The 144,179-nt window shown below is 40.2% G+C and overlaps 1 protein-coding gene across 1 annotated transcript; it reads right to left on the bottom strand.

Annotated features, from left to right (window-relative positions):
* Positions 1 to 1,505: 1,505 nt before the first annotated feature.
* Positions 1,506 to 107,420, bottom strand: grik3 (glutamate ionotropic receptor kainate type subunit 3). The gene is made up of 16 exons (XM_080472293.1): positions 106,482 to 107,420; positions 49,499 to 49,672; positions 49,087 to 49,344; positions 48,813 to 48,994; positions 44,308 to 44,361; positions 40,184 to 40,354; positions 37,266 to 37,409; positions 32,735 to 32,842; positions 30,473 to 30,586; positions 27,298 to 27,501; positions 19,430 to 19,653; positions 15,646 to 15,764; positions 7,891 to 8,108; positions 3,269 to 3,494; positions 2,746 to 2,996; positions 1,506 to 2,044 (listed from the first exon to the last, which is right to left on the bottom strand). The coding sequence occupies exons 1-16, from the start codon at positions 106,594 to 106,596 to the stop codon at positions 1,850 to 1,852; spliced, it is 2,757 nt and encodes a 918-aa protein (XP_080328419.1). The 5' UTR covers positions 106,597 to 107,420; the 3' UTR covers positions 1,506 to 1,849.
* Positions 107,421 to 144,179: the final 36,759 nt, after the last annotated feature.

Consider the following 144,179-nt stretch of genomic DNA (forward strand, 5'->3'; position numbering starts at 1 on the left):
TGTTGTTGTTTTTTTTTTTTTAGTTACTGGGTAACGGAACAAAGAAACGATAAAACTGGCGTCTGTGTAGTAAGAGATAACCTTCAGATGTTTCCCTTCTGATTTCAAACCAAACCCCTGTCCATTTTTTTTTTTTAGAATGTTTTTTTCTTTTTTTTCTTTTTTCATTTTTCTTTTTATAATGCAAAACAACCATTTTGCTGCCAAAAAAAAAAGCCAGTTTATCACACCTGAAAAATGAAGTGTTTGAAAATGTGTTTGAAGGTACCTGGAAACATTCGGTGGTCCCGCGGCCACACCTGGACAAAGACCAGCACATAGCTTGATGAATACTTGAATGCACTCGGAACAATGCGCTTCAGTCGTGAGGTCACAGTCTCTTACCTTTTGTCTCTGTGACGTACAGCTTTGAACTGAAACTGAAAGATAAACAGAAATGCCTGATCTATTGCCTTCTTACCCAGCCAATACGGAGAGGTTTCAGGAGAACTCCACACATGCTACCGTTTATTCAAAGGTGAGCACAGACTGTTTGGACAGGGTAATATAAATACTCAATATTTCCATGATTGGGCATTTGGAAATTGCACAGCACGTTTTGGAAAAAAGACATTACATGATGTTTTTTTTTTTTTTTTTCTTTCTTATGCTCCTTGTGCAATGATTGTTTTACATTACGGTCTCGATACCATAATTTTGCGTTGAGGAGGTTTGCCACGACTGTGCCAAATACAATTTACTTTGGATATATTTTACCCTGCACAGTTGGGAGAAAAAAAAAAAAAAAGTATTATAGCAAATCCCTTAATGGTCCCATTTAAACCACTCCAATTAACTTTGCATTGAACACAAGATGAGTGCTTGAAAAAGCTTCGGCACACGCTGCTCAGTATTTCTGCTGAAGAGTCGAATCTTTGGCGATCGATATTCTGAATGATTGATATTCAATCGAGAACAAAATCATTTGACGTAAAATGTACCTCAACTCAAATAAATCTAATTCCTTAACATTATGCTCCAGCAGTCCGTAAAGCAAACCCTCATTTTCTAATGTAGATACCTCCACAATCCACTCTCGCATCAGTAATTGAGTTCTACCAATGTAATTCATCTCACAACACAACAACAAACTGAAATTTACTATTCCACATTTTGAGAAGGGGTTTCCACCGGTGACAATACTGCAAGTAGTGAGTCCGTACAGCTTGGATCTCAAGTAACAACCATTCGGGGCTCGACAACATGTTTGAGGTAATTTTAATTGCTGCTGTCGGGGGCTGTTCGGGAGTAAATCAACAGGATAAATGTCCGAGCTCCAGTTTGATTTCGATTTTCACATGTGGTAAAACTTGGATGAACACTGCTCTCCCTCGCCCTCGTTGTATTGTATATCTGTCATTATTGCCATCGTCCACAAAGCCTTTCTTCTTGCTTTCGGTGATCTTCCGGATAAAATGTTCGGTCTGTTCATCAATTGAGAAATCCGATTTTTTTTCTTCTTTTTTGTGTTGCGCAGGTAAACATCAGACTTGAAACAGATTTTGTTTTTGGGGGGGGGGGGGGGGTATACGGTTTCCTTTTCTCAAGAGTAGATCTTTTATTTAATTTTTTCTCCAAGAGCCTCTCCCAGATATTTCTTTAACCGTGTGTAGTTTGGATTACGGGGGTAAATGTTGTCATACCTGTGTGGCCGATGCTGCCATTTTGAGTTGCCCGTGTTTTGTTAGTGTCCCTATGTCACTGTGGTTAATGGTGTATCTGGTGATCCCGTCTATGCCGTTGTCTCTAGTCTCTGGCAGCGCCCCAGACACGCTGCTCAGGAGGCTCTTTCCCGGTGGGGAACACATTGTCACGGGAACACGGGCGTCATCCCAGGGTTGCAGCTCATGCTGTCCTTTCCCGGGAGTCGTCGGTCGTTGTAGGCGTGCATGTTGATCACCGCATCCGTCTTCACCATGACTGGAGGCTGAGGCTTGTGTTTCACCCGTCTCTCGCAGGTGAACGACAGTCTGATCTCGTCCACCATGGCACTGCACAAAGACCTCTGGGCGAAAAGGGGAGGGGAGCAAAGATGGGGGGAGAGGGGGGGAAAAGGGACGGGGGGGGGGGGGGTAAATGCCTTAGGTTTAACTTGTTCTGACAGCAGTAGAGTGTCAACAGACTAAAGAGCACAAAATGAATCTGAACTTTCACGTTGCGTTAACGCTGGTGTGTGTGTGCGCACGCGAATGAGCATCCATGGCTGTCGGCGGTCTCAGGCTTCAGCATCGCCGCGTGAGGCCCGTGCATGGCTGGTTATTGCTGCTGTGTCAGAGAGTGAACTACTAGTGCACGAGCATGCATGCAGCTACTCACTTAGCGTGACTCAAATTAGTAATTTACGACAGTAAAAGGGTTCATGCCATTCTGACATCTCCAATGACTAATAATGGATTAATTCTCCATGCTCCAATTTGCAATTATGCCTGTTAAAATAAGTAAATGTTGTGGTGTTATGGCCAAGTACTCCTGAGGATTAGCCAAAGGCATGCAAATCCTTTTATAACATGTTTGAACTAAAAGCCATGGATACAGCACAGCTTTGGTTTAGAGGCTATGTGGAAGAAGTATCATAGAAATAAAATAAACCGAAAGCCTACTAGAGTCTAATTGAATTAATTTGAGATTAATTCTCTATCCATTCAAACCGCAGGTGAAGGATTAAATTAAGCAAATATTCTTCAGGTAATTTATGTGGATATATACCTGCTCACGTTCTGCAGTCTTCCTCAGCTTGTAGATGAATTCCGCAATTGCCACAAAAACCGACAGCACGAGGCCGGATGCCAGCACAATGAATATACCACCCAGGTTCTGGATACCCATGGGGCCTGTCTCACGACGCTCTTCATCCAAGCAGCTGCTCCCACTCCACCACTTCTCCTTCAGCATGTGTAGGCGCCCGTCCTCCATGATGCTCAGGATTGCTATGGTGATTTTGTCCCTGTACGGGGAGCCTGGAAAGCAACATAAGGCCCATTTTACTTTGGAAGAAACACCAGCTGGACTGTGTGATAATAAGGTTCATAAACACGTTGTGGCATACATTTCGGCTTGTCACTTAAAAAAAAACAAAAAAACAAGTTGTATGCTGCCGCTGCATCTATAAAAGCAATCTCTCACCTTCTTCCTTCAAAAGCCACACACAGCCCATAAAAAAATGATGATTTTTGGTGTTTTATGAGTTGCTAGTTTCAAACATGATCTCAGTTCGTTCAAAAGCCATTACCAAGGGGAGTGCCAATGCCGTAGCCCTTGCTGTCGATAAGTCCTCCCACTTGTGTCAGATTACAGTTCCTCCTTGTGATGTAATCAATAGTGGTGGACTCGGTAATGAGGGCGTAGTCGGACTTCAGCACCCTCTGGATCCCATCCTCAATAGACTTCACCAGCGATGTCCGTGGCCTGCTGCTCATGAAGGCCCACATCTTCTCAAAAGTAGAAACTCGAGATTTCTGCAAAGCATAGAAAGAGTACGTTTTGCAAAAAAAAAAAGGCTTTGAAACTCATTTGAACAACCTCCCTTTGCTGCAGGCGTGGAAAAAGTAGTCGAAAAATATACAATGCTTTTATTACTAAAAAAGAAGGTTGAACTTGAAAAGTAACTTTGAAATGTTAGAGCCCACAGGGTGGAACCTGGAATACTGCTAACCATGAACTCATGGTAGTACCTTGGTACTCCTAAAGAATGCAAGAAGAGCCTTGCACCTTTTTTTTTTTGAAAATGGTTGAATGGAAATGTGAGAGATTACACACATGGTATTTGGTCATTTACCCCAATGGGAGTATGGTTTCTTTACCTAGTGAGTGAATCGATTTAAATGATTATAGATACAAATCTCCATTGCCAGAGGATTAAAGGACAGTAAATTGAAGCTTTGCACACATCTATTCTCATAAGTGCTACTGAACCAGCAATAATAGAATGCCTTGCCATTAGTCTTGCATCAGGCTGTGTGGTATTTCATGCAATTTTCTATGAGGTCACATTTATGCCATGCCTAATCCTAGATAATTACTGTCTAAAGACTATAAGCCATTTCAAATTGTGAAAGATGCTATTATAAGAAGCACTCTATTATTGTAAACTCCTGCAGGAGCACAGTGGCTTCTCTTCCAAACTGAGCTATGATAGTCTGATATTAAAAACTGGAAAGTAGCAATTAAGATGTAATGTTGCCAAGTTGGCATCTGACCATACGGGGATTTACTGCTGATGCTGGTTTTTGTTAATGCAGTGTGTGAATGACTTTATTAAGAGTGGTCCCCCTTTTTTAAGGCACGTTTGCCAGTAGACATCTCAGCTGTGATGTGGTTTGCGGCGCCAAGATGTTCGCCGCACATCATTTAAATCCTACAGGCTGTGAGGTGGGGCCATTATGGATTGGACCAATCACATCCAACAAATGTCTGATTGGATCAAGATCTGGGCACTTTCGCGGCCAGGGCTTTGAACCATTACTGAACCATTTCTACTTTTTGTAAGGCGACATTGCATTAATCCTTGTTGTTTAATGGGACAGTCATAAGAAACTGGTGTCCCATGGGTCACATACAAGTCCTATCACTGTATTATGGAGCCTGTCAGCCAGGAAACAGTAGAAAGATGGCCATTTTAAGCCCATCTGTAACGGGTACTAATCACAATTATTCCAAATTAAAGTATAAATGAGTTTGTCGAAAAGGTACAAGTGACAAATACACATTCACCCATTCACACACCAGTAGAGACGGCTGCCGTGCAAGATGTTCAGTGCACCCATTGGGAGCAGTTTGGGGTTGAGTTTGTTGCTGAAGGACACTTCATTATAGACATGCTATCCTCATTGACGCCACCACCCTAACTTTCAATCTCTTGGTATGATATGCGCTGTCATAATTTGCCTCCAAAGTAGAAAGGATATTTTTGCAGCCCAAACAATGAAAGGTTTACCATCTCTGTTGCTTGGATAGGCACTATGTGTCCACTTCGATTGCCTCAACGCCGTGTTTTCTGACACCTATCACTTTTGACAGATTCTGACCAATGACAACTGTGGACACGCCGCAAGGCAACTGGCATCTTAACTGACTGCATTATGTTTCTGCAGTTTTGCAAACATCCGGTCAAATGCAAATATTTTCTCATTCAATAAGCTTGATTCTGCAAAACTGTAATAACACAAATCAGTGGTTTCACTTGGTATTTAGATTATGTCTCACAAAAATCTGTTCATTGATGAAATCATTAATACACCCAATGGCAGGATTGTACTGGATTAGATAGCATATGTGACGAGGGGGAACATCGTGCACTGATCCAATGGATAATGAAGGTGGTGGAAGTTGTGAATCAAATTGGAAATGATCAATAGAAACAATGCCCACAGGCACAGATTTGCCGCTGGTGGGTTTTGCCACAATACCGACTGATTTTCTCCCCATGAATTCTTGTTTCCATGTCAGGGGAAAAAAAAAAAAAAAAACAGCATTTGGCTCACAACTAGCCATCTGTTATCCGGTGGCTGGTAATTCAAGTGGTCTCTTTGCAATATACAGCTCACACTGCATTTGATGGAATTGAAGAGAAAATATAAGTTTCAAAGATTTCTGATTTTTTTGGGGGAATGTTAGTTTAATACCAAATGCCTCAATTTACATACATCAGCGAAGCTTTCATCTACTCCCTGGTCTCGTCAGTATTTATCATGCGTCTCTGCCTCATTGAGTTAACATCATTAAACCTTTCTGTAGGAGCAGGAGAGAGCAGAGGGCACTTGAGCCTTGGGTAATTAGGCACCTGTGTCTCCTTCTATTTACGATGCCAAGACCACAACTCCAGATTTTCAAAGTGTGGCGGATGATCTAAAGTAACTTGCCTTTGCATCGCTCCACAGACAAAATGCAGGTTGATTCATTTTCTCCCGAAAAGCTGCATTTATCTGTAAAACTGGCAGCTTCGCAGTATCATTAGTAACTAAATCCTTTTTTTTTTTTTTTAATAGGTTGTGTGCGAAAACCAAAGCCTTGCTATCCAGTGCCTTGTCCGTTCAGCACATTCAACAATGAAACATAAGGTATTCATGAGCTCAGCTTCAGAATTTCAAAAACTAGGCCAAATGCCCAGCAATGTACATTTTGTTTTTCATATATTGAATTTTACGAAATGTATGGACTGTCTTCAACAGAAATGTGCAGTGTTTTCATTGTTGTACTCTGAGAAACTATAACCCTGTTACAAACGCTATTCTGCGCCACACTAGCATCTAAAACAATTCAGAAAATAATGAAATAAATTCAAAAACCCTCAAGGCAAATGCTGAAACTCCAAAAAAACCATCAGGAATACATCAAACATTGCATAGAAAAGCACACGAATATTCTTTTGCTTTGGGAATTAAGATCCAGCTGGAATTTCAAACATGCACACGTATGTAGATGCATTCATAATCCGACACATTTTGCTTCTTTCTGAGCACACATTTTCACTGCTCTATTACTTTGCTTGTTTGAGCTCAGTAGGAGAGCAAAACTAAACAAAAACCTAAAAATAGCCTCTTTCTCTCTGGTGTTTGCATGGTGTCCCTCTGCATGTCCAGGTACTACGGTTTCCTCTCACGATGCAAAAATAGGCGTTTGAGGGGCAATTGTTGACTCTACCACATGATTTTAACATTGTGGTAGAGTTTTAACGGAGAAATCCGATCCAATCCCCGACTCAGATGTGCTTAAAATCACATTCATTCAATCATTAACCATGTAAGCAACGCTATATTATTTTTTGGGGAAATTGGCTCGGAGGATCACAAACTATATAGACAGGAGTTGCAGGTATTTCATGAACCACCAGTTCTATGTCTGGTCAAAATTTGCAGCAATAGCTTTGTGATATCTCTCTGTGTTGGGCCTTTGTTTGACTAGCGAGCTGCTCAGGGAGTATCCACCTTTCCCCGTTGTCAGTTGGGATTGACTCCAGCCCCCCACGACTCTTCATTGGATGAGGCAATATGGAAGCTGGATTGATTGATTCACCCATACCCTTACTATTCCTGCAGAAACTGGCATATACAACAGGGTTCTGTTGCAAGGTAACATTATGGCAGCAACCAATGCAAAATTCTGCTTGAAGCACCCTATATCTGGAGTCTCCTCAGAAAACAATTACTTGTAAATTATGCAAAATGACTGCTCATCATGGGAGTACATACGGTACTACTGGTCCTTGTTTTACAGAAACTCACTGTTACATATTACTTTAAAATTAAATTTGCCTGAACAAAAAAAGAAGACACATCAATACTGAATAGGGAGGCTGTACTTTAGATCTGAATTGGACATTTTTTCATTTACTTTTTGGATCAGTGACAGATGGTGTCAGAGGCAAAGTCGATTAAAATCTACTTTCTTTTAATTGAGTAGGCATTTTTGTGTGGCCCCTCAGTGGAGCAGTGGTCAGTTCTAAAAGCCAGTAGATCTCTTAAGGCATGAGGACGTTTTTCTTTTGGGTCCAGATTTTGCATGTTCAATCTTTGCGTGCTTTGGGTTTTTCTCTGGGTAATACGGTTTACTCAAATTCAAACAAACATATGTTTACCCTGTGATGGACTGACCAACACGCTCCTCTCTGCCATCTCTCATCGTCAGTTAAAATCGGTTTCTGCCGTACATGACCGTTTTTGTTTTGCTTATTATTCTTCATGGTTTAAACAACCTCATTTGAACTTTTTGAGCTGTTCAATATATTTGCATTTTTGATTGCTGATTAATAACGACACTGCCATAGATGTCAGCCTCTGTCCCTCTTTCCAATGGCCTATTAAGAAAGTGAGTGTATTTTCCATATATATATATGAGTTATTATTTGAACTTCACCTTGAAGAAAGACATGGTGGCGCCATCTTTGACCACTCCGTACTCAATCTTGGTTTGTTTGGCGATGTCATCAGCCGAGTCCACCGGTGAGTCCATTCTCTCCACGGTGAGAAAAGCTGCTAGATTAGCTGTGTATGATGATATGATGATGAGGGTGAAGAACCACCAGATCCCTCCGATTATCCTGGTCGACAGGGCTTTGGGCATCAGTTCTGAGCCTGTGTGGAAAGCAGAGAGAGAGAGAGAGAGAAAAAAAAAAAAGAGTTTGTAAGTCGTTAACTCGATAAGATTATACTTGCCAATATTTGTAATTAAATTAAAGAAATGCAGTTACATGATCATTTGCGTTTTTGTTAATTAGCCTGCAAATGTTTTTGGCAGTGGCTGTAGTGTTGATCAAGGTACTATCAGGGAGGAAACAGTAACTGAAGCCAGCTTGGCAGGTTAACCAAACTGAGCAAAGAAATCAGAAGAGGTAGATCAGTCCAGTAAAATGTGTATTTCTCCGGCTTGTACATCAGGTATAGACGCTTTTATCAGCTGACGTATATCTCCAGGTCTCAAAAAACAATAACTGTGACATTTTAATTCTGTAAAACATCAATACATACTCGTTGAAAGGCTTGGAGTGTATTTGCTGCTTTCTCAATGTAACACAGAGGATAACTGCCCTATACAGCGTGAACATGAGTCAGAAGTGTTGCTTCTGCTGCCCGCAATGGTTCACCACCGTAATCATACTTAGCAGGGTTTTACTGCCAAAACCCTGCCCGCATTCAGTTAACAATTTAGCTTAATCAAGTAAGAATTAGTGGGATTTGTGATCTATCAAAGTGTACTTCTGATTCATTTGTCTGAAAATAGGTTATGTGAACCTGTTGCCAAAACATGTGATGCGCACCCTTGAGTGAAATAATTCACTATTTCTAACGTCTTTCAAGCACTGCCATCATAAGGTCTTATTCACATATGTGACACAAAACTTTCCCTTTATACTGCAGAAAAATATTTGGCGAGGGCCTATTAAACTTAAATAGAGGTGACTTCCCGTGGGCTCACCACCTGCAGGAAGGTTCTTAACCGGTGCATTGTGATCTGGGTGACGGTGCTCAGACTGTCACCCCCGCGACCCGGAAACGGATAAGCGGAAGAAAATGAATGAATGAATGAATAGAGGTGACTAAAGAAAAAAAATTGAATATTCATCTATTTATACTTTTCTTTTCTAGTTTATTTTGGACATGTGGGTACATAACAAAAGAAAGATAAACTAACACAAACAAACAACAAACATAGCAGAGCAAACAAAGCAAAAAAAAAAAGTTGTTTGAGCAGCCCAGTTTTGCTTTCTAAAGACTTTTACTTCAAAACAGAGTTCAGGTATGAAAGAACCAATAACATAATCATGGTCAACGGCATGATAATCCCATCCACTGAACCCATTTTAAATGAGCAAACTGCAGGAAAAGCTCTCATTTCCATAAAATGTAACATGTTCTATTTCATTATTGGCTGCAGATCTTTTGAAAAGATTTGCTTTTCATTACTACTGGGATGGATGGATATTCATTCTTTCTTTTTATTCATTTCAATAATTATTTTCTTTTTCTCAGATTTCATGAAGCTCATTCCAGTGAATGTTTACGTAATCGAAAAGGATTTAAAACCTTTAGTCCGTGCCCATTCTTATTAAGATAATACATCTAATTCCACTATTTTAATCTAATTTTAATGTTATGGGATTTATGACATTGAAAAACACCAAAATTGTCACATTATTGGTTGTTAAAAAGTAACTCTATATAGACTTGTAACCATGATACCGCTTACACTTACGGTCATTTATCATTTGGAAGGACTTTTCTCACATTACGTTCAAATCCAAAATAAAGGGGGTTTTGATATAATTCTATTTCAAGTCATTTGGTTAATAGATCTCTTGCTGGCAGAAATATCCCACCCTTCATCGTTCATGACAGATCGCACCCCAGGTCTGCTGTATGTACATCTGAAGGCATTATGTAAACAAGCTTCCACTGCATGAATGTAAATACTTGAAAAGGCAAAACTCAAGACTTGGTACCAGACCCGAGTGAGGGTCCACCTTTGCATCAGTCTCGACTTTGAGTGGTCCTTTGCTGAGTAATACCGTGTTTACAATGGCTCACTGACTGGTGTTAAAGTTACTTTATATCTCATCTCTGACAACCTTTAAAATACCCTTGCGCTTTGTGCACTCTGTTACTTTACCGAAGAAGATTTATGAGGGCAATTCTGAAGAGTAACAAGCCTCAGAAGGGGGGCAGAGTGGTCCGCTCTTTAACCTCTTCCACCAAATTTGATTGGATTTGTCCTTTGTGGCTTGACAAAGACTCTACATGGTTACCAACAAGGGAAGACAGTAGCGTCCCTTAATTCACTGTGACTTCAAAGGGGGACGATCCAGATGCATTCTCTGGTTGCACTAAAAATAAAGCGAAGCAACGGGTAACTCAATTGAATTCCACACTATAAAGCGCTGCTGTCAGCAGGGGACTATATACGGCGCTGCATCAGAACACTCTAATAAATACAAAAAGCAGATCAGTCTTAGGGTGCCAGGGAAATAAAATGGTGTCAATATCCCACTCTATTCTTCCATTCTTTGAGAAAGGCTTTGTCTCTTGCAAACTAGAGAAACATTTATTTTTATTTTTTTAGAAGAGAAGGCGAAACAGATACTCTCGGTTAACAAAACATAACATCTGTCTCATGAGTGGCTGCTATGCTTCTCCAAGAACAAATGTCATTTTGAGATTTAAAAAAATCCGATCAGATATGTGTATGGGAATGTGTGCGACAAGGCTCAGGATTTCATTTACTATCGTTCCTTTCATGAAAGGAACAAAAATGAGTGAATGAAAGAATGAATTTACAGTCAGCAAAGACACGAGGGAGGTTGTGATACACAAAGGTAAACGGTGCACAATATTTAAAGTACCTGCAAGAAAGTGTCTTGAAAACAATGCATACAGGTTTTAAGATGAAATTAACTCTAAATGCAGTTAAATATTGATTAAGATGCTAAGTTTAGCTTTATTTACATCACAAATATAATACAAAACCTCACCTGTCCAAAGAAAATGAATGTTTGCAGTTATTTACTTGGTATGATAGTGACATATGGCGGAGTTAGTGCTCTTTAAATGCTAGGAGATTGTCATTGCAATGATTGTATGAGGAAAAAGCAGAAGCTTTCATCCGGTTCGACTCTGCTCAGAGTCATTATACAAAATGTGCACAGATTAAGAAAGACATAACGGCCTGAATGAGTGTACCGAGGCCATGCATGCATCTTGATTGGACGTATTAATCAACAGACGTGTGTGTTTGGTATTATGCAACTCAGGAGTAGTTTACGAAGATGGTGTTTGCTTATCTCTTGAAAAGTAGAAGCTGTTTCGGTTCACTTCTTGACAACTGCACTTTTACATTAAACTAACATTGCTTGCAGTCTTATGATTTTTGGTGTTTTAGCTTCAAAACAATTCTGAAAACTGTCAAATACTCCGCCTGATTTTGTCCTTTTTAGTGATCAAAATAGTACGGCAGCGTTTTTTGTGGTTATGACACACCCACTGGGGGATTTCTGAATATGTTGTTGCTCTGTCGAGTTGTATTTTACGATCCACCGACAGTCTTCCAATATTGTATAGGTCCACAAATTTTGAGAACCATTGTAAAATCTTTTGGGGGTACTCAATAGTGAATTGGCAGACCTATTAATAATCTCTACTCCCTGTTATAGAAGTCAGTGTTTATTACCTTCCAATGTGACCTCTGCTTTAAGAAGTTAGTATTTTATTGGGTCCATTCTTCCCTGAACCTGTAAAATGTCTATTCTTCCGCTGGCTGAAACCCAAGACCAAACAATTGTAACCCTTTCGTCACCGGCTCACAACAAAGGACAAAGCAACAACACCTTGTAAGCTTCATTTTTTTTTCTTTTTTTTTTAACATGGCTTCTTCTCAACCTTAAAACACTTTAAGAACCAATTTAGTGTAAACCATCACTATTAAATAATACACAGCATCATGCACATTTTGAATGTGTATGAAGATAAGTTATTACACGATGATGGATCTATTCTTGTGCTTTATAGCCCGAGGTGCAAACATGTCACTGCTCACTGTCAGTATGACATATTTCGTCTTTGCTGTTATTGCTAAATTGCATTAGAAACTGAGAATGCTGCAATGTTTAAATGCTTCGCTATCATTCTGCTTCTCTTTGCTGCTCTTGGTGTGTCAATAATGTTGATAGTCAGGCAGCAGCTGATTGTTTTGACAGAGTTTGACGAGTCAGACCAGAGGTGCCGTGATGGGGCGGGCATGCCAGGCAGTTGCCTAAGGCACTCGAGCTGTAAGGGGGCTTCCACTTTGGTCCAAATCAGTTAGAATGGAAAACTTTAACTTCAATATTGTCTGCAAATACAGTATGTTGACAATCCACCCTGAGAGGGCCCCGTTGTTGTTGCTATGTAGTGTCAAGAAGAGGGAGTATTTGAGTTCCAGCTGAAAATCCTATTTGATGTTTAACACAGAAGAAACTCATAATATTTTAATTGGAGAAGCAAAGGTAAGCACGATGCAGTTTTTTTTTTGTTTTTTTTGGTAAAGTAAAACATCTTGTAGAACTGGATATGACTTTTTAACATCGTCTGGCCCCCAGAGGGCCTCTTACCAGGGCCCGTCGGAGTGTTTAGTGACGGTATTCATAAAGTGTTGATATTCTTGGTCATCATACAATTACATGAGTAACAACCCAAACAAGCTCATTCAGATCTCATTCCTCGATAGAAGTAATGTGAGAACTCATCGCTCTACCTACTATGTCCACAATATGAATTTACAACATGTATTTATTTAAAAGACAAAATATTTGCTTCTTATCAATGGTTTCCACAGAAATAAAAATCTATAGTGTAATTGTTTTCTAAAATGCTTCTTGCTGATACAAAGTATATCAGTAAATTTGAATTAAATCCACTTAAATTATACTTGTTGAGAGAAGTACTTTGTCCTCTGACTTTACTTGCAACCTGAGTTTCTAGCCATCTCTCCACGGTGTTAAACTTACACTGATGATTGATTCATACTTTGTACGTGTTCTAATTTTCGTAGCTTTTGTTGAGGTGGCAGTGCAACGTTCCCATAGCCTTGGAAGAGAGAAGAAATCTCTGTTCTCCCACAGTGTGTATAGACCTTGAGTCTAAAACCACCACATATACCTTTGCATACATTTGTTAAAGAAGCATCATAAAGAAGTCACTCTGACATTGTGATTCTCCTTTGAATAAATGTACAGACTGTTTTGCATCTAATGACGCCTTTTGAATTGTCCTCCTGGGGGGAAACAGTGTTTCTCTGTGGGCTCAGTAGCACACCGTTCTAAATACGATGCCCCGGTTTTTCTGCAGCGTTTCAAACCCCACCAGCGATGCCTCACCTCAACATGAGAAGAACTGGGCTTTCCCATGAGAATGATTACCTGCACTTAGCTTCTCTTCTGTGGAGTCAGCGCACAAAGACACACTCGCACAGCTTGAGGCTTTTGCTCGTTGTTAATTGCTTTATAGTAACGACACCTTTGAATGGAAATGTTCATTCCATTGCAAGTAAATAACAAGTCGTTTGTAATCTCGGTCGCATAAGGATGCAGAGTCACAACTTCTTTCTTAACTCGAGACAAAAAGACAAAACTAATTACTTCTCAGTTACAGACTTGGATAAAGGATTCCTTATTTGACGTTACAGTTGCAGATCTTGGGGACACTATGCACAAGAATGAGAGCGATAGGAGTTCGTCGGCTCATGAATCAAACCTACTTTCAAAAATAACTCAAATGAAGGACCCAATTTACGGGAAGTGATCGGACATATGTTTGTTGACATCAGAAGCCTACTGAGACCCCCCACAAATGCATCGGAGGTACACAAAGTGTTTGCTTTTGCGCCTCCTCGTATTTTATGTTCTTTGTGTTGTCTGTGACACCTCCCTCCCACAGACAAGCTGCTGGTAAGATTTTTTTATTTTTTTGCATCTCCTCAAACACGTCCATTTGCATTTTAAACATGTCAAGGAAATGGCTCCCGTCTCAGCTGCTGTCACTGTGCTTGGCAGACAAGCAAGGAATGTCTGTTTGTGTGACACAGACAAAATATACCTCGCTGCAGATACCACCGTGCAAGCATGTGTTTACAAGGTACGCTGGCACACATACGTAGGTGGCACGGAAAGCGACGATCAGCATATGTTTGTTTTTGACTGAAATTCATTAGAAGACCATTCTTGAGGTATTTTTTTTTTTGATAGCATTTAAAGAAAAAGGAAAGAAAACGTATAACATTTTCAAAAATATCTCTAATGTAAACAAATCTGCTACACACACACACACACACACACACACACACACACACACACACACACACACACACACACACACACACACACACACACACACACACACACACACACACACACACACACACACACACACACTTCATAGTAACTTTGATATTCCAGTGTGAAATATTCTATTCATCCAAGTATAAAATAGGAGCTGATTATCTCCAGCAGTCTCCATCAGCAGCAAGAAATGAGAGAAGCAGTGGAGCTCAGGCATTTACAGACAACACTGTGTGCCACGGTATGAATTACAATGGAAAATTCTCCCCTGTTTAGTTTAATAATATAGGCTACTAACTAGCTCATTTTGTTTCGATTCCCTCTCCTTTTCCTTCCAGCACACTGGTGCCACACTCAGCCCTCTGCCTGCACCAGTAAATTGGCAGAGCTGCTATGCAGTTTCACAAGAGTGCTGCCGAGTTTCTGTGCTTAATGAATTGCTGAATGTGTTTGCTATCCTTACGGGCAAAGATCCACTGCCGACTCTCACTAAGCCTCCTTGATTTGTCTTGTTACATCGAGGTTAAACATTTTGTTACTGTTTTTTTTTTTTTCCCTCCACAGTTGACTTCATTATCTTATTTCTGGGGCCTTCATTTGCTTACCTATCCCTTTAAGGGACATCTTGCAAGTGGAAATCTATTTATATCGCTTTGGTTTTTCCAGTCACAAGGATCACATCTGCAGTACCAGGTTTATTTTTTTCCTCCCCGTCCTGCCATTAAAGCAATAAGACACTTGCTTTCTCATTATGCAGCATCAGACAAGATCACAGTGACATTAGCTTGTTGGACAGTTATGAAAAAGACATATGGGTTGTCTACAGTGGGTCAGACTCGGTGCAAGTCATGCAGAGCAGAAACCGTCACACCAGCCAGTCGTAGCATCCCTGACAGCTGGCATTTGTCAGACATGTTCCTCAACTTACCCTTTACGTCCCCAATACCCAGAAAGCTGTTGAGCAGGGCCAGTGACTGTGTTAAAGGGGGGGTGGGGGGGTGGAATAAATGCAACATTGTTTTCCATCCTTACCCGCCAATCTCTGACAAGTGCCTGGCACCTACTCTTCCCCTTTTTAAACAGCAGGTAGGTGACAACAGCCTTCCTTTGTCATGTAAGACTGAGCTCTGCAGTTGTTCCTGACAGGTAAATGTCTTATGAAACAGTCACGGAATGGAAATCATGGGGCTTGTCAGTTAAAGAGGCAGAAAGTGGGAACTAGCGGTGAAGGGAGGGGAGGGATATGGGAGGGGGGGGTGAAGGTATTGTTTTTGACAGGGACTAATAAAAAGTGCGATCCTCCACACCTTGTTGCATCAAGGAGCCGACTCCGAACCAGAAGCTGTTGAGGAGGGTGAAGTTGTTCTCCACCACGTCTGATCCAGGATTACAGGGATGGGCGTCGTACCACTCATACGGGCTGAACCTTGGATTGAGAGAGAAAGAAAGTTAGAAAGCTTTTTTTTTTTTTTCGCCCCACATTTTTTGTCTTTTTTTTTGGGGTCATGTGAACCGAGGAAATGCAGCAGCGATCTCCTTCGTTTCCCTCTTGAACAAAGCTGTTGCTTCCACAAGGAGAATTTTATAGACTGAATAATGGCATCTATTCTGAGAGTGCTATTTTAGAGTCCCTCTTTCAGTTTGGAGTAACTAAAGTACTGATGACTGCATTAGGACAACTCTACAAGCAGCGCTTGTTGATTTTTATTTTCGTCTTTAATTATTTTTGACCGCTTGGGACGGCAGAATCAACTGTGAACACTCATTACATTATGAGGTTGTTGTATAGGGCAGGAGTGGAAGTGACACATATAAAATACTCAGGTCAGTTATGTTACTGATCCTTTTGTGCTAATCTATTTCTACTTTCAAAAAATTCACGCTACAGATTACTGCTACCATTTAAAATATCCAAACCCATTGATCTACACTTTCAATAAGCAATAAGTTTGATACAGATTCAATAAATCCTGCTTCATATGCACGTGAATTGTATTGAATTTGTAACAAATGTATTAGATAAGAGAGAGCATCGATAAGTTTAAAAAGCATTTTCAGAAGGGTTTGATTTAAAGGGTATGATGAGCCTAGTTTTCTGCATCAGGGTCATTTCAGAGTGACGGGCCACTAATGGCGATGACCTTGTGGCATTTCATGTTTGAGATTGTGCTGGGAATCATTAACGGAGAATTTCTAGAAGACCTGAGCTTACATGTATGGTCATTTGGACATTTGCTTACAGTTTATACTATTTTCGCACACAAATAGAATCAACTAGGATGTTTTTTTAATGCGACAAGACCAAAGGCATTCATTAGTTTGTATTTAGATTTATATATAAAAAAGTCTTAAACCTGGAAAAGAGACTCTCTTTTATCAAATGTCACATCAAGATAGTTTAACATCAGCTGGTTCTGTGATTCTGTGAGCCTTCCTTTATAAGATCTCCTTGACTTTTCCCGGCTTTGTACTTAAAGGCGGCCAATGAGGCACAGAAACACGTTTTTTTCCGAGAATATTAAATGTCACATGATGGAACAGGAGCAAGGGACACTCCTCTTGAAGCCATGTGAAACCATACATGCCATTTCATTTGACATCTGCTGAAATTGCTGCGTCCCTTTTTATTGCAGGAGTCATTTTCACACACAGATGCTGAGATAAAACGTGCTGAATGTCACGGCTTTGTAACGTCAAAACATATGCAGGTTATGTGGAAACAGCAAATTCTTTTCAAATTGTGTTGTGAGCGTTGGCCTGAATATTTTGTCCCCCTCATCATCTTCTGATAAAAGCATTAAACACAAGGGAAAATAACATTTTCTTAAGCAGCTCCGGTCGTGACTTCAACGACCCCACTTGAACCGACTCCGTTGGTGCGTGCTGACCACAATGAGGGAACACGGCGTGAAAATGTTAATTGCAATTACATTGTCCAGAAGATTGATAGACCTCAATCTAATTACAGGCAGCAGACATCATTTCAAATATGTCGACTTTCTGCTTTCATAAAATGGTGCACAGGACTGATGGTTAATTGTCAAACAGCCAGTGGAGTCTTTTCCAGCCGCCATTCCTTTCTCATCGTAGTCCAGTAACACATCTGATCTGATGAACATTACCAGACTGTTTTGGGCCCAGCGATTGGTTCGCCGCAGTGTTGTTTCATGTGGATTAAAATGACCACAGTCAGATACACTCTCTGGTGTTTCTATCTCAAAAGTGTTTCTATTAATATTCCCAGCTCATCTGCCCATAATAACATTTGCAGACATCAAAGAGGCCTTGGGCAGGCAGCTGTTGTACAAATGTGGTACTCCCTACCTTTTTAATGGATTCCTATGGTCTCATTTTGTTTTACTTTAATGTTATATTGAAAGCCATACTCGTATAATATGTGATAGCGACTTCGTGCTCAGCCGAATTGCACAGGGACAAATGAAGACGAAAGGAATGCCTTTTTTCATTATTGGAAGTGCAATTTCTACATGGAGAATGAAACAACAATGATTCAATACACCTGCTCTCTCTGCTAATTTCTAAAAAGGTTGTGTTGACAAGCAGAGACATAAGCTTTTATTAGACTTTTAACACTACAGCCTCCTGATTTGGAAACTGACTGTTCGAACATTGAACAGATATTTTATATTATTACCGACTTGAGAGCATGTTTAAGATTTGTCTTTGTGTGTCTCATGTGAGGACCTGCCGTCAAAAAAGACGTTGTTGGGTGTGAATTTATCATTCCCAATGACATGTTTGACAAACTCTGAATGTTTTTTTTTTTTTTTTATTGTGAACACTATTTTATTCTCTGCATTTTATTCTGTAATTCTGCATAACTGCAGGTTATGATCCACAGATTGAACGGCGGGAGCAAAATACACTGTCTTCACACCCTCTTTATATTAAATTATAGGCTGATATAAACTTAAATAATTGATCTGAAAACAAAGGGCAACTTTTTGCCAGCTCCCAGGCACATAACTATTACTGTGACTTTATCTGTGATTTATCTGCAGATGTGAAATTCGCACATTTGGACATAGAATTTCAAGATATCTTACAGGATAAATCTCCCAAAGCAACAGTGAGGGAGGATTTTTGAAAAACGCCAATCCAAAATGTTTTCTGCCTGATATTGTTGATAATGTGTTGACACTTTTGTCCACCATTTAAAATTACCTATTTGTGTGTGAAGTAGACCCCTCATTGTTTCTGCGCTCTCTGATTTATGCTCAATTATGATGCACTTTTAAGGGATGTGGCCTTTCAGCTACGGCATCTAGGCCAGGCTCCAAAAAAATTGATGCAGTAATTTAAGATGATTTTGCACTTATGCAAAGCCACTCCAGAATTTGTTTGGTCTCACAGCGGCGAATGAGGATAGAGGAGTGCAGCTGTTTGCTCTCGAGCCCCAGAAATCCTTTTCAACGCCTGCTTTTCTAGAACTTCCTCAAGCACCACTTTGCATGAGAAGCAGCAGGAAATACAGACAATGATGCTAAAAGGATATTCATCATATTCATGACCCCCAAAATTACGAGTGAGATACTTTCAGCCAATCAAACAGATGATCTCTATCCATAATTGTGACTGATTCATTCCAGCTTGAATTTCCTTTATTTTTAACACACAAATGCGGGTGATCAACTATAAATAGCCGGCTCCGATAGAATTTCACATCAGGTGTGTACATCTTTTTGTACTTTTGTATATGATAATTACTCGAGTTATTTTTGTTTCCTCAAACATTTTTCCTCTTTTCAGAAGGTCATTTTCAGCTGCAGTGGCAACTAGTACAGGAAGCAAGAAATTGCATGCTGAAAGAGACTTAGAAACTCAACTGGAATTTTTTTTTTTTTTTTGGGGGGGGTATTTCTCCTCCCACTGCTGGGCTGTAGAGAGCCCATGCAGACATAAATGCCTTGATCACCACCCAGCACCTAGCACAGTATGATAAACTGACTCCAGTACTCGTACCCCAGCCCGTAATGACAACCGAGTAAATTACTACGTCCACTGAAAAGACCTCATGGAGAAGAACGTGAAGGGCTGAGAGGACAAATGCCGGGTAATGTCTGCACTTACCTTGCAATGACAAAAAGGACACAGCTCACACCCAAGTAGGCCAGGAGGATGTAGACCCAGATGTCGGGAGTCATCGGGTTCAGGAAAGAGAAGAAACCGTTGTTGGTGGAATTGGGCTTGCGGTACAAGATGCTGATGCCCGCGCTCATGAAGGGCTTGGAAAAGTCAATGAACTTTTCCCGTGCGTAGGTGATGGTGAGCGGCGCCACAGACAAGTCTGCTTTCTATAGTCGGGGGGGACACAGCAGAAAATAAACCGTAAATAGTATAATATATATTCATACTAAAAGTAGCAATGAAGATCTGGAGTCATTCTACAGAAGCAACCACATCTAACAAATAGTCATGTAATCTCAAAGCTTGTAAACTTTATTAAACAGCTTTAAATGATGAAAAGTAACGAGTTTGAGTTTCACTGGTATTCCTCTTCAGGGGAGTGATGCAAATATCAGTCACTGTGTACTTGCAAAATAATGGAATTTGATGTGTTTGTATTTAGTAATGGGGCTGGACATGCTATCCATCATTTAAAAAGCTTCATGTGCACTCATGATATAAATGACATGGGAAATATTACTAACGAGAGGCACCAATGAATATTTCCAGCACCTTGTTGAATCTATGCTACCATGAATTAAGGCATTTCTGAGGTAAACGTGGGTTTTACCCAGTACAGTACAAGCTGGGTGTAATTAATAAAGCGGCCATTGAGTGAATAATTAATATGTTTAATAAGTGCAGTTTGAGGTTAACCCGTCTCTGAACTCAATGCCTTACTTAGCCTCATACTACACTGGTCTGATTCAATATAATAATAAAAAAAACTAACAAAAAAAACCATTTCCAAATCTTTGGCTCCAACAGATGGAATAATTCATAACATAATAGATATCAAAATACAAGACAATGCAACTTGGACAGACAGGACAGAAAAAATGTGGACGCTTCTGCAGAAAGACAGTGATCACTTCAGTGCATTTCATTTAATCATAACACCTTGGAATTAAATGAGTTGCAATAATTTGTCATTTTAATTAACAGGATGATCCAAAACAATGTCTGAAAACTAGTACGTATAGTTATCAAACCAAACCGGGGTTTACATGAAGTTACTACAGGGCTGGTTCTAGTGCTATTGTCCCCCACAATGGTGACGTGAATGCAACATTTTTCTGTTCAATGGAATGCTTCCAATGGTGCCTTTCAGAACTGCAGGGATGTTATTCCAGAGTGAAGGATGAGGTCCTTCTTATAAAGCCATTATAAAGTGCTATTAGAGTGACACATGACACCGGACTACATTATGCAATGCACATGGCTGAGCATGGCGGTATGAGTTGCAGTCAATTATTAAATGTGTACGGCTGCATATTCAGAGAAGGTTAGCATTTATATCTCCGGCCCCCACAGCTCCTCTGCACCATGCTCGGACAGGAGGTTAATGAAACCAGCTGCTTGGTTCACGCTCGGATACCTCTTTCCTCCAAGAAACGGCACAACTCACAAAGGGAGGCTTTCTTTACTTCCTCCATACTGAGCAGTTGGAGGGGCACAAGGCCGGTTCTTACAACAGTTCGCCGTGCAGCATTTTCCATCAACTGAAATGACTTGTTTTTGGAACTTTCTGCTAAACCCTAAGACCTGTCCCTATAGGAACTCAGTGTACCACCTGCATAAAAACACAGCATTAATAAAATAAAAAGAAAATCAGCGAATTCATGCATCAATTCCCTGCCCCGCCTTTTTTTTTTTTTTCCTATAATGTAATATATTCCTTTGCATGCTCTATGATATCTTCTATCTCTGATGCTTAAAACAGGGAAAGGAAACTTTTATCATCTTAAAGGCGGGAAGAAAAAAGAAACATCCTCACTGCCAGGAGGCCAATTTGTGACTATATATTTTCACCACAATGATATATAACATTTGTGGTTACTTATTTAATCTAAAGAACAAACTGTATTTCTCTTTTAATCAGCATACATGTGTTTGATGTTGTTAAATTAAAAATAGAATCTGTTACACAAGATGAATGATATAAACATAGTTAATTTGACCTTCCTCCTCCCATCACTTGCAAAACAGATCATTTATTGATTCATGGCCGTCATTTCACAAAGTAAGGAAGGTTGCAAAAAAGGTTCCCACCATTTTATTTTCTGTTTGTGTTTTCGGGGTGTTTTTTATTTATTTATTTTTTTAAATAGCTATTTTAGCTTTCTATCGTTTTTGAGTCTATCAGCTATTACAATTTATTTTTTCTTTTTAGCCTTTGGTTTAAGCTGTTTTAGCTATTTTAGTCACATCCGTTTTATATTTTAGTAGTTCTGAGAGATTTTAGTGTTTTTATTTTAGTTTCAACTTTAACTCTGGGACCTTTGGGCTGTTTTTCCTTTTGACCTTTCCTCATGGCTGTAGCCATTTTTATCTGTTTTAAGCTTTTTAAATAACGTCTAGCAATTTATTCTTTCTTAGTTATTTTCCTCTCTTTGCACCGGTGTTCAATTAAGCTTGTTTCAACATATTTTAGTGAAAGATTGAGAGCCATTATGGAGCAACTAAAGAGCCTCTTGCCGACCACTGAACTAGTCCAACAGGCTATTGGAAGACCGATAATTGTATATATTATCTCCGCTCATTTCCTATCAGGTTAGCAATTAATTTCAATATACCTGTTCTCACAAACGACGCTATAAATGGCCTGGCGCCAATTCACATTTACAAATGACTTCAGTCACACACCACCACAGGATGCCAACACCTGATCACCCGACGACACTATTTTGATTTGTTTTAATCTTATTGGTGATCGCATTTTCTGATTTATCCACACTATTTTCTGAAAACCTTTTAACCGCATCATTTTCTCTGTGTGCGCTGCACTAAATACCACTTCGTTCCTTGATTTCTTCTTGAAAGCATTTTGTGACTGTCAGAGAAAAGTGCCATATCAAATACAGAAATGTGGCCGACGAGCCCCCAGTTGCCCACGTCTGACTTAAATCACATCTTTTCTTTCTCACTGATTCTCCTCTAAAGGCCCTTGGGCTATTCTCAACATGCAATACACTTCCAGTGTCTTCGATGGTTCATCCCTCAGATTCCGGGAGTAGCAGTAAACACAGGTCAGAGAAAACACAATTCCACTTTGCATGTGGCACTGAGGATTACGTGCTCCTGTGGTCCACGCCGTGGTACATAAATACACGGTGACCTCTGAAGAGATTTAAAGATGGGGGAAACCAGCGCGTCCTGCCGTGCAACCGCTGCCTCTCAAACTATTCAAATTTGTATTTCACAAAACTGTTCCCTCTGTTCTCCACCGCCACACGCAGCTTCGAAGCAACCTGCCACTCAACCGTAAGATCAACCAGCGCACAGCTCCAGACATCCCTATGGTGGGTTAATATACATGCCGCAAGTCCTTGTTCTTCCTTCCGCTTAAGCACACAAACTGGGCACAAGCAAGATAACCTGATAGCACCCTGCACCGTGCCACATGGCTGGCTGTTATCTTGGTTTGCAGATGGTAAGTCTTAGTGGTGTTCTCCCTGTGGACGCCCTCACCTGACAGCAGCCTTGAAGATTTCACGACACATTTTCTAGTCCACTGATTGTATACTTGTTAGTCATTGACTCTTTACCTGATTAATTATTTTAAAAGGATAATAAAACTGGAGATGCACCAGCTGTAAACATACACTGCACATGTACCGCTTGCAATATAAGTCTAAATGTATTTTTTGCTTTATTCTGTTTTACAATATGCATAGCGCCTACATATCATGTTTTCACACTGCAATGTGTGCTCCTTTAATAAACATTCAGAGCAGATAGAAGTGCATGTTTTTGCCTCAGCAGAACATGTAATTGCATAAAAATACATTTTGCTGAACTACACAATGGTTATGGCAGATAAGACAGCAATTTCTTCCACACTGACGCTAAGGGAATACAAAAAAGATCTGATTGGCCAGTAGGAACATGCGTTCACAAAACACTTGGTGGAAAATAAATGCACAGTGTGACAATGTTGTGCAGATAAAAAAAAAAAATACTAGTGTGCCTGGACTCTCTTGTGTAATGTAGTCTCACGGAAATATACAAAGGGCTAATTAGGAAGCATTCACGGTGTAATCAAGAGAGTGTTGTCTCACGTAGGCCGCAGAGCATTGTGATTGTGTGTCTGTGATCTACTCCGAGGATATCTGACAGGCAGCACAGACACGGTTTTGTTATGGTGTCAGTTGAACTTGTGTCCTTGCAGCTATAGGTCAGCCATTCTCACCACCAAGTCACCCTGCTGCCTCCAATCAAAATCAAAATCACACTTGTCTCTCCACTTTAGAGCTCGCCAAATATGTTGGACATGGTGTGTGTTCTCCCTCATTAAAAAACAGGGTAACTTCCTCTTTCGGATATAAATCTAATCAACTATCTAGTTTGACAAAGAGGAAGTAGGCTGACTATAACCTTCCACAGTTATAGCCGGCCACGGCTGAAGCAAAGATTAATTGCCATGACAGAAACAAATGATGTGCTGAGGACGCCATTAACATTTGCATCACAGCGTGATTAAAGTGATCATCTATTGTGACTAAATCAAGTTTAACAAGGCCTGTTGCATCATTTAGCACCTTCTAAACAATGCCCTTTGGCACCGTACAGAGCTTTGCGACGACACAGAGGAAAATACAGCACTGCATGTTGCACAGTGCTAAATTGCTGCACTTGGCAACATTGCACTTCCTCATTCAGGCGCTTTAATTTTGTTGGTCCAAAACGTCCAACATACCCGTGGAACTTATTTTTGGTGCCACGTCTCTCTCTGAAAAGCTTAATGAACTACAGAGTTGAGTGAAGGCTTACAACAAATTTTAATAAACTCGATTCTTGTTCTTGTTAAAAAAATAAATAAAACAATGTCACTCAATTGCTCATGTGCACTTGTGTAGTGTAGTTATGATTTATGAGCATACAGCAAGTGAGCTGATAGCAAAAAAAAAAAAAAAAGAACAACCTTTTAACTTTCAGGACCATTTTATCAGCTCTAACCAACTGCAGTTTTTATTTTCATTTGGGAGCTCAAACCTTATCTAACCTTTTGTAAGAAAAGGCTTATCTATCTACATTACAAAGAGGGGGCACTGCAGTTTTTTTTTTTGTTTGTTTTTTTAAGAGGTTAATCGAAAGTACTCACAAATTGAACAAATAATAAATCTTGACAGTATATTTACTTTTACCTATACTTGCAATAAATACATTTCATCCCAAAAAATGTTTCATAAATATATGTGGTATAGAGTACCAATATAAGAAAACAGCGATGTCCTCTGGAGCGTGTTACAAATTTAGCCAAAGATAAGAATTGCAGTTACAGTTGTTTATGGTTTTCCCTAAAGAAATCCGTATCCATGCTGGTTGCTCATGTCATCTCAGGGTCCGAATCCTGGAGCTTGGCGTAAAGTTTATGCTTCGGGTCTGCTGAATAATTATGCGACAGAATGTCTCATTTTGTGAAATTACAAACCAAAAGCAAATGTTGTATCTGCTGTCTTTGTTCAGCAGCTCACATTCGTATCACTGAAGAGGTCGCTTTCAGCAGATGCTAAATCTTTATGAAACACATGTAAACCTTATGTCACAAACAAGAAAACAACTGTTTTTGTTTTTCTTCTCCTGCTTGACTGAGCTAATGAGCAGACTGCCTGTGACCACCTGCAACCTCTTCGCCTTCAAATCAAAGGAAAGGCTAATACAAATACCGTATGTGCGTTTTCATTATTAATTTTTTTAAATGATTGAGTCATGCATCTCCATTTCATGCCAACTTTCTCTGCTTTTGGCAATCCGTTCCTTCCTCTAAAGGTTATTGTTATCAACATGGATCTTGCAAAAAGCTTGGATAGAGAAATAAAGTGCTGCAGTGGGAACCCACCTTTTCCAACCCTTTCAGCACCAAGCCATTGACTCCTGCCATACAATTCCCTGCACTAAATGCCACTTAAGCTATTACAAGTTTTCAGCTGAGTACAGCGCTGACCTGATGGGGCTGAGGACAAAGAGAGAGCACTGACAGGGACACTTATGAAATGCCAGCAGAGAATTGCAACCATCACTTCAATGTGAGGCTGCTTCATGGCAGCCGAGGCTTTGAGTTTGACACAGACAGCTCCCATTGCCCACTATTCCTCAGAGAGATGATTGCCGGCCTGTTCCCCACCAATCCTTGCAATATATTTATGCAGTCTTGCATGCTCTTCTTAGATATGTGGCTTATCCAGCTGAGGGAAGTGGTTTGTCTCAGTGAATGGCATCAGCACACTTGTAACTTTTAGGCAACCTTGACATAATTGTGCAATAAATGTAACTGACAGCTTTGCGGGCTCTTCCTGACTTGTGTTCAATCATAACTATTACCGGCCGCGTGGAGGACATCACCTGCACCGCGGCTCGGTGACATTTGTAAGGCTGCACGGTGATGTACGTTTTCAGTGCAAAGCGCAACATAATTGAGGAGAATCAAACACAATGGGAAGCATTTAATGTCTTCCTCAGAGCAAGACAGAGAATAACATCTCCTCCCTTCCATGTCAAAATTAACATGGAACTTATTTGATGCTTACTGTATGATCACTGGATCTTTTTTGGTTGCCTGGCAACTGCTCCCAGTTGAGAAACAAGTCAAGGCAAATAAACCCTGTGAAATCTGTTTTTTGCACCTAATAAACACATATGCTATACTTTAATAATTAGGGAGTTTTAGAGGCGCTGGACAGTGCAAAAGATTTGGTGAGGCTAGTGTGTTCTGATCTCTGTTTCTGAATAAGTTAAACAGATGTAGGCTTCAGCTTCACATCAGGGTCATCCACTTCTGATGTACGATAGAAGCCATTGTAACACTAATTAAAAACAAACAAAACATAGTATCGTTAATTGAAGATGCTTAAGAACACACACCTTGATTGCATCGTGTTATGTGAATTTCCTGATGTTTGCAGCTCAACTGAGAAGCTGTTTGTCAGTTGATGCCAGTCACACAGCTGAATAAAAAAGCCCTGCTTTTCCACTGGGAACCACAATTGCACCAATACAGGCTCAAGCTACCAGCACTATCTGCAAAAGATAATAAATATCCATCAGTCCACATAGAGCGAGAGTTATGTCGAAATGCTGTAAAGAGTCATATTATATGAACATAAATATATCAGTACTCCATGTACGTTCACTCAGTACTTGTTGAAATATTCAGCTAATTGAAATTCGTGTAGTTATTTATACATCCAGTGGAGATAGTATAGATGGGTTGTGAGAGTTTCTATAGGATTGTGGTACATTAGTAGCAGTGTTGACTGTTAAAATTGCTCACAACCAAAACAGTAGAAACAAGACTACAAATATGTGCCCCAGACAGCAACTACCGCAGATACTACAGTCACTATGACAACAGCCAATACAATCACGGCTACCAGTATATGTACCACTACCATTTCTATTACTATTCAAAACAGCTGCTACAATACATTCTACGACTGCCACTATTTCTACAACTCCCACTGCCTACAACTAGTACTAAAACTACTCTAGCTACTTGTACCATTATTGCCACCACTGCCACCATCAATACTACGTCAACCACTACTATTACAAATACAGCTCCTTCAAGAAACTACCAATATTATAACCACCATTGTTATGACTCCCACCACTAATAAACGACCACTGGCGCTACAATTACAATCACAACAACCACTCCAAATACTAGTATACATATATTAAAATACAACTACAACAAATGCCACCAACATTACTACACCTACAACAGCAACAGCAATCTATCAAATGAGAACTTATTGATTAATACTTACATGTTCTATAAGTTCCTTAATCATGCCGTTCCACTGGCCCTTGTCATCCTGGGAGCCGTATTTCCCATCGGGTACCAGACGGATCTCGTAAGTGAAGCCCAGGATGTTCGCCAGCTCTTTCAGCAAGTCGATGCAGTATCCTTCGAAACGGTCGTTCCCAACCAGCGCCTTGTCAGACTTCTTAAGCATGACATATGGCTCCTCCTGCACAGACCCAAAAGATCAAATGAAAAGCAATGGTGAGGTCAGCTTTCACAATTTGTTCCAGCACATGCGCCTAATTGAGGCAAAGTGATGCGAGCTGACGAGCCGCTGTTGCATTTAGCAGACAGCGACAGCAGATTCCTGCTCAAGGTGTAGATACGGGGAGCGTTGAATTATGAAAGAAGACTAAGGCTTTTACTTCATTGATGCAATAACAAAATGAAAACACAGCTACATTAAGAAGTAATGCAACTAAATGTCATTTATATTGCCATGGCATGCCAGGTCTTTTCCGATAGTGGCAGCACCGTGAAACATAAGGTATGTTTGCATAATGAATGTGCTTACAGTTTTGAGCTAACTAAACCCAGTGTCTCCCACACACTGTTGTGCATTGACCTATATAGCTTGTGCACAGGTCGGTTCATTTTATGGTCAGGTAGCCGACGCTCTTTACTAGCCTGTAATATCGTGCCTGGCTGCTCATAATTTGGGGCTGTATAAAAGCTTGATTAGGAACAGAATGCAGCAGTGAAATGGAACATGCCCACAACGCTGCCTTCATCAATTGTCACCAGCCTCCAAGGGAGAGCAACTGAGCTGATGCCTGCAGTGACAATGACTAACACAGAATTGCTCGTAAATGATTTCCTTTATTTAGTGCCTGTTACCATTTGCCTGCCAGATAGACTTGCATATCCCGCTGTGCATTTCAAAACATGTTGGACCATTTATGCAAAAGCTGTAATACAATTTATTGCCTCCAATAGCCAGATGTATAATTTACAAACTGAGCTCAGAAGAGGAGTAATTGATTCTCTTGTGAAGGTGACCCCTTTCTTTGTGTGTGTGTGTGTGTGTGTGTGTGTGTGTGTGTGTGTGTGTGTGTGTGTGTGTGTGTGTGTGTGTGTGTGTGTGTGTGTGTGTGTGTGTGTGTGTGTGTGTGTGTGTGTGTGTGTGTGTGTGTGTGTGTGTGTGTGTGTGTGTGTGTGTGTGTGTGTGTGTGTGTGTGTGTCACAGATGAGAAAAGATGCAGTCTGAGAGGAGAAAAAAGGGAGGCATGGCACTCTTTATTCCCTCAGGAAATTATTTTATGGGGTGAGGCAGAGGTGGTGAAAGTGTAGGTGGAAGGGGGGTCGGAAATAAGACGTTGAGTGCCCTGGTGGCATGTCTCTTAAGAGTGGCACAATACGAACATCAATTTGGCCCTAATTTATTAAATAAATTCCAACTAAATGGAACCGCCTGGAAAAACACACAGTAAATGATAAACATTGTTGTTTGCCATGAAAGTATTAAGCCGCTTGGACATTAGAATTAGGATGGCCCCTTAAATAAATAATAAGATATGAATACTTGATGACAATGCATTTAGGGAGTAAGCGCTTAGCCTCAAACTTTGCTGAAGTCGTCCAATTAACTTGATCAAAAAGTTTGCATGTTAAAGGAGAAAGTCATTACCATCTGTTTCGAGCCTTCCAATCCGTGCTATTCCCCAAGGTTTGGACTCGAATCAAAGTGTTTATTTCACATCTACCCTCACAATCGCAGCATGGGCGTGCATAACAGTAAGAGGAGGAAGGTGGGCCTGCGCAGACACATTACAGGCAATGGAGTGCAAACAATTAATGTAAGGGGAAAAACACATTAAGCGCCTTAATCTCTTCAACAGAGTTATCACTATAAAGCTGTCAGACGTCTTGTTCATGCATCACTGGAATCAGTTTGATGCAATGTCATTACACCGAGAGGGGAGATTGATATTAAAGTTGAAGCTCTCTTCTTGGCAATTCCGAAATAGTCAGTTTTATGATCTTAATCTAATGATTCCCAAAGAGAGAGCAAATGAACAGATGTGTCAGAAATATGACAGAAAAAAAAAACCCCATCCCAAATATTTGGAGAAAACTTAAAATTGTGCTTGTAACCCTCCTTGTATTCTGAATAACAGCCCCATATGGCATTAAAAGCATATCCACTGGTGTTTCCTTGTAGAGTAGTTCAATATTAAACTGCCTAAATCCTTGTTCCATTTCTCCTCTTAGAGACAGAATTAACATGGATGGCACCCAAAAGGCACTAATTACGTCCTACCTTGACCGTACTTGTCATAATTGCCGCTTTGTACTCCCAATATAGACATAATAACAGTGTTTATCATTGTAGCTTGTATATCTGTCCTGAAGGGGTATGCATGGCAAACCGTCTGTGCCAGCAGCACCATGTCAGCGCCACACAGACCCCAACAGCAAGTGACAGTGTTAACTACACCTCTTTCCTCCTTTCAGTCTGAACATGTAATTAATATGCTCTCGACAATCGTTTGTCGCCTATTTTTTCTCTCTTTTAGCAAATCTTAAAGCTGATACGTCTGCATATTACAATAAAGTAGAACGTATAATCTATGGTTTCCCTATGTTTATATTTGATCAGTTATACAGTGACAGTCACTGAGATGTAAACTGAGCAAACCTCTTTCTGATGTAGAAATGTTTTGAGAGTTAAACATTGCGGTTGTTTTCATACTGAAATATCACTGACGCAAACAGCTAAACATACATGGACAGTTAAAAAAAAGATATAATATTACAGGGAAGTTAATTGTTTTTGTGAGTTATTTCTACACTTAAAACACATAACACTAACACCCCCCCCCCCCCCCCCCCCCCCCCCCCCCCCCCCCCCCCACCAAGCAGCTTTTAATTTTTTATTTTTTCATTGTCATATTACTGGCCTCTTGTTATAAAGAAAAGGAAATGCATCTAAATCTTATCAAATGTTTAAATATTTGGAAATGTTTATTTGTACATGTGAGAAATCTAAATGTGTATTTGACATTTTTCAATGGATTTTATTCCATTTCCCATATATATTTCTGAGCTGCACCTATAAGGTTTGATTTACAGTCTTTTCAGAGGCAAAGCTGGGAAGGACATCTTTTTACGGTACACAGACTACACAGGTGACCTACCAGGATGGTGGTGATGACGAGGGAGCGGTTAGCCAGGGAATCGGTGATGTTCATCCCTTTTCGCTTGGGCACTTCGGTGATGTTAAGACCTCCCGACACACTCCACTTCCCCACCTGAGGAAGATGAAAAGTGTGTAGTTAAGTGTTCTGTGTCTGTTGGTGGGCTGTGACCTCAGCAGACTCCTCCGCCAACCATCTCCCACATTAGTCCCAGGTTGAAAACGGCTCTGGCTGCATTAGATGATTGGCTGAGTCACCTTTTATCATCAGTCCGGGGTGTTTTGGAAAGCGGGGGGGGGGTACTTTAGCGTGTGACTTGAAAAGAATTGAGCACAATGGGTGAATCTAAGAGACTGGAATCACTTGAAGGGAGTGTGTACTATCCCAACAAATCACAGTCGAATTACAAAGAGAAGAAAATTTCATGAGCAAAAAAAAAAGAATGCAGCCTAATGTGAAGGAGCGGTGAGAGTCTGCCGTGTGTGCAAATGTGCACAGAAAAAAAGTAAGGATCAACAGTAAGCCTGACAAAACAGAAACGTTATTAAAAGTAGCAAATAATCCAAAAAGCTTAGGGATAATTTGAATGAAGATGCAGCACAGGGTTGCTGGTTGGATCGCATTGTGAAAGTAAATTTTCTCTGCAGTCTCGGTGAGATAAGCCTAGAGATTTCAGCAAATAAAAGGAGTTATACATGCACGACGCCTGCAGGCAAAGAATCCCTGCATATTGCAGAGACGCACTCTGGAACATATCATTAGCACAAATAGTCCTGTGGCTGTCGGTAACAATCTCTGTTTGCAAGTCGAGCTCCGAACCCTCCTCCCATCCTCTGTTCCTACAGACAGAGCTTTTAATATTCGCTGAGGTTTGTGCTTGAGGTGGATCCATTTTAAAGATGAACAACCCGCCCCTACCCACGCCTCAAAAAGCATGAACGTTAGTGTCCTCCTTGCCTAATCCAGTGAGCGGCATATGCTCCAATTTGAAAAGCACATTAGTTACAGCTTGTCACACAACCAAAGAGGACTCCAGGAGAAAGACTTAAAAATATCCGAGTGCTTCCCGCTTTGGAAAATTCTTTCTAATTGTACCCAATTACAATTAACTCAATTCATTAAACATGATTAGGAAAAAGGCTTCAGCAAAAGTTATTTACTCATGTACCCACACGCAGGGTATTACACTTATCTCACCCTCCTGAGCACACCGGTGTTGAACCAAAAGTGACTTTCCCCAAGAACCTGTTCATAATTCTAGCATGGGCTCAAACTTGGGCTAATATTCAATTACAATGGATTAGTTGAGGAAAAAAGTCCACATCTTAACAGGCTCAAACAGTTAAAGCCGATTGCATGGACACGCACGCACACACACACACACACACACACACACACACACACACACACACACACACACACACACACACACACACACACACACACACACACACAAGCAATCTGCAGCGGAGCGCTGGATCAACGCTAACATGCTTTAGCGTCGGATTTGTCAGCGACACAATGAGAAGACACTAATATGGCATCAAATACTTTCCAAAGATGACTGTGCTTCAACTTAATTGACCACGTGCAGGACAAGATGCCAGTGAAAGGAAGAAAAATCATTTCCAAGCTTCAGACTTACAAGCTCTATCCTTGAACAGAAGGGTTACAAGCTGAAAAGCCCCTGCTATTATATAGTCTTGAGCCTTTAGGGAGTACTTGAGGAAGTCATAATGGGACTTATCCCTATTTGATGTATTCATAATGTATGAAAGCCCCTTAGCAGAGAATAGCAGTTGTAGTCCAAAAGCCCTCCAGTACAATAAAATAACTTCTACATTACTAACCCTTTAGTTTGTTTTTGTTTTTTTTGTTTTTTTTTTCTTTCCTTTTTGTGAAACATGTTTATACAGCTCATTACCACCAAACAGCATTCTGGGCATCACCTCAAATTATCATTAAGAGAGGCAGCAATTAACACCCTAATGTGTACCCTAATCCAATTTGCTTTATGATCCACTAACTTATGCTTATGTTGAAACAGCCAATTTGCTTCCTTGTTAGGAGGTAAATGATACTGTCAAATTGGTATTATCTGTTCCACATCGGGAGCAAAATCGAAAGTGTTTCTCTGGAATCAGTAATCCAATAAATTCTTTTTATGGTATAGTCATCACAGAGGCATCTCTTTGTGTTGTGCTCTTATTCCATCACGGCACAGAATGCCACATTAAAACTACACATTTTAAGGACAAGTACCTTTTCCAGTCCGTCTTCTTTAAGACTCACGATGTCCAAGTCGAAGTCTGTGCGAAGGCCCGTTGTCTTGTTGAAGGACAACCTCCCCGTCAGACCATCCCAGTGGGACTGAAAACAACGGAATTCACGGCTTAAATATATTTATTTGCAAAAAATGAATTGGCAAACTTAAGACATTGTGGCATGCTACATAAAATCAGGTTAAACATAATCATTTTCTCTCTGAATCTGCTTAAGGCTAACACAGAGCGAAAAGCACTGGGCTAACATGGAGACAAACAGTCTCCCCCACACACAAACATCTACTAATTAACAAACAAGTCTTTAGGAGAAATTCAGACAGATCTCATTTGGTTGGATAATGGTGGTGGAGTGGAATTTTCCAGCATGTTCTTCCTGCGCATGCAGGTACTTCACTTTTGAATGTCAGTCTTTCTGTGTTTGCCCTGCGATGGACTGGTGACCTGCACCTGTGTGTATCCTGTCTCGGCCCATACTAAGCTGTCGTGGTCTACTTCCTGGACTGGATAAAGAGGTATAGATGATGGATCTTCTGCCTGTGAAGAGACAGTGCTAACTATTTCTAAACTGTGCAACACAATTCATAAAACTAGGCTATAGCAATGTACTTGCCGACACACACAGGAAGAACATGCAGCTTACAAGGAAGCTTGGCGAGCAGAATCAAACCAGAAGCCTTCTTGCTGTAAGGTGATGGCACGGGTACACTATACCACAGCGACTAAACATCAACAATCTAATTGTACTAAAGTCTAAAATCCATTTCGTTCCATCATTCTTGCTAAAGGTTGCACCGCCATGTTGTTTAACTTTACCTTTGGAGAGTGTTTATAGTTCCAATGTGGTGCATTGGTATGACACTTGATATCCTTATTTCTTTCTTGCATGTTTCACTGTAAATATATCGTCACAGAGGTGTGTGAGTCTTGTTAGGAGGCATGCTTCATCGAGAGAGTTCACATGTACACGTGCACAGACCGACCAAAGGTAAAGACAGACTGCATTTCCTTTTTTTAATTACATTTTACATTTCAACGCCTCCGATGCATTTTCCCTCCAGACCGCAGAGTTAATTAACAGCCATCTCCTTTTTGCTTGATTCCCCATGAGGTGGTGGTGGTGGTGGTGTGTGGGGGGGTTATAACTGCCCCTGTTACAATTCTGTGATACCCACCCACATAAACATGTGTACGAGCAAACACAAGCCGGTTTATGACCAATGCCTGCAGCCACTGTTCTCGTCTACCTCCATAGATTGTTTCTGTCTATATCGGCCATTGTTGAAGAGTGTTTTTATTGGTGTGCAAAGCTTTCAGGGTCACTATCATTTCTTTCCTTTCTCTCCACTCAACTGGTGCAATAGGGTAATCCATCCCTGCTTGTCAAGCCACAGCACTTTTCTGATATTTAAAAATCCAAACGGCTGCCGCCGTGCAGCCCATGGCTGCCTGTCGACACTGTGGCTTGCCAGAACTTGTTTTGAGAAGATCGAAGCTTCAAAGAGAAATTTGTGGCACTCTGTTTTTCCGAAATCCCCTCATACCTCATTCCCTCTGGCCCCCTGCCATGGAAGTGGGTGGCATGTTCAAACAGCTCTAATTCAACGAATGACATAAATGCCTGAGCCATATCACATCCTGAGGGCCAATTCGACCTTCACAACATGTCACAGTCCTGTCTTGCAGCTGGCGTAAATCAGACCTGAGTTAGCGTTTTTATAACCAAACACAAGTTTATGTTTTTTGTCAGTACAACAATGTAATCAGATTCCTTTGCTTTTCGTCACAATCATGGGAAGGCATCTTATAAAGATGACTCACTCTTTTGTTGTTGTCTTTTATACTCAAGTATTAGAAACACATGCAGCAATATGGTATAATTCTACATAGCATTTGTATTGCACAAATATATGTTTATATAAATTTGACACATGTGCTGGTACTCAATAATCTTGTACTGATTTCTATTATGTCAGTTAGAAAAATTACATTTATCATATCAGCCATCAGATTTCAGAGCAATAAATTCTCAAGGAAGAAAGCTGAACTTTCTCAGCTGTGAAGCCATTTGACTCTATCAGTCCCGGCGATCAGTAAAAGTGTCGAACCCACATTAACATTGCTGTATTAACATTTTCATTGAAGCAGCATTATAAATGGGTGAGAGTTATCTGGCAGGGTTGTGCATGATTTATGTCTGAGCCTGCCCCATAGCACACTTGAAGAATTCTATTCGACCTAACCAGCCTCAGTTTGTAAAGCAGTGGTGTGGGGTATGTCTCCCCAGGAGGGCACCAAAGAGCTTCAGGAGTTCTGGCGGGTCACAAAGATGCCATCACACAGTTTGATATAGAGAAAAAAAAAATAAAAAATCCTGATTAAAAGAAATACAAATGTAATGGTGACAAAATAAAATAATACAAACACTGGTGTAAAACTACAAGTGTAACAGTTGTGACAGTTGCAGACTATATAATAAGGATGGCCAGTTTTGGCACAGTTTTGTTCAAGCGTTGGGGCGTCATTCTGTGACAATCCTCTTGCTCTGAAGTTTATGGTGTTGGACTTCATAAAAGTGCTCATTGCTCAATGTTTAATTCTGAAGCTCCAAGACCAACAGGATGGTTTGTTGTCCATATGTGATTCCAGACACGCATTGTCTTTTTACAAACGTGCATTTTCATCACGATTCAGCTCGCGACTATCAGCAAGAGAAATAATGCGCAAACCCATGTTGCAGCGCTGCCTGAAATCCGACAAATGTGTCTCGCTTAAGTGGCTCTTGAAACTGCATCTGCAGAAAGCCTTGACACACATATCAACACCTCTCTGGTGTTGATGTCCTGCTGTACAATAACCAACCGACAGGTTTTTTTTTAGTGTCCTGCTCATCCCTGAAAAAAGAATTTAATTAAATATCTCAAACATGTGCACCATCTCTTCACCTCAGGAGGACGGACGGATACCAAAGATGTCTGAGTTATGCGCAAATCATTTTGTTTGGAGGTTAAACTAAAACGTTCTTTGCTTACCATTTAACACAGCAAGCTGAGTGTTTGAGCTCTAAATGTTTCAAACACTGCATTTCAATACACATCGAGGAAGTGAGACCGATGTCATCTGGAAAGATCAGGGATTTTTCTTTCAAGGATGTTGTCTGCTGTTGGTGAAAAACCTTTGGGGGGACAACAAGCTGTGGCCATTTAAAATCTCCCACGCACTCCAATTTTTCTTCAAAGCAATGCATTAGGGCCTACAACAGTTTGCACTTGTTTACACTTTGTTTTCAAGCCCTTTTCCGACCCTGTTTACCACTGAGCTAGACAGCTTAGCTTCCCACAGACTGGAGGAGGAGTGGCCACTGATACCAAGTATGTGTGGACACCCTGCATTCACTCAGCCACTCTGCCCTCTCCAAAGACGCAGGTCACTGGACCTACAGTATGTAGGAGGCACTGCTTACCTACAAATCCCCTGCCTGCCCCACAGAATGCAAAGCAACGACCCGCCACTGGCACGGTATGACAAAGGGATTTATGTACTTTTGTGATGTTTAAAGGTGACCGGCAGAGCCACGACGACGATCCGCTTGGACTCTGACCCATGTGCCTTTGAGCAGTCTCAGTGTTTTGCTCCTAAGCATGACAATAAGAGGACGATGCAGCGTGGACACATTGTGGTAGATTGAGAAGGTTGCTGTCGGGCTGAATACGGACACGGTCCTCAACTGAACCTCAAGAGAGACTCCAACGTTAAAAATGACGCGAAACGGTCAAAGAGCATGCATGAGATTGGCCACAAATGCTGACAGCACGCTTTGCACTGAGGCATGTATAACAGCAGCAGTCAAAGTGAGTTGTCATCTGTTTTGGTAAAGGAAGTGGCTGAGGAAAAGGCTTTATCTCTAAATGTTCCCACGGCTGAGGGATCCTGGTTAGTAACGGAAGCTCGTGTAAAACTCAGTAGATCCAAGAGATTAATGATTTAATTCAGCTGTCATGTGAGTGATTATATGAAGAGAAAGAAAAACACAAAACAAATGGGATTCCTGCCATTTTTAACATCTTTAAACCACACCCAAGACAAATACAAATGATTTTGTTGTTTGAACAAATGAAGATACAAATAGCAGCGTCTCCACACGCGCTTAATCTGCCATTTTGCAGAGGCTTGTTTTTGTATTCTGAGTAACTGTCAGACAGTCATGTTAGATGAAATAGGAGCCGATTACACAAGTTGTGCTTTCAAAAGGTTACAGTACATGCTTTCTGAAAAATAGGTTATGAATACAGGGAATTTATGAAGCTGCCAACAACGGTGCTTTGATGCGTCTATCAAGACCGGGTTTACTTTGTGTGCGGATGTGATTGATATGCTGGATAAATATCTCGGTCTCGGGTGACTACATGATCCCCACTCCGCTCCTGTTGTCTTGTTCGTCACTCAATCAGTATGTTCCAATATAAATAACTCGAAAATCGAAAAGCGACAGGCCAAAGGTGCCTCATCACCTCTTTGATGAAACTCATGAAGCGCCCTCCGAATCTCCAGGGTTTGTGACGGTGGCACTGCAGCGAGTTCACCGTCATCTGCGGGGCGTGCTGGTACGACACGGACACAATGTGGACCGCGTCATAGGTCAGAGCTGCATCTGTCTGGAATAAGGGGTGAACATTGTGTTAGCTGGTCGCTTGTAAAACTGGTCGCTTGTAAAACAGAAGAAACGGTTAAAGTCATATTTTGTAACGTTTACATGATTAGAGATTTTGTTTCCTTAAGATCACTTGTATGTTCTATCCCTGTACTTTCCCCGTGTTTTCTCGTTATTGATCATGTTTGTTAAAAAAGATATACAATTAACATTTTGCCTGCTATCATTTTCTAAGTAATAACACGATTCACTATATCATAAATGCTGCCTCAGCAAAAAAAACACCTGGCAACACAGTTGTATGTGGTTAAATTAATTATTAATTATTGTTATTAACACCACATCAAGAAATCGTGAAGTGAAAAACAGTTATCACTCACTTTTCTGAATGGTTTGCTGAAACATTACTATAATATATGGAAAGATTTACCTTCAAATGTGTGAAATATTTTTCTTCACCCATGACATATAACAACGTGACAAATATGTCAGGCTAAAATGTGGCAAGCTTCGCATCATCTTTAGTGAGTTAAATCTGATATGTTAATGTGAAGAGCTGCACTGGGTCTTAGTGAGAATGTTGTAGGTTTGGACTTTTCGTGATCTCTCTGTCTGCACTTTAATCACTGGGTAAAAACATGCAAGTGAGGTAAATGTATTATTTCTTCTTTTTCTGAAAAGGATTGAATTGCCATTAGGATGTAGGTAACTGTATGCAACACTTCAATGACCTGAAAAACAAAATTACAGACATCCACACATTTGTTACCTCACACATATTTTAGAATATCTTCAAACTATAAATTAAATACTCTCTAACGTGGAATGGAATCCACTAGACTCCCGAGTATGCTACTAGGCTGGATTCCTTCTCATGGGCATCGAAGTGTCGGTCAGCCATGTGTCAGCATCCTGAAAACTCTTGCTGGAGACATAGGAACTCTCTCACTATTATATCAAAACAACATTCAAATGTATTAAGAACAAAGCGGAAAAGAAAATGTGTTGATCTCCTTGAGGAAAAATAATGACCTCTCTGCACTGAACTTATATACAAAGTTAACATTAACTCCACATCCTGGGAGCAGTGGGCTGCCACAGCGTGGCCCCCTGGGAGTTGATGGGGGTCATTGATCTTGTTAGGTCACCATCATGGGTCAACTATCTGTATTGGGTTCATACCTGGTAACCTTTCTTGTCTAACCTCTAGTCCACCACTGCCCGCTTTAATTATACATGATATTACAAGCTTTGCTCGCTATATAACCTTATTTTTGACTTGTCTACGTTACTGACTGTATGATTAAGTAAAATCGGAGAGTATATCACATTTCCACTTGCAGGTCACATCTTGCTCTATCTTCCCTCTGAGGAGCATCGCTGAGCTGACGTCCGGATGACTTGGGCCATTTGAGAAAGCTAAAGTCACTATCATTTTCCTAGAAAACATACCGAGACAATGACGCATGAACCATCATAAAGAACCCATTTGAACAGGAATGGCTCTGAAGGGATGCACCTGCTCATAAAAAATAAAAGTTTTGGGGAATGGTGCATTCAAAGGATAATTTGGTTTGAAAGGGCTTAGCGAACGCTCTCTACACCATTACATCCATCATGACTTTACTGTCTGCAATGTTGAAGGCATAGACTCATAACTCGGAAATATTCTTGCTAATATCTGACCCTGCTATCATCATGCGGCAGGCAAATTTCCTACCGGTGCCATTTTTCTCCTTTGTCACTCAGGTTCAGGGTTTTTGGTTCATTGTAGCAACAGCTTAAAGAGAGCAAAAGAAACTGAATTCCATTAGTTCAAGGTTGAGCACTGTGTATTTCCTCAATCTTGGCTTTACACAAATAATTTACGGTCTCGTATCCAAATCTTGTTTACGATTCTATAATGGCTCTTGCCTTTAAAATCAAAGACACTTATTGCTCTTCAGAACCTTCAGGGACTAACGACTCACAACTTGAAGTGCAATCATTTTTGAAAATAAAGCTAAACTCAAGATTTATACCAATCTACTTCATACCATATGGTTTTGTTCTGTGTTAGAGCCGCAGCCTGAGACAATAGCTTGTGTAAACCAGTGTTTCTTAACATGGGGTGCGGGACGTTCTCGGTCGGGTTGCCAGAGATCACAGTTAGGACCCCGAGGCTTTGTCAGCACTGAGGATGTCTAAATCGGATTTGCACTTGTCAAAGAATAACCTATAATAAGACCTGCTCATGGGCATACTCTCACCCATCTCTGCTGTGTTGAAATATTACAATTTGATCTATTAGACAAAGCACTCAAACAACTGAAAGAGCCACTGATGCAGAGCGGGAACAGCGCAGTCGCTTATCCAAACAGATTTCTAATGAGTACAATTAATGGTGCAACCTTGCACAGAAGCCTGAGCACCTTGCCTCCAAGAAAATGAATACCCCACCAATTTTGTACAATCTAGAAACCGTCTACTGCTTTTCTGTTTAAGGCTCATGCTTTTGGATGTTGGTGCAACCACTAGGATTAGCTTTATGGCAACGTTAAGGCAAATCAGACACTTGTCAAGCCGGGGGGGCTTCAAAGAAACACAGTAAGGAACCACTGGCCTAAATCATGAGGGTCATAAAAGAGATTGATAGGGGGATTACTGCAGAAGTTAGTGAAAAGGGTTAAAATTGTCATTCGATAATGACAAAAGACACACGTGATAGATGAGACAAACTGTTCTTTCGTGACATTTTGAAGGCAGACCTAAAATGTAACGAGCAGTAATAAAACATACCGTCATGATTCCCTCCAGCAGGCCTGAGTCGGGCTTGGGTGGTATCTGCCTCTCCATTGACCATTTCTCCACAATGGACGAAACCTGAGGATTATCCACATTGAGGATACGGAAGCCCGTCATGTTGACGCCACAAAAGCGATACGGCTCCAGGTCGATGGCCATGAGGTCCTTTTGAGAGACGAGAGCAGAAGAAAGAATGGATTCTCATTTAGTCTGCTAGCTCTGAATGCCTTTGATGAAAAGTATCTATTGGAGGATTTGTCTCCTTCCAGGGGGAGACAATAATGGAACAGCTGATTCAAAAGATACCTGCATTATCAGACACTTCATTAGGTACATCTGTATAATTTTTTCAGATCCAGCATAACGGTTACAACATAGAATCTGCCGTCACAAGGAGTGAGTGAGTTTTACAAACATCACAGCAAGCCATGTACATACAATTGCACATATAATATAATATAATTAATTTAAACTTCTCATAGCAAAGGCAGATATCAAATTTGTAAAGGCAGAATTTATAGCACAATAATATTCAATTGCACAAGTGTACCTAATGAAGTGGCTTGTGAGTTTATATTACAGTCGATCAGGAGATGAATCCTGTGCGAAGCACTTAAATAAATGAAATTTTAAAAATGCTGTAATGGCAGGGCTGTTGCAAGCAAATCTTTTTAGAATTGACAAATTATTGCTTTTTTGTTTAGTTTTTTTCTTCATCATATTGAATTATTCTTCAAAAACTGCAGGCATGCCATATGTTTTACCCTATTTATTTTAATTTTTTTTCAATGTGAATGAGAATGTTTTGATTTATGTTTGCAGCACAGAATTTTTTTTTTTTTTAAAAAGCAGAAGAAAACCCCCACAACTCTGAATCATATCAATAATTCAACACTTGCATTCCCTCAGAAACTTCTAAGCAAAAAGCAATTCAATTTGAGCGGTTGTAATTTCTGGGGCAGCCATTGTAGCTGAAGTGTGAAGTCACATGTTGACACGTGTCGTGTCAGAATGGGCTTGGGGGGCTCGGGGAAAGACATTTGGATGAACATAGATATTTCATTAGCACCCTGTGGGGTTAGTGCTGGGGGAACAAGAGCGTGTAAGGCACTTAGTAAAGAAACTCGCTAGTCACTGAAATACCTCTCCTCCTCCTCCTCCTCCTCCTCTTCACTTTCCCACCCGAATGCTGTACAGTGCTCTCTTTTATAAGGCGAGATCAAAGTGAATCACTATTGTTCTATATGACACTCAGAGTCGTGCAGAGTCGAGTAGGTTACAAGTTTCTTTGAAGCTAAGAATACAAACTAACTGGGACAGAATTGTTTGTAAAATATAATTCATCTTTTGTGGCTTTTTGGGGACATCAGAAAAGCAACTTGTTCCAATTACAAGTAAATTTTTCAACTCTGTATAATCCCACAACTGGTGTTGCAGAGAAATCTCTCCGTGGACAGGATGTTGTAAATCTCTGACCTCATGCAGAAGTGTTTCAGTGGGTGCAAACTTCTCGGTTTAGGTTCTCGTGGATAGCTCCTGCATGACAGAGGCTATGACAGGCTCATTTCAAAGGACAAGCAAGTTATTACCCGGTACCACTGTGCTGTTGCCTTTTCACGCTCTAATAAGTCGGGATCCCCTCAGAAGATAATACACAGACATCACTGAATTGCATCAAGAGCAAAACATATTGCCTTATGTACCATGTGAGGATTTTGGATCATACCAAGCTGCCAGGTAAAACGTTAATGTCTGTTAGTAATGCAGCTTTCGATAGACTATATCTCACACTTTGCTTCTGTAAAGATCCGCTGAGTGAAAAATATCACTGTTGCTGAATCTCAAGTCAAATAAGATTCTTTTTTTTTTTAGGAAACTGATACTTTAACACCGAGACAACTACATTTGATGTCATGAATAACACTTTATCAAGCACAACTAAGCTAGTAACACAATCACGACTATTGCAGGTTCAGTAAGCATATTAATTGTCGCTTGTTTTGCATATTATAAATGTAGAACTGCAGAGTTGCTGTCCCTCTTTGCTCTACTTAATGTGGTAGTTGTTAACTTTAGCATTGGCCAATGCTTTAGCCTTAAATTGTAAGAAAAAAACCCCAAAACATTTACTTGTATTCAGCATGTTACTGCTTCACCACAACACAAACAGGAGCGACTGGAAGATTCAGCCTCCTCTACTAGCTGAGTCAGTGAACAGGAGTTTGTTAAATAGTAACTGTTGTCAAAAAGGAGAGGCAGTTTGATCCTGAATTATCCAAGCAACATGGAATATCTCCCATCCTGAGGAGTACCTACTGCACTAGCTTTAGCGTGTGTTGTGTTAGGTTAGCACCTGGGATGTAGAACTGTTAACATCCAGATTTTAGAAAATCTTCCTCCAACTAATTGATTTAACTTCAGCGAAACGCAGTGAATCTGTCCTAAAACTGACCCACAAAGTGCAGACAGCTCAGCTAACGTGTTACAACCAAAATATAATCATACAACCTATTATTATTAACAGTTATACATTCCACAGCTTGCATTCCAATACTTTTCAAAGATGTAACTGGTAGCTGTAATTGAGTGTTAATTTCCAGTAACACTGCTTGTCAAGACGAGTCTTCCATTCAACTACCAAAGCACAAGACACGCCACCCAAACATGTCGCATGCCAGAGCAATGTCATTGCCATGCTGCCGGGCGGGAGAGATGACACACATCATGCCTGGACCTCTATGTCATGTCGTATTATCACAAGCGACTGGCCAAGTCAGGGGAGACTGAAAGTGTGAGCTCACGAGAGATGCGGAAGCAGAGACAATAACAGGGAGTGAAAGGAACAGCACAGAACATGCTGCTATTCATTCCCATTCAGTCTGTGTGTCACCAGATAGCCGGGGTCGCCGCTAAGAGCGGCGGCGGCTCCCTGCTGGGTCTGCTTGTGTTTGTCAGAGCAGATCACTCTGTCGGAATGAGAGCTTAAAACACTCAAGGAGTGGAGAAAACAGCGACGCGTCCAAGCTAAACGTGCCTGATGGTTTGAAGGCAGCTTAAATGATTTTACACTTAATGGTGTAATGGGTAACCAGATTTCTTTTTATCAACATTTCTGTACTTCACCACATCATCCGTGGCATTATTTATTTTATTTTTTTTGTTTTAAATAATAGTGTCAATGTGAAACCATGAGGCCACGTATGTATGTCATCATGTATCATTTTTACATGCCAGCATTTTCCTGAGTACACATGCCATCTCGGGGAACCGTTAGTCACACAGGAGCAAACTGCTGGTTGCCGTGACCTGTTTTTAGCTTCCGCAAGTTGGTGAGTGTTACACTCCTGAGAGCGACAACTGTGTTTTCCAGATTAACTGAAGCTAAACTACAGTGTCTGTGTTGGCTACAGTTTTGGAACTACATTACATTGATATGCACCAAATTTGACTCAGCCAAAGACGTTTTGAAGTAATGACACCTTTTTATCTGTGTTTTTATGTATTATGACTCGTGTCTGGCAACACGCAAACGGCTCCTGGACTGGATATATTCTTGTTCTCATGCAAGAGGTATACGGAAAGGAAGAAAAACTAGAAACCTTCATCCTTCAGTGCCATCATCTAAAATATATACCTGTTAACTTGATTGGTGACCTCAAACATCTTTTTAGAACAGATTTATTATTAAGACCTGTAAAGTGCATCTAACTATCTGCAAGGTGCATTGCAGGATTACTGCTGTTGTACATTTTGTTTACAACTAGGTGAGTTCCCACATATTTCATTGGCTTTATTTGCCTATATATTTTTGTAAGAGTGCACAAAGAGGCCACTTTCAAGTTTATTTTTCTAACTTTGCCGTCCCATTCAGTTTTGAATCCGTGCGGTGTTGTTTTTGTGCTGCTACCTCAAAGATTTCTGTTGACTTTAGGATAAAGTGGAGTGTTTACTACAGCAAACCGAAGACTCCATTATGCCTCCGGCTTGTCAAACAAAATTGATGTTATGGACTGGATCCAAACTCCATTGGCAATTAGCCACTATTCATCAAAAACTCAAGCGGCGGCGAGATGAGAACAAACGAGACTCTATTTGCATTAACAAGCATGGTACATTACCAGAGTGGTGAAGATATAGTGGTAATACTCTGTCATCATCCCCATGGTCTGGGCCTGGCAGGATACAGAGATAGAAGATGGGAGAAAAAAGGTGTGAATGAATAGAAACAAGATAAAGAAAATTATCATTTTAGTGTCAACGGCACCATCAGAACAAACAATGCTAAAGAGACGCACAAAAAGAAAAGGCTTTTGATCACCAAAGGAACGGGAATCCAGGTTTTAATGAGCATATTGACTAACGCGTTGTTCATTTCGTGGGCAATACTGCGCTATTGCTCACTGGGATTTCTGCACCATATGTGGTCCCGCGGAATTACCGGATAGCAACAGTACTCGATGCTTTTCTATGCATTTAAATTGTTTCGAATGGCTTGGGGCATGTGACGTTACCCCAGCAGAGGAGAGAGCCTTCAATCAAAAGACCTGGGTAATCTCTGCCTCATATCCCAACACTCCATCACTGCCACTTGTTTCACTCCATCTACATTCAAAGGCACCACACTCCCATAGGGGCTGTGTTTCCCACTTAATTGTACCATCTGTTGTGGAAAAAAAAAAAGTCAAGGTTATGTAAATAAGATGTTATGCTTATGCAGAGGCAAACACACGGCATCTATACACACCAGACCAAATTCCTGACTTTGAAACTTACAGGATTTTTTTAATTAAATATATTAATGCATATGCTATTTCCTCTATCATGAAGAACTGTCATGATGTTATGATATCAATTTGTCTGTCTTTCTGTTTTCTGGCATTTACTGTGTTAAACCTTCATCAGAAGATATAACAAAGAAGGACGATAGAGTCCCCCTTTAAAAATAGACGGGAGACACGCTTCCCATTTTCTCTTGGCCAATTTGAGGAAGAACATAGCCTGACAGAAGCACTTTGAGCTCAGGTGAGCTTGCCAGAGCAAAAGACTCAACCAAACATATTGTTGAGAATCACCTCATGACAGAGGAAATACCTCAAGGACACAATAATAGACTGTATATTACTCAGCAGTAATATCTAAACCCTTGAATCATCCAGCCAAACCCTTCACATGGTGATATGAAGCTTTACTTTACATATATTCCAGTGCTTCACATTTCACTTATCACATTTATTTTGGAGCAACAGTTTTGGCAAAATTGAAACACTGCTGAACTGCACGTTAACGCATTCAATCCAATTTAATCCAGACTCTGCTTTTAGTCTTTTAAGTGACAATCAGGACCCAAGAGAAAGAGAAATTGTGTTGTGTGTCGTACTGTGAGTAATTGCAAGATTCACCCAATTGTAAAAAAAAAAAACACTGTCATCCAGTGTTGGGAATAACACATTATGAAGTTGCAAATGCTCTAATGTGTTGCTACTACTTTTTCCAGCTTCTCGTTACTATTATGAAATGAATAATGCAGTGATAGTGACGGCGACAAGAGCAGTTGAGTTGCGATGTTGGCCTACCTCCACAGTCTACAGTCGCCTCTTTTTCAAAGAGTTGCCATCTGCTGACCACATGTTGGTAGTTTATCAGCTATTCTGTCACTTCTACTTCTCATGGTCATGAGTGCTTTAACCCCTTAAAGATCAAGTGTTCGGCGTGGCTGCTAAAAAGATTGCACCCGTCGCGTGCAAGCCTGTGCAGACGAGTGGTTGCGGTTGAAAATACCAGACTTAAACAAACGACGGACCGAAACACGGTCTTCATTTGACATCCAACCCGAGTGAGTCACTCATTGGGGTCAACTGAAGTTACATCAGTCATTATTCTGACCCACAGTGCTGAGGGCGGGGCTAATGAGCTGGAGCAGAACAACTGCGTGCACACTGGCATCCTGATTCAAGACACTAAGTAACTGTAGTTATTTTCACGTTCATCCCCAATACTGTTGCCATGTACATCAAAGTGATTCATTTGCACAGATGGGAAAGAAGAAATATTAACTTAGTTTTTACCTAAATCAACAAAAAAGAAAATAATCGAGCTGTTCAGTGATTCATTTGTGCCCGCTGGCTTCAGACTGTACAATAACTCTTCTTCCACCAGCACTGGACACATTGCACATGATATTACCGTGTATTTTTTATTTTATTTTTTCTCACCAGTAATTAAAATCCCACCTGAGTGCTTGCTATATTCTAATTGCCCACTCCTGGTCCAGGAGGCCCACCTTCCTGCATAGTTTTTTCAAATGTGATTGTAATGAGTGGCTCTTTATCTGACGCTTTGCACAGCTTCATAATGACACTTTCATGAAATTCAAGGGTTTTTGAGCAAATAAGACATTGAAAACATGCAGGACTTTGGCTCTATATAATTATCCTCTACCGTAATTTGATTGTATTCATCCAATCTTAATATGCAGTTCTTGTAGAATATCAGAACATCCCAGTGGGAATCAATTAAGCATAATAAAAAAAAAGAAAAAGAAAAGCACAACATTCCCCATCAAATCAAAAATATTGACATTTTGTTTTCCAATAGATTTTTTTTCTGACAATTTTACTATATCAGATTCCATTATTTGTTTAATTTTTTTTTATATAATTTTGTGGTATTTTACCAGAGTTGGAAGGATTATTTTGAATCTGTACTTTTTGTTATACCCACTTCGTCACTACTGTTATTGCACTGAGGTAAATGTACAACGTACTCTTCTAAAAATAACTTTTTAATCACACATGAGTTATTTGACTCATTTCCAATGTCAAAGCACACTTCTAAAAAAAAACATATGGTACACATACAAAATGGCAACTGTTTCTTTGTTGAAATAAATTGTCTGCAAACATGTAGATAAAGACTTTTCTTTGGGTGCTTACAACCAAAAGGAGGTAAATTACATGGTGTAAAATGGATTTTAGTAGAAGTAACATGGCATATATGAATACAATACTATGTTGTATTTATATCTAGCCCTAAATACTACCTAATTACCCTAATTTAAGCATTTATATATATTTTTTTACTTCTGCTCCTGCATTTCACAATGTAATGAAAAAAAAAATAAAAAATACCCACCAGAGTAAATGTTTGCAGCTCTAATCTTTTTTGCAAGGTCGGTATTTTGACCCAACTGTGCCTAATGCATTTTTATTTTTTTTTTATATAAATTAAATCCTCACAATAATTAGATTTATTTCATCAAAACAAAAAGCACAACGCGTGGCAGAACAAAACAACCTTTCAGCTATCGTCTCGTTACTGTTCAGCATTGAGGCTTTGGCAGCTTTTCACATTGGAGGCCTCATTTTGATTGATCAGCAGTGTGCCGAAGGAGGGCAGCAGTGAATGTTGCGTGAGGTTAACTTTTTTTCTTTTTTTTTCTTCCATATTTATATTTAAAAACAACGGTCGGTTTACTGGTGGAAGAGAACTGTTTGGAGCATTTTTTGTTTTTTTTTGCCTCAAAGCCTTCTCTCGCTGCTCTTCCCAAGAGGACACTGATTTCTTATTGGGAGATGTGCAGACTGGCCAGGAGCAAGCATATGTCACCTTAGATCTCTAGAGCTTGAGAGGACTGAGCTATTTAAATAACTTTGGAAGAGATGATGCATTCTGTAAACATGTTAACAGGAGCTGACAGCAAACTGAATTGGGGGGGGGGCGGTGAGCCACCATCCTGTTACTGACGTCTCGAGAGCATCAGACCTCCTCCACATTTTCGAGTCTCTGTGCTTCACATTGACAGCTCTTTGTTGACTGACAATCACTTATATCAAAACATGTGTATATAAAGATCAGATAGTGAAGCATGCTGGATCCTATTTCTGGCTTGGAAGTCAATTAAGGAGCCAAAACAAGTGATATGCACATTTCTAGGTTTAAACAGCAGCACATGAATCCATCATTATGATGATTTTAGTCAATATTTCACCGGAAAATCCAATAAATAACACTGCAGTACAGTTGCTTCTCCTAAATTAGGCTGTCAACACAAATGTATAAGTTATTACTACACGCATAACATAAACTCGAAATCTTCAAGCAATTTGGTGGTTTTAATGTGATAATTATGGCCTTTAAACAAATGAAAATGATCCAACTTAATAAAATGAAATGCTGATTTCTTAACATATGTTAGAACTGTATTTGTATTACTACTTGTCGCAATTTGAAGTGGATAGAACGAAACAAAAAAGCTTGAAATATTTCAGTTTTAGAAATTCAAGTTCTTATTGTATTCCAGTTCATACGTAGATGATCGAGCTCTCCGAGTCTGTGTGTGAATATCACGTCCAGATATGGAAGTGAAATCTAACACGAAAGACTTATTTTTTTTTTTTTATTTCACTTTGTCAGCGCTCTGTTGTAGCCATGTGTTACAAGAGGAAATCCCCAGACTACCCAACACCAGAACAATTTCACTGCTGTGTTATTGTTAGTGACACACCTGTTCGATCTTGCTGCCGCTGGCGAACGACGGCAAGATCGAACAGGACTGCACGCTTTCATTTGGCCGGCTATTCTGAGATCTGACAGAAAGCAGCATCTGTAAAGAAGTCACAGCAACCTGTTTGAGAATCTGTGCCGCCATGTGGTGACTGCAGTCAAAGATGATGCGAAACTCCCGACTCCTCTTCATTTCCTTGAGAAGGGGCCTCGTGTCCTGCGTGTCGAGGGGAAGCTGGCGGATCTTTAGTCGGATGTTGTACCTGGACGGGGCCATGATCAACTCCTGTAGTCTTATAAGGCCTTAAAAGACGAAGAGAGAAAATATCACCAATACATACAAAGTCCATGAGTGTATCACTTATATGCACAGGAAAGTATTCTGGTCTGTTCACCTGTGCTATCGTCATATACAACAGTGGCTGTTTTCCATTTGAGGAACTGCACCAGGTCCAGTATAGCATAGCTTAACGATGAGTAATCCGGGTATAAATTGGCATAAAAGCTGTCCCTGTTGTCCATGGGATGATGTTTCCATCGCACCTGGATGTGCGGGACCTCCAGCGCATTGCAGATGGACTGCACGGCATTGGAGGATGAGCTATGCGAGGGTCCGAATATTGCGACCACACCTAAAGACAGCTGGTCACAAGCTGGAGGAGGAGGAGGAGGAGGAGACAAGAACTTGAGAAAGATCGAATCATCATATGTGAATGAATGTGGATGTCTTGTGGTCGTTTTCCAAGCGAGCAGGTTCCTTCCTCCATCCACAGTATGATCACGTCGTAAACGGAACGGGTCACTTACCTTTCCTCGATGCCTCAAAGCTGTCATAGATATTAATCCTCTGTATGTCATATGTCAATGTCGTGTTGGGCAACAAAGTCCTGTTTCTGTTAATATTATTGACAGCAAATTTAAAGGCAAGCTCCTCCGCGCTGACGAGTGGCACAGGTCCTTCCGTTTGCTCAAAAATCCCACCTGCAGGGGGGGAAAAGAAAGGAGGAAAAGGGGGCCGATGAGTGTCGCCGTCTCACCCGAGAAGGAACAGACAGAATTTCAGACAGGACTAAATGCAGAAAAAAAAAAATTTGAGAGGCATTTGCACTTAGGACTAGCAGTGAAGAGAGCCGTCCACATTACACAAGGTATTAAATTTGCTCGGCAAACATGGAGCAACACCTCTCTATTTTCAGGGAATGCTGAAACCCCCCCCCCCGAAATATCAGCTTTGAAGTGTAAACCCATAATGGATTTAAGCAGTACGTGTGCGAGTGTGAGTATGCGTGTGTGCGTGCATTAACGCGCTCGCCTGTCTGCTCTATCAAGGCAGCGGAATATCTCGGGCTCTTGTCTCTCCATTAAGATATCCTTTTATTTCACCTGAATACCACATCGGTGGAGAAGATAACTGGTCCGGTGCACTTTTCTTTTACATAAAATTCAAAGGAAGTTTTTTTTTTTCTCTCTCTCTCTTTCCCCACATTGGCCTGAACTACTGCTCAAAACTTGCAAAACATGTCTATATGAACATCAAAGTGGAGTATTGCTTCAGATGGTTTTGTGTGTCGGACCATCAGTCTTGCACTACATCCTGAAATGAAGAGGAATAGAAAAACACGTCTTTTCACTAGTTTGCGCTTTTTCTTGACGCGTCAAGCCCAAAGTGAAGTAACAAAACTGGAGACAGCTTTCGCATTAAAATATATGTAACGTAACCTTCATCAGGGTCACTGTTGAGTCTGAGAAATCTGAGTATTATTAGGATGTGATTCGGCCTGTGATTTAAAGGATCCCTTCCTGGTAAATAGTCAGTTTCTACTAAACTAATAAAGTTTCTTCTACCACCCAGTCTATAGTGATTTATACAATAAACTAATATTACATATTAAAAGATATCAGCTGTCTGAATCCAATGATTAACTTTCATCAACTTGTGGAAGCTGAAGGCTTTTATTTTGAAAGTGTAAGTCACAGCAAAGCCTGAGGGTTTGTTGTCGCAGTGCTTTGGAAACGGAACTCTCGTAGGTTCAGAAAGACTGTTTTTAAATGGTGCCACCTTTGTAAAGGGCATATGTGGGCTGAGAAACATAGTAGTCTGTGCGTGACAAATGCTAATATTAGATGACATCGCATAGTCATGAGTTTTTTTAATGGACGCAAGCCAATAATTCAGCCCTGCTACTGGGAAATAAACAGGTAGAATAAAGGTTAAAAGGAAGAAACAGTTTTCATGAACGTCTTCAAATTTTGTAAGTAATTGCACTGTTGCACTTTTTTCTAGACTTTGTATTTGTTTTCACATTTAGCATTTTCTCCACAGTTTGTATTAATTACTACACATTTTCTGCTACATTGTTTCTAGTATTCTTTTATGACCTCTTGTTGTCCATTCATTCATTGATTTTCTGTTACCCGGGTGACTATGAGCAAAGGCAGGGTGCATCCTGGACACACGTATAGTCAAATCGTTTGAGTCACCTATTAACCTCAAATGCATGTTTTTGGGCCTTGGGGGAACATCAGAGTGCTCCAGAGTGCACGCTCAGCATTAAAAAGCCCCTGAGTTCAACTTGGACTTGAACTGGTGACCTTCGACGAGGCAAGTGTGCTAAGCACTACGGCAGTAGTGTTGGAATTAAAATAAATGATCTACTCTTAAAAATCAATTCAGTCCCAACTTATCAAAAGAAATATATATATATCAATCGTTTAGTTCTTGTTTGGAGGGAGTCCCGAGTAAATAAATGCAGTGTGAATAAACGTGCACATTCACACAGACTTCAACTCCTACAGAGTCCCAGTCTGTGTTCTATTCCAACTAATATCACTTAGAAGTGCATAAATTATGTACGTAATTGGTAAAGTAACAAACATTGCATGTGCTGTCAAATGTAAGAAAGCAAAGTCCCTCAGTGTCTTGGCTGCAGCGTTTAAGAAGACAGTTTGGACAGCTTCTTTAAAAGACACCCGCAGGAACATCAGCTCATGGTGAGGCTGCTCCTCCACCTCCACTCTCATCATATAATCCATTTCACTAACAAAAGCAGAGTGTATCTGCTATCTCCTGTCAGTTCGGGCAAAATAAAAAGAAAGTTCACTGTCGTCAAAAGTTACAAATGTCTGTACTTAAGTTTAGCTTTTATGGCCGTCACTTTAACTTTAGACACAGCCTTTCTCGGCTGCTCCGTCTGCACTGAGATCAGACTCCTCAACACTAAATCATCATTGTAGGTGTCTTTAAAGTTATTTCTCCTACTTTATGAGTTTATAATCAAATCCCGGCTTAGGTTTTCAAACCATTTTGGGGCAGTTTGTGTGATGAAGTGTTATATTTTAAAGGGCTTCAACAATATATCACCTTCTATCAGACTCAAATGCTTCTACATTCAAATTGCAAAATTTAATGTGTCTCTCACTGTAACTGCCATTATAAACGTGGTTTATTGAAGTGTCATCGACATATAACTATTAGGAACATCATTTTTATCCCTGGCATGCAAATTGGCAGATACGAAATCTTGGATTAATGAATAACACACATGTATCTGTTATAAAACACGGCAAATGGTCATGGGACCTTCAAAATAACAAGTGTTAAAAAAATACTGTAGTGTTTTAAAGTGCATACATACAAGTGCAATTAAGGTGTGAACTCAGTCATATATATGTGTGTTGCTGTTGGTCTCTCTGAGTATCTTCTCTGTTGAAGAAATGTTTTAACTTTGATGCACTACAGCAATATATTGACACAATATGGCGCCCACCACCGCAGATATGTTTGCCTGCTCCACTTGATTTTCTTTAACGTTCTCCTTTATATGTTTTTTTTTTACTGTTGGCACTGTCTGTGGACAGCAGAGAAAGACCTTCATTGTGCAAGGAAACATGTTTTCTGATGTATACATGACAAGAAACTTGAACTTGATAAATCTCTGTTTTAGTCGTATTTCATACAAGCCATTCTCTTTTCTTCCCCACTGCAATATGTCTCCGGTTAAGGGCCAAAAACAGAATTACATGTCTGTAATAGTGCACAACGATAATATTCCCTTTATATCTAATACCTAAATGTATACTTAATACAATTATCTTGTTGTTAAGTGTTTGTTTTTCATTTATTTGTGCCGTCATGGTTATGTGTAATATGCGTGTTTCGTGTTTTTATTTGAACATTGTTCCAAATAGAATAGCTCAGAACCACTGAATTATCTTTATATTCTACAATTGAAGAAAAAAAAAGACAAAGTACTTTTTTTTTTTCTTCCCGTTTTTTGTGTGTGTTTTGAATTTCACCAACAACAATAACACTGCCTGTCAGCCAGGTTTTGATTTCACTAATCCTGGAGAATACCTGGCTCCAGTAAGCTTAGCCTGCAAATAGCACCCGTGACCGGTTGATGCCCCCGAACCAAAACCCCCGGTACTTGGATCACCGAATCACGCACACCTCTGCTGCTGTGAGCAGGGCAGCAACTCCTGAAGCCAAGCTCATCTTACTATTTATGACTCAAAGCCTCTCCGGATGGTGAGGAGGACGTGATGCATAAACCTGCCTGGTGGAATGCGTCACATTAAAATAAATGAATCCCTCCATTTCGTGGGGAAATCTCATTAGAGTACATTAAGTAATTGCTGGAGTATATAGTAATTTGACTGTTAAGAGGATAAAATGTGCATTGCTCAGAAGCACTCTAACAAATTTAATAAACAGGGGGGAAAACCTGCTCCGAGGGAGGAGAATCCTGCAGATAATTTGCTTGGCCCCTTTCAGAAATCTGCTATAGCTACAATAGCGAGGCTTAATGCACGAGGCCTCCCACGGCTCCATCGAATCGGGAACGAGCGGCTCTTTTTAGCCCCGCGCTGAATTTTCCTCTGATGCTGCAGAGATCGGAGCATCACGGGAGCGTGTTTACAAATCCTCGCGCGACAGCCTAGCTGAATGTCGGTTATTGCGGTGGGCGTGTGGAAATTGAGACGTAGGAATTTTAGACCCTATTCTTGCTCATTTCAGTCAAAAGGCTTCAAATTAGCATGTCTTCGACAGACAAGAACACAAAGGCTTTTAATTAGTCTCTCAGGTCCCAGCACAATATATAAATCAGCCAGTAATTGCAGCAGTTTCCATAATTTGTCCTTTGAGGACTTTGTGGATCAGCTGCATTCAAACGCCGCAAACTGAAGAGAGGATGATTCAAACTTTCTCTGCAAAGTGTGCCTGAAAGTAGAGCAGCCAGAATTACAGTTCACAGAGGAACCGATAGGGAGCTTGCAGTAGTACTAGTAATATCAATAAAACTTAACTTTAGCCATCTTCACATTCACAGATGTGCACATGAAAGTAAGCACGAGAAAGATAAACTGTAGTAAAGTTATATCATGATATTGTAGCATTGAATATTGCACACAAAAAAAACCAAAAAACATTTTATTCCCCCATTAAGGCGAGCCTTTTAAGTTCATAAAACACTATTAATTAGAGTAATAAATTATTCACTAAAACATCTGGCTGGCATGCAAATGAAAGCCTTTGGTTATCTGTGGTGTGAGTGAAAATGGAGCTGAATTTTATTCTTAAATAGAAGCAGAGGGTGCAGAGGGGTCCGCGAGGCCTGAAGGGACTGACAGAGACACGCTGTGCCGAGTCAGAATCCGAGGTTTCACATATCAGCTGTACATGCCCTCGCAAAAAAATTGATGCTGTAGCATGAAAGCCCCCACATGTTATGTACCCGCAAACAACACGGGCGAGAGCACAAGCATAAACCCACCCTCTGCTGCTGTGCAGTGACACACTGCCTGCAAGACAGCTTAGTGGGTTTGGTTGGAATCATCTGGATACTCCTGGAAAATACTTATTTCTTTTCTATAATTTACTGCATTTATCACACCAAGTGTGATCTGAGAGACAAAAGAAACAATAATATATGTACTTTCAGGTTTTGTCAACAATGTTTTTTTTTTTTCTTTTTTGGTTTACCAGGTTATAATAAACTCTTGCACAGGCCAGAGTACGAGCAAATCATTTTCCTTGATTTGATATTCTCATTTCCAAGCAAATTTATAAAACAAGATTTATTTTTTCTTTTCTTTTAAATACATAACTGTAAAGGTAGATCATGGATTTCTCAAGCGTTTAAAATACCTGCAGTAATGATCAAAATATGAAGCAGCAACTGTTTTAATGTAATCTAATCCTGGCTAATTAAAGTCCTATAATAACTGACTGAAGATAGTAGAGTTTAATTTCATTAACCTTTCTTTATACAGCATCGTCCCATTGAGGCACGCAGGCTCATTTACAAAATTGTTCTGTTGTGTTAGTCACAAACATACCGTTCTACAATATACAACATATTACACACATAAACTCGGGTAAAAGAGCGCCGAGCTGCTCGAGTACAAACCAGAGAAGCTTTCTCAAACACTTCAGAAGGAACTGAAATTCCCCTCATGAGTCACTCCAGTGTTTTGTCTTTCTTCAGTCTAACTTAAGAGGAAGGGGTCAAAAGTACTAATATTAGAACTGTAAACATGTTTTGGCAAAAGCTCACAAAACAGATATCACTCTGAGGACAACCTGAACTCTACAGTGACTCCGTTCTCAGAACTGGTGTTCATGTAAATCTTTCATAGTGCACGTTTAAAGCGGTTTGCTGTAATATACTGTATTTAGGGATTTGAGCGTGACCAGAGAAAATGAAGCAACAGCAAACAATACAAGTGACCGATATGGGTTCTTTCAATGTCTCACACACAAGTTTACAAGCGGAAGAAATCTGAAGATGTTTTACTTGAATATTTTCTCAAATATTCTCTTTAATTTTTGATGTTGTTTTTGTTTTTTTCTGCTGTGTTGTTTTTCAATTAAATATGAGATGACAGACATGTACATTATTGATTTTTAATCCCAGAATATGATTCAAATATGAGGAAAGATGAGTTTCAATGTGACTCTCAGATTAGGCTGAAAAGTACGGACAGTATTAGACCGAACTGTAAACACAGCTAGTAATTACACATATACATTATCTACAAGAATGTTATTTAAACTTTTATTGCAATAGTTATGACGTCCAGTTAAAAAACTGAGAAGCGTTTGGACTTATTAAACATTTGAATAATCTTGGGCTTATCTTTGTTTTTCTTCTTTTATTCCCACAAGCTGTGTGCCGTTTCGCAAAGAATACAACGGCTATAATTGTTTGGGTTTATGTCCGAGCTCAGGAAGATCAGAAAAGTGTCATTATCAGAGTACGAGAACATTCTGTGCTCTTAATATTTTTTTTTTTTGGGGGGGGGGCAAACACACAGCAACACAATCCAATAACGTCTGGGTTTGAATGTTTTTCAGTCAAGTACCGAGAACATTTTGACAGTTTGAATAAAATATCCTTTAGCTTTCTTTTTCAGCATTTAAGACAGCACTCTGTTAAGTTTATTTTGTTTGTTTGTTTCTTTTTCTTCCACCTTTCAATATGTGCACTTTGAATAAATGTAGAAAACACATTTTAAAACCGAGACAAGGTCATGTTTTGGGTATCTGCACTTTTTACTCCTTGGCCTAAAATAAAGAAAGAAAGAAATACTGCAAGCCCATTGCTTCTGTGCAACGGGAAATTTCACCAGAGAAGAGGCAAGATCAATGACCTTTTTTGTTATGTTGTGCCAAGCAGGAATCTGAACTTACAGGCAGTGATTTCAGATGGTCTCAATCCAAATGACTTTACAGAGGCCTGTTTTGGTTGAACTCACAAATACAGTATTGCACTTGGTTTTACTGGAAAGTGAAACTAAATACACAAAAGTCTCTCCATTGAATGAAAAACACCGAAAAAATCACTTGTGACTCCGCATATATTTCACATGCAGAATGTGACAAAGTGCATGTGCTCTGTGCATTTAGTTTTATTGTCCCTTATTGCAATATACATTAGGCTTGTTAAAGCAAATTATGTCACTTGCCAAACAAACCAATGCAGAGGCACAAACAATAAAAGAAGCTCATTATGCTCTTGGATTTACGTGCGCTCGCCTACTGCATTTCTGAGTGTTGCTCTTTTGTATAGGCTCTCCGCTGGTGGGACTCCCAATCTCCCTGTGAATAGCTTCCTGTCTCTCTGGATGTGCAACAGCACTCATTTCCACAATGATGGCAGCAAACAATGACCGGCACAAAGCGCGCGCGCACACAAACAAACACACACACACACGCACGCATGCACGCACACTCACACCCAAATCATCCCCAACATTCAGAATTGCAGCCAATTTCCAAAGAATGTGTTCCTTGGTAATTATGGATAACAACACAACACTCTGGGCCTAACTGTTACACAATGCTGAGACCAGTGGCTAAGTTAGCCAATTCTCCATTTTGTACCCCGTGTAGCAAAAAATGAGGCCAGGAATCTGTTACATTTAATCAATGATGATTATCATGAGAGGAAATTAAGGGTGCTGGTTAATTAATGGTGTCTGGCAGCACGCTGGCTCATTAGTTAGGAAAGTCACCTCACAGCAACATGGCTCTGGGTTTGATCTTAGCTGGAGCTCCTCTACATGGTCGCTTGTCCTCCCCCCCTCGCGGCGACGGTTCGGTCGAGCAGTTCACACACACGCAGGTCAGGTTGCTCCAATTTACTTGTAGGTCTTCATTATCATATGTCGCTGTCTATATGGTGTTTCTACGTCTTCCTGCTGAAGCGCTTCTCAAAGATGTACTGTTGTGGACTTTAAAAGTTTTAAAGTACTGTTTAAGGCACAATACATCCCTAATATGATCTGCAGGGTCTCATTGTGCTGCAGCTACTGTGTGATGTATTGTTAATGCCATTTAGAGTGATGACAGAAAGCCTCTCCCGATGAATCCAGGCTGAGCCACAGGTTGTGTTTATTGATTTAATCAGTGTGTAAACTGTTAGATTGTAGAGGTCACTTCTGTTGATTTTGGTTTATTCTAACACTCTGGTAAGCGAGAAAGCAGTTGATAAAATAATGTTGGCCCATGTGAGTAGTATAAAATGCCAAAAGTGGATGTTAATTAATGTTTTCAGAGACCTTTGTTGCGAATGTGTGTCCGAACAGACGATGGCAGGTATCCACGGGTCAAACTGAACCTTCAGCAAGGAAACTTATTGACTCGTCCATTGACAACTTGAATAACTGCAGTTAAGTTTAGTGGCAGTTAATATGGATCTGTCATTGTAGACACAATATTTCTTGTCCATACAGAGTAAAGAGCTCATTTTAATGCACTTTTACTCTCCTCCGGAATAACTCAACTGCAATATCAACCTGAATTGTGACCAATCATTTCTACTATGAAAATATATTGAAATTAGGGGTCATAATTTTACACAAATCTCAATTCAATGTTTAACTCAGTGCCGCAATTACAACGTATTTACAAATTATACGAGGTTCAATTGCAGTTTAAATGACTGGCCTCCTCTAAGCTGTAAAAGCAATTATGTATTATTTTTAGAAGAATGGAGCTCGGCGCCAAAGGTGGGCCGCGAGCTGCCACTTGCTCTTGTTCGAAACAGCACATGACTAAACCATCACGGTGGCACACGTTGGTGATAGCTTTTCTAATGTTAACAAAGTCGTGTATTCATCTTTTCCAGTAATGAACAGAAAAAAGATTTTGGAATTGAGTTTCTATTATCCAATAAGACTTTGATGTATTCACGTTCGGTCAACTATAGTCAATTTTGTACAATCTGGATTTTATCCAACAATCTTCACTTAAATGAGATGATATTTTGTAAATGGGGGGGGGGGGGGGGGTTAAAATTCTACATTTTCTTGTAATTTGTGACGAATATTGCAAAATAGATAACATATCAGGTGAGATTTCACAGCCCCATCTATTACTGTAGTAAGATGGTAACACTTTTATTATTACCTAATAGAACTTCTATATTTGCTTTCCATGTGCTCTGACCAGCAAAATGAGAACATAGCCAACTGTACCTACTGACATCTGAATTTTCCCTCAGTTCTTGTGTAAAATAATCCTGAAAAAGTTCACCTCACTTGCACTTTTCACAAAATCCTCCATGTGAAAATTCTACCTGCCACAGCGATTCTCTTGAGGGTGATGTTTGCAAAAGCCTGTCGCTCCCGAGAACACTGCGCTTCTGCAGCTTTTCGCATGTATGCTGTCACAAACCCAGCCTCATGCTTTGGCTTTGACACTAATGCTATTTCACTAGCAGTGAGGTAGCTACAGTAGCGTTCACCGCTGCAACACTAATCTCGCTGCAACAAGCCATATGCAGTTCAAATCTTTGTGTCAGTGTTGGGTTGCAGCTGATCTGTTAATTTTACACTTTGCAACCTCACTGCAATGGCACGCAGGACCGTCTTGTATGCAGGTGTTGGCCCACCGACCGCACGTTTGACACCCCTGCTCGAGGTGGTTTAAAGACGAGAATTTGACCCACGAGGCTGATCTTTGTATCCTGTGTGATAATGAATGTCAGTGCTGACATATTCTTAAACATTTAATGTATTTATGGTACTTCAAGTGAAAAAAGAAAAGAAACATAAGAAACCGTGGCAAATTTTAACATCATGGTTAGGCTCAGGTATAGTGTAAAACGACCTATTTAATTCTTCTTGTGTGAGATCATGTTGATCTCACTGATTAAAACACTACTTCATGTCCTTGTGGGAGTCAGCCTCCTGTTGTTTCAGTATGATGAAGTGTTGGACTATCGCCCTCACAAATTAACCCAGACAAAGGCACCCCATGTAAGCAAGGTGAACCTTGAGACCAGCATGGCCATAAGTTTAATGCTCAGTTACTGAATAAGAAATTCATAATCTTGACTGAAGTGATCTCATTTTAATAGATAACTCTACAATTTGGTTTCTTATTTGTTTAATTTTCTTTCAAACTATGTCCTTAACATCTGGTTCATTTGCAAAGACTTGATTCCTTTTTTCCAAAATAGAGATCTACTGTGGATAACAATTAAAATCTAAGTCTTAAAGCGAGCTTCATATTAACGCAACCATTTAACTTTCCTCATAAGACAAAGGAGTGATTATTTGGTGTTGCATTCAAAGTTGATCTAATACTAAAAACATATAAATGAACAGCTGTTATTAGGGTTTTCCTTCCCTGCCACTGTGCAGAAATGGCAGCAAAAGTAAGAAATGCGATGCCGATCTGATCTTAAGTGGAACTTTTCAAACAGAGTATTCCCCAGTTGGAAAGAAACCCCCTGCAAAATGCAGACATAAAAGTGTCTACAATTTTTTATGGGAGATTATTATATCCTGGCATTACCATGGACACCATTGCACTATAATCAATAAAGTGATGTTCATCGTTTTGAAATATCAAGCTATAACCATCAGGTAAAAGAAATCCCCTATAGATTAATCACCCTGGGTAAGAAACCATCTATATATCTATTCTTGGTGTAACACACACACCACCTCTTGGCGAATACACACATGTACTGTAAATTATTCTTCCTTGCAGACACATAATGCATGAAGACTTTTCCTGCACATACTCATACATGAATATAGTATATTTTCACAACGGACTTATGAATAACATCTCTTTTTATGCACGCACGTGCACACACACTGTCTGCAGCAAACTTGGTAAAGCTGGGTTCTAACTTGTCGCCCTCCTCCACATGCTGTCGCTCTGCTAAGCCGACACGAATTACAGCTTCTTATTCGTCATTTAGACCGATTCATTCGGTCTTCATTGTTGCCTTAATGATGTCTTTAACTTACCATTGTAACCACTGGTTACAAATAATTGTTTCCTCGAATGCCTCAAAGGAATCCATTATGTAGACTGACACTGCTTATATTTCTTGCTTTACTAAATTGCATACAGTTAATATACATTTTGTCACATTTTTATGACTCACTTCTTCAAGCCACTAGAGGCAACATTTAATGTTCCTAAATGATGGTATGACAATATGTGTGGTGTTAAATATCATGAATGGATGACTTATTCATATTAACAAGAACATCTAAGAGTAATAGGGGATATATGATGCTGCTTATAGCTTAAATGACGTCAAGATGTTGTCTAGTAGCACTTCATATATATATATATATATATATATATATATATATATATATATATATATATATTTTTTTTATTTTTTTTTGTATGGTTTGATTTAAAAGAACAATTACCATACTTTGTTGTGCTTGCTACTGCCTGACTGAGGATAAACGAACAATAGACAAGCTCAAATGGCTGATTTGTTCTGCTGTATCACATGTCGATATACTGTACAAGTTCACATGATCGAAAAACGCAAATTTGAGCAGAGCCTTGTCTCTGGGACTGTATTTCAAATTCAAAAAGCCTGTCTTGAAATCCGCCAGTAGCAACATTTTGACTCTCGTAACATTTAGACAAATGTGTAATTAATGTGTACGGCCTCCACACAGCAACATCTATTATCATATAGATTGAATTTGGGCATCTAATGTTTGAGTCCATAATGAAAAAGGCTGCTCTAATTATGTTATTTCTCCCTGTTACTCAGTGTCCACATTGAATCTCCATGCCGCTCCATCACAGCTGAGAGGCATTCTTATTTATTTGATACGATTAGTAGTACTCATGCAGCCCTATAATGTTGTGATATCTCCTCTGTCAGAGGACTGTCAGGTAACAACACATTTGTAAAATCTAATTTTATGCTCAAGTGGTTCTGCTTCTGCAATTTATCGCCGCTATCGCTCACCTTCTCCCCTGCTCGCTCCCGCTAGCTTTCTCTCACTCCCTCTCCAGTCTCCACCCTCTCTTCCCAGCTTAGCGAGGTGTTTTGATCTCATTATCATTCCCAAACATTCACACCGGATAATCTGTCAGGGCGGGAGTCTGTGTTCTGCACCATACAGGGCATCCTGGTCATGATTAGGGGTGTCAGGGCGTGCTTGCAATAAAAGTACCTTTTTTTTTTTTTTTTACCCCCCTTCTTTTCTTAGTCAAATCCAAACCAGCAGTAATGGGTGTATCGCTCTCCCTGCATGGCGTGAAACTCGGCTGTGTCAATTAGATCCTGTAGTAAAGAAAAACTACCTCTTACTGTAAGGGGACAATTGTGGGACAACCCAGCAAGGACGCAGAATTGATTACCCACCCAAGCAGCGGGGCTCGGATGCCCTTTTCCAAACAACAAATCCCTTTCCAGGAAGATTGCACAATGCACAGCGAACCTCCATTAGACAATCCTGTTCCACAATGCAGGATACAAAGAGCCACCTCCACTGTCTGTGGCCTATTGTTATCACGGAGGTAAAACCCCCCACCATGCCAAATCCTCACCTCACTGCCAGTTCAATCAAAAGCTGTGCCAGAAAAACAGGCAAGAAACAATGGTAACTAATGCCAGGCGGACGGGGGGCTCTGAGCTGCGCCAAGCAAACCTGTGTCCATCACCATGCTTACTCCATCCATCTTCTCACCCACAGCCACCTTTCTTTGTCCACAGGAAATATGCAGACCTGCAGCCTTGGCACTTGGTCGCAAAGGGACTCAAAGGTGGCAAAGCAGCACACAAAATGCTCCACATTGTACGTGCACCTACTATATTCCAGTTTGTTTTGTATTTGAATGCACAATCGTGTAGGTGTGTGCATTTCAGAAGTGGACTTACATAAATATAAACACGGTTTTGTATTGTATCCTAGGCAACATTCGTCAACAAGCAATTTGCTCACGACCCCTCACGAGGCCAGTCAGCGACTGGATGAGGCCGCCTCTGTTTTTTTTCTTAAAATACACTACACTCACTGTAGTCGAAAATGATGTTGGAAGGATGCAACACAAAACTCAATTTACTTCAGAAATGCCATCTTGAGTATTATGTGTAGAAAATAATGTATTCCTTGACCCCCAGAGAATCTGTTTCCCTCACATCAGCCACGAGGCTTGTTCTTATCTCATTTGCTGTCATGCAAATGTGTACAATCATACTCCTCAAACATTGTGCAAAAAATGGAGTTGACCTTATACTTGTTCACTTTTTAAATGGTAATTGAACATGAGGTTCCACCGCGCAGAAGCCTGCTGGATCTCTGTTTGCTGAAACTCTCAAGCACCTCGCACTCCGGTTGAAGTGATTAGTCACATTATGGTGTTTCCATTAACTATGGAAGTAAAAATGTCAGTCACATTGTTTTGTTTTTTTTATCTATGCATGACATAACATTGTTTGCTCTGCAACAATAAACGAACATTAGAATAGCTCCGAGAAGTGACAGGCCAGTCATTAGATTTGATGAAGCTGGCATAATCGTGTTATTTTTATGGACAAAGGTATTAACAAATGCACAGGGCAGAGGGGGATTTCCTTTGTTGACATAGTAAAAAAATAAACCTCCTCTAACCACGACGTTAAAAACCTGAAATAGACATTATATAAAACAGACTGTGGCTTGTATGATTCTGGACTGAAACTCCAAGCTGGACACAACCATACACTTCGCCCTCTGGTCTGGTCTGGTCTAAGGATCCTAACAGCTCCTATAGAATAAATCCGTGCTCCGACAGTCACTGTGTGGGAACTAAAACATTTCGGTGAGAAATCTGAACAGTAGTGACACCATCGCATGTTTTTAGGGAGACGGAATTCTGAATGCAAATCAACTTTTGTACAGCACAACGCAACACCAATCGCATACAACAGGTTTGTCTGGAGAAGGGAATTCTATGTATACTTCTCTCCTAAAACTGTGAGGAATTAAGAATGAAATCATTTCAAATTCAGTCTGACTTTGAGGTTTTCATATGGACTGTTGAACCACACACTCACATGCTTTCATTGTTTTGAATACAGTTGTTTTATGCCAAATTGCATCGTTCCCGACAATACAAATATCATACGAGACTAAAAGTTGCTACCACACAATAATGATGAAATTGCGGATTTTCTTTCCATATCAAAATGTTTTCCAGCACTAAATGATGATAAAATCTTTTTTTATTTTTTTTTTCCCATTTTGTTTTTCTGTACTTTAGCATCAGTAGTCTCATTAGCATCACCTGAGAGGCATTTAAGGTCAGATCAGGGAGATATTGTGGTATTGTGGTACTTAAGACAGCTCACAACTTGGCACAGTAACTGTAGATGCAAATGTAAAACTGAAAACAATTGACTACTTCAAAATATGCTCACAGGCATAAAACATATATTCTAAAGTTAGCTATTTAAAATTTACACATGATCCAAATGATTACAATAATGTGTTACATAGATTATGTCGCCAATTGAAAATATGACTAATTTCATTTCATTCATTAAAAACTAATTGAGAAATGATTGGCAGCCCTCATGATTTCATATCTGAAAAAGCACAAAAGCAAAGCAAAATAGTGGTTGGGGGGGCAAATCAAAACACTGATCACATCCTGGGTTATATAGGGGCAAGGGAAAGAGCATTGTGATTTGATAAAAAAAAGCAAAAAGACAGTAACGTGTTTATGTAAATCATAAATCATAGTATAACAATTTTTGACATTATCACATACTGCATGTTCACATCGTGTGTGTGTGTGTGTGTGTGTGTGTGTGTGTGTGTGTGTGTGTGTGTGTGTGTGTGTGTGTGTGTGTGTACACACTGTTTACTCACTAACGTTTCTTGCTCCCCCCATAAAACCCCGTTTTATGCCCGTTCTTTTATTATTTAACTTTTTATCTTCGAGTCAATACAATGCGATGAGCGCTGGGGAAACTGCGGCACTGCGGAAGTTGACCGTAATAGTCTCCGACCTCGAGGCTCCACCGACTAGTTTCACGTTCCTTCTCTTTGTCTCTGGCCACCTCGGGGGCTTCATTTTCATTAGCACTACTTTGGAGGGACCTTATAATTTTACTTTCCCAAAACTTGTAGCCCATCAATTGACTCTTCCTGAGGGTTGAGGCAATGCAGTGGGATGTGTAGCTCCCGGAGTGAAGGGTTAGATAACTACACTCTGGGTCACAAAAACAGTGCTGTGTAATTGGCATTGATTTTACAATTGAAGGCGCAATTAATATTGAGGCGTATCCCTGCAAGCTGCTTCAAAGTCCACACTAAAATGGAAAGGCATTGTTTAATTTAGGCCACCTTATTACTGTGCAGTTTTGACAACCGCTTAGTTGCTTTAATGCTTAACATAATTAGAACAAGAGTTTGAGTTCGGCCTCATATAAAACTCTTTGACAGTGCTATTATCGTCACCCACCCACAGAAATTAGTGTCTTCTGCCGGGGGCATAATGAAAGCAGGACGTAAGTATCTTTTATGATCTCCTGCTTCACTTTTGAAAAAGACAGTAAACATTTCTGTCAGGCTTTATTGAATTTTCAACCGCAATACAGGAAAAAGAAAAAACCCCCAGAGCTTGGCTGCATCTCAATTTATGACGAACGGTATGGCCATTTTTGATGTAAGCCCAAAACAATTAACAGAAGTGAAAATGTGCTCAAATTCTCTGCAACAACAGCCCCCGAGCTGAAAGGTTGACAAGGGTCTGAAAACAAGTCACCCTGAATTTCAAAGTCACGGCGGGTACAGCCAAATATAAACCTGCCCCACTTATTACTGGACGGACCACACATGCAAAGTTAATGTAGACAAATGAGGGGGAGGTGCGGGTCAGATCGTTTGGGACACCCCTGGCTAGTTTCTGGGACAGAAGGCACTCAAATGGAAATTAACTTCACTGTGTCTGTGAGAGCGTTGACTTCCTCTGGAACAAGACCAATCTTAACACATCTGAATTGAAGCCCTGGGCGCTCGTTTTTATCCAACTTCTCTGGGAGTGTGAGGTGGGAGATTATTTCCCCTCCGGGCGTGTAAAGAGAGGACCGTGTACCCGTGAGGATTAGCAGAAAGCGGGAGAGAAAATGAACGAGAAGGACCAGTCGACCAGAGGGGCATTAACTGATTCATTCAGAGAGGAATTGGACATTTATAAAAATCTAAATTTAAGTTATTACAGGTCGCCTTTTTTTTTTTTTTTTTTCATATCTAATTTACTGCAGTAAAATCCATCATATTAAAATCCCAAGACTGGGGAAAAAAAAAAAAAAACCCTGCTCCTAATGAGTAATGACAAGCTTCAAAGACTTTCCCGTCCTGACTGGATGTAAATCAACATTTTGACGGCACTGCCGTGATTGACAGCCGACATGAAGCCTCTCTTGTAAACACTCCCTCCATAGCCAGTCATGGAAACGGATAAATCACGTTGGGTCAAAATCCTTATCACACAAATAACACACAATATTTCATGTTGATCTCTGTTTTCCAAAATATGCATCTTCCCGCACACATCGGCTTTGTCCAGGGAACGACGAGACGAAACAAAGTGATAGCATCGCTGAGTGAGGCAAACTGTTGCCTGCACATTGTGTCTTGAATGAGAGTCGTTTATTCTTAGTGTGGAGAACAAAATGTGCAAAGCTTATATTTTAGTTCTTTTTCAAACATGGCTTGACTATTGTAGGTTTATAATAAAAGCTGCCTGTTTTATCACAGAGCACAAGCATTATTCCTAAGCACTTTGCACCGTCTTTTCAAAGCCGATTAGAGAACGGAGAAGGAGGCCAGCTCATCCTTGCAAAGGCAGGATATTTACATTTCGGCGCCATGTGCAGTGAATCTTAATTCGCCTGCTACGATTTAACACGCCGGCTTCCTCGCAGTTTCACACATGAGTGCTTAATGGCTTCGTTAACATCCTGAGGGACTTTCCTCATTACCTGATCTGGTCAGCTCTGACAGGTGCAACGAGACTCATCACTGATCTTTGTTCGTGGTGCCAAGTTCCCTCGCACCGCAGATCGCAGTGAAATCGAAATCAAAGCAAACACTTGTGAGTCAAAAAGCCAAAGCACAAGAAGAAACGTCACTCAGCGGCATACGGGAATAATTCTAATGAGATCAGTGCCCTTGACAAAAATATATGGCCTCAAGTTAAATGTCTGAATTATTCCTGTATTGCTTTCCTGAGTATCTTTGGACTCAGACCAAGAACACCATTAGGCCATTTTAAACAAACCCATTAAGTTTGTGTTTCATTACACAGACACTGATAAAGTCCGGAGGCAATCCTGTGGAAAATGCATGATTTTTTTATTTTGTTTTTCTCCATTAAATCCACCAAAACATCAGATTGCCAGCTGTATTTGTTCCCAAAAGTGAAATATTGTATTATACTGTTTATATTCTTCAAGGACAACATGCAGTTATCAGGACAGGACATAATGTAAATTACTTCTTTGCAGCGACGTGTAAAGTCACTATCTAACCTGAAGGTTATCTGAAATTAAACACGGTTCATCACTGCGCGACTATAGAGAAAGACTTTGTCTGTGCGCATCTTAAACAACTTTATTTGATAGGTTAAAAAAAAAAAAGCAACCGTCAAATAAGCCGAGTTCAAGGTCATGATGTCTTTCAAAGCCTCCCTTTCTTCATATTAGATTTCGAAGCATCAAATATCTTCACTGATGCCCTTCTGCGTTCTAAACTTTTCAAATCACAGGAAATATTTGATGAATCCTTGAAGGTGACTCGAGAGAGTTGGAAGGGCTTCCTGGAAAGAGCCGCGTCGTCCTGCCAACATCTTCCGAGGACCGCATCAGCTTGTTTTCTCACATCACTTCCTCCCCACTCGCCCACCGAGCGATGGTCACACACGCTGCACAGCATAAATTGTCTCCACTTGTTTGCTTTGATCCCTGACATGGACATGGCATCCTGCTGAAGCAGCTCCGCGTGGAGTACTGACAATCATCCCACACTTTGTTGGGAAAAGAACACGTAGCACATGTGCACCTTGTGAATCGCCCATACAACAGGCTGTGCTCCATGTCGGCTCATTCACCTGCAAAAACACCAGAGGAGGAATAATGATTTACTGTCAGACTTCAATACGACTTCCAGGGTTTAAACTGTAGCCTTGACTGGGCCTGCGGTGTGATGTGGGGATGGGGGGGGGGGGGGGGGTGACCATGATGGCTGCCGTCGCTCATGCTACATTTGCATATTTATTAAAAAGGCCTTAATTGCTGCCACTCAAGTTGAGTAAGATCAAGTTTATCAGTTTGTTATGGAAAGCGTTGGATAAGAGCAGCACAATAAGAACTAAATCATCTGAACATTTGAACAAAAAGTGATAACTTTATTTAAAGGTTTATTTGAAGGTTCTTATTTCGAGTTTCCATCCTTGTTAAAGAGCTCACTTGTAGCTGTCCATCATCTCCGAGGACCATGATTCACATGTAGACACAAATTAAAGGTTTTTAATCAATCCATGGAATTTTTATTTTTTATTAAATGATTTCTGGTTTCATTCCGACATTTATTTAAACTGCTTATCGAAATAGTTGTTTCTTGACGAGCAAATAGCGCCAATGCGTGCAAGGGTGCATGGCGTTTACATAAATGTACCAATAAACCTCGGTTTTCTTTCTGAAAGATACTTTTCATCATTTCTAATTGATTGAAATATCTTTTTTGTTTTGGTGGTACTTCAATTGTAAATATTAGTCAACTTCCCTCATTGTTTCTGAATAAAGTGTATATACAATAAAGACCACTATATTAAATATATTCAAGCACGATAGTTTTCTAATCCCATTTCATCAGTATTTATGTTAAAATTTTTAAATATGTACACTGACTGCCCTCCTAATTCCAGATTTAGCATACGAATAGATCAGTCTACTCCTGCTTATCAAGGAATTCACTGTAGAGTATCACCAGGTAATGTAGAGAACCATAAAAACTTCACCTCGTCCACTGCAGACTAATATGTGCTACCCGAGCCGTCGGCATTTCCTTCTGCCAAATGAAAAAGGCAAGAAATCTCAAATGAAGTGAAAAGGGACCGAAGCAAATCCATACCTCACACTCGCCTCACCTTCTTGTGCAGTCGGGTCTCAGTGCTTTTATCTGGCAGGCCTAATACTATTGATGGGCTGTTGAAAAAGAACAGAAAATCCCTTTGCTAAAACAGCATTTTGGCTGCTTAGCATTTGTGGGAATACACAGAAGGAGCATTATGGGAGCAGATTATTTATTTTTGAAAGAGAGGCAATTCGATACCTCAGGTCCACTGAGAGCGGGTAAAATGTGTTCCTCGTGCAAAACAAGCGGCCAAGTGGAGGCTCGAGAACTCAGCGGGGGGGGGGGGGGGACAAGTGACCAAGGTGCTGAATTGAATAATAACAAAAAACGACAAAGCCAACATACTCTAAAGCCGCAGAGCTGACAAGTTCATTACCCTCTGAAACCACCAGGCTAACAGCTTTCCTTATGAGGCATTTACTAATAAAAGGTTTGAAAAACATAACTGCACACGTGGCAATTCTTCCCTGGTCAACATAATGCTGGTGACTCGGTGTCAAATCAAGGTCATGTTTTCGATCCCATATTTCTTTCTCCCCCCCCCCCCCCCCCCCCCCCCCCCTCCTCCTATACCCCCTTCTCTTCATCCACCTTTTTTCCTCACTCCACATTTTCTTTAGCTGCTGTTAATATATCAAAATCAAATAACTCTTTGTTCCATTATTTAACTGAGCAGTGTGCACCTATTTGATTTCATCTGAAATGCACTTTGATAAAGATATGTTGGATTTGAATATTTGCCATGATTACGTGGATAAAAATAATGTTCATGCTCAAAAGTAGTCCCACAAGCATTAATGGAGCACAGACACAGGGGAGTTGGCATGAGGACTTCCAGTGTTACTTTGCTCTAATGGTCTTCAACTCAGTGATCTAGTTCAGCACTGGAAACAATTTAATGTGTTCAGTTAGTTTTGTTTTCTTTAAATGTGGAGCCCCAGCAATTTCCAGCAAGGCAGAGAAACCCCAAGACTCAAGTAATAAAACATAATGACACGTGAGGTGACACAACAAAAGGTTCAATAATGTGGTTAAAGGAATAAAGAAAAGTCCAAGTCTACAACTGTTTTGCACATTTTCATTCATCATCCATCCATCCAGAAGTCTACACCACGGACAGGTAGCCAGTCCATCACGAAGCCAATATGAACTTACACACAGTCCATTCACAGACTTATTATGTCACACAAAAGGATAAAACTATCTCAGTATGTATTGTCATTGTAGGCAGCAGTTGAATATTTTGTTAGAAGTGAGCAAAATTGGAAAACTTAAGGATTTGTACGTTTTTTGATGACTAAATTACTGGATCACGCCATACCCTAAACGGCAGCTTTTGTGGGGTGTTCAGGACTGGTGACAAGGTCATGGACAACCAAAGTTCATTGATGCACACGGTCCCCATTTCTTAACTTCCAGCCAAGCTGACATTATGGAATGTGGTTGTTTTGGCCGCATTGGAGGGGAATTAGGCAGGTGGCCATAATGTTATGGCTGAACAGTGTTTTCCATATATTTTACAATATCCATTTGTATGGGACAGGATTGCACTTTAGGAGGTTGGCATATAATGCTAAGTATATTGCTGACATCCTTGAAACAAGGTATGACCCTGCCCCATTGCCTCCAACACAGAGAGAAAGTGCAATTGTTTTCCTCTGCCAATCTAAAACAGTATAATAAAGGCCATATGCCAGGACGGAGCCACTAAACCCGCCCGGCCATTCTCGAGGGTGCTCATAGGATCAAGAGCCCAAGGCAAGCGTAGCGCCTGACCGAAAGAGAGCCAGCAGTGTGGTGGGAGAAGAGACGCAGAGAAACAACTGTGATGTGGCTGCTTTCATGAGGACTTTCACACGGCTCCAGTTTAGTGACAGTCACTCCAGCACCAGTGCTTGAAAACATGAAAGCAAGGATGTTGTGAAGGCAGCAAGTGGATGAAGTCAAGGACCTATATTGTCATTCAGAGCAGAGTCATCCTGAAGCCGTAAGACGCCTGATGGAACTTAAAAATGACCTGCTTTACCTTGTCTGTAATATCCTTGAGCTGTCTTTCGAGAGGGGAATGACGCCCTGCAGAAAATCAAGTTGTACAGCTGCGTAACTGTTGTGCATCACCGAGCCGAGATCCAGAACATCAAGGGAGGCTCACTCAACTTTTAAAAGGACACTGCACTAAATCATCTTGAGTGTCAGGAGAAATCAGGGAGGAATGGTTCATGAGTCATTACATGTGATGCGTAATGTTTCAGGCACTGTCATAATCCGTTAACAGACTTAATTAAAAAGCCGAGTGACTATGCAATCATAATTCGGTCGACTGCCGAACTGACGTCCCCTGTTTGTTTACATAACCTAGATCCGAGTGGGGACAGTCAGTTGAAATCAAGTCATCACTTGGTAATGCCCTTGCGAATGCGTAGTGCACCACCAATGACTCATGAAATGCGTTGCTCCGATCACAGGTTACATCCACACCATCAATCCTCAAGATTAATTCAGCTTGGGAGATGGGTTATTCAATAATTCATTGTGTAATATTTGTCTGCAAATTAATCCTTATTCAATGTGACAAGGAGAATTAAATGATTGCTTACCAGGTAATTTGGACATAATTATTCTTCTTTCAAGCCATGGTCTGCCGTGCAAGGCTACAGGGCTGTTGTTCCTGCCAGGTGCTTTTGTTCGAGTAAAGAACCAGTTGCTATGCATTCTCCCAATAGATGAAAACAGCTAAGTTTAGATTGCAGCAAATAAAAATGATGCATGTGCTCCAGATGAGGAGCTTTCAAGTATGGGAGGATAAGCCCCCCCCACCCCACCCTCGACAGAGCTTGAAGAATACTGTAACCTTGTCAATTCCCACAAGCTTTCTCTCAAAACAAATAGCCGTCATTTGGAAGAATGCTGGACTTTAAATTAACATAATGTGGTTCACATTATGTTAATTTAAATGTCTGTTTGGATAAATTGGCGATGATCATGACGAACGCTATTTTTTCTTATATAAATTTGAAAAAACAGGTAAAATCTTTATATAAAATCTGCTACTTTAGTAACTTGGTTTTCATAATCTAGATCGCTTGAGATTTTTTTTATTATATCAAATCATTGAACTTCAGTTAACTTATAATATACGGAAAAGGTCTCTGAAGCTCACTGGTTCCCCCTAGGGGAAGCCCACTCGACATTTTTAAAACTGCTGTTCCACAGGATATGTACTTGTGTTTATTTTTCATGTCTTTTAAAATCTTTTTTTTTTTTTTTTGGAATTTTAATGATTAACTTTTCTAGACTTTAATATTCTGTGCTCTTTGCAACTTTTCCTGTGACTATACAAAGTAATAAAGCTTACTCAGCACTCACTTTGCTGTCTCTCTGGTGACCCTAGATTTAACTCTAATATCTGATGTGAACCTATTGTTTAAAATGTGACACAAACAGCAGTTTTGTTTGCCTATGAGAGCATTCAGGCAAAACAGAATTAAGACAGAATAATGCCTGGGTCAGCATTTGCTTCAGAGTTAAGTCATTAAAAAGGCTGATTCCATATATGTTTGGTATTATCGCACAATCCAGAGATTTATTCAGAGACACAACCTTGCTGAAGATGATTTAACACCTAATCCACGGTCCTAACTCGTGTAAAATAAACACCATTACATTCTCAAAATTAAAAATGAAGTGCTACTTCTGCCCCGGAGTAACTGTCGTACTTGTAAATTCAACAAAAACTAAAAGGTCAACTTGATTAAGACTTAGGTTGGGCAGGAATTAATTCATGTGAGGCTGTTAACTCCAAAGTGAACTCTAATTATGTGAGGCTACAGAAGGGAAACAGTAGCACTTCAATGAAGTTGACCTCAAAGGAGTATTTAGGGTTTATTTAGTTATTTTTTTTAATTCAGCTTTTTTCTTCTAAAACAGCTGAAATTCGGAGTTATTGCACCAGGTCGACACGATACCGGTGGAACAACAAAGCCCCTACCCGACATTTTAAAAGTGCAAGCTGAAATTTACAAAGCAAGCCTCCGGAACGGGAGGAAATCATTGCTTTCAATGAAAAGAGTAGGCAGACAGTCTATATTTCTGAATGCCACAGTTTTACACACCCCGTTCGCTCATTAAAAACTAAAGAAAGAGAGGAAACATGATGATATGAGAAACTCTTACAGGGGCGCAACCTAACCTGCACAGGTACAAGGAGATCCATTTTACTCACAGCTGCTGTCTACCTGTCAAAAGCCTTCACTGTACTCCAGCCTCCCCTCCTTCACTGCCAGCCCCCTCTCCCTTACTACTTCAGCCTGTTCACAATTGCAGGCCCCGCTATTGCGGTCTGTCAGATGACGGCCAAAGACATGGTGCACCACTGCGCTGGAGTCTCTGGAGCTAACTGTCACTTTTTCTTTTTTCTTTTTTTTTCCCTGTGCTTTTCATGAGAAGAAGCAGGAGAAGCACAGAAACATACACGGCGAGGGAAGACATGGCCGCAGCTGTCAGCCTGCGGTAGAAATCATTAAGGCATCCACATGTTAGGTCCGCGTGGCATTAGTATTGTCAGTGATGCAACTACAGCATGCTCATAGAGATATCGGAGATGTCATGTACGCGTGTAGAACTCTACCCCTCCGAAATATTCTACATAGCATTGGATAATTTATAAAACTGGCACTAAGGATAGGGCTTTAGTCAGAAGCTCAGTCAGCTTTTCCCACTGTGATTGTTAACTTCTTGGATTAAGCCACTGGTTCCAAAAGTGGAGGGCAGGCCTCTCTCCCGAGGTGAAGCCTGGCGCTATCGCAGGCTGATGTCACAGAAGTTTTCAAAGCAAAAATTATAACACATAATTCCTTTTTAATAATTTTGGTTCAATAATTGAGTTTTCTTTCACACTCGAAACACAAGCACAAGGGGTTAACTGGTGTCGCTAAATGTCCCAAAGTTCTGAGTGTGAATTTGTGTTTCTCTCTGCCTGAGCCTATTCATGGACCAGCAACCTATTCAGGATGTATCCTGACTCTCGCACACTGATGTTAAACAAGTCATGCGGATCAATGAATAGATGGACTTTAAGATGGCCCTCCCTTTTCCAAAGTCTACTTTTAAGGAAAGAAGAGGTGTTTGTGGAGATGAAGCACTTCCTCACATACGTCCTCCAGGGAACAAAAAAAAAAAAAAAAAGCCATGAGACAGTAATGTTTCAAGAAGTCTTTATATATAGAACAGGTAAAAAAAACACAGTAGTGTGTAGATTGTTTTGATGTCAAGTCGGCTTCTTTGACTGATATTGCTTCCCTGTTCAATGTTGCAGTCATTTCGAGAGCTGCTAGTACGCCATGTTGTATCTGGAAGAGGAAATCTGCTATACATGTCTTTAGAAAATCCTCCTGGTTAAAATGAACTAACTAAACACTTACAAAGCGGACTCATTTGTAAAACGTCCTATATTTAAGCTGTGCCTAGCCATTGTGAAAGAAGTCTTTATCCCGTGTTGTAAACCTCTGGTTTGATTAAAATAGGAGTGGAGCACAGACAAACAATCAGTACTGTCCCTTGTCTTGTAAAGACACAGTCACATTGGCTGTCTACAGAAAGAACAGTGCTGTTGAAGAAAGTACAAAGCAGTCCAGAGTTCAAATGTGAGACCCCCACCGCCACCACTTTTTGAAACCCAATTTAAAAAATAAAAAAAAGGGGGGTCCTTATAATTGCACATGTATTGTACACAGAGGCAAACATCACTGCATCACCTTTCTTCCCTGCCCCTCCATCCCTCTTGTGCTTTCTCTCCTCATACCCATGACTCGAGGTGATGCTTTTGTTGTACATGATATTGGGCGAGCACAGCCCAGCTGAGTTAATCTGTTTTCTGCATCAGTGACTTGCAACAAGTCTACTCTCTTTTTCATTAAGTGACTGAGGGATCCTGGAGGCTGAGCAGAGCAGAGAGCAGAGCTGCTGTCAAAACGCCCCGCTCAGCCATCACACACACACACATTAGCAGGCACCCATTTTGAGAAATAACAGGGCTTGCTTACATTTGTGCCTCATAAACGAACACACACAGAATCACATTTTTTTTTCTTTTGTTCTCTGTATGATTGCAACAAGTTAGCAAATATCGACTGCCAAGAAATCCAGATGGAAATCGTTCCAAATCCACATGTTCCAGGGGACAAAAAAAAAAAAAAAAGATTATCCTGAGGCAAAAGTATTCCACAATCTGTTTGTATTTAGATTTTCTTCCCTTTCTCAATGAGAAAACTATAGTTTTTTGTTTTTTTTGCTTCCACGAGCTCGAGGAAGGAACGGGAGGGTTCAGCCTGCCCGGCCACGAGGTGCCACTATCTCCTCTCTCCATCTGTCTGCCCACTCTTCCGGGGGCTAATTATCCTAATCCCTTGAAATCCAGAATGTAGGCTGGTGGCATGCGACTCGGTCCCAGGACACTTGCATTTTGCCTCCCAGTTAAAATGTGGAAATTAATTACCGCCTGCCCTGCTGCCAGTGGGAGGAGGAAGAGGAGCGGCAACCACAGGAAGGCCTGTCCCTGGCAGGTGTGGGAGGGTGCTTGGGCCGACTCCTGAGACCGCCGTGTAGGAGATGAGATTGTAACTCAGTTTGTTAAACTCTGCGTTGTGTCACCAGAGCCCTGTTAGTGAACTGTAATCAACTGGAATGTGGCAGCGTGTTGACGCCGCCACGCTGCATGTTCTCTTAAAGTATCAAAGCATGCAGCAGGAAAAAAAAGAAGAATTTTGATCAACATAGTATAACAATGTAAATTGATGAAGCCCACAGTTCTATAATATCTATTAACCAGTTGTTTTTAAGCGGCATGCATCTGAGAAACACATGTGACACTTGTGGTAAAATGTCACTCTCAGACAGCCCTTGAAACAACATCGGTGAGATGTTGGATTCAGTGTGTTTCTATATTTCTATTAAAAAACACTCAAATCAAGGAGGTGTTTGCCAAATTTGATTGAGATTTTCATGTGATGGTGCTGAATGTACATTACACTACCAAGCTGCTCATGCATTTCTATTTGATGTAGAATTAAGAAACGACTTCGAGAGCGGAATGACTCATCAGACAGTTTCACAGGATAAGAATGAAATCTGATGTGACGATACTCTATCAATCTTTCTCTTTTTCTTTCTTTTTTTTCACAATTATTTGGCACAAAGCAAGATATAAATGAAAATTTGGTTCATAAACACTGAATAAAAAGACTGGGAAAATGTGTATTTTCATTTTATGGCGTCTTCAAGGTCACAACTCAGGGAATCTCATCACCACAAGTACAAACTCACACCCTGCAGGACACCAATCTGGCCTCTTCAGCTCCAACTATAATGTCCTTCAAAGAATGAATTCTGCACAAAGATATAGAGACACGAGCAGTTGACCCGCTTAGGGCCCCTGCATACTCTCTTTTTGAAGCCATGAGAACAGGAAGAAAATTCGGCAGTGACGTCAGCCAGGACTGTTCATACTCCAATTAGAAGCCGCCGAACTCACAGGCCACGCCCCCTCACAGCAGCCACACGTCTGTGAAGCGGCGTTTTAACTTTTCAAACAGCACAGTTTATTCCTCGCCTCCAGTGCTTTCAGAAATGCATTTCAGTAATAAAAGAAAGGTGCGATGTTGGTCCGGTTTTAACTACAGGAGCTGACAGCTTTTCGTGATGCGTTCAGGTGCATCAGGTAAGCCTGCACTCCGACATGTTAACGAGCGGCGGCGCTCGTACAGTAGCGATGTTACAAGCTAAATATGAATAAAATATGACTGATAGTCATTAGCGAGCTGGAACACGCATACGCAGCACACAGCAGTGCAGAAGTTTCGGCGCAGCCGAAACAAATTCCTTCAGCCAGAGGGAGCTGACGGAAGGAAATGACGTAATTTTGTCCGGCAGGACCCCGCTCTGCCGAACTTTCTTCTTGTTCTTATGGAGTATGAATTGACCTTTAGGGACCAATCTTTCTGCATGTCTTGTATTTGTCACTCTCTTGGGAAAGTCCTGTATGGAAAACTGAATTGAATCGGGGCCCATATACATATACATAGTGCTGAAGTTATGGGACGAGGCGTAATATTGGGTTTTTACAGCTACTTCATTATTATACTTTCATATCCCTGTTAGAGCCCATGAACTAGATATGCATCCGTTCATCGTGTGCAGGAGCTGATCCTAGGAGACACAAACACACATGCATTCGCACCGAGGGACAGTTGATAGTCACCGATCAACCACTCAAGTTTTTCCACTGTGGGATGAAACCACAATACCTGGAAAATACTCCCACATGCACAGGGTGAACATGCAATCGCCAAACATTCAGCCCTGGTGTATATATATCATTGCTGATGAAGTATTCGTTGCCTCATCAGTCTGTACATTTACCTTCAGTTTAACTGCGACTTGTATCAGCAAGTATGTTATGGTGTGCTTATCTTTTGTTGGTACAATGATGAATTGGAAACTTGCAAAAACAAACTGCTGCATAGGAAAGTAATTACATTTTTTTATTTATTTTTTTTTAACATTAAGATAAGAGGCAGGCTAGCGTAACTTCATTTTACAGTTCAAAAGAAATGTCATCCTTTGTGAACCGTGGAGGGCGGTTTTAGAATAAATTAAAATGTGAGCAACATAATAACTGATGCGCGGCGTATGTTTTCACCATTTCTTTACCACAGTTGAGTGAATGAAAAAAATAACCTGCAAGATATGCGAAAGCTCGCACTCCATCGGAAAAACACCCACATGGCCAAATGACACAGACATACTCAGTCACGCTTCCACTTTGCCAGGAGAAATGAGGTGAAAAATACCTCTATCAAAATGATATTCCTTCTTGAGAAATTATAGTTTTTGGCATTCGCATAAAATCACACTCTTCTATTTTTTTTTTTCCCTCGCAGGAGCTTGCACTCATTACCAGCAGTGGTCTTGCAAATGAACCGCATGAATTGATGCCAGTATCAAGACAACGTTTTTTTTTTGTTTTTTTTTAAATTCACAATCTCTACCCCTGAGACCGACAGAGGGAGCTGCAGGGTTCAGCTGGAATAGAAGAGAACCGGCTTTAAAAGTGTCTGTAGGGGTGAGCCAGCCCCTCATAGAGCTCCTCCAGCACATCGCCTCACGCCAAGGTTTTGTTTAATGCAGAAATTCTTACTGTTTTCCACAGTGATATTATAGGTGAACCTTGGCCAATGAAAAGTATGCTTCCTCTCATGCTAGTTAGAAGCCTTTAATTTGAAGATAGACTATATATATATATATATATATATATATATATATATCCTGATACATTAATAATTTTTACTTGACTCCATTACACTTGTAATAAAATATCTTGGAAAAACAAGTGTTAGATTACAGGTTTTTTTTCGTCATATTTCCCTCTCAAAAATAAAAAGGAAACAATCCAGGGAAAAACAACCCCTTGACCTCCAGATTTTTCTGACTATTGGGCCTCCCCCAAAGCAACGGATGAGCTCCAAGCCACTCTTTTGGAAGCACTGTGACGGGAGTATTATACCGTGGCTCTGCTGCACAAGATGTGGCAATGAATTACACCTGTGGACACATGGGATGGAAAAGTAATAGAGGAGATTGTTTCCACACATGGACACAATCAGCTCTCCATCACAGATTACGGACTTCACACTCAGTTGCCTGGCCAAACACAAGCCAATATGTTCTTCAGCACAAGATCCACAAGTATCTTTTGTCCGTGTCAAATTTTACAGGAGAGAGAAGACGGGGAGGGGGGCCATGTGCGTCAGAAGGAGCCGACCTTATGACTTGTGTTGAGTTTCAGTGAGGACTTGTCCTTGTCTGTATTCTGATCAAACAGCTAATCCTCCAGATTTCTGCTCTGACAGCTCCACAAACACAGCGATTGCTGGTAACTCTATCGGAAACAAAGCATTAGGTGTTGGCCTTGAGACACAGTCAAATGTCTCGCAGTGAGTTGTCTGTGAGAGATTTCTTAAAGGATATATATATATAAAAATTTAAAAAAAAGTCTGCTACAGCTTTACCGGTAACATGACAAGGATGCAATATTGTCCTCTCTTAACTTATGTCAGTCAATAAGAATACGAAGAAGTCCCGAAGAGATGCGTCTTTACAAGCTTTGACGGAAGACCAGCTGAGCCATTGCACTTTTTATTATCAGAAACCATGTGAATGTATGCATTTTTATTGCATACATTCACATATATTGAAAATGTGTAGCAGTAAAGATAATTTTATGCTTTTATATTGACTGAAAGACTTTTTGAGGATGAATAACATGTGAGAAAATACAGAACAGAGCCAATTCATTGTGAAATTTCAGGACATCCACAGCTTCCATTGCCTCCCAGTAATATAAAAGAAAAATCATTTCAAATATATCATTTAGCTCCACACAGACATCTGGGGAGCATAACGCAGTATGTAGAAGTGCATCTCGTGATTGAATCAGCCCACAGAAGCACAGATGGTCCCACTGTTGTCGAGGACCCTCTTCCAACCTCTCCGTGTTTTTCCGTGGCCTTGTGAGCGAGATTGTCAGGAAGTACATTTTATTCGATGCAATACGTGCCTGACCTGTGTGCCAGGTGGGTAATGGGGGTCATTGGTGAGCAGGTTTCTACGGAGATAATAAAATACCCAGAGGTGCTGGAGAGTGTGCGGTGTCAGTGGCACCATGCTCTTTCCTGCCCAGACGATGTTTTCTTCCTAAAACCAAGACGGCGGGCTCAGATCACGCTCTTCCTTCATTGCTTATTTAATGTGCATCAGACCTAGTCATTTCAGGAAAAAGCACAGCTCTTGGTGCCGTCAATGTGTTCATGTTAAATAACATGATTTATATAATCCGTAAGCATGTAAATGTGGCTGGAGCTTCCTTCTAAAACATAATGGACTTCCGCTGAAATAACTGTTTATCTCTCATATTCCACTTATTTGAAACAGACAGATTCATTTTTCTGTACTTTCTGTATTGAGTTTCTATTCTAATAATTTTGGACATTTAAACAAAAAAAAAACATCAGACCACTGTGCTAATCCTATCAGCCTCATTCAGGGAGGATTGTCGGTTATCATCCCCATGTGTATGTCTCCGCTGTATTATCAATTACATTGATATATGTTGAAGACTGAGCCTACCAGCATTACCAAAGCTTTGTAATGTTGTTTTTAGCTTTAGGTTTAGCCTCCTAATCCACTTGTTCAATTTTGAACAAAGATGCGTATCTATTTTAAAATGCATAGACTATTACTATTAATCTTGGTGACAACACAGACTGTTTAATGTCGTCTTCAACCTTTTGTGACGGCCAAATAGATCAAATCTACAAGAACTTGTAGAACTTATACCGACCTTAACTGTCATAAATTTTAGTTCAGAGCTTTGATTTTTAACAGGCAAGTTATTTAAATGCATTATCATCCAAACACACTAAACATTGAAAAACATATATTACTTCTGTCATAATAATTACAGCTAAAAGAGATCACCATAAAATCTACTTTGTGAAATTATGTTGCTTTTCATAATTGTGGATGTAATGTTTACATGCAATCTGAGGTTTAAAGTTGTAACACTGTTTCTCCATTTATTTATTTTTTTTTAAATGTGAATGCCAAGACACTAGGTTTTAGATTGAAGGGATGTTACACCCTGGACAAATTGTCAGTCCATCACCAATAACAAGAAATGAAACTACACACAAACACGTACAGGAAATACACACTATACACAAATAGCCCATAACCAACCTCGAACTGGGACTATTCATTAACAATATTGAGATGACACAGATATTTACCCAAACATATTCCTTCTTTACCTCCGATACTTTATGTACAAAATGTGATTTTGTTTCCTTCTCCTTTTTCTTCAGTCTGTAAAGTAACAATCGCTCTGTAAAGCCCTGTTAATTATTTCAAGGTATCTTAGCAGGCCAAAGAGATCTGGCTCTGCTCACTGTCTCCAAGCCTCCATTATAACGCAAGGATAAGCAACCATGTGACAGGGAATAGCCGAGAGTGTGCAGGTTTTTATTCCAGCCGAACACTGCACTGGGCGATTTCTCTGATTAGCATACCTTCGAGCTGACAGAAGGAACTAATTAGTGTAATCACCGGCTGTTGCACAGCACATGGTTTCCCATCGCTGTTTTTAAAACGAAGCAACTTTGTTTCTTCCCGAAACAATGCCGGCTAAGTTGATTACAGCATCTAATGACCTTGATAGTGTGATGAGTGGGCCTGTGTGCTTTCATGGCTTTTAGCAGACCACTGGAATCTTAACACTGCACTTGACTTCCAGAGATGTGATCCCACCTTCACATATCCTCATTAGGAACCCTTTTGCTGATCATTAGCACCTTAAGTGCCTTTAATTGATAGTCATCTCTCACGGATGACTTTCCCATTATTTGCTGACTGGCCCCTGCACTTGTTAGCCTTATAATTCCCCGCTCCTCCACCTTTCACCCCTGACTAGTTTGCGCCGTGATGCATCCAAATGCCACTTATCATTTCTTGGAAATCAAAGCATCTCCTACTCTGCACTTGCGGGAGCCGGCAGGTCATTTGTTCTACTATTCAAGATTGAGTTTACCCATAATGCAGCGTACATTCACTGTGACGTTGAAGGTGAGTCAAATTTGACGGCGTTTTCGATTTCACTTCATTTCCATGCATCTACATCACTGACACGGGCCCTTCAAGCTGCCGAATAAATTGCTCATGCTCTTGTATTGCTGTTATTAACAATTCAAATATGTATCCTAAAGCCTCATGAAGAGGCTAAATATGAAATGCAACTGAACTCTTAATTAGCAGCTTCCAATATAACTGATTTGCTCTGATTGTTTCAACAGCCACTTAAGTTATACAGACTCACATTATGCCCTCGCTAACTGGTGACATTTTAAACGGAGCACATCTGCGGTATATCCCCATCAGAGCGACCCAGAATGGACGTAGCTGAAAATAAATCCACACATTCCTTTGTACTGATTTGCTTTTATGGCCTGAACATATTGCCAAATGAGTAAAACTAATGTTTTGCGTCTTTTAAGTGAGAGATTAAGCGATACATTTGAGATTAACATTTGCTATTAGAGCTAAGCTGCTGCTACCACCACGCGAGATCTTAAACCCAGTACCCTTTATGAGTATCTGTGTTTTATCAGCGGATTGCACGATTGTCTTTTCTTTTCAGCAATCCATACTAAATCCTGAGGATATATTTTAAAATCTTGCCGTACGGTTTTATCTCCTTTCGCAAATGAAAGAACAGACGTGTCGAGCCAGCTCGTCCTTTTCAGACAGCAGCAGGAATTTGGCAGCTCGTGTCTGACCTCCAGGCATGCTAACAGGCTAACGATACGCTAATGTGTCCCATTACGCCCGATTTGCCAGGAGGGGATTCTTTTTGTTGAGCATCATGCTGCTGGTGGATTTCAGATGGGCACTGTATAATGATGCGCGGCTTTCTTCCTTGCTCATAAAAGATACAAGGAGTAGTCCTGCTGAGAGTCATTAGGAGGGCCATTTACACTGTGCCTTTCTTATTCACACACTTTTTTTCGTGGTCTTTGAAGGGAGCCACAAGGCTACGCAGAGTACATGAAACCAAACGTGAGCCTCCACTCACACTGAAAGTCTTTTTTTTTTTTTTTTTGTCCATGAAAAACTGCCAAACAGCTGCATACCTCACGCAGTTATTACCAAAACCACTGTTTGAGGTTTTTGCTTTCAAAGTAACCAAATAAATGGAAAAAAAAAAAAAAAAAAAAAACATAAAAACAAAAAAAAACTAAAAATTCTAATTCTCTGCCAAGGTTTGCATTTCATGCTTGCATTTGCAGAGCATGAAACACAAATTAGCATGGGGTGATGCAAGCGAGTGGAGGAAATCACATACCATTTTCTGCCTCTTCTCTCTGGCCTTCCTATTACCATTCCATCGACAAATTGAATCCAAGGCTGATTTGAATTGCACCACTGTATAACCTCTTATTTATTCATTGCTTTTCTCTCTCTTACATACTATTAAATCTAATAATTCCTTTTTTGGGGGGACAGCATCTGCCACAAACTGTGAACACCAGAGAGTGAGTCCGTGCATCACAATGAAAAAGTAGGATCGAAATCTTGCATGTGGCTATTAACGCCAGCATTTTCAGCTTGGACAATATCCCGTCATGTCTGGCATTTCCCATCATAATGATTGATTTTAAGTTAGGCAAAAATCCCAACCCTGGCAGAAAATCAGGAAAGAAACGTGTCTCTGAAACAAGGTTCATTGTGTCACTTCAGAATTTCTACGACACAAATCAGAGTTGTCATTAATATTTGTTTCAGAAGACATATTTAATAGTTAATATGATGGGATTGTAATGAAGATAAATATGATAGAATGGACTGCAGTGAACAACCATGAGAGACAACACATGACAGTTGTGGGCTGATGTAAAACAACACACCAACATGACACTTTCAGACCGACCTAACAACTACCACACCATTATTACTATCATTAGTAGTAGTAGTAGTAGTAATAGCTATAATATTACATTATCTAAGAAGTAAAAAGGGCCCCTTTTTTATTTCTGGTTACACTACAATTTGTTTGATGATTTGAATTTGTTGTTGTCTTCTTATCCTTAGTTTTGTATTGTTATGCACAGCAAACTTTTTCTCAGTTGTTTAATTGTTCAAATATTGCTTTTATTAAATTGTATTATGATTATTATTATTGTTGTTATTGTCATTGTTGTTGTTGTCTATCTGCCCTGTGTTTTGTTGAACGTTCCTTGTTTAGTTGGATTTTTAAATGCAATGAATTGTATGTTTTCTCCTATAAACTGGTGAAGCATCTTTAATATGTACAAAGGCAAAGTAAACCAATGCCGCCATGCGATGAATATAATCCAGCAGAAGTGGCGCAGTTACCAGTCCTCGGATTAAATGACCAAACCAAAAAGTTTCTCTTGTCCAATCTCAATATTTTCAAGTACACACAGTATATCATATTAATGCAAAAGGGTAAACAAAACCAATCGATATAGGCAAAGCCGTTATTGAGCAATCCTGGTGATTCATTGCTCAGTGGCTCAAGATACTTTACAGAATGACAGTATTGTTATCACAGTGTGTTTAGATAACTAACTTCAATAATCAGTTGCAATGAAATTAGGAATCAAGACTGTAAAAGAAAAACTAAAGTAGTAGAGTATTATAGTAACTTCTGTGAAAATAAAGGCCATGTTTACTGTCTTAAGAAGTTAATTAAATGAAACAATTGGGAAAGTGGAGATGAGCTAGTCTGCACTTGCAATACATAAACATGACTGAAAAACTGATATGCGGTTAAAAATGATGTGTGATCACTTCATTTCATTGTTTTGACAAGCCTAACAGGTCATTAAGTAAATCACACACAATAAAAGAAAACGACATTATGTCTGGCCGAAAACCGAAACAATAATAATGAATCTAGATGTACCAATTACATTTTAATCTCTGGTGGGTCAGCAGATGTGGTCAAATGTTATTTCACCAACAGTTGATGCATTATTTAACTGTGTGCTCGGAGGGGGAATCTCGCTTTGAAGTAAAAAAAAAAAAATTTACCAACTGAGCTGCCAGAAGATGCGAGCAATTAAAATTTAATACCTTATCTGAAGATTTATTTTGATTCTGTTTAAACAGAGCGTTGGTAAGCAGCCCCATGCCATCCCCCCGCTGCCAGGTAATTACTCCATTAGGGTGATACATCTAAAATCGGTCCACTGTTTACTCTGAGCTTACCCCCAACACATTACACTGTCTGCTGTGCTTGACAAGAAAATTATGAAAGAGGCTGGGCAGCATGGAGGTGTGCTTGTGTGCTTGTGTGTGACAGAGTGCGTGTGGTTATGGCATTAAATGGGGCTGTGATATTTGCCTTCACACCCATCAAGATCTTATAATGGACGGCTTGTCTCCTATTCCTCGTAGCCTGATGTGATGGAATATAACCCGGGAAAACACAAATATCTTATCTGAGAGGGGGAGAGAGAGGGGCGAGTGAGAGAGGAGAACGAATGGAGCAGAGGAAAGGATGGGTCGTGGTCATGGTGCCACAGTGCGTAAAGCACGTTTGTGTTATTTTGGACAAATTTCACTTCACATCAACACACTCTATGATCAATGTTGATCATGAACGTGGTGAGAATTTTGCAGGCACCCTTTTTCAATTAAACCCTGTCAGAGAGCATGACAACCATGAGGTGATATGAGAGGGATTGTAATACACACGCCTTTGTTAATTAAGAAAAAAGCGGAGGGGGAAGCAGTTTGGAACAAACTTTACCCTGATTACATTTGGAGATATACTGACATAACTTTAGCAGAAATTTAATTGGTAATAAACAGGCTTGTGTGTGAGCGGATGGATATGAGCAGAGTGGTAAAATATTCAGAATTATGTGAACCTGAACGGGGTTACAAGGGATGGAAAGTAGAAAATCGGCTTTAAAAAGATGTCGGATCACAACAAGTTAATAACCAGTAGCCACAGTGCTGACTCTCTGCTCCTGGAGCAAGCTCAGTGTGGAAAAACAAATGACTCCCATATTTTTCCTGACCTGAAGTGTGCACACTGTTGTTCGCCGTGCACTATACCAGGTCTCTGGAGGAGTTGATCACAATGCCAAAAGCACATCCTATCGATTCCCATATTCCGTGTTACTCGAGAGAACTTATGAAATTAAAATGTGCTGGGTGAAACATGTGGAAAGGTGATACTATGCGCGCATCAGCATTGATCTTTTGCATCGAAGAGGCCGAGGTCATATTGCACATCATGACTATGAGGCAGCGCTCGCTGTTGAACGCTCATGCGGTCCAGTGCCTGCAGAGGAGGTCAGACAAGTGGGTTTGGCAACCAGGAGGTCAGCTTGGTTTTTATCCCGTGCCCATGAGCATGGCAACTGAAGGCATGTCTTCAGTTTAAATTATATAATAATTACAAGAACCCCAACAATAATCAATCAGTACTTACAGGGCTTCCACTGAAGGTGTTACTGAAGGATATTGTGGAGTTTTGTTTTTGTTTTGTTTTTTGCATATTCCCTTGTGTCCCAAATATCAGCCTAAATACTGTAAAACTGACCATAAATCACACATTATCCCGATAAAAGCGGCACAGACTGAACGCAGCAGAAATGATTCCTTGCAAAATGTTATTCTATTTGGTCCAATTCGTTGTTTTTATGACCTGAAATATATGAACACTTAAACTAATGTTCTGTGTGCCATCAAATGAGAGATTAAGCGTTATATTTGCTATAAATTCCCACAGAAAATTCCTCTCGAAAGGACTTAGGTTTTCTGTATCTACTTGGTCAATATGGATTATTAGAACTGCCTTTTAATATCAGGAGTTAGAAAATTACTCATTAAGATGCATTGGGTGTACGGTATAGAGAAAAAAGGAGACGTTATCATTCACACTAGTTTTTGTAGGAAATCCATATAGTCAGAAAGTTTTCCACATTTGAGGTTGAATGTATGAATCTGGTGTCCTGGTGGCCAGACTGACAAATTATTAATAATTGATTTCATAGGCTATTGATATAAAAATATGATTTTTGCCAAATTTGAATAATGTATATTATGTAATTAAAGCATGAACATAAATATTTAATTAAAATATTCATAGATTTCAGAGTCCGCCTATATATCACCATACTACAGGTGATCTGTCATATTTTGGCATTCTGGTAGTGAGTATGAAGTTTTTATGGGTCTTAAAATCATCACAGTATTAGTCTCATATAAGTCTCATATGCATGGGTTTGTTGTGGTATGTTAATTTATGGTGTGTCTTAAGGGCATTACTTTATTTATTAACGGTAATTTAGATGCCTTCAAACAATGAATTCAAAAATTGTCATGTTATGTTGAACTTGAACATGTTTCAGAGAACCGCCAAGGCAATATGTTATTCAGCACCCCCCTCATTTTCTATTTACTTTTTTTAAGATCATGAGCATCGTCGGCGCACCATATCCATCACTATTTGACCCCAGTGTTTCTCGCCACAACTCGATGCTCCAGTTAAGTGATCTGAACACACAGTGCTGACAGACTCTCTGTCAAGATACAGACTTTTCTGAGAGAGAATACAGAATTATATGTCTTGCCAGGCATGCTCACCGGCACCAGGCTACAGCTTGTCAACAAAATGACATGCTGTACTTTGAACTGGGGTGAATGCAGCTGTCTCCAGCAGTGAGATATTACCAGGTAGGTATGAAGCTTTGCAAGATATTACATATGATTCAGTGCAGAGAGACAGAACATATTGAGGGTAGACTCAAAAGTCATGTTTCATCATCCAATAATCCACTAGTTTTCTGGGCCATAATGGAAAATACTTGTGTGTTTAGTTAACGCAACATGCGTGTAAACATTCAGCGATCATAGTTGGATAGTAGATCCAAATTAGGACGCGGCAAACTAGTCAAAAAGCAAACCAAACAATGTTTGGTATTACTTTCCTTTTTTACTTAGGCTTTATCGTTCCAGAGTTGCATTTAAGATTAACATAAAACTGCGCTTCAAAGCAAAAACGCACCATTTTAAGCAGACCATTTCAAATATATCACAATACATTTTATGGTTTTCAATTAAATCCCTGCGAAACTATCACCAACGGGATTTTGTGAGGCAGCAGCCTTTTTTGCATGTGATCTGCACAGACCCGTAACGAGGTCTGATGCAGTCATTGTGTATGCTAATGTAAAAACAATACCTCCTGTCACAGCTTCTTGTAGCCTTAGTCACCTACTGTTTTCAGTACATATTAAATACATCTACACTGGAGGACTGGTATAAGCTGCCGCCCCTGCTGTGAGCTCATTTATTAGGATGCATACAACAGGGGCTCGCCGCAGCTTTTCAGTAAACATAAAACTTCCGACATGACACCAAGAGAAGCACCTCGGGGCTCAGCAACTTCATTCGCGTCAATTTATTCAAATTTTGCCTCCGTCAATGATAGAATTGCTGTTAATGGTTTAAAGTATTTGTCATCTTTGTCACTCAGATTATACGGAGGAAAATACATTTTTATTTTAAATCGAGTCGCTTTGATATTGAAAGAGTAGAGAAGCGACTTGAACACATAAGTTCTCTTTTACATTTTTTTTTTTTTCTTTGCCAAAAATGACACCACTCAGATGTACCATCAAAGTTTGAGCACTCCTGACTTTGTGGGGATGGTACTCCATGTTCTGCAGAAAACTTTCTCAAATAACAGAGAGAGTAGTTGCAGGGGGCAGAGGTGGCTGTAGACTTTCTTGTCAACTGTCATTATGATTGACAAGATGGCAAAAATGTTATAATGTTCTAAAGTATAACTGAACCCCCACCCAAAAAAAAAAAAAAAAAACTAATCCAAAAAAGGTATACTTATCACATTTCAATGTGGATATACATTTTGTCGTATTGTGAAACACTACTTTGCTGGAACATTAAAAAAAATGAAAAGTTAATGTGCTTTAATGTGAAATGTTTTATGTGTTGTAGAGCAACTCTGACAGTATATCACAAAATGTGCAGATACATTATCACGTTTTATTATCAGATTTTTTTTTTTGCCACATTTCACTTTAAAAACACTGTAAATAATATCACAAGACAAAAATGGATCTTTAAATGTCATGAAATGTGAGTTGTTTTTTTCTTCTTTATAGCATTATTACGTTTGCCAAATATCTTTCTTATTTTGACGTGACATCTTTAATATTATGTGTGCGCTCCTGTGATCAATTCTGTCATAATGACCAACACATTTAGATCTTTTTTTTTTTCTGAAATATTTGATCAGCTTTGATTAGTGCAACTTCTGTCAGGGATGACAAAAGATTCTTGGGGAAAACTTCCATTTCAATTTTCATACTTTTACATAGGTTGTACGTCAAAGATGTTATGATCTATTAAGCATTTATTCAACCAGATTTATTTTTCTTTTTTTCCAATGCCACTGTTAACTGCTGTTATGGAAAATTAACTGCAATTAACTTTGCAACTCAAAGATTCAAACGCACAATGATATCATAGTATAAATGCACGTTAAGGCCAAACTGAGAAAAAGAAAACAAGGATCATCCTATTTCAGAATCTAATTAAAACGCTATTCTTTAAACGTGTTCCAAAAATACCAATTTAGAAATAATTATTTTCATTTATTTTGTAGTTCCTAATCTTCTGAATACACAAACATTTCTAAACACAGTGCATTTTGATGAATTCAAATATTTTCCCTAAACGTAGTGATAGACTTGACATTTGACGTATCAAAATCTGAAACAAATATTATGGCTCACTCATAATATTGGCTTTTCTTCTATTACAATATTTCCCAAGTATATTTCAAACTATTACAGAGACTGAACTGTTGACAAGAACCAGAAAGTTGAAGGAAAAAGGTCTAAACTCATTTCGAGCTAATTACTGTTTGATAACCGGGGAAAAGCGCTGACTGCGGTTGAAGCGATAAGGCTAGGTGAGGGTTTCTTTTGGCCTTGTAACTGATAAAATACGAACAGAATTTCTTCTCTTCCCTTCGTGAACATATCACAGTGTTCAGGACTTCACGTAAAAGTTTACCTTCAATTTACCAGACCGTTCAAATAGAAGAGGGGCCAGAGACCGAGATTTATCTGTGGCTGTAAACTGCTTTCGCCTCTCAACTTTTCTGTACTCGAACCAGGTGTCTCTCTGTGAGTGATCCAAACTTCACACCGTGGGGGGAGTGATTCTCAGTTTGTAGACCAAAAAAGAACATTTTCCTGGCTTTACTTTGGTGCATATGCAGTGGCGTTTCTAGATGTAAATACTTGGTGGGGCAAGACTTTATTTCATGTCTAGTGACACCACTGAATTCCAAAGTAAAGTGGGTGCACAACCTTTAAGCCACAACATTATAACAACCATATAGGCGTTGTAAAAATGCTGTAACAATGTTGAGCCGAGGAGATAGCTGATCGCAAAAAAAAAATTCTGTTTGAAAAGAAAAGTCAATGAAAGGAATCAAACCAGGCCATGCTGTTTTATGTTTTAAGTTTTAGGACATTTTTAGAAACTGTTGGTCACTCAGTTTACCACTAGTTACCTTCAGTTTCTCCGCTAAAGTACGAGTAACCTAATTAATTTAAATTCTTAACCGTTTGTTTGCTCTCGCTGCTAACAAGCTGGTATTTGTGACGACTCGCTCCGGTTCTGTGAAGGAGTGCCTAAATCAGCGCCAGCCAATCAGGTCTGAGTCTCTAAATGACGTTGTTAGTGGAGGCTTCGGGTTTCGGGCCCCACGAGGCATCAAAATCTACAGCCACAGCCTGAGCATGCGCACTTACACTTTACTGCATGCAATACACACTGCATGGTGAGAGAGTGGCGAGCCCCACTAATGCACCAGTCGGTGTGGATCAGGAGAAAACACGACCTGAAACAGCAAGAGGCGACCAATAACCAGGGAGTACTGTCCTCATGCAGTAATTATGTGCTATATATGTGGAAGTTTTATTCACGGACAAGAAAATATTGTAGATAATCTTAGAGAATTTATAGCATACTGTGTGTGCAGTCCTTTCTGATGACACGAGGTGGGGCTGAGCCCCACCTGCCCCTAATGACCAGTCACCCCTGTACATATGGTAAACTATGGTACCTGTGATGGTGTACCATGGGAGTATCTCACTATCACTGTAATGCACACCGTGCTCCTTAAGACATTATTGTGGAATTTACTGTGATAGACTGGATTATCATGTCACGCCAAAGTTATTTCTGACGTTTTGCTCAATGTATATTCATGACGTTTCATGACTGCAACGTAGAATTAATTTCTCTGTTATAGCTTTTGTAGCTATTTTAGCAGTTTTAACTTCAAGTTGTTCAGCTTGTTTTTTTCTAGTCGTATTTGCCATTTTGGCTTCTTTTTTTTTTTTTTTTTTGCCAATCTGCTTTCTAATACTATTTTCTTCCAGGTTTTTAACAACCTATGCAGGCAGGCAAAAAAATAATTCAGAAATGATGGTAATAGAATGAAAAATGTTCTACATATAATCATCAGAACGCTTCAGAGAGCCAATACAGATGAACTGAAGAGTCACATGTGGCTCTGGAGCCGCAAGTTGCAGACCCCCTGCACGAGATATTACACACCAAAGTAAACTCTATATTACATCCAATGATACACTAGTTAATGCACACCAAAGTACACTATATTTCAAAAACCATATTACATTAGAGGTTGAACAGTACACCAGATAATATCATAGCACACACTGTGGTGTGGTAAAACATGATTTATGTATGGGGGAGTGTAGTGATCATCTTTTATAATCAAAAGATCAAAATTATCAGTGGGGTGCCCTGACCTCCCAAATGCAGACTCTGATACGTTCACAGTTTAATAGCACACACATTGAACCAATATGTGTGGAGCTTTATTATCTTTCAGTAGCACACTACAAACAGACACTCGGAGAGAGATGATATAAACTAATATGTCATTTTTACCCTGGTTGCAGTACTCTTCAGGGACCCTCGACAAAGCGTGATATTTTCTCAGAGGCCTTCAGTGCACGGCAAACACCTTGGCTCATATTCTGACTGAACAAATGCGTAACGTAACGACGAGCCACTCGTCTGCTACAGCCCTGTGCTTCTTATGTAAATGCCGGTGCTGAATGTGAAGGTGGATTTACTTTTCAATACAAGACTCATTCCAGCGCTGTAAAGTCTATCAATGCTGCACAAGGCTGACACCGAGTCCTTTTTCATTCGAGAGCTGTGACACTATAATTTCTATCAGAGCAACGCCAAGGAAAAAGTCATGTATTATGCTCACCGCCAAGTAAATTTGCAGCAGGTAAAATCACTGAGATTGTAATAGGTGAATAAAGCAAGTGTGTCAAAGTCGATAGAAGATTACACAAAGCCAGAAGAGCACGAAAACGTCAGTGTAAAAGTGAGTCCACGAAGACCATGTTTATAATTTCAATTTGACGGAAAGCGGAATGAGGAAAAAAACACACCAGCAAATACAAGTGAGTGACTTCACATCAGCTTCACACAAGTAAAAACCCTTTTTTTCGGTGAGTAAAAAGTCTGGACACAAATAAGCCTGGGGCCACAGTCACCACTTCTTTGGTAGAAAATGCGACAGAATCTGACATGCACTTCAATGCAATTGCACACACTGAGTTATTCTACAAAACATGGAAGTTGTCTTTTACATGTTACGTCTTGCCTGCATAGGCGCTGTTTTGGTCTTGTGCACAGGCAGTAGCTTTGAGGAGCCAAAGAAAAAAAGTCATTTTGTGTGTCATGGTTGAGTGAAAAGCAGCTGTTGTGTGGAGGTCATCACAGCTATCCCGTGAGTGGAAAACTCCCACAGATAACGTGCACGGTGCAGTCCTGCTGGGCCTGACACCAGTGGCGAAAACTAGAGGCCTGAAAGCACAAAACCCAGTGTTGCATGTAACTGATGCAAAAAAATGTTTTTTTTTATGCTGAACCAAGAAGCATAAAAACGTTCGATCTTTTAAACTGGAAGTGCTAAAAAAACATTCCAATAACTCGTGTGCAAAATCCATCATCATCGTCTTGGCAGTACGGTTGGATTATGAGCTTCCCAATGGAGCTTCTTAGATGGTCAGGGTCGTCATTGACACCGCCAAATGCCTCTATCCCTGTAATTACAATGATGCCTGGATTTATTCAGATTCTTTGACTGCATGACTGTCAAAAAAATGTGCACTCAGTGCTGCACTTTCAATTTAAATATCTAATCTGACAATGTGTCAAAACATTACTGTGTTTTAGATTATATTGAGGAGCACAAGTTTGCATTTCTCGATATCATAAATGGTCTCAAAATCATGGTTAGAATAAATTCATATGGGAAATGACCGGGTGGGAATAAAAAGGTTAAAGTAGCATAAGTGTGTTCCGGTTACAGACCCATTGGTAGGTTGACACAACTGTGATTGGCAGAAGGATCACTAACAATTCCAGTTAGGTGAGGAAGAGAGGGGTGAAGAAGATTCTGAAATGAGCTAAGATAAGATACAGTAAGATGAGCACATCCAACATCAACCTTGTATTCCACACAATCCACAAGGTAAAAACTGTGCGACACAGAAATCCTAAAGATCTACTTTGGTGCTGAAGCAAGCAGAATAAGAGGAGGCGCCACTGAGTGTTATGGAAAGTACTTTGCCTAGCATAGCAGAGAGAGAGTGGTTTGCTCAGCTGAGTGAAGCGTACCATTGGATCAAACTCACCACTCAGCGGAACCAGAGCTAGTAGGATTATAAAGGATCCTCACCACCCCAGCAGCATGCTATTTCTGCTTCAACACTCACACAACTGGTCCTACAGCCACACATCTACCATGAAGAGAAGCCTCCTCTCCTCAGGCCATTATATTGGTCTAGAATTGTTTCAATACACGTATTGGATTTTTAGGATTAAAATGATACCCACGGTTCTTTAATTTTCTGATTTAAATGAAGTGTTGTTTTTTGTTTTGTTTTTTATATATACAGGTATATAAATTAGTTCACTATGATAGCCTCACATTTCCATATGACCAACTTTCCTTCCAGTTCTTGATTCCATTGCACATACTGTGCTTTAGGTCCTGGCTTCAGCTGTCCAGTGCAAGCTCCAAAGACTCGAGTCAATCTAATGCCGGACAGAAAATTACAGCTCAATCACCGTGGCATGGCCATAAGTCTCAACTTTAAGAAATTCAAGTGTCACCTGAGGCGAATGGCAGAACATAAAAATAATTAATACGGTCCATGATTTGATGAGTTCCACCTCTCGGGCAGTTCAGCCACATAAGGCACATGAATCAATAGCCTGGGTCAAAGAATTTCCGAGTTCTCTGTTCTGACTGCTTTAACTTTCAATCATGTGATTATAAATGCCACGATGGCAATTCTTTTCCAATTGCCTTACTAAAAAAGACATTACACTGGAACAATTCACGGCTGCTGGTGCTGGCAAAAAGGGAAGGGAACCAAGAAGAAGCGCTCCTTGGCATAAATGTTGCCTCCCTTTTTTTTTTTTTCGCAGGTGTCAATTCAGTTCAGATTTGCTTCCATACATTTCAATATGCATTATCACTGGCATGTATCAAGGACCTTTTCATTTTCTTTTCATTATTGTAAAGGAGAAATCACACCTCAGAGAGATGACATATTTCAGCTCTACTATAAATTCCATGCATTGAATGCCTCAGAGAGTATTATCATGTTGTCATCTGTGAGTAACTTGAATCTTTCTGTGAATGAATGAGATTTTTTTTCGGTATATAAAAAAACGCAGCTGCTTGACGCTGAAACATTTCAAGTGTGTACATTCTGAAAGGCAATGGGAAAAGTCGAGCATACTGCGGCACTTTTACTGACATGAAGAGGAGACGGCAGCAGCAGCAGCACACCGGACACTAAAGCAGAATGGGGGAACAATTATGAAGCGCCGCGCAATCAAGGGGGTCCCTGACAGGCTGAGCAGGGTCTGATGAGCCAGCGTGTCACTCCAGAGCTCCAGGGCTCCACAGCTAATCAACCACCGAGGAGGGGCCTGAGGGGCACGATCACTCAAGCCCTCCATCGCTGCGTGGAAAAGAAGGCAATCACCAGCCCATTTCCATGTGCTGTTATTCCCACCCCCAACCTCCAACTCTCAAATCAAGGTGCACAGATGACCAGGGAAGCGCTGGAAGGAGGCAAAGGTGGCTGGGGGCTGCAATCAAATGAAGTGTTGGGGGGGGGGGGGGGGAAGAAAGGTAGAAACTTTTGGTTCTGGGAGCGTTTTGTTCAAGCCATTTAATATGTTTAAATAATCATAAATGAATCGGGAGACGTGAGGGGAGCAGATTGAACGAGGCTCAATTGCCTCCAAACCGGCAGCTTGTGCGCTGTCCGTGATTGAGCTCTGCAAATTGAAATGCAAGTCTTGTAATATAGTGTGTTGAGCAGACAGAAGGTGCGCGGGTCAAGAAGGTGAACGAAGGCAGCTCTCATTTTAGCCCGGCGAGGGATTAACACAATGAGCATATGTTAGCGGGGGTCACATTTTCTCTCTGGTGAGAAAAAAGGGAGAGTAATGAATGGGATCAAAACAAAAGCTTCTCTTTCACCCGCTTAAAAGGACATGGCTTCAATAGTTATTCCTTTTCATAAAGACAGGAAGATGGGGAATACAAGAGGGAGACAAGGAAAGGGGAAGGAGAGAGTGCTCCCTTTTCTATCTCGCGATGAATAGTATAATGTAAAACAAAAATGAATTAATACATGGAAAAATGTCTGACAGCCCTGCAGTTGGATAGTTCTCACAATTCTCAAATGCGCCACGGCAAGTAATCGGAGGTAATATCCCCTCCTGGTCTGTGTTTTAAATTTGCAAGTGGCTGAAGACACTCACGCACTAATAGGCTCCTGATAGGCGTGTACTGTCGTCTCGTACTGGCCCCCAATGTGAAGGCAGAGTATTGACAGAGTGTGAGGTCTCTGATCTGCTGTTGTTTGGCCTAGAATAGAACAAACTGGAAATCCAGGTCACAAAACCTGCTTAATGTTTTAAAGCCACCTCAAGCCTGAAAACTATTTTAGCTTCTTTTTTGTAAAACCTTTGATTTTCTTACACACTATGGCCAAGAGCCACATCTCGTAAATGGGAAATGTTAAAGAAGTGCATCATGAGGAGATTCTATATGTCGTATCTGGATATTTTCTTAACTTACCCACACTATATACTTGATTAAAACTTAATGAGTGTCGACATAACTGATTACTGTGGAACTGAAGTACCATCTATACAATGAAATGTCAGAAGAAAAGGGAAATAATCAATGGCTATTATCTAAAGTTCAAGCTTACGCAAAGCCATTAATTAAAAGTCCACAAATTATGAAATAATTATTATTTCAGGCCTATAAATCTTCACAAATGAGAGTGTGAGGGTTTTGAATGTGTGGGACTTGAAAAGAAGATTAAGAAAACAATACAAAACTAAATTATTGTTGCAAGTGAATTCTCTCTTGACCTCTGAAATGACCAAGTTCAATCACGTGTTTTAGCTCTGGATGAATTAAAAAAAAAATAATAATAAAATGTCATGTATGAATAAACACTTGTGACATTTTTACTAAATTAAAAAATGTTAAATCGTCTGAAACATCCTCTGGCTTTTTGAGTTACTGAATAATTCCTTTTTTAACTTCCCTTATCAATAGAAGGCTCCTTTCTTTACACTGTGGATCGCCGCCTGCATTCTCTACAGTGAAGAAATGTTCCTAACCACATTTAAAGTAATTACTGCTCTGGCAGACAGGCGATCTATATGTGAACAGTGCACAAAGAGGCTGAGCAGGACATTAACTGAGCAATAATTCTGTGATGACAGCAAAATGCCAATTATTTCTAATGTGGTCAGAGCTCACATAGTCCTGAATTTCTCTCAGTAATAATTACAATTCTGTGAAAAGAAAAAAAATAAAATAAAATACTGAAATGGTATGCAACTTCTTCATGACTTATTTCAACAAAATAAAGAGTGAACAACTACTTGTGGCGGTGAGCTGAATTGAGATTTGAAAACAAAGACAGTACCATTGTGGTGCTTCTTTTTAGTTTGTGAAATGTCTAATAGGCCTTCCAATTAAACCATGTAAAAATCTGACATTTCTCAAAAGCATTCCCCTCTAAATTGTCTTTGTGGATTTGGAAGTCAGATATGTAATTAAAGCAACTAGTTCAAATTTATTTTTCCTTTTTCCAGTCACAAGGATCTGTTGTATATGTCACTGTAATGTCCACTTGGGGACAAAAGTCACAGTATTTACTTAGTCTACCATTTACTAAATGTTTCAGCCTCTGAACTTCTGCAGATCTATGACAGTTTATTCACACAGATGTTAAATGTCACAAACTCCCTAAAAAAGAACCGTGAATGTCTTTGAAAAATCCATGATATCTAATACTAATGTTTTTTTATTGCAACTCTGACTAAATGGCAAGTTAGAAGGACATGCATTGTTTGCTTTGGCAATGGAAATAATCAGCCTAATACACTGCAGATGCCTCATTAAATTTGCATACCATTACTGCAGCATCACTTCAATTGATCCTTTTCATCAAACCAGATAATACTTGCTGATTGCAGATTATATTGGCGCAGGAAAATTTCATGGTATTATGTGCAGTCTTGGCGAAAAGCAATTAGGAGCATAGCTCGCTGTTTGCCTGGTTTAAATCAGAAATTAACCAGCTTGCTCTGCATTCATTCCCTTTTATTTTTCAAGAAAAGTAAAAACATAACTCAGAGGTTAAGGGTGTAAACAAAAGGGGATATCAAGGCGTGCTTTTTTTGTCTGAATATGGAAAATAGCAGCAGCAGCAGCTGCACCTTATAAATGTTTCTAAAATGTGATGTTTTGTGGACGCAACAAACAAAGCAGAATATTTCACATAATTCACATTTAAAGAGTTTCAATAATGCATCCAAAAAACATACAAAAAAAAAAATCCTCTTTTAAAACCAATATAAAGAAATTATAACTGGCATCAAATGCTGTGAATAAAAGTGAAACATAACGGCAATGCTCAAGACCGAACGCTAAGGGAGAGGAGGGAAAAAAATGATTGAGGATCGAAACAGAAGCACTGGAGGTTGGAAAACATGATTTAGGAACAATCAGAAGCTTAATTCTTCTCTGACTCCCTGTGATCGAAAATTGATTCGAACAAAAAAAAAAAACAAAAAAAAAAACCTGCTGCTTAATCACAAGTTATAATCTCCACTAATCAATCCAGATCGCCAACTAAGTGGTTACTATGACAGCCATCTGTACTTCTCCAACCTTATTCTGAAAGGGTTAAAGAAAAGAAACCCACTGGACAGTCAGCGACCACATTTTCTGGCTTTACATTAAATGCCCTAATTCAAACAAGCGTCACTAATGGCTTTACTAAAATGTACTGCCAGCCTCACACCGCCCACAGTCTGTCCTCCTCCTCTTCCCTTCCCCTGTCAATGATCATCTCTGCCTCGTTCCATATATCTGAAGTGGTCAGATGCAGACAAGCTGTCCTCCGATGAGTCACGGGGGAACATTTTGTGGTTAACCACACTGCTCTCTGGGGGCGACCTGGACAGTAGATCGGCAGCCAGTAAAACACCAGGCGAGACGGAGGACAGAGCATCCCGGCTTGTCTCTCCTGCGCACACTGCAAGTGCTGAGGGGAATCTTCTGGGTATTGGCTGTGTTAACTAAATTGACACTGCCTTCCAACCTCCCGGCAATCCATCAGCAGGGGGGGGGGGGGGGATGAGCGCTTGGTCCGTGGAGGTAAACCCCGAGTCGTATGCACTTGCTGTGGTAGTCCTTGCATTTGTTATTGCGAGGAAAAACCGGAGGGTGGGGGAGACAGCTGTGATACAGAATTTGGAGGAAGGAATGTCTTCCCACCCACCCCTTCGATATTTTTGGTGATAGCCATTCATTTGTAGTGTTTTTTTGCCCGGAAGAGGTTTGTCTTATCTGTTCCTTCTCTTTCTCTCAGGGGGGAAAATAGAGGGCGAGTCTTCTCTCGCCGTCTCTCTCACAGTTGATTAGTAACTCCTGCTCTACCCCTACGCTCCAGGGATTCTATGCCAGCTCCCCTTATACATCCCCTTGTCATGCACACACTCTAACTTCCTTTCTTTCTCCCACTCCCTCCCTCTCCTAAACTCTCTCTCTCTCTTTCTCCCTCTCTCTCTCTCTCTCTCTCTCACACACACACACATGCACACGCTCCCTAAAGTCATGGAACGGCAATTTGAGGGAATCACACAACCAAGACCTGACATTTGCGGTGCACCTATAACAATGAGAGCTTGATTAAAAGGGCAGAATGAAACAGTGTCACCCTCCATTCATTGTCCTTAGCCCAAGTTAAATAGGATTTAAACCTGTGCACTGCGGCTGATACCTCCGCTGTCAGAGTCTGATTGCTTTAAAGCAGCCAGAAGAAAAGGTCTTGTTATTCCAATGCATGCACGTAGCTGTATGTAAGTGAGGTGTCAGAGGTGACCAAGTTTACACAGAACGTCTGGGAACAGATAAGGGTGACGCTTTCACAGGGGCAGGAAGGCAAAGCTAATACTGCTCTGGTGAATGCCATGGCGTTTGAAAGGCACAGGAATAAAGCTGAGTTTTATCTGGCTTGGGGCAAAACACAAAAGGAGCCAATATTGCAACATGCAAGTTTTAAAATTGGGATCAAAAGGTTCAAGCTAATTAACCAGCTAAATAAGAGTCCCCTCGCTTTGGTCTATGGAGCCACCCTGGTTTTTCTCCCTCCCGCCGTCTCTTTTGCTGCAGCATTTAATGCACCTATAGTGGACGCTCTTTGTGAATGTAAATAGTCTGCCTGGAGAAGTGAAGACAAATTGCTTCCCGTGCTGAAATGTAAAAAAAAATAATCACCAAATTACCTCTAACAAGATCGTTCTAATTAACTATGTTATATTGCTGGCATGACCCTGAAACAAAATGCCCCATGATCAAGCTTTTTTTCTCAAGCTGTTTTGATGTTATTTGACTTTTCCAGCGGAGCCCCGAGGAGGGCTGAGATGGGAGAGTCAAATGGAAAGGACAAGGGCGCATAATAAAGACAAATGGCTAGAGCATGAAATTTGATTCATTGCCTTGGTACAGAAACATTCACAGGGAAATAGCCAACATTGACATGCCATGAATTTCAAAACACTGTCAAATCCTAAAAGCACACGCCCTGGCATAATGACATCCGGTCCCTGCGGCAGCCACAGGGAAACCCGAGCCAAATGTGCACCAAATCAATCAGGTTGGTGTTTTTGATGGACGTCTTCTACGTGACAATTGTTTAAAGGCTATTTTCATCCACATTTTCAGAAGAAAACGCACACACACACACACACACACACATTTTTCAGTAGTTTCATTCAGTCAGGTTTGGGACCAGGACCTTGTGTTGTTCAGATAAGAAATTAAATTAGAGTTTTGATTTACAATATGAACGCATTTCTAAGAGATGACCTTTAGCTGCTATGGCCTCAAACTGGAGAGCTCCTCTCTGAAAAACACCAATCTGATTGATGCACTTCCACATGTTCCTTTCCTGTGTTATTGTAATATGCTATTAATTTATTGAGTGCATGTAACTGTTTAGTATAGAGTTTTCAAAAGGTAGAAGGATAAGTACCTCTTCACGGTTTGAAATCCACCACCACCGCCGCCATCCAGCCCCACCCATCCTTTGCTCCAACGCACATGCTTTGTCAAGGCAAGTAGAAATGTTTCATTATTCCTAATGTTTAGTCCCATAAAAGAGATCAAGATTAACAACTCTTGCATGTAAACTTTTTTTATGTGCCAGCTGGATGATTTGTACATGTTTTAAATTTCCAATTCGTCTTTGTCTTTCGTCTGTAGCTATTTTAACTGTGAGAGTTTTAACTTTTCCTTAACCTTATTTCATACACTATCTTTTTACCCTCCACTTGTTTCTTTTTAAAACTATTTCTTTTCAAAATTAATATAAGAATAAACTTGTTAGGAAAAGGCCTCCGACAAGCTCTCTGGCGCCCCCAGTGGTGGGCGACCCACGCTTTGAAAACTCTTATTCATGTACAATTCTTCTTATTTTCATCTTAGCCTTTTTTTTTTTTCTAGTGACTTCTTCTCGTATGGAGGATTTACTTCATGTTCAGGTAGTTATGAGGTCCGTCATGCATGTATTTATTCATCTAGAAGAGTGGTTCTAAATTTTTATTTTATTCTACTTAACAGTGTGTACCACCTGAGACCATGTTGAACTATCCAAGTACCACCAGTATGACCAACCTGAACATGCAGTCGTGGAAGACTGTGTGATTTATTCACTATTTTTTTTATAGATATAACAAGCAGCCTAACAGGCACTTTAACCTGTTAGTTAGTTTATTTTTTCATGCAGAGCTCAAGTCATAATTTTTCATGTCTCAGACATGCATGCATGAAGCAGACATAAGCTCATAATGGGGCAATATTAAATATAAATGTCATATTTTGTATCATTTTAATTCAAGTGTTGTAGTTTTCTGATATTCTGAAATAATTTTAAGAATTTCTGGAATATGTATGACTTTCCTAAAAGTGCCAGTAAAACTGAGCTCCAACACTGTTTGCCTCTGAAGCCTCATACAGTGGGCGTTATTGTGTACTTGCAAAATTAAAACAAGTGGTTAATATGTCTTTGGCAATATCCACATGAAACAGATATTGTTAGATCAAAACTACTGTATACTTGAGAACTTTAACGATGTATCATTTATAATATCTTGACACAGAAAATGTTGCATTTGTTTCAATAGGTATGATGGATAAAAGCCAAGCACATAAAACCAGAAGCCAAAATTGTTGTAGTGTGGTAAGATGCAAGATAAAGATGATTGAAAGTATGACATTATGTGGACGTGCTAAATAACGCCTCAAACGCATGTGACAAAAGTTCTGAAAGAAAACAAGGTTGCATTTACTTCCAGGAGGGAACTTGCCTCCTTATTCAGTTCAATAGGCAGAGGCATATGCTTGCAGCAGACCTTTCACTGCCGAGCAACCACTTTGTAGTGCGATATGAAAACACCATCTGGTGTGTGAGCAGCGGCTAGGCTAAGCTAGCCGGGGCGAGATAGGGCCCTGCTGTGTCACAGGATTATCTTACTGGTTGGTAGATCCGCTCTATTAGCCCCTAGTGGCTCGGATTATTGGATGATCATTACTATGTGTGACTGAACATAGAGCTAAGTACCTGCACTTGCTCGACGCACTTCAGTCCCGTTAATGGTAGTGATCAGACACACTCTGAGCATGTAATGTGTTTACCGCACTTTCTCTTGAGCGTAGACATTTTTCTCTCACCACACTCGTGCTTGGACACACATTAGGTTCAGTAAATGTTGACTGTCTTTACTGATGTGACTTTAAAAAACGTGGCCCTGGCTCTTTGGACGAGACCGATTACGGTACGCCTGGAGCTCATATTTGTTTATGGAAGTGAAAATGTTCCTTTAGAATGCGTCAAAAAAAAAAAATAAATAAATAAAAAACAGGATCACAGACGAGTGGAGGAGGTGGCACATTCAGAGACGGGTCTTCCGCTCAACCAAACGAACATCTGCCGTTTCTCATCAGCAAGATTGAAGCTAATGATGAGCCACGAGTGTGCTGACAAAGAGAATGGAATTGGATTGTGTACAAGAGGCCCACTGAGACCAGACATATGTTTTAGAAAATGGTGCGGATGGAGTACCAGTTTATAGAGTGTGTGTGTGTGTGTGTGTGTGTGTGTGTGTGTGTGTGTGTGTGTGTGTGTGTGTGTGTGTGTGTGTGTGTGTGTGTGTGTGTGTGTGTGTGTGTGTGTGTGTGTGTGTGTGTGTGTGTGTGTGTGTGTGTGTGTGTGTGTGTGTGTGTGTGTGTGTGTGTGTATTGGAGATGCCAGAGTTGCAGAAAATAGGCCTCTGCTTTTCCTTGCGCAGTTCATTTATCGGTCCATGTTTATACAAGCGGCTGAAGAGGAGTATGTTAGCACAGGTAAAACAACAGTTGTATTCCTCCCATTTCAATCTCTGCTTTCACCAACAGATAATGGAATTACACATCAAAGAAGCTTCTCTGTGTATCCAATTCTTCTGTGACCTCTACCAGCCTTTGTTCATATTCACCACAACAACTCCCGGCCCCAAGCCTCCGCCAGCAGGCTTCTCCCTGCTTCCTCTCCCTCTGTCTAGGGAGAGATTAAATTTAGATGAAAATGAAATATTCATTTCTACTCAGCAACTGATGGCCATCTTAATTTGATACAACTTTTGATGCAACATCTTCTCATTGTTCTTTTTCATCGCAAGAATTTTTTATTTATTTTTTTTCCCCTTCACATCCTCCTCTTCTTACCACTCTTCCCACCCAGCCATCATATCCTCCTTTGGGCAATTCTCAGTACAAGTACCCCTTTGGATTTGACTTTGTTAAAAGCGGAATTGCAAAATACCATCACAGCTTTTTTTTTTTTTTGTTCAGTCTCTTGAAATATGTCTGAGTCATTTCAGATGAGACATTTGCACAACCCCTCCCTACGAACATGGAGGATCTCAGGGAGCATGCGAGTGAGGAGTGCACACTCCATAGCTTGCCAGAAGAGTTAATCACATGAAAACTTCTCAGTCTCCCTCTGTTGCCTGTGCGGGGATAACGACAAGCCATTGAAGTGTTTCCCTGTTTGGAGACTTCGACCAAAAAAAAGTGGTGACCACAAGCTCGGTTTATCGCGGCGGCAGAGAGCCTCAGACCGGTCAAACCGCATGCGGCTTCGAGTGCTGCACATTTGTCAGCTCACATTTTAAAACGTTGGACCTGCTTCACAGACAATAATTAAATCTGGAGACTCGGCTGCCCAGAGCATTTTAGGGAAGCTAAATGAAAAATGCATGTGACCAGGTGTTGTGAAGGCAGAGCGCGGAGCTGAGGAAATGAAATCAACATGAAATCACGAGGGGGATTGATTAACTGGCACTGATTAAGTGCTTTAAGTATTAGGTAGATAAAGTAATTGATTATTCAATAAATCCCTGTCAGCCAGTGAATAACCTCAGTGAGCGACAGGGAACAAAAAAAAAAAAGAACACAAATGATAGATTAGTTTCATCAATCTAAAGATGAAAAAGACAACATTTAATAATCTGTGATGCTTTCATTTTGTTACATGATTGTTTTATGAATATGTTTTTAATCCTGATAAATTTCTGAATTGTGCAACCTCTGTCTGGAAGATGTATGTGCGGCAGTAATGCATTACAGTGAGAATGCTGCCTGCAGAATAGTTTGAGAGAAATAACTATTATATTCAATATAATCATCAGTGTACTACTTTAATCTGTGTCTGTTTTCCATGTTGACAAAAATACAAATTATCTTCACACACAAGCTATCTTTAGAGAGAGAGAGGGAGATGACATCCACATCCTTGAGTGCTTTATTTTTTAATAAAAACATTGCATTATCGACTGAAATGGTTCCTCGATGAGACGAGAGGTTGCAAAACATGTCAGTACGAGGAGGGCAAAAAAGGATTTTGAAAGGCAGGAGGATTGAGACTAAAAAGAAACACAGCATGTAAGAGGACAAATACAGGCAGAGTAGTCTTTTATTCCCTCCAACAAATAGAAGCTGCTGAATGAGAAAGAGCGACCATCTGGCCTCAACTTAGAGCAATGCACTGTAAAAGCACTAAAATCAATGGCAACAACGCTACCTTGGATGCCCACCATTACACAGATGGTGTACTTGGAGAACTGCAAGCCACCTAACCACGAGCAGCCACGGCACAGACAGAGTGCACCGCATTAAAACACCACGGCCCACCTCCACCAATTTCACTGGTTCGCTCGTGTTGGGAACCAGTCCTGAGGAGCGACATTAGCCAGCGCGCACTGACTATCAGAGAGCCCTCTGTTGGTTCTTGCTGTGACACAGAGCGCTCTCACAAGCGTTGATAGTAAGTAAGAAATTGGGAAAGAGGAGAAAATGGCCCACTGCACACCCATTTCCGAAGCTACTCATCCCTAATGAATCAGTAGACTGTGAGTGTCCTTTGTGTTTTTCTACCGAAATATTACAGTGAAATCACAATATGTAGCACACTGAATGCGCATCAACTCGGGCCGTGTTTAAACATGTCACTGCTAATTTCCACAACATATTTGTATTATTTTCAAACGTTTTTTTTCTTTCTTTTTTTCGAAAGGTTCACACAAATAAATACACACACATCCGTTGACACAAAAGCTTACTTTGAAACGATTGCATGAAAACATGTGCCTTTTAAATGCGTTTTTTTTTTTCTCCTTGTGGCATTGAGGAGAATTCAGCAACCTTCTCTTACGTGTCCCTCTTCTCAGCCTGTCAAAATACTATCACAGGAACGCACACACACACACACACACACACACACACACACACACACACACACACACACACACACACACACACACACACACACACAAACAAACTGCTCCTGCACCGCAAGCAGTGATAGATTCTATAAAAAGCAATAGTGCGACTGTAGCACATTTCAGGGTAAATTTGTCTCAGCACTTTGACATTTTTAAAAACAAAGCCTGTCAAATCTATTTCAGGTCTTCATTTGAGCTGCTGTCTCTGAAACTACACAAACACACACACGCACACACACACATACACACACGCACCCACACACAAGAATAATAAGGGGGAGAATGGCCCTTTGACCAAACCATTTCAGTTCAGATCAGTCTGAGGAGAGCTTTAGGATTTATGCAGCCTCTGAGACGTTGCCAAAGTCCATATACAGCGATGTCAGAAGTCATGGCTCTTCAGAGTGCAAAAACCAATCACAGGTACATGCAGAGCTTTGCTCACTGGCTGCATATGATGCTTAATATATTAAGCATGTATGTCTCATTCAATGTTTACAACATGCACGGGGTCCAGAGAGTACACAGAAGGTCAGCAGCATTCACTCAGGGTTATTGTCCAAATAAGTGTAGCTATAATGCAAATTATTATGGGGAAAAAATAAATAAATAGGTTGCATTTTGAAGTATTTGTTTTATAAATGATCACACTCATATCACTCATATTTTATTCATAATTATTTGAATGTTGGCTATGTGCAGATTTGTCAAATAAACAGACTGGCTTTTTCAAAAAGGTAATGTATGGAATATATCATTCAGGGGTATATATTATTTGGAGCTCTTTCTCTCATCCTTTCGCACCTGGAAGACAAAATTCCCCTCAAGCCATTAAGATGCTCTCACTCCCCCAGCCTGTACTCCGGCTGTTGTAGTGGCATGTTAATGTGGGCCAATGCCATTTTGAGTAATTGTCCTGCATGGCACTCTGCCAAATGTCAGAAACGATTTGCCTGGTGACAAAAAACGTATTGATCTTCATTCTGTTTCTGTCCCTTGGCCGCGTGAAATGTTTCAGCGCGTCGCCAGCCTCCGAATGACAAATCTCATTGTTCCCCGGTGAGTGATAAGAAAAAGACAAAGACAGCCTAAATATGTTGCATCTCTTGTTTGTGGGTCGCTCACAGGAAACTGCATGTAAAAAAATATATATAAATAAAAGAACATTATTCACCTGCACGTGGCAACTTTTAACAATTTGGATGCTTTTTGTGTCTTCTCTTTATAATAAACCTTATCATAGCGCTTACAATTGATTTGCGACGGTGACAACTTTCTGGTTAAAAAGAAGTTTACTTAATTTGCAACTCGTCTTTAATTTAGCAGGCTGTCCTTAAAACTTATTTCCAGAAGGCATGGCAGAGAGCCCGAATTTAGCTGGTGACTCAACATGCTGGCTGGAGAAGAAAATGGAACAGACAAAGCGGAGTGCATGGAGGTCACACTAACCCGCGCTATTTCACCGCACGCTCTCCGAGTGGAGAAGGGCATCTTCAATTTATATAGGGGCGAAATCGTGTGCATTAATAGTCTCCTGTTGCTTGCCTGGTTTAAAGTAAAAGCTGAAATGGGGGGGAAAAAAATCACTGCGAGCCCAGAGAGGCGAGCGGTAAATGAAAGGGACTGCTCATTTACTACTAAAACTAAGCGCGGTACGCACGGCTGGGGACTGAATAAGGGCGCAACTTCCAAGGTTACAACACAAACCTGTGTTGTTGTTGTGTGTGTGTGAGTGAGTGAGTGTGTGTTGGTGTAAATGTGGACAACTTACCTATTCGAATAACGTGAGGCATCCCGTTAGAGTACTGAATCCAAAAGAGACACGCAATCAGCGATGTCCAGTATTCCCAAAACGCACTCCGGGGAGGCTGCCAAGTATTTCTCATGGTTGTAAAGTCGCGGGATCCACTTTTCTTTTTTAAAATTCCAAGTCCGATTTGCTCATCAAAACTGAATTCGGCGGAGCATTAATGGTTTTTAGTGTCTGCGACAAACCTGCGCTCATTGTACTTGGTGCAACATTCTCCCAGGGTTTCTTTCTTTCTTTCTTTCTTTCTTCCTTTCTTTCTCTCTCCTCTCTTTCTCACAAGTCGGAGGGTGACTCGATCAGGGATGAAGCCTCCAGTCCCTCACAGGCGAATCAGCCAAACACCTGCGATCGCAGGCTGCTACAAGTAGCCTGCAGGAGTCTCTGTATCCCCTCCTACCGACGATGCTATCTTTCTACTGGCAAAGTACCACGGCAACAGCCGAGCCGGACTCCTGCGCCGCTGTGGACGAGGGGAAACTGCGCCTGCGGAACTTCTGAGGTGCCTGAAACGATCCTGTCCTCCAAAAAAAAAAAAAAAAGAAGAAGAAGACAAACGCCGGGTGAAATTAGGCTGCGGGTGCGAGTGTGTGAATTTCCAACACACTTTCTCGGTTGAGAAAAGAATGTTTGCAGCAGTTTAATCACTCCCGTCGTTCAGCCCGGTCATGATGACAGGTCAGGGCGCAGTGACGGAAACCCGCTTCCGCGACGCTCCTCTCCAGTTGCGCACGGTCCCTCGCTGGAGGCTGTTCACTGTGGTGAGGGTGGGAATCCGCTGAAAAAGGATCTCCGCGACACCGCGTACTTCGTTTTTACAATCCCCCAGCTCGAGCTGGAGGCGAATGGAGTGCAGAAACCCGCGCATCTGCGTGCGTCTGACGACCCTCCTTCCACGGTGCCACTAGAGGCACGCGTCGTTACGCATAGTTGTCAACTACTGTCTGTCCAAGAAGGGTTGTATGGAGGTGAGAGGGATTCCACTAACCACCTGGTTCTCTACTTTTCACAATATTATCACCAACTTCTGTTGAATTATTTACTCACACTTTCGCGGGTAGATGTAGGATTTGCTTCTTTGTGTGGTCGGCGGTGTTTTTCCGCTATTTCTTTTTTACCCTGCCTGGCACTGACATGGAAATTGCGGCATATTTCTTTGCCCCAAGCAACAATGAAAGGGGCCCCCACCCCCACCCCCCCAACTGCCTCCAGTAATCATGAATGGGATACATTATTTGCATGAGGGAAATAAGTGTCAGCTGAGGGCTGGTCCATTGACAAAGCAGACTTCATATCACTGTTATTTGAGACATTCTGACTGTGTCAATGAGTACATTAATCCCCAGTAACTGCTTGTGTGTTTATCTGCCGGTCCATTTTTCATTCGTCCCAAAGAGCCGTCAAATACAAGCTGCAGGTTCTATGTACAGTCACACAGAGAGCAGGTTGCCCATGCCTGTCTCACCACTGCAGTGGACTGGGTTGGATGTGTGGGATTTTACTTTTAACCGAATGCATTCAACATTTTGCCTGTAACAAAGTGCAACCACTCCAGAATCCTGAAATCTAGTTTGGAAGATGAAAGCTGCTGCCTTTAGGATTGAATATTAAACCTTTTTTGACATTTCCCTTCTAATTAATCTTTTTTTTTTTTTTTAAATACAAATGATTTAAAAAATATTTTAATGTATTTTAAATACATATGGGTGAAATGGTTGATGGCTACATTGATATAAATGTTATTCCACTGGAAAATGCACTCATATTTAACATTGTGAAAATAAATTAAGATTTGTGATGTATCAGAACTCTAATATCAACATAACTTCTTTTTTTTTACATTGGCTGTTATTAAAGCATATTTTCAAAAATGCACTGCTACATTTTTTTTTTTTTTTTTTTTTTTTTTTGCTCTTAATACAATGCTGTTGATGAGATAGTGCTGCGGCTCATTGGTTTTATTTTTCTGTTTGGAATGGGGGAGAGGAATAAACTGTGCATCAGGGGGCATGCAAGCAAGAACAAGCCAGACTGACTGCCACTGCATATTCATGTCTCCCGGAGCAGATTTATCGCCTCTTGGCACAATGTAAGGACTATCAACGTGAGTTATGTGGCCCGGCTCTGGCATTATCGAGATTCATTGACTTGCTGCTCTTTCAAATACAAAATGTACACAGCTCTAGCAAACAAGACATTCTGGGTCTGTGGGTGCCCTCTATAGAGAGATGGCGGTCTGTGCTCTCAATCACCTGGGCTGATAACTGGAGGGAGTCAGCCTCTGGAGCAGGAGAGATCCCCACTGTGACAGAGAGAGACTGCGAAACATAAAATGGAGCGTCTCAGTCATTTTCCTACGTTTTTAACTAGTCGCTGAAACCAAGTGGATTTGTGCTGTTTCTATTTCTTATAGCAGCTTGCATTAAATTGTCATGCAGGCATCAGTCTTGTCTTCTGTTGTCAGGAGAACCATATGCTCTATGTTTCAAAAATAAAAGAAATACACTTTGGCAGTGTTAGTGCAAAGTGTGTGAAGCCAGAAGGATTTTTTTTTTAAGGGGAAAAGCAGAGCAGTGCTGTGCAGCCATGTTTTCTTCACATGGTTAGAAATGAACATGTTTGTTTTTTTTAAACACAGATTTTATGTAAAGAATTTTAAAGAAGTATGCACTTTTGGTATCACATTCAAAGGAGAAATGTCTCATCTTTGGAACTTCTAATATCCTGTGGATTTAAATTGCAATGCAAAGCATCAAAAGCAAAACCAAAAAACAAGGCGTAACATCGCAGTTTATTTTTTCACGTCACAAATGTGAGATAAACGTATTGAGATGCAGGGGTTTTTCAAAGTGGGAGGCTATTCTCAGAGACTTCCCCAACTCTCTTCAGCACGTTTTGTCTCATGCAAATTAGCAATTTATAGATCCAGACTTCTGTTTTTCACAAGATAACGTACATAATTTTAATGACAGTAGGGCTTCATAAGTAATAAAAGAAACTTCATTTTTCACATCATGTGATATGCTTTTCATGTCAAGTTTGTATAAAGCTTGCAAATGTTGCAATGTTACACTTATGGTTTTGCAGTAAAGCCTACTCTATTATTAAGTTTGTCTCATCACACTTAGAATAATTAACATCAAAAAATGTGTGTCTTTAAAAATTTTTAAATTTGCTCTCAAGCTCCTTCTTTTAGTTTTGATCCTTTTCAACGATTTAAATACAAAAGAAATCATGCAGTGAAAAGGTATCCCCTCCTGACCCCCAGAGTTGTGTTGCTTCCTCTTGTGTGGTGCCTCCCTTGAAGCTCTCTGGCGCCCCCAGGGGAGGTTTGCCGCATACTTTTGAAACTAATGCATTAGTAATACTGCATGCTTTGAAATTCTTTCTCATGTTGCTTTTACAACTGTTCATATTCAGAGGAAGTCAGAAAAAAAGAATATGAACAGGTATGACACCACAACTTTACACAGTTAATACTGGAAAAAAAAAAAATAGGAATCTGGGTGGGGGGAAAAAACAAAAAACATTTTAATGTGGTTAAATCAAAATAGGGTGAAAATGCATAATAATAGATAGATAGATAGATAGATAGATAGATAGACTATATAAAGTTTTCTTGTGATGATGTGGCCATGTAAGTCCACACTGCGGCCTCAATAAACAAATGTAAAAATGATGCTGCGGAACAGTGCGGTCTGTAATACTAACCACTGTTGACAATAACTCTGCTCTCCACACAGAGTAAATTAAAGCTCCGTTTGAGTCGACACTTTTTAAGCAGGTCACACATCCACAGATGACAGCGCAGTCGGCTCGAGTTTTTCTGTGTGGAATGATTGCTGTTGCATTCACCACCGGCCAGCGATCAATGCCTCGTCTGGCAAGTTGGTCATAACTAATGGCTTCAGAAACATCAAGTCCCCATTGTAAAGCTGCAGCCATTGACAAGAGGTGTACTTATGTGACTGGATTGATCAACGCTTTTGTTTTGTTTTTTCTTTCTTTCTTTCTTTCATTCTTCTTTTTTTTTTTTCTGAAGATCGTGAGAGAGGAGAAAGGACAATCAATTTTTACAATGCCTTTCACTACTTGCTTATATATCTGTGATTGGCTGGAGAAGATGTGCAATCCAAGCAGTTAGATTGTTCATAATTATTTTGGAGAAAAAAAAATTGCTGCTACTTCGATTGAGCCCTACAAATGAATCATTGTGAAACATTTTCACCATTGATTTTTCCTTCTCTTCTCACAAGAGGCATAAAGAACTCTGCCAACAGACTGAACATAATGCTGAAGATCGAACATCTCCCGCAACAATGGTCAATGGGAACTCATCTCTAAGTATAATGTGCTTATAAATGAAGTGTCTTTTTGAAGTCTTTTATTTATTTATTTATTATACAGTCACTTTTTGGTAAGGTGAAAACTTTGGCTTTGTTAAACGAAAGGATGATTGTTTCATCAGCAGACAAACCAGTCAACTTTTTAAACTATGGAAGAGTTTGTATTGATCTCTTGGTTAAAAAAAAAGAAAGAAAAAAAGATCATGATAAAGCAACAGTTTGTTTGGAGGCTGATGTGTGGGGATACATATTCCAGACAACATTCAGTATACCTGTGTGAAGGCCTGCATCGAGATGGATTGAATGTATTCCAGAAATCGTTTTGTAAAAATATGTGTCCGTCACAGGCACAGAAGAGTGTTCACATGTGTCAGGTTTGGTCCAAGTAAACTGTAGTACACTTGTGTTAGTGTAGTCCATTTGTGGAAATGTGAACGCTTCCATCTGCATATAAACAAGTGGGCCAAGCCTTGTTAAGGAGGAGATCTCAGTGTGTCTGCGAGCTTATTCTGGTGCCGAGGACTGTGAGCACAGCACAGACTGAAGAGATGTTAGCGGATATAACACATAATGTGACAGACTTTAGACGTGATCTTGGCATTTTATTGTAATTTCTGTGCTTAACAGAGGACATTCTGACATTGAGTCAACTTCTTAGACATTTGAAGGCAATCAGTTTGTTAGTTCTTAGCTCAAAAAGCAGCACTCCATCTAGCTAACATGCACTCTGTTGCATTTCTTTAATTTTAACTTTTTTTAACTTTGGACCGGATAGGCCAACGACACCTGAAGGGTGAACACTGCTTCACAAAACAAGCTGCATTGTCACATACATTTTGTTTATGCGTGCCGCTATCATGAATTCATTTGTAGCAAACCCCATTACATCAGATCTACAATGCCCATGCAGCTTTTGTGGACGGACACAGATAATTAAATGTCGATTTACCCTCCTCAACTGCACTGGGGCAATATAGCTGCTTTGCTGACGGAGTGAACGCTTGCTCCAGCCTGACTTGATACCGCTTCTTATGATTCAAGGCAAGGTGCCATGTGCAGACAAGGTTATGAGGAATTGGCCCAATTCTGCCGTTGATTGCAACATTTACTGGAGCTCTGGACTGCACTGGCTTGGAGTTAGAGCCTGCTCAAGATGTATGTGCTGCTGCTGACGTATGTGGCGGTGGCGTGTTGGGGAGAGGGGAGACAATCACAACCCTGATCAGTCATCCAGACAGTCTGTGAGATGGGAAATGACTGCTAGCGGGGTTCAGCCACTGGTTATAGATGAGAAAGGCACCGGGTAATAATAGATTCCTGACCAACCTGATTTATCAATTGAATTATTAGCCTTATCATCCTTATCATCCCCGTCATCTATCTTCAATAACCACTGAATGCCAGCTTAAAATTGTGAAGCCATTTGTTCACGTGGAGAAAGGAGGGGGAAAAAAAATCCAACTGCAGTTTCATGACCTTTAAATCAACACCTCTATATTTGGAATTTAGGTGAGCAGATGCTTCAGTAAGGTCCGGATAAATGTCACATCTGCGAATGTGGCTATATGAGCCCCTGACATTAAAAAAAAAAAAAAAAAGATAGAAAAAAGCAACTCTTCTCCAACAATAACAGAAATCAGTCGTTCAGATCTCACGTGAATGACGGCCCTTGATGCTCAAGGAGACCTTTGGGGTCAAGGAGGAAAAACTAGGGGAATTAAAACCAGAGTTGTACACTTCTGTTGGAGAGCCTATTGAGGGCAATCAAGGAGTGATTAATTTTCTCACAAAAACTCTCTGTGATTACACTTGACCCTGCTCGCGCTGTGTGCATCGCCAGTCCTGACCTGCACTGGGGCTGTCTTCAGAATGCAGACAGGATCAGAATGTTTGGTCCTATCCTCTACTTGGATCATATTGTTGGCATTGCCACTGTGACGTTTCAACATTTCAACACAAAAGAAACTTGATGAAACTTTTCAAAAGCTGCAAGAAGGAAGTTTTACATGTTTGTTCATGCAACGTACGGAATGTTTGAGACCTTGATTGCAATCAAGAGCAGAAGTTCCACTTTATTGTTGGAGGAAAAAAAATCATCTCTCAAGATTACTTTAAATGGAGTTCAACGTTAAATCACAGTAAATGCCATCAGTGGGTTGGTGCATATAATTTTTGCTGTAAGTTTAATTGTTCTTATCAGTAAAACAGTGGTTTATTTCAAATATTATGAACAAAATAATGTCATCACAAAAATTTTGCATGTAGAAGAACCAAATTATACTTCAAACTGAATTTGAATAAGTTGATATTAAACAGTTTGGAAAGGTTCTAACTGGGTTGGATAGTGGTAGCCTCTCACCTCACAGCGAGAAAATCCCTGGTTTGATTCCGGATACGGAAACCTTTGTGTCTGGATTTTCCAAGGTTTACACAAGGTTTCCAGAGTGCAAAGTATTCGAAACACCCCTATCTCTGTGTCCATGTAAGCAGGGGATATCCAATTTTACTTAATCCGGATATTTACATTTAGTACTTGCACATGCTCATTATGGTTTCAAGAAGTACTTGCAGCCATTGCAGTAAGTTTTCAGCACATGTGGCAGCAGATCGACTGTAGGATTCCAAGGTGCTGCTCACTCTTTTGTAATTAGCAGTTCCTCCAACAAAATATACATTTACCACGCCACCATCTGGATCCACAGAAAGATAAATATCGTAGGATGGAAAAGGACAGCTAAAATGTGTTTAAATGTTTTCAGCGTTTCCGGGCGTTTCCCTGTGTACGGCGATCGTTTTGAAAATGTTGCGTCATTTTTTAAACGAGAGCAGCAAAACAACACCGTTTCTGTACTAACTTTGGGTGAGATTGTCTGTTTGCCCTATGATTGACCTGTAAAAAAAGGTGTATTCTGATTTATGCACGATGTTAACGGATTGGCTTTTGGAGTGTTCCCCCTGAGACCATAAGTTGAATAAAGCAGGTATCGGTAACAAATATTGAGTTTCAGAGAAGCACTTTGGGTAATTGTTCCAATCCAATCTGCACTAAAACGAGAAAGTCTGTTATAATCGTTAGTGTAATTCATTCCGTTTGGAAGTCGGAGTAAATAAGGGTGCGGGACACATTTCTGATTTCAAGTGAGGTCGGTTTCCTCTGATACACTTCTTTTGCTCTGCAGGCAGTGGTTTGATTCCCTGCAGACCAGCAGCCCACACCAATGTGAAGCAAATTGTTATATAACATGGCAGTTAGTTCTTTCATTTTTTTTCTAATTTAACTTGAAATTATATAGCTTGCTTAACTGAAATATTAGGATTTGTTCATGCAAGGAATCTTAAAGAGAAATTCACTCAAATGATGCGCTCTTACATACAAAACCATAAATTGACCTTTGCTGTACCCGTCCTCGCTATATTGACAGACATTACATTTGTCTTTCGTGGAAATGCTAAATTACTAGAAACTCCTTCAACTGTAATGCAGTCTGACACGATGCTATAGCTACACAATTTAATCTGCAATATAATGGCGTCAAAAAGCTGAACCTAACAGAATAAACAAGGCTTTATATCCAAAACAAATGAACAATTTGAAGTCATCGTGGTGAACTTTCCTCTGTCAGAATATTTGCCACGTTTTGATTTCTGAGGATAATTATAATTACAGATTATTAAGACTGACATTAAGATATTGTAATCAATATATACTTTCTATTTAGTGTTACTCGCCACATGAAATTATGGTTGTTATTATTAATTAAACCTCACTCAGCCAAGTGCTTAATATTATTGCCTAATATTAATCAGAATTTACCTGCTGGGACCTCATTTAGATGTTCTGAGTGTAAATTACTCTAAATCATGAAATAATTACAAACTACAAACTCAAATTTACATAAATAAAAGCTGAAGAACTTGAGAACCAAAACGTGTGTTTCCTGAGGTAGAGACAGCACGGGATTTTAAGATGCAATTGTTCGGAGCAGAGAAACCCAAAATTTTTGGACTGAATGAAATAATTAAATTTAAATTGTTGAAATTAATTAAGTAGTTACCATTAGTTGTATAATATGGTGGCGCTTTGATATCCAACCCTAATTGTAAATGAATGTTAATGTCTCCTGCCTGACCGCAATCGCTGGCTTTCTTCAGGAGAGGTGGACCGCACTCCTGTGTATCAGGTTACCAGTTTAGAATATGGGTATAAACATATGGCTAATTACGGTGAAGGGGTTGGTTTAGAGCTATGGAAGGGGCATAAATGAGCACCCTTAAAGTGTGTTTACTATCTCCAGAGAGTACTTAAGAGTGAGGCAGAGTGAGAGGCTGGTATCATGACACGCGTTGCAAATGCTCTAGTCGCCAAAACCCACAAGGCTTTGTTTAGGAGGTTATCTTCGCTCTCTAGTCAGTTCACTCGAGTAGCCTATCTATCAGTGACGGAGGGGGGGAGCAGTGGTGACAGCCACAGCACGATTAGACGCTATGTCTGCTAATGTTGCTCAGGCATCTGAACAGGGCCAGCCTTTGTTGTTGTTTACACAGCATTTGCCCATCATTAGGCTTGGCAGGGCTGGCTGCCTATTCCTTTTATATTAATTAAAGTAAATATACAGTAAGGACTACACGTGTGGCTCCCAGCCAGAATTTTGAAGTAAGACTCAATTAGCCTCGGTGACCCCGTCTAACGCAAACAATGAGACATTAATTATATGCACCAACCAACCCAGACAAGCCTAGTGGCTTCAAAACTACATTATGACTGGTTTAGAATGCATTTCCACCTTGTTTTTGTTTGTGTCTGCCAAATCAATGGCCCATTAAAAAGAATCTGCAGCAACATAAAATGGCGATCATGAAAGCGCAGGTGTTTGCAGGGCATACCGGCTCCAGGAATCAGCAGTTTTCATTGATTTGGTGGTAATGTTAGACAGTCACGAGCTTGTCGGATATCTTGAGAGGAAAATAAACCATTTTTCCTGGATGCATTATTGTCCTGCTGAGCTATAGGAGAACCGTGACGTTTGCTGAATCTGGTGTCAACTTTATTCTTTTGACGAATGCAATCACACCCAGGTCGGGGATATCGACAAGTGACACAGGATTGCAACATGAAGACTTATATGCTTTCTTGTCTTTGTGTGAGTTTGTATGTTCGGCAAAGCGTACCCCTAATCTGCCACACACAGTTTCATACAACCCGGTAGAGAGAGTGTCTCACCCATTTTAAACCTGTTTTAATTTTTGTACAGTACAGTTATCCACAGACTTTCATGTTATCACATTGGCAGTTATGAGTAATTGCACCCTGCAGCAGTCCCTTCCCCTGGACAACTTTTAATTATGTTACAAAGTGCACATGCTCTCCTGCATTAATGTCTCTGCTGGAGTCTTGAGCGATTACATTCGCTGCGGTACTGTAAGAGGAGCAGCTTCTCTAAATCATGAAAACATGTTTATTAATCTTGTGTGATAAACTCACACCGTGGTATTTGTCAATGTGAGTCGGGGATTATCCTTTGTGCTATGTATGATAAGGAATTTAAATATAATGTGTGGCAAAGCCAAGGAATGCTTACAGAAGCTGAAATGCAGCAGGGGAGCTGAAGTCTTTCTTTTGATGAGAAAGAAAAGCAGAGATAGATTGCTGACAACATGAATGAATGAACCCACTGTAACATATTCCTCAGGCGCAGTGGATCATTTATGCCTTGTATGGCCTATGCCTGGAACATCTCTCCCCGTGGAGATGAGTGTGTGTGCTGTCTTTCATTGCGCGAGCAGATGAGTGTGAAGTGAAGCACATACCGACCAGCAGCATGTCACTCACAGCTTCATGTTGGGCAAGACCCTCTTGTCACACGTGAGTCAAGAACACGCTGAGGTGCAATTGCTTCACCATCAGTTTTGACCAACACATCAAGAATACCTATTCAAAACATGAACCTATATATTTTTTGAACTGGCTGTGACCAAATGTGGAATAAAATGTATTTTTTGGAATTTCAGACAGAACAATAGCAATGACTCAATGTAATCATTCTGCACATATAAAGAACCACTAAACACATTGTGATCGTTAAAGAACTATTACAAGAGAAGCTTGCATCCTTCATTTCTTAATAGGTTGAAATAAATAAATAAATAAATAATGAGAACAGGGAGGTTTGCCTTTTTTTCGGGAATTTAGTTCTTCACTATCAAACCTTCAACACCCCATTAGATGAAGAAAACCAAACACCTCACCAAGTGCTTTTCCCCCTTCTGTTGCCAGGTGGCAGTGTCTCAATCTATCTTTTTCTATATCTTTGAAAGAAGAAGTGAGACAGGAAGCCAAGCCAAGCTGGATTCAGATTTTGGCACATTTGACCACTAAGGCCCTGTTTACACAACAACGTTTCAAGAGAAAACACATTGTTTTTGCATTTTCGTTTCAGAAGAGTTACACATTTACATGGCAACAAATTGAAAACAGTGTCTGTTTACACAGAAATGGCTAAATGGATTTCATGAAGGGCCAGTAGTGGGAGCTGTTGTTTATTTTTTATAAAAAAAAACAAAAAAAAAAACATTGCTGTTACAGGCGACTGCCAACTGTAATACTACAAAGTCCCAAGAAAACATCAACTGGGAGTCGTGCACTAGCAGTGTTTCAGAAAAGTTGTGGTTTTCCCCCCGTTTATGTGGAGAGGGAGTCAGGGCAGTTTTAAAAGTGTGTATTTTCCACTGAGACAGAGTTGGAGAGTTTTCAAAAGTTACACCTTGGGAGTCATTTTCAACAAGTTGCATTTTCAGTAGCTCCCAGCATTGTCGTCGTCCAAATGGAAACCCAAAACTCAACAAACATTTTTCATTTTCATTAGACAACGTTGTGTAAATGGAGCACAAGTTACTGATGTCTGAAGAAGGAAGTATTCACCTCGTGGTTTTAACCTGCTATAAAGATTAAAACAATATAATATATCCAACAGACAGAGGTGAAATAGAATATTACCTTTTGTGTAAACCCTTAATAAAAAAAACTATAGGTGTTTAAATGTACCATAAGAATCTGCAGTTACTTTAATAACACCACCTTGGAGATCAGGTAGTATATGTTTATAATATGAATTATCACAACGTTTAAAAGAAATGAACGTGCAATCACGTTAAGAGTTTTACTGTGAATATTTCCCGTTGCCATATCCAGAATGTTTATTAGATATTTAAAATGAGAAAATTAATAAAAAAAATTAAAAAAAGACGCTCTTATTTAGGTATAAAATACCTATTCATTGCATGACTGATTTTGACAAAACGCACAAGAGTAATAACCACTACACCCACGCGTAATCAGTGAGTGGGTTAAAGGAAAAAAATAAAACTGTAATGAGACACTGGGGTCGTTTGGAAATGTGCTCTTTCAATCAATGTACACTGCACCGTGCTGGCTTAATCAAAGATCTTGTACATGGATAATCGCTACAAGTGAACCTTGCCTGGCTGATATTTGCATATATTGAGTTACAGGAGTCAGTCTCACTCAAGTCTCTATCTGGTGGATCACCGCATGTGATGGTATCGGTGCGGCGCTGAATACATCAAAAGTGCTTTTGTCAAATTGTTTTACACATATCCGTGCAGCTGCCGTTTGACGTTGATTGGGTTTAATAGAGGGCTGTAATGTGATTTATATTGATTATCCAGAGACTGTAATTTTTTGACAGACGTGGGAATGCATAGTTTATACGGTGATTGCAAAAGAAAATCCATCTGCCGTTATTATGGGATAATATGTTGTCCAACATCCGGTAATCTGGTTGTATTTTCATTCTTTCTTTTTTATGATTTGATCATTTGTGTTTTCCCAAGACCTTTCCACGTATTCACCTCAGCGGTTTGGATCCACATACAAGAGGCGAATAGATCAAATCATTAAGGTCACAAAGGGATTGACACAAAAATGCAGACTCAACAAGAGAAAATCCCATTTCTTTGACCTGGTTATGCTTATCTTTTCATATTTTTATTCTCTTCTCCTCTGAAGAAATGCAATTGTGTGTCTCCTGCTCAGAATGCTGCTAATCTAAAATCACCAGTAAATGAGGAAATGGCTAAAAGACTTGCATTATGTGTGTATGTGTGTGTTTTCTAACCTCTTGAAATGACTCTACCAGAATACACACTGGAAAAATTAACAATTTAGGACTGATATTTAGTTGTTGATATACATCTCTAATACACTGGCGATACCTTTTTGAAGAGAAAATTCATCATTACACTCATACAAACGTTTTTGTCATAAGATCCCGTTTGTCCACTCGATCTCGTAAGATCTCGATTCGCACTGGAACCATGATGTACGTTTCACAACATTTAAGACTATTCTCGTGGCTTGAATACTCTTTCTTTGAGAAAGTCTGGATTTTTTTCATGTCGAATCGCTCAAATGTTGATATTTTATATGAACCGATGTGCTCAGGTTTCCGAAGATGTCGTCACTTAGCAGAACATAAACACAGTTTGATGGGAACAAATTCCGGTTTGTTTGTAAACATATTGGCTTTGGTGTGATAGATTTAGGCAACTGCGGGTTGGACATTTTGGGAAGTGAGTGGTAATGGCCTTGTTTTTGTGTATTGGCTCTGAGCAGATAGTATTTTTTAAAGATTTTTTTTCTGGTAAGAGTATCTTTAAGTAGTGTCAAAGTGCTTAACATATTCAGTCACTTTCACCCATCTACACACTATTGAAGCTGCTATGCATGATATTCATAGACAGTTGAGTACAGCACTTGTTACACACCCAAAATATTCTCACAATGGTTCGTCTTCTTAAAATACAGAATTTACAAAAACAAAACCAGAGACAATTACTGTGCCTTTCAAATGTCTTTGTTTAACCATAAAAAGAAACAAAAACTTAAAAAAAACGAAACATTTTTACCATAACTTTAATACGCTGCCTGAAACATCACGATTACATGAAGGTAATTACACTGCCGTATTCAAGAGATTGATTAAGATGACCTGACAAGTTAACCAGAAATAAGCCAATGGTGCAAATTACTATTATGACCAATAACTTAAACAAACCGCAGTATAATCTAGTTGTCCAAAACTAGATAAGGTCCATCGGTGTGACCTGCAGATTGGCATTGGAAGGACCTTCAGCAGTTGTTCAGGTGCTGCAACGGCTCTGAGCACCAAGGCTAAGTCTTTGGATTGGCTAAGCCAATCCTTGTAAGGTAGCGGCAAAGGGAAATCTGCTTCGTTAAGTCGAGTGGAATACATATCTTTTAGTTAGGCCCAGTTTGGTGTCGTCATGGACAGTGGGGTGCCGATGGACACATCATAGAGGAACATAGATAACTAATGGGTCTTTTATTTTGTGATGATTTAATGTCATTTGTATTCATCTTTTAGACATCTTTAACTTTTAATTATTCTCGGTGTTGATTATTTGAATGGTCATCTGAACCTTTCCTTTAAACTAATGGTGGTGTGTGTCTTAGTAGATGGATGGATGGACGGACAGATGGATGGATGGATTAAACAGCCAACCTCAAAGTGGATGAGAATCCAGCTCTAGAGAAATGGTTGTGGCTCTGGTGAAAGTCTACAATTTATCACCTGCCCAGTTTCTATCCCAAAACATTTGAAATGATGATGATGCCAGTGAAATGATTTAAAATATAAAGCTTAAAAAAAAAATAATAATAAAGTAAACCTTCAATGAGAAGGACTATTGAAAGTTAAACTAACAGCAGGTGGAAACGCCGTGAAAATGCTATAGAGTATTTCAGAGTTTCCCCTCTAATATGTAAATGACAGCATAACTAGAAAGCACACTGTGATGTTGCATTGTCACAAAGAAATGACCCATCCTGATATCTGGTGCAAGAAAATGCTAGTCCGTGCAAAGAGAAGATGTTGTTTCTACTTATCTTCCTGTTGCTTGTGCTGCAGAGATACCCTCATCAGTATCTCATCATTTATATGGACCGCGGTTGTTTGGTAAATCCCCCTGAAGATAGTTGTTATGGAACAATACAACTCCACTGGGATTTCAGTAACGTGTGTTATTCATGATGAAATCCCTTGAAAAAGGCTGTGGGTGATGCCTCGTACTTACATTGTCAATATTAGGGAGTGACCTAACAAGAACATGAATTTTACTTGAGTTGCTCAAATAGTCAGTGTCATGTAGAAAAATTCCTTATTTTTCATCCTATAGCCTGTGAAATGACCCAACAGCTGGTTTCTTGCTATTAACAACTGTACATCCTGCCATAAACAGTGTCATTCAACAATTGTCACTTTTTCAAGCAAACATTTCACTATCCTCATTTTTATTATGTGTTGTGACTTTTATACTATCAGGGAGCAGAAGCCTCAAGTAAGCGTCCTCTGTTCTGTTAAATAAACCAGAGAGTACCAAGTGCAGACTTCACCAGGGAACGTCCTTAAAGATCGGAGCTTCAACTCAAAGATCAGACATTTAAGCATTTCACCACTGGGAGGTTGCAAAGGTCTAATTAACTACTGTGTCCGCTCTGTCAGCGATGGCAAACCTGTACATAGCCCTTCCCTACACTGCCAAGTGATCTCCACTGTAATACATTGTCAAGCAGCAAGTGTGTCCGTTTCCTTTGAGCTGCCTGGTCGTCCCCATGGGAATTCCTCTGAAGGAGAGCATACAGCAATTATCCGTGGACTACAAAGTGAAAGGTGAAAGGATTTGTATTTAGTGGTATAATGACAACACAATCTGCTGGAATTATGGGGATTAGAAGGCAGGGATTTGTGTACAGTGAATACAATTTCAATCAACACCTCTGTGCCATTTCAGTGAAGTGAAAGACTTTAGGCAAAAGCAGAGAGTTGTGTGCTGTGGAAAAGGACAAATGAGTAGACAATTAGTTTTTTTTTTTTTTTTTTTTTATTTCACCCATGGGGTGTGTCTGTTATTTAAGAGTTTGCCAGGGTACTATTACTTTGCAAAAAGAATCAGGACAACAAGGGAGACATCACAGTATGCTGAACATCAACATGGCCCAGGAGGGCTTTCCAGTCAAGTTGAGTTTAATTTATCACGCTTAATTACAGGTGTAATATCGAAGGTCTCAGCCACCTCTAAATAATGAAAGAAGAGGCCTTACAAAGAATAGATTGTATTAGACTAATTTTATTCTAAGTTTGTTAAAACCTCACAGGGTTTTATTAGCAGGTCACTAAAATAATATCGCCATCAATCTCACAATCAGATTATGGAGCATCTTCTCCAGCAATGCAACCACAAGGCTGTCATGATGGTGAGGTCTCAGTTCTCAACAGATAGAAATGTGATTTAATTGTGATATATAAAGTATGCCTATAGAATGCCCAGTAAGAAATAATAGCTATCAAACCCCTTTGTAATAAAAATAAAAAATACGGTGCACCGACTAGAAGCAGGTCATTATCAAGTGATTTAGCACCAAGTTTTCCCCAAAACGTGATCTGCATGGCAGGAGTGACCATCATCTGGCTGTGTTCCTGCCAAACATTCCTTCTCACTGGACATGGGCTGGATATTCAAGACCAACCGAAGTTCCATAATGCTATGGGATCGTTATGTCTTGGCAGTATTCTGACTTAAGGGCGTTCAGTCATAATCCCACAGATGGTAGCCTCGCACCATCGGCTCCTTTTCCAAGCACAGACACCAAATGTCTGAATCTATGGTCCTTCTCATATTGAGTAGGAAACTATCGCAACAGCACCTCATCATCAGTAATGTAAAAGTAACATAAGTCACTACGGTCTCACGGCAGCTCATGTTCCCTATTAGTGAGTGAAGCTTGTAGCACTTGGTCAACTCTGTTTTTCAATGATAGGAAGAGCCGACACTGCAGAATCAGAGAGACACATTACAAAGAAAGTTATTCCCGTAGTAACGTTTCTGATGCCTCTCATCTAAAAACCCCAAATTCTGAAAAATTTTAGGGCTTCACTTTCATGGTCTGTATGCTTACTGAAAACGATCAAACGAGCTTTTGGAATTCTGCTTTACAGGATGTTTCTGTCCTCCTGAGGAATTTGAGGAAATCCCTCGAGAACAATATCATTTCATGTCATCCAAGAGTAGCTATTTTCCATCCTCTTAAGAGGAACTAGTTTGACACACAAGGATGTGCTGACATGTCTGTGCACCCCGAAATCATTCATAGTCGACTGTAATGAAACACAGGTGCAGTGGCAGTAATTGGGAACAATTGCCTCTCCTCATTACAAACACACAATATACTGTGTCCTTGATGCATGAAGAGATTTCACTTTGGCTGTATGTCATTGTGAATTTAACTTTTTTATTTTATTTTTTGTACGAAAATGACACTACAAAATCCAACTATATAAAGAGTTGTGGCACTCATTTTCGCACCAAAGGGCTACACAACACCCGGCATTTATCTCTTTGAGCTATGTTATTTACACTTGATTTCAGGGAAGATGGCACAGCTTTAACCAAACGGCATCATCCACTCTGCAGAGAGCAATAAAGTGGCAACAACAGCATTTGGGAAAGCCTCATCTCAGGGACTTTAAACTTGTTATGCATAGTACACTTGATCCAAATCATCCTCTGCCTAATAAAGCCATCCATCCATGTTTTTGGTGCTCATCCCAGCCAGTCTTGGAGTAATAACAGTGCATCAAAAGCCAGGATTCCTTAGTAATGGAATTATTCTCAAACAAGCAGAGGAAAAATGATTCTGTCTACAAAACTATAGCATAATAATACATACACAAGCACACATACATTCACAGGATTGCATCTACAGCTCTTTCATATAACCCACTTCCCAACATGGCAGTTACATATAAAATAAAAATAAAAATATTTTTAGGTAGGTACATTGATTCTGTATTCTCTGGACATCATGTTCTCATAAGAATAAGTCAATGCAAGTAACACACTTTATTTTTTTTTAAATACTACGTCTGTGATTATCTTTTTTGTCTTCCCCAATGATAGACGGACTCTGCTAAGAAATAAATATCACTACACTGATAAAATCAATCAGGTGGTGGATTAAACTGCTGGTAAATATCACAGCCACCTACATTGAATAGAATTATTATTTTATGTTTGCTTAGGAAGTTTTCTTTTTTGATATCTCATTGAGCTTTCAACCATTAAGGCTCCATAACCTCTCAACAGTGAAACCCACTAAGTCACTGGCTTTGATGATTCAGATTGAGCAGTCAGTGTTTGTTCATGTACTAACAACAGCAGCAAGAGCCTTTCTGGTTATGTATTGTCTTCAGACAGTTATGAGTGTTTACAGCTGATAGATCTTTCAAGGACTGATCCACCACAAAGACTTTTCACCAGATGCCTGGTGCCACATGACAGAAGGTGGCTGGATTTATTTCCAAAACATGACGGTTTGACTCCATGACCTTTTTGAGATCAGAGAAATCCTTAGACAGTTATTGGGGGAATCTCTTTGGCTACTCTGAAGAGAAACCTCCATCCAGCAGTTCCCATCCATGATCTCTTTGTTATGGTCACTGCTCAAAGCTTGTGTCCGCAGATGGCGGTCGGTACAAAGTCTATGGCTTTGTTGTCTGTGATGTCTCTGTTTACCACCATCGTGTTGATACCAGCCCGCATCACTTCAACCGACAGTCGGATATTATTTAAAAAAATAAAAGAAATCTCAAATATTTCTTTCTTTTTTACATCACTCATGACTTGAGTGGTTTTTACAAAGGTTGACTTGGAGTAGCACATCAATTGTGACAACGTTATGGTCCAGCCGTGCATGTAATTGAAACAATCGATTGCAATTTCATAAACACAAATGTGCATGAAGCACAGAACCGGTAAAGTGAGCTTCTGTTGGTTGAGTGATCAGAACTGCGCGCATATCAATCTCTCTGTCTACCCCCCCCACCCCACCCCACCCGTCAGGCTTGTTTATTGTTTTCCCATTGAATGCTGGATAGGAATGCTTTGCGCAGGTCTTCTATCATCTCAAGGAGAGGCAGCTACAAAGCCTGGACTAAAGATCAGTTATCTCACTTCAATGAAATAAATGTCTGATACGAGAGGAATAAAATGTGTTCTGGATCAGGGACTGAAACTTAAGATTCTCTTCAAGAATGAAAAAAACACTTTGTGTTAATTAGTAGTTTATTAAACCATTTCCCTGAGAAGAAATTGTCACACCTGCATGGTAATGGTGAGTAGAGGCTCCGAGTCTGTTAAGTTTCTGGTTTCTTTAATATACAGGTGACCTTCTGAAGACCGATGATGGGTATCCTAACCCTCATAAAGTGCAAAAACTTGCACAAAAAGTGTAAAAATGAAAACAAAACAAGTCCCCAGCAACTTCCTCCAGCTCTAATGGAGGGACTCCAAGCCACTCCCAGACCAAACCAGAGATATAGTCTGTCCTGCGAGTCCTGGGCCGCCCTAACGGAGGCAACCAGGGGGCATCTTAATCAGATGCCTGGACCACATCAGCTGGCCCCGCTCAATGTGGACTAGTAGCACCTCAACTTTGGGTCTGTCTTGGATAGCTGAACTCTTCACTCTATCACGCCCGCCACCCTGCAGAGAAAACTCATTTCGGCCACTTGTCGCATTGTTTCGGTCATGAGACCAAAGTTCATGACCATAGGTGAGGGTGGGGATGTGGACCGAGTTGGTTAACAGGGAGCGGTAAACAGACGCCTCCATTGGTGTGTGAATGTGGGTGTGAATGGTCGAATGTGATTGACAGTGTAAAGCACATTTGGAACTGCTCAAGCAGTTGGAAAGCGATGTAAGTATGGAGGTGAAATCCATTTACCATTCCCCCAATAGTGCAAAGAGGTGAATTAGTAATTAAAAAAAATGCCTGTGGACTATATCTGACTGTCTCATGAGCGTTTACTCTGATTCTCTCATAGTCTGCTGGGATCCTCTACACAAAACCTTCAGTAGTTCACATATAGGATGGATGTTTGTAATTCACTTCCTTAGATGAATACTGTTTTCATAAGTGAAAGCTGGCTGCCTGATTACTGGTGAGGTAGCAGTTCGATCAAACTCAAAGCATGAGGATGAATTTGTGAAAACATGCTGAAGGCTACAGATATTGTTTACCTTGAGAAGTGACTGGGTCTTACCAACATATATCTTAAAAGACATATAATAAACCCTGCAGCTGAGAAGAATTAATAAATTTCATCAGATTTACCAGTTAAAGCAAAGTCAGGCATGTATTGCATTCATGGATACAAGAAAAGAATATGTGTGTGACAGAAGAGGTAAAGAGTTTTATACATTTAACTGTATTCAAACAGGAAGCTGGAAATGTATTTATTTTTTCAAAAAATGAACTTATTCAGGTTTCACAAAGCTGTATAATTCAAGACTCTGTTTATACTGTACTGAAGATTGATCAAACGCAGCATCAATCATTTGAGAATTCCGAGTTTGGGCCTCATGAAATCAAACGGGACTGTATAGGGCCTCTCAACTCACACGATTCTGACACCTCCGTCTCCCTCAGACTTCCTCCTGTGTTTTCTGCCTATGGCGAACATATCAGCCGCTAACGTGAGCGTCTTCGACCTCGCTCAATACACCAGTAGTCTTTCTATCTTCGTTCAGATCTTTCTCATTCTCACACGCTCTCCCGCTCTCCTGCATACTAAATCGGTTTCCCCCTCTCTCTTTCTCTTCCTCCCTGCATTACTCTCGCCCTTCTCCCTTTGCTGGAGTTAAATGAGATGGGAATAGGTAATGAGGGTATTTCATGCCAGAAGCATTAGTAACAATGATAATTAATATCCATTGTCTTTTGGATCAGCTAAATATTAGGCATCAGGCAGAATTATCTCCCTCCATCAAATCACATTAATCAACATTGGAGCCACCTGCTAATCACGCTAATGCGTTTTCTATCCTGAAAATAGGAGGGATGCATCAACGCACAAGAAACTCTTGAAATCAAATGTGCTGGTGAGCGTCCAGATTACACAAGTAAGTGAAGATTACATTTCTGGCAGCATTTGACAAAGAATATTCTTAGAACAAATTGAAAGATGCCAAATAAATCAATTATGTTTTTCCAATGCTTTAACGGATGTGCAACACTATTTCTTCTTACTTATTTCTGTTTCTGTTTTTAGAAGTAAATCCATATAAAATTACCACTCAAGAAGCTCATACCAGTGATCTGTTTTGTGCCTCTGGTTTTCATATTTTGCTGTTAAGTTGCGGTTAACCTTGGAAACGATTCCCCATTTGATTTACCTCACATCTATAACATGATTGAATGAAAGTTATTGTGTCATCTCTGGTTATGATTTACAATTCAAGAGGATAAAAGCAAATGACGGATCCCAGTCAAAAAAAAAAGGTGCTTGAATACTATATTTACTGAACATTTATGTTATATATTTCCAGGAGGAGACTGAGTTATGTTGACCACTAGAAGATGTGGAGGATCAGATTTTATTTTTTTTCCCTCATTATGTTTGAACTGCTTCCACCACTTTGTGCCAGCAGAAATCCTCTCACAGATTTCCACCTTGGAGGTTTGGCCAGCGAGCATATGCATGATGAAAACCACACCTGCCTCAGCCCTGCACAACGTTGCCTGACTGCAGCGTCTCGGGTCGACGCCAAATCATTGTTGTGCCTTAAAGACCCTGCTTCAGAGGGTCAGAAACCAGTGGGGAATCAGTGGGTCGAGTTACAGGATTTATGCTCTGCTTGCATTACAGCGTGTTATCAAGGAAAAAGAGGGAAAACTGAGATGTGATTGATGGAGACAACAGTACTTTTTCCTTTTTTCTTTTCTTTTGGGGGAGAAACCTGCTTGAGTTCAGCATGGTTCATTGTGGGTCTCTTTTAGACTCCATTTCAGATTATACGGCAGGGTGTCTAAGGACAGTGTTTGCAGAAGGTATTGGTGACGTGGGAGTAATCATAGAGGTTTTAGTGGAACAGCGGTCTAATTTTGAACATATTGATTTTTCCACACTGCCACGGGCAATGTGAGACAAGTGAAGCAGGAATTTGAACACCCCGCCCCCAAAAATGTTTTTTTTTTATTTTTTATATGGAGTGTAATGGAACTCCTCCCGCAGCCACAATGGCACACTCATTCTAAATCTTTTCACTGTAATACTTTTAGATATTTTAGGGTAACTTCAGACCTCAGTTGCCTTCGTTGCCCACTGGCTGTGTTTTGTTGCCAGCTCAATTTACATGTCGTGCATCTGGTACAAATTCTGACAAGTATAAAAACTGCACAGCTCTGTTGAACCGCAGGCTTCCAGTGTTAAGCTTTGCATGGAGCACTTACAATTTCTCCTCCTCCTCTGATTCCTCTTTTTTGGGGGGGGGATAACTGCACGCAAACAGTAGCGTCAACTTGTAAAGCACCAGGCCTCCTCCTTTTTCTTCATCTGATTTCTGCAAAATTCCAAACCAATGCTCCTCTCTGATTCCGCCATGGTATTAGCCTCCATTGATCCCTTTCTTTACCTTCACATCAGTAGCAAAAGCTAATCCAAACCCTCCTGGCCACCTTGAAAGCAGAGCTTATCAGAGATAAAGAATACAAAGAAAAGTTCAAGTATCGGCATGTACTTATTTGTCCAACAAGTGATGCACTATTTCACTAAGATTAGCAGACTTAGGAATAAAAAAAATGTAAACGAGCCAATAGAATTTATTTCATCTCCTGATCTGTACTCTGAGGCTAAAATTGTTAAAACCTGCAAGTTGAAGGCTGCAGAAAGGGTTTCGGAAGGAACTTTTTGAAATGATGTTTCAGGTTGTTTCTCATAGGTTTGACTATTTTCACAAAAGGGTATTAAGTTTGAACATTTCACTTGCACATTTCACTTCCTCGGGTGCGGTTGTGATTTATTGAGTATGACTTTTAAGCCGTTAAAGCATTTTAAACAACTGAGGTAGCGTGATAGTCAATGTCATTTTGTCTTATATACTGTATGTTTATTCATTTCCACACTCACATTAATTCACAACATAATAATTTACAAACAAAACACCCATTATTCTTCACAGCTCCTGACTGACACCTCTGGCATAAAATGTCATGTTTCTTGTTTACAATGGCATCTAGGAATTTTGATGTTTTCAGATGAATTTTTGTATTGGTGGGGGAAATTATTTTTGTTTCCAGTCCCACCATCAGGTTGCAGTTTTAAGATCAGTTAATCTTATTCATGCATTGTGCTAATGTACCTCTTAAAAAAGTCCCCAGCTTGTACACAAACTCCTGCATTCTCCACTCTTTTCTCGAGCAAAACGTTCTGAGTGAAACATCAGTGGTGACTCCTACTTTCAGATTGTAAGAGTAAATTAGACATGATCAGTAATTCAGGAGGTTGTATTCTGAGGGACAGGCTGCAAAATACATTACGACAGTGCTTGGATGCAAGTTGAATTCATTACGTTCTTAACGTGAGCCGAACACCGTCAGAGGTTCTCTCATCTGCCCGGCCTCATCTTACTCAGCCTGCCGGGAACGCTGCGTCTGTGGAGGTCATGAACTGTGTAGAAACAATCACTTCCATATCAGGAATCATCCTGTGATTACTGTAATGCTAATCAGCCGGTAATCACCTTAAGAGCCTGTCAAGCCCCTTGATGAAGTGTTGTGGGAGCCGCTACTCACGTCAATGTGACCACAGGGCCGACAGGAGTCTCATCCTGTTACAGGCCCTCATTTGAACCCCCTCCAGCAGGAATATGCTGACGGAGATATTCATCCTACAGCTATTGTTCCTCTTCTAATCGCTTCACACAGAACATTTTCAATTTGAGTCTTTTTTTAGAAAAGCTCGTGTGAGGGAGAGACCTCCAGGTCTGATCTCACATTTCTCAAAGAAAAAGAGGATTTCAGAGCTTCTGATGTATGTAGATTAGTACTGCAACTAATGATCAATGTGGTGATTTATTTTTTATTTATTTTTTTGTAGATTTCTAATTAGCTCTTTTTGTTAATGCTGCAGACATAAAGACAAAGCAACATTAAAAAAAACAAAAACAAATGGGGTAGAAAAAACTGAAAACTCTCACTTTGGAAGAGCAGTAACAGGCAAGTCTCTATTTGTCGACAAAAAGCACATTACTTCCAGCATCTTCTGCTCAATCTGAACATAAAAGTGAGTTTTTCCAAACAAGCGTTCTTCAATATTTAACGTCCATCAAGTTTAAATAAGAAATGTTTTCAGTGTTACAGTGCCAAATGGATGGGTAACATGAGGTAGTTCGATGAACAGCCTGATAAGTCAGGCATGGGTGATTCATTTGTCCCAGACGACTGTGCTGCATTCTGGTTACTGCTCATTTGGTAGTGTCAGCTCAAATGCACGGCTATGCATTCTGTTGTTATTCTCTGCAAACGTGTTATCGCTTTATTCCAGAGCTGCCGCGATGCCGTGGAAGTAAACAGTTGTCCTACAGCCTATTAGAATAATCATGAGCGAAATATACTGCAGCTCATTGTCAAGGTGTATTTTATTCCTCATTTGTTTGTAAATGTGAAAGTATATTTTATTATTTAAAGTTTGAATGCTTTCCTTCGAACCCTGAAACGTGTGACTGGTTCTTTTCAGCTTGATAACGTGGACTAGCCGATGTTGAGCTGTGGCATTGTCTCTCGTGAGAAACAAGTACCATTTTGGAAAATACTGCCGATGACTTGATGGATTTGGGTTTTCTTTCCTGCTCATGCTGAAACATATTTCATGAATGCAAACATTCATTCGGTGAACCCTGTGAGCTCTGGGTAATTAGAGTTTTTGTATACAGTGTTTTCCATGGCTGCACAGAGGCAGAGTTATGAAAGCCGTCAGAAGTCAAACTGCAAAATGTGGCAGAAAAGTCCCAAGATATTCTTTTGTATCTCCTGGTGCTGTCTGTTCCCGAGTTCTTTTTGAAAGTACTCCACCTTACCTTCTTCTAAAGCCAATTTTTCCACCATTAAGCTGACACATTTACTCTTGTGATTTAATTCAATCAATGGGCAGTAAGATATATTCCAGCAATGGGACAAAGGTCTGCATCATTCGTCTACAGTCAGGCCGACCAAAACAATTATACAAATGACCTTTGAACACATTATCTTATTTACTTCATTAAGTGAAGTGGTTCCTTTGAGCTGCACTTGCTTTTGACTTGGCTACTTCTGCAATGGGTTTTATTTAAATAAAATACAGAAAAAAGAAAAAAAAGGTCAGAAGTCAGTTAACAGTATACACCAGTCAACCTACATCCTCCACCAAATACCTCACGTTTAAGCAGCCCCGCTGGAATCACACCTCGATGTCAGCAGAAGCTTTTAGTCACCTTTTCATTGTGAAGTTCCTCAGATGGGAGGAGGGAGTACAGCATTTTAGCGGGGAAAGTGGTTAGCAGCAGTGAATATAGACTGTCACTGCTGGGAGAGCAAGAGGGAACGAAATGAGAGAAAACAGGTACATCTCCCCCAGGTCTATAATCCTGAGATTACTGTTTGCTCTGGGGCCTGTCTGACTGCACTCCGGGCTGCCTTTGCTTCACTTCTAATCTCCTCGGCCCCAGCTGTCCAAGAATTGATTTGAAGATTCTCTGAATCAATTACTCTCCCATCCAAGGTCTCATTGCCTGTGAGATATACTCACACATGCACATGCGCACAGGTAGGCATGCACGCATGAAAAACAAATGCAAAGGAAAAAAAAAAAGACTCCCTCTCCAACACACACACACACACACACACACACACACACACACACACACACACACACACACACACACACACACACACACACACACACACACACACACACACACACACACACACACACACACACACACACACGTCACATCCATTGCTCTGCAGTAAACACTCATCCACTGAGGTTAATTGCTCAACCTCTGACACACCCATCTTGAACCGGACCTTGTACCTCTTTGTAGTACATTATACAGTCGGGTAGGTCGCCATTACCTGCTCTCAAAGGAGTTTGGATGTTTCAGTTTGCGTTTTCTAAAATGTACTATGAATAGCATTACTTGTTCGGTACCGTCATCTTTTTTTACTGCACTAATGTTGCACAACCTTCTGGTTTCCATTTTTTTCCCCCCCAGTTAATTAAAGTCTGGAAATGTACATAGCAAGTGCAGATACTGTATTCAAACTAAAAATCCACTTCTTTTATTATACATCCCTTATTCTGTCTGAATTTTAAAGTCACGTGAGTGATCGCATTCAGTGTGTAAACACCAGAAGTCTAAAAAAATATCCTGTTCTCCGGATACCTACCGTAATACTAGTTTGTGTGTGTGATCCCGTCTCATCAGTAAGGTTTCCAACCACACACTTGCATTCCTAAATGTATGAATAATTCATCTGAACAGGGAGTAGGGTGGTTTCTGTGTGAGGGAGAAGAAGCTGAGGCATGAATGTCGACCAAGTGACTTCAATTGAGCTTATTATTTATTCATCTATTTTTATTGAGTTATGGCAGCCTCACACAAGTCGTACAATGCATTATCATTATTATTAAAACAATGGAAAGGAAATCAAATCTTTATTGTGCTGGAGAACTTTCTGGATTAACTGAGCGATCCTCTGTGCTGTGATTATGTTTCACACTGTGCAGGACAGAGGAAAAAAATAAATAAAAAAATTCAGAGAAGCTAGTGCTGGCATCCTTTTCATTTGCGAGTCCAACAGTGTGCGCCGTAACTTAGAAATGCAGTTTGCAGCTGCAAAAATAATTGCAGTTTATTGCCAATTAAACTAATGAGTTCCAAAATAGCCTCAAGTGTGTTGTTTTACAAAGCAGCATAAAACTGTGAAGGAAGACGGTAATGTAAGAAATTAGTGTGAAAATGGATGATGAATTGAGCTTAGGGAAAGTGGAGGAGTGGAGGTCAACTCAGCAACAACCCTCACACGCTCACGTGTGCACGCACTCACACACTCTGTCTCTCTTGTTGTCAGTCAGGACTGAAGAACCCCAACCTCAAGAGCGGCGTGCTGCTCTTTGGCAGATGTCATCCCTAGGCTTTAGCCTCTGAGCACCGCGTCATTAATAATGCAGCACACTTTAACTCAAACCTGTCTGACAGATGTGCATAGTTTGTGCCTGAGGTTTCCTGCTGCTCATCAACAGTCTGGTGTTATTTTGGGGGCCAGGTTGTACTACAGTACGACATAATGGGGTTTTTTTTAGGTCGAGGTGACTCAGTCAAAACAAGAAAGGGAACAAATTCCCCACAATGTGCAGGTGACTGTGACAGCAGAGGGCAAGTAGACTTTTCAAGACAAACACCAAATGAAGCGATGAAGATAATATTATGTATACCTGACTGATCGGGTACAATATTTACAATATTTTCTGCTTTGTTACCTTTACTGTTACTTCAGCCTATTTGTGCTGCAGTGACTTCACGCTGACTGCCCACTCCTCAGTCCAAACTTTAAAATCTCTATGAACAGTTTGAGTTACAGCAAAATTCCAGAACAATGAGGTATTGCCGGGGGTCATGCACTGCCATATAAAACCGAAGTGTAGTGACTGCAGAGTACAATGGATTGCAGATACTGCAGTGCATTCTGCAAAATAGTGCGTCAAACGCCAGCAGATCTACATTTGTCATACAACAAATTTGCCAACACCAGCTGAATTCTACAAACTGCTCTGCCTCTCCACCTAATGTTGGCCAACCCGAGCACAGGCTGGAAAAATACACCTTTCTTGTGTAATACAGTATGCTGTGTGTTATATTTTATATATGTTAGACCTACAGTGCCATATAATATATTAAACAACACCGAACTTTTCCCAACTTTTCTCCACTGTGAAAAGAAATGCTGAGAAATTCAGCACTATAATACCAAAGAACCAATGGAGCTGACTTTAAGTCATGAATGAGAATACATACGGTATGTTAATATACAAACATAATCTGGATTGGTTATAAATAGTTTTCTTGCTGGGTGCTGGGTGTCAACATTAACTGCCAATCCTTCAATAAAAGCAACTGCTGTATGTAATTTTCTAACGGGTGCTGAACTGTTTTGTAAAAGTAAATGAGACCCTCGTGGCAACAGTGGATGAGTGACGCTGCAGTGGAAGTTAACTACAGTATATTATTTCTAATGAAGCAGCATTAGCATCAAAGCCATATTATGAGGATGAATTTGTGAAAACATGCAGGCTGAAAGCTGCAAAAGGTCCGCGTTATAAGAATTAATGAATGTTTGCCCACATTACTCTAAAGACGAGCACGCTATCGGGTCTGAGTTCAGATTCATATCAATCTGTATTGTCATTCTCACCATGCATACATGGTGAAATACAGTATTATGTACCATAAGGAATGTAAATACACGGTCAATGGGATAGAAACCTGGTAAGCGTCAGGCACTGATGGCAACAGAGGACATGAATTAAAAAAATCAAAGTGGAGATGATATAAACTCTCCATCCAGTTGTTGTTATTTATGAGTTAACATGCTGTCATTTTACTGGTCCGGCTCAAATGAGATCAATATGAAAACCTGATAACTACAAGGATTTTGACACTTTAGATTTCAAGCAGACACAGTCACAAAGTCACAAAGTTGGGTTGAATAACTATAAGTCTTTATTTTGCTCTGTCAACATCAGCAACACTGCACCGTGGACCAACCATTCTGCAGTTCACATCAAATTGCATTGTAGATTCATATATTATTTATCTATGGCCAGTCAATAGTCAGTTCCCCATTTCACTCTATAACTGCAGTATGAGCACAAATGCCTCATTACGTGGGAGATGTTGTTTCAGACGTTTTCTCTTGTGATTTTAAATCACTACTATTTTTTTTTTTTTTTTTAATGACTTTCCACTCAGAGACGGTATATTGCAGCACTGGAGGCTTCCAGGGGTTGTTGAAGGGATGATGGGTTACGTTACGTGAAACCTCCACAGTGAATCATTAGAGCAGCGGTATGAAGAGCCCAGGCAGTGATTCACAATGCTAATGAAAAACAAGCATGACTGTTGACATTAGAACTCAGTGCGCCGCACAAAGACAAGATCAGTTCACATTAATGCTGCACGGTCAGCTGTGGCTCTGAACTGTAACTGTCACGGAGGCGCGTAAAGCAGCTTTGCGAGACGTCAGTCCAGCTGTGGAGACATCGCACTGACTGAGCCGTGCTCCTTTAGATAAACAGAGCTTTGACCTGACAGTGAATGTGCTGGCTGCAGCATGATGATGACTTCAACAAACATTACAAGGAAAGAAAACTAAACTCCGCAGATTTCACTTTACATCCTTCAGGTATGCTGTATTCACCATGTTCAAACTAAGGAACCTCAAAGGAATCCAAACTTGTGACCACACATCTGGCTGTTACATTTATAACTGACCACATGTAAAGGAGACATTAGCATTTCAAAGGGAAGAGAAAGAGCTAATTCCAAACCACAAGAGCCCCTTCTCCAGCACTGCCGTTTTTTGTATTGCTTAAAAAAAAAAAAAAAAAAAGATGTTATCACCTGGGCTGCCTTACAGATGTGACAGCCAAGAAGCCACGACAGTGCGGCGTCCATCTCTGGCACCCCTGCGTCTGGCATCATCGCCAGGCCGTGGTGGGACCGAGGTTATTAAAAACACAGTCCCTCCATCTGTCAGAACATGGTGTGTTTCTGCCCTTTTGTTGCTTTGAAGATGCAGGCTGTCAGGCTTTCCGCCCTATGAAGTGATTGGAGATAAAACCAAAATCCTTTATCAGCATGTCTGTCAACTATCGACAATCCCATCTGTCTTCCCCGATAAGACCCTTCTCGCATCATGGCTTCAGATTTTTTTATTTTATTTTTTTTCATTTTTTGTGAGGCGTGGATGATTCTGACTGATGCTTGGAAAAGGGAAATGTGATAAAATTAGAACCAGTCTCATTAAAGATTAAATGTGGTAAATGTTGAGTCTAATAGAATTTCAACTCACATAGCAATGTGAAGGCAGAAAACACGAGCAGTCAGACTTGGAGCTCTGAGTCTCTGCAATGATCCCCCCCCCCCCCCCCTTTTTTTTTTACATGTTTTTTGCTTCACCAACGTCATTGCTACTAAAAGTTGGCTATACACGGTGCGATTTTGACGGTCTCAGATGAAAGATGGGCAAATGTGGCAATATCTTTGAAGGTGGTTAAATATGTGCAGTCTCATGTTGTACAGTGAGAGTTTGAAGACAGCCGTTTTCACCATCAGGTGGCCGTGTATACCCTGAAACTGCTGCTACAAGCTCACAACCAACAGAAAAGAAATGGCACCAGTGCTGTACCAGTAGTTTGCAGACTCCCAAGTAGGGAAAACGATTCACATTTTGCTTTTAATTCCTTCCCGAGCTGATTCCCCACATATATAGATGATGCACGTGATAATAATTCTGACAGACATATCGATGTACATCATAGCAGTTGTTACGTCCGATTCAGTGGAGGGCAATATTATGCAGCCAAACTGACACGAGTTTATGAAATTCACATCATTACACATTATAATATTAGCAGATTGTAAACCTATTACACTGATACAATGTGTGTATGGGAGCCTTTTCACCTTGCCAATTCTAGACAATGAAAATACCATAGGGTGCAAAATCAAGCCGAACATAAAAATGTATAGTTTCTGTTCATGAGTGTGTCGAAATCCCACTGAAGTATGGTCGGATTCTTTAGAATGATGGCTTTAGGGTTTATTGAAAATCCCTCAAAACAAAACTGGGTTTAAAACACAAAAACACCTTATTAATGTTCTTAATAAATACATTTTCAGTAGCTCATACTAACATCATGAATTCTTAAAGTGAATTAAAGCAACAAGACCATAAAAGAGTTATGAAAGTAAATGGGAAATAAAAGACAAAGTACATATTTTGGTTGGCAGTCGCATTGGTCCTTTAAACACCCTGTATTATATTTGATCTGTTTTTAAAAACCTCAAAAAGTTAAATGCAAGAACCTCCTAATAAGTTTTGGATTCTAACTGAACACAAAGAAACAAAGGCTCAGTGTTATACAATACCACGCGTGTGAAAGTATCTGTGTCTGAACAGTATAAATGCTGAAATATTAATGTGTGAAGGCAAATGAGTGCTGCCATATCAGAAAGCAGATAATCAAATGAGAAAGTGGGGAAATAAAAGTTGAATTAATAATAAATGAATTTGTCCCAGATTTTTCAGCTTGCAAACTTGTCTGCAGTCAAAACTAAATATCTTCTGTCAGAAAAAAAAAGTTGAAGTTTTAATTTCATCATCATGTATGCTACAAGTACTTTAACATTCTCACTGTGTTCATCCTTGTGTTTATATCAATAATGAAGAAGTTCCAATTTAATGTGGTTATGTGCATTTGTAATGTAATGTTTAAGTTCACATGCTTTTATACGTCTATTGTCAATATTACAGATGTATTTAGTGTTTGTAATGAACTCTAATTGTACTGAATTAATTTGGGAACGTCGCGCTCCATCTCCACTAAGATTGCCACTTGAAAGGAAAATAGCTATTAGACATTCCCATTGCTCTTGAAATTTATAAAATCATAAAAAATATATATTTTTGACCGAGCAACATCTTCGACTAACTCTGAGGAACAGAGAGCAATGTTGAGCTGTAACTCCTCACCAAGTCCCTCGGGATGAAAAGACTGTAAATAAAGTTCCATCAAGGATTCAGTGATGCAGCAGCTTTTCGGGGTCACCTTCACACAGTCGTCAGCTGAGGTTTCTACCCGGAGTTAAAAAATAAATAAATATTGAAATATTCCAGATGTAAGTGCATTTTCCTGTCTACATTCTGTAGAGGTTTCTGTGCAAGAACAATCTCTTTACTGTTTGTGCCCAAGTTACCTTGAAGGTGTTCAGACACCACTTTTTGCCTCATCTGGAAAACTTTCCCGCAACATGCGTGATCCCCGAATGTGTTTGCGTCTTGTTTGTGTATCAGCCCGCCACATCTTTACACAACAAATTTCGGGATGTGCATTTGTCTTTCAGTACTTATTTATCCTGTCCTACTTTTGTCTCGTATAACAAAAACAGTAGTTTCACACATATGGCCCCCTCACAGAGTACACTCCACCCTGTTGGAAGACCCTGTAACGTGTAAATAACTGTACTTTTTCAATCAAGGTAAGGGCTTGTATTTTTCTTAAGGATTTAAATTCAAGTTAAAAGAAAAAAATCAACACACAAAAAGATATATTAGAAAAAAAAAAATATTTATACTTCTTTCTTGACCTAGCTGTATGTGACCCCTGATTAAAATGTATTTGACCTCTGACCTAAATGGTAAACTGCTTAGGGAGACTTGTTGCATGAGAAATACAGTATAACACAGATAACATGGCCTGTGTTGTGCACATCAGAGAGAAAACAAGTGCCTGCTGTGGTATGGAGAGCATCCAGGGATTCACAAGATCAACAAGTGCTGCAAGACATTTAGTAACACTGACTGTTGTTTCAGCTGTGCTTACTTCAAAATGATATAGTCCATGCATGTGTAAATATTTGCACGTTAGGACCAAAATAGTACACGATAGCGAAACAGCATAATCATACTCAATTTATTCTCTTAATTTGTACCCGACTAAAAGTAATCAATATAGAAATTCTTATTGTATAATTGCCAGCATGAATATGTTAGTACTGGCTGCAGAACTCAATCATCTTTTTGTCCTCTCTTTCACACTTCCTTCACCTCCAGGTGACTGTATCTGTGTGATTACTCACAGTAAATAATAGGAAGACCGCAAAGAATGCATCTCGTATATCACACATCTTCTAAGTCACATTTCTCTGCCCCAGCTACATTTTGTTATAGATAAATACACACACAGATTTTATATATATTTGAGGCAGAATCTGTAGATTTTCTTTCTTTTTTCTTTTACAATTTTTCTGAGTATTTCTCTCACTGCAGATTATCCAGAGTTCAGCGCCTACAGTAATTGGTGTTTGACTCCAACATACTCTCTTCCACCCCCACATCCCATGAGGTAGGGCACAGTTTCAATCATACCCTCCCACTATTCTAACACTACGGGCCTGCAGTCTTCCTCTGAAACCAAAGTAGTAATGGCCCATTATTTCAACACACACCAACCATAGCATTTACCAGAGGCTGCTCAAGCTAAAGAGCAGAGGTGGAAAACAATGGTGGGGAGGGTGGCCCCTGTCTGTCGCTAAGGATCCTCTAGAAAAACCTGCGTTTCCATAAATGGCCCAGCTGAACAGAATATCGTTGGCTTCACTAAGCACAGACTTTCATTGTTTGACTGTGTCGTGGCAAACCTCAGGGGCTTGCAGATAAAGACAGTTAATTGCCGGGATAACGAATAACAACTGGTCAAATTACCACTTTAATATGAGCTTTGGACGTTATGCAAAAGCAAGCTCGGATTCAAAAGAGAGGGGAATAACCATCCAGTCAAGAGAAAGTCACAATAAACTCAAAATGAGATGAAGGATGGGACGAAGGGTGAAGAGAGCGAGGACGCTCTGTAAATGAAAAGGGGTGAGAGAGGACAGTCACCAACTGACTAAAAAGTGGGCTTTTATCATTTATTCATTTGAAATGCAAAAGCAGGGAGGCAGATACTGAACATGCCCAGCTAAGCCCTCCTCTCTTTCCCTCTCTCATTTGCATTGAAAAACCTGCAGGGTTCGTGTGAAGGCTGAGGCTCATGAGCTCCGTGGCACTGTGTGGGCCCCCTTGAGCCAGTTCACCCTCCCACGCGCTGAAGAACATGCAAGAGCTCTGTGCAAAATAAAGCAAAGGTAACAGCAGTCACTGCCCCCCAGTCACATTTTTTGGCTTCTATGCATACATGGATACGGAAAATCAGGTGAATATGCAAGTGTAGGATATGCTGGCACATTGCACTGTGTTTTACATGTTAAGTATTTAAACTGATCATAGTTCAGTCAGAAAAGGGCCAAAGGCTGATAAAGAGCAAGGTAATAAAGCCTGTTGTATTGAAGAAGGAAACCAGGAGCTCAGTGTTTTGACTTGTGGTGTTGGAAATCACACACAGTGCAACATTAGTACTTTTTCTGCAGCAACATGCAAGAAACGGATTACACTTGTGACATTTTTCACACAGTTCCAAATTTCTATAAGCTCGTTATTCACTAATTCTGCTGGACATTAAAACTGCTTGGAGCTGCTGTCTCTCTGTCGTGCTCTCAGTTTCTGCTGTTAGAAATATCCACCATTACCCTTCCTCCACAGTGCCTACGATGTATTCACAATGCTCTAGACAAATGTTAGCTCCCTTCTCAAAGCACTGTTTGCTTGTAGTTTATCTCTGCGTTTTTTTTGCTGCTTGTTTTTGTCATTGGTTCATGAGTCCATTTCTTTCTGCGATGCAAAGTTCAGCCTTATGCTCCAAACTCCCTTCACACAGTGGAGATTGTATGCAATGTCTGCGATGACTGATTTATTAAATCAAACTGACGAACATAATGTCTGTACCCCTGTTGAATTTCCTAACAACTGATGGCTGACCCACGTGACATAATTACAATGTATGTATGTGCTTCTTCTCCAATGTGGTCTCATTTTTAGCTGTATTAACTCAAAGTAACTCCGCTATTTCCATTACCTAATAGGCTGTATTTAAGTAGGACTTTTCAACAACTGGCGCAACAGTGGTTGTGTAGTCGTAACCGACTGTAAACTACATCTGCTGTCATACAAGTCATGTCATCACTTCTTTTTTTAAAACTGATTTGTAGCATCACTTCAGTTGCAGTATTGTCAACTTGGAATATTCTAATTGTGCAGTTACTCAAGTGCTACAATTCAAATTATAATGTATTATAAAGATCATAAAGATGTTGTGTGTCTATTCTTGATGCCACAGTGAAAACTTACTTCCTTTTCAATTCAGTTTTATTTGTAACGCTTCAAATACAACACAGTCAATTCAAGCCACTTTTACAGAGAAAAACCCAACAATTCCACATGATAGAGGAGAGAGAAGGATAGGACAGACAGACAGGTTATGGGGAGGGATTCAAACCCTGGTTTGGGTAGGGGGTAGGGATTCTCCATTTAATTCAGCAGAAAGAGATCAACTTGCTGCAGACGGTTCCACTCACTGCGGATGGATGCAGGATTCCCAGACCATGAACTTCCAGTTCCACGGACAGAGAACCTACAGGGAGGTAGCGAGAAAAAGAAAGAGAAAGCTCAGACTACAGGAGAGTAACAAAACTTTGTGACATGTAGTAGTGAAACATGGTGAGTGAGAAAGGACAGAAGCTCAATGTAGGTCTCCCAGCAGTTCTAACCTGTTGCAGCTTCACTAGAAAATGGTCCAGGATGGCCTGAACTTGCTCTAACTGTAAGGCGTATTCAATAGAAAAGTCCTAAGACGAACCTTAAAGGCTGATATTGTGGAAACCTCCCTCACTGAAACCTGGAGCTGTTTCCACATGAGAGGAGCCTGCAAGCGACATAACATTATCATCAAATCAATACTGTGATCACCAGATTTGACAACATGCCAAGCTGAAGGCCGCAGAAATCATGTGCCTCAAAAAGCAACTGGCCCACATTGTCGTCTTCTTCTTCTTCTTCTTCTTCTTCTTCTTCTTCTTCTTCTTCTTCTTCTTTTGGGTTTAACGGCCTACATTGTCATATAAAGCCTTAGAATCACTGTGGGATGGAGGATGTACTTTTTAAAGTCCTCTCAGGTCGGTCATCTCATGTTTTGAAAAAGAACAGTATTAACATTTTCAGAATGTACACGTATTTATAACACATTCCTCGCACTTTGTCACAACTAATTGAATGTGTTGTAGTTTGGGTTTTCTTTATGTTTATCATTTCATCATTTTACTGGTCTGGCTCATTTGACAGCAAATTGGTCTGGATGTTGCTTCGGTGTTAAGATGTTGAGTCACTCACATTGAGATATAAATATATGAACAAATAGAAGAATGACAGCTGAATGTAAGGTCTGCATATCATGAAATCAAGGACATTTGATTAATTTACAATCTGGAAAATATTTCCAAAAATTGTGGATCAATATAATGACTTGCAATTTGTGTTCGGGGCACACATTGTAATGCCATTCATCTGATTGCACGACTGAGCCCTGAAAGGATTTCCTGATTGTACAATTAAAAACTCAGTGAGAAGTGAAAGCTTTCTGCAATAAATAAAAGATAAGTGTTTTCACAAAAGAGTTACTTCTTCGCCCGAGGAACCAAAATATGTAAACTGAATGATTAGAAACTGACGACACACTTTTAAAACAAACCCAAACCATGAAAGTCAATCAGTCTTGTATCATTTACATCTTTGCTGTATTATTCAAAGGCGTTGTTTTAGTTGTCATTATCCTGACTGAAAAAAGCCCCGAAGGATTCAGAAAGGAGAAGATTTGGCTTCAGCCACGCATCACAGCTCCAGCTATAAAATGATGCATTTTAGTATAACTGCAGCCTCTGTTGTGTGATCACCTGTACCAACTGCAGCCAGACTTTCATTTGGCCCCAGACACCCTACTTACTACAAAGAACTTTGTGTCTCACAGGGAGATGTGTGTGTGTGTGTGTGTGTGTGTGTGTGTGTGTGTGTGTGTGTGTGTGTGTGTGTGTGTGTGTGTGTGTGTGTGTGTGTGTGTGTGTGTGTGTGTGTGTGTGTGTGTGTGTGTGTGTGTGTGTGTGTGTGTGTGTGTGTGTGTGTGTGTGTTCACATGCTGGAGGTTGTACTGGAGGGAGGGGGCAACATGCTGACCGTCACTTTCCCTTGCTGTCAGGACCAATCAGTGTCTGGCAAGTTAATGGAGAACACAAAACCTATTTAAAAGCTACATTTACCACTTGGCTGATTCCATTACATTGTGTAATTTCCAGGTGTCACATTTCCCCTCCACACGTCTGTCTTAATGCTCTCCCAAGCACCCTCTGATTAGTCAGCCTCGGCTGGCTCCCCCAAAATCCACTCTAGCAGAGCACCCCGTCCGTTTACATCCTCCTTGAAGGGAAAAACTCCTTACTGCACATTTTATTTGGGCGTTCAGCAAGTTACCAGATAATGCTGGACACTGGCCGAGCTGTAAAATTCTAAATGGTGCAAGCCTCTTGTGTTCCTGGAAGGGTCAATCCATGTGGCTCTCATCCTGGGCTGCGAGAGGCAATAGATTTAAAATGGCACCGAATCAATTAATAGAATTTGTGCCTCAATGTTTCCATCTTTGTGTTCAATCTTGCCAGCTCCCACATTTTTGCATCGGAATCAGGGATCAGAACCACCTGTCATGAACAGTTGATGTAGACAGGCGCACAGAATGTAATCTACTGAAGCCCAACTCAAATATTTCAGAATGCTTTCAACTGATGTCTAATTTGGCATCAAAGAACAGGATGGCTCTTTTATTTAGGACAGAAAGAGCCAACAGAAGAGACATTTCATTTGGTTTCACCTATGAATATTTGAAAGACACAGACTAAGAAACAGGTTTTTAGATACATCATTTGAGCTGGGGGGAAAAAAAAGAGAAAATCATATAAATGTATTTAAAAAGGTTTTCTGCGATGGGAATGTACATGAAATGGAAAATAACATAATTTGTCAACATGCTTTTTTTAGGGGTGATAAACTTGTGGGCTGCAGGCCCCAAAACAGCCCCCGATTCAGTTAGTCGGACTGAGGGTGCTTTTGTATAATGTGACCCTTTATACAAAATTATTTGATTAAGGTAGTAAGAGCGCTGGTTGTGTTTGCTAGTCAGGTCATAACCCTTTTAGGAGAGACTTTTCATTTTCAATTAGTTTTCTTGTGGGGCCACCAGTGGCTGGGTGCTGTTGGTTGTTTTTCTACGGAAATGACACACATTTGTACAGAGACCTATACACTATAAACATTAGCAATGGCGAGTACACATTGATATTCAAATGGACAGACGTCACATTTGGATTGCTATCAGGTGACCCTCTACCATAAAATCACCAAGTCTCACGAGAACAGCCACTGGGAGTCATGCCACTATTGTTGATTGACTCTTGCATTCAATTGAATCCAATTTTTTTTTTTTTTGTATAGTGCCAAATACAACAGTCATTTCACAAAGAAAGAAAAACCCAACACACATGAGCAAGCATAAATGGCGGTTGGAAAGGAACAGGAAGAAGCCTGCAGCACCCGGCTCAGAGGTGAAGGCTTTATGCTGTTTCAGTTGGGTTAGAGGATAGAAGGAGAGAAAAAGACAGGACAGACCATGGGGAGGGATTCAAACCTTGGTTCGAGTAAAGG

This window comes from Lipophrys pholis, assembly GCF_963383615.2.
Source record: "Lipophrys pholis genome assembly, chromosome: 9".
Classification (NCBI taxonomy): domain Eukaryota; kingdom Metazoa; phylum Chordata; class Actinopteri; order Blenniiformes; family Blenniidae; genus Lipophrys; species Lipophrys pholis.

Bases quoted from the DNA above. Each gene is read 5' to 3' on its own strand.
- grik3 (XM_080472293.1), bottom strand. From the start codon at position 106,596: ATGAGAAATACTTGGCAGCCTCCCCGGAGTGCGTTTTGGGAATACTGG. The intron at 49,345-49,498 runs GTAAGTGACCCG...CTCCTCCTCCAG, and splicing joins CTTTGAGGCATCGAGGAAAG to CTTGTGACCAGCTGTCTTTA. The intron at 19,654-27,297 runs GTAAGTATTAAT...CCCCGACTATAG, and splicing joins TTAAGGAACTTATAGAACAT to AAAGCAGACTTGTCTGTGGC.